The following is a 133,202-nucleotide window of genomic DNA, read 5'->3' on the forward strand; positions in this document are numbered from 1 at the left end:
TAAGAAATTACACCTTGTCCTACTATTCAATTAGCATCTCCTCTGCTCTTCTCTGAAATTTGGCTGCTTCACAATAAGTGCACAAATCTAAGAGGCCTGGGATCCAGACGCCGACTGGCAGACGGCGCTATGAAATAAGCACAGGGACACGAGAGTGTGGAAGTGCTACAACCTGTTCCAATCTGCTCCCGGTTCTCCTCCTAACAAAAGAGGAAGACAGTCCAAACCTCCCACACACATGCACAGAGCAAAGTTTGGGAGGTTTAAATAGCGCTGAAGCTGCTAAGAAGAGCCACCCAACTGCTCGGGACACGGGTTTCTCACTCTCACCGCTGAGCTGCCATATTTGCCGCATCTTGCCAACAGAAGACCGTGCGAACTTGCCATGCGGTTGCTGAGAAGTTTGGGAAAAGCTGGGGTGTTGTCATCGCTGCCGTTGCCATGGTCAGGCCACAGGGATACTGCAAGCCCTGAGCTAGGGCTTCCCTCAGCAGCCGGAAGAAGGGTGGTCATGCCAATCACCTCCATTATTCATGCACAAGCAGGTCCAGACATAAAGGTGGGTCAGACACCAGATGGGGGGAGCAATTAGGACACTCTTGGACTCCAGTGACAGAAAACCCAGCCCAAAGAGGCTTGAGGCAAAACAGAATGTGTGGGCTCCCATTAGGGAAAAGTCCAAAGGGCACTGGCTTTGGGAGGGCATCAATCAGACTTACCTGCCGACCCCCAACTCTCCTCCCTGGAGTAACCCTGGCTTTGGCCAGGTGCCCTGGAAGTCTGAGGCTCCTGGCAACTCAGGCCAGCAGGACATGCGTCCAAACCTGAGCTCAGCCTGGAACCAGTGGCCCAGGCTGCATTGACCTGGGTCATGTGACATGGCTGAGCCAATCACGACAGCCAGAGGGAGTGCACTGACTGGCTTAGACTGGGTCCCATGCCCTCCCTTGAGCAGAAGGGCAAAAGCTTCACCAAAGTCTGAGAAGCGGTGTGAAAGTCCCACCCAGTAAGACCAGGAGCAATGGTGGGATGTAAAACGCAGTGAATGCCCACCTAGAGCATCACAAGGCCCAGTCTGTGCTTGGACCAAAAACCTCCAATCCATTGAGAAAAGTCCATGCCCAGAGCTCAGTCACAGTGTGAGCAGAAAATATAGCCACTTACTGGTGTCAGCCCTGTACTTTTCAGCAACAGACTGTGTGGCCCCTGATCTCCAGATTCAGATGGTTCACAGACAGGATTCCTGGAGGTGACATTTTCATTCACTGCTGTCCAGAATTTTAATAGCTGTCACTCTTGAGTTATAAAGCTTGGGCCAGATAATTAAAAGCTCCCTAGTCAAGAACCAGAACAATGAGGTGAACCGCAGGACTAAGTCACTGCTTTATATATTTTCTAAAATTTTAATTAAGATTACAAGTCAGATTAAGTAATTGCTTTCTATAAGATAGATAAACCCAGAAAGACAGCTATTCCAAGATTTTTTTAAAGAAGCCACTTAGTTTCAACTGTGATGTCTTTTTTTGGTTTTTGGTTTTCATTACACTTCTTTGTTGAAATACAACATATATATGGACAAATGCACAAGTCGTAAGTGTACACCTCAACTCATTATGCCAAAGTAAACATACTCGAGTATACTTACTGCCATTGAGGTCAAGAAAGCTCCAGAAGCCACCCAGTCTGTGGTCATTTGTTACAGCAGCAGAACAGACTACAACACTATGTATCTAATCCATTCCTGAGACTACGACACTATGTATCCAGTCTGTTCCTGATGGCCCTTTGGTTACAGTTGGGAACATTTTTATACACATGCAGACATTTCTATTGGGTTTTACCTAGGACAGCAACTCAGGTCACATGCTCATCTTCAGCAGACAGAGGCAAACTGTCCTCTGCAGCAATGTACCAATTTACCCTCCCAGCAGCCGTCCTGAACACCTTCACCACTAGTCTTGATGGGTTCAGCTCTGTTCCTAGTCATGACCCACCTGAAGGAGACCATGTACAAACCCTGGTTGCAGTCCTCACTTCACCACTTGCTAAGCTCTGAGCGTTTCTTTGGAGAATTTCACTTAGCCTCACATTCCTGATCTGCAAAGGGACCACAATCATAATGGTCTTATAAGAATCAAAGTGGGGTTTCAACACTAAGTGCTCTGCAAACTGGAAGCTATACACCTATGTTAGGAGTTAGGACGAAGGCGTGGGTTGTGTAGGCTGATACTACAGCCACCTGGTGTTCAGACAGAAGTCCCCCAGTAGTATTAGAAGTGCAGTGAGAGCCAGTCTGAGAAGCCTGGGCTCACATCCTACCCACAGCACTTAGGACATGACGAAGGACTCACTAAATCTCCCCAACCCTCAGTTTTTTAATCTGTGAAAGAAGAATAGTGAGACCTCCCTGATAGTTTTTGTGAGGGGAAAAAGACTGAGAGTGACAGCAAGATTGAGAAGAGAGAAATGGAGACTCTAAGTGTTGACTCCAGCTCCCAGGACTCAACAGATGCTCCAAAACTAACCATCGTTAGCAAACGTCTGGAAAGCACGTACACGTCTGCCTCCACGAAATTTTTAACTGATAGTCTTCTCTTTCGTAATGAAGGTTGGCTCATGCAAAATCATCAGTTGATCAAATCTGGCCTTTCTTTATGCCTCAAGATTCCCCTTTTTTGTTTTCTGCCTGTTCCAATCATTCAGGGGCTCACATACCCAGGATCTCTGCCATTGACCCTTCTAAGAAAAGCTTGCTATCAGGAGAGAGTAAAAGGGCAGAATTTGATATGACAGTCCTTGAATATCCATAGAGCCACCATGTTTCCCCAAAAATAATATCTACCCTGAAAATAAGCCCCAGTTAAGATTGTCAGCCAGGTGGACATATTTAGTATGCTATAACAATGTTCCAAAAGAAGATGACATAACTGTATTTGAATAAATATAGGTGGTTGTACATGAAAAATAAGACATCCCCTAAAAATACGCCCTAATGTGTCTTTTGGAGCAAAAATTAATATAAGACCCGGTCTTATTTTGGGGGAAACCTGGTAGAATATCAGAGCTAGGAGAGACCTGAAGACACACACTCATTCTATTCATTTTCCAGATAGAGAAGCTGAGGCCCAGCTCTCCTGACAACTATCCTGAGCTCATTCTTAACAGCTCAGGGTAACTGTTAGTATGTACCTGCAATTGTAAATAAAAGCCGGTTCTTTATTAAAGGCCTTTCACGTATCAGAGAAAGAGTTAAATCACATCTAATCTACCTGTAAATTAAACTAGCCCTGCTAGAATTTAAAGCACTAAAATAGACAAAACCCAGCAGCATTTATATTTTAAATAACATCTTCTCTTTATAAAGAAGTTGGAGAACTTGTACTTCCAGCCATGACAGAATAACTGGTATGAGACTTGCCCTCCTGACAAAAACAACCATAAAACTAGACAAATATAGGAGGCAACTGTTTTCAGACATTGAACAACATGACTGTAATTTTTAGAGAAGGCACATGCATGAGGGGACCCCATTAGTTCTCTGGCTTTCTGCCTGGGGTCACCCTTCTGCCTGGGGTCACCCTTCTGCCTGGGGTCACCCTCTGCCTGGGGTCACCCTCTGCCTGGGGTCACCCTTCTGCCTGGGGTCACCCTCTGCCTGGAGTCACCCTCTGCCTGGGGTCACCCTTCTGCCTGGGGTCACCCTTCTGCCTGGGGTCACCCTCTGCCTGGGGTCACCCTCTGCCTGGGGTCACCCTCTGCCTGGGGTCACCCTTCTGCCTGGGTCACCCTCTGCCTGGGGTCACCCTCTGCCTGGGGTCACCCTCTGCCTGGGGTCACCCTTCTGCCTGGGGTCACCCTCTGCCTGGGGTCACCCTCTGCCTGGGGTCACCATTCTGCCTGGGGTCACCCTTCTGCCTGGGGTCACCCTCTGCCTGGGGTCACCCTCTGCCTGGGGTCACCCTCTGCCTGGGGTCACCCTTCTGCCTGGGGTCACCCTCTGCCTGGGGTCACCATTCTGCCTGGGGTCACCCTTCTGCCTGGGGTCACCCTCTGCCTGGGGTCACCCTCTGCCTGGGGTCACCCTCTGCCTGGGGTCACCCTTCTGCCTGGGGTCACCCTCTGCCTGGGGTCACCCTTCTGCCTGGGGTCACCCTTCTGCCTGGGGTCACCCTCTGCCTGGGGTCACCCTTCTGCCTGGGGTCACCCTTCTGCCTGGGGTCACCCTCTGCCTGGAGTCACCCTCTGCCTCGCACAAAGATGAGATGTCCAATGAAACAGTTACAGTAAAGCTAAAGATGTAGAGACCAGAGTTCTAGGCTGTTGACGTGGCTGAATTGTGTGGAGCAGAACACCAGAAAGACGGGCCCTGTGAGTCTAGCTGGGGGCTCCCCGGGGGGCCTCGGTTGAGGCTGGGATGTACACTCACAAAGTACAATTTTAGGAAACCTGGCAGATGTGCCCTGGGGTGGAGCTGAACATGGTGTAGTTGGTGAGGCTGAGGTCACGCTCTGCCACTGGATATGGTGGCTTCAGCCATGAGTAGGCAGTGACCACTGAACATGCCAAGCCCCTGGCTGAGATCTCCAAAAGGCCTTTAGACTAGCACCACAGTCCAAAGTGAAGGCAAGTTCAAAATTAAAATAGATGCTAGCAACTAATTAAACCAACTCTAACAGGACAGAAAGGATCCACTAGGAATGTCACTGCCTGACAAAGCCAAAGCTCAAACTCTTTAAAGAAATGACATAATCTGGAATCCCCACAGTGCACCATTCACAATGTCCACTACCCACTCAAAAATTACTAGACATGAAACAAAGCATCAAAATATGATCCATAATTTAAAAAATCATTCAATAGAAACTGATCCTAAGATGACCCACATATTGAAATTATCAGGAAAAGGTCTTTCAAGCAGCTTGAGAAATATATGTTCAAGGACTTAAAAACATCATCATGAGTGAATAGCAGATACATCCCCCTCCCCCCCCCAAAAAAAAAAAAAAAAAAAAATATATATATATATATATATATATATATATATATATCAATATCAAATGAAAATTCTGGAACTGAAAAAAGTACAATGCTTGCACAGAGGGGGACCCAAAAAATGTATACAAGGAAAAAACTGTCTCAAAATTGTAATACTCAATATATACTGATAACAAAAGATGAATACATGTCACATCTGACTTCTGCAATTACAAGAGGTGCTCAAAGTGGTTCCCATCAGCATCCAGACACTTCTGATTACGGCGAACTGCTGCTTGAGCAACGCTGACCAAAGTGCCCACTTGTGTACTTGTATTTTTTTTGGCATCCTCAGTATACAAGCTTAACAGAAAATTGGAGGCTGCAGATGAAAGTTATTGAATTTGAAGACAGATCAATAGAAATTATTCAATCTGAGAACAGAAAAAAAAATACTGGGGCGGGGGCTGAATCAACAGAGCCTCAGGGAGTTGTGGGCAAATGTCAAGCAGTCTAACACATATGTAACTGGAGACAAGGATGGACAGGAAAGAGAGAAGATAGAAAATTATGTGAAGGAATAACAACTGCATTTTCCACAAATTTCCTGGAAAGTATGAGCTTAGAGCCAAGAAGGTCAATGAATCCCAAATGGCATAAGTACCAGGAGATCCACACCCCAATCACATCAAAGTCAAGCTGCTGAAAACTAAAGGTGAAGGAGCAGCCGCCTCCTAAGGCTGGTGGCACACAGGGCAATACCAGCGGGGAGGATGCAGACTTGTCGTCAGAGAAGCAATCAGATCTACAGCAAGGAAGGGACAGCGTCAGATCTACAGGAAGGAAGGGACAGCGTCAGATCTACAGCAAGGAAGGGACAGCGTCAGATCTACAGGAAGGAAGGGACAGCGTCAGATCTACAGGAAGGAAGGGACAGCGTCAGATCTACAGGAAGGAAGGGACAGCGTCAGATCTACAGGAAGGAAGGGACAGCGTCAGATCTACAGCAAGGAAGGGACAGTGTCAGATCTACAGGAAGGAAGGGACAGCGTCAGATCTACAGGAAGGAAGGGACAGCGTCAGATCTACAGCAAGGAAGGGACAGTGTCAGATCTACAGGAAGGAAGGGACAGCGTCAGATCTACAGGAAGGAAGGGACAGCGTCAGATCTACAGGAAGGAAGGGACAGCATCAGATCTACAGGAAGGAAGGGACAGCGTCAGATCTACAGGAAGGAAGGGACAGCATCAGATCTACAGGAAGGAAGGGACAGCGTCAGATCTACAGGAAGGAAGGGACTATGTCAGAATGGTGAATACTTGTATGTGGATAAACCTAAAAGTCTTTGCTCATCCCAATTTCTTTGTAAGACAGCTCCCTAAGCAAAAGAAAAAATATTAGCATGACGTTGTGGGGTTAGTTAAGTATTATTAGAATATGATACCAATAGCACAAAAGATGGTTAGGGCACATGGATTTCAGTGTCGTAAATGTCTCACACTTTACGTGAAGTGGTACAATATTAACACAAGTGGGATACTAACACAAAATAGACTGAGTTAATGCACATTGTAATCCCTAGCACAATCAAGTAAAACAAAATACAAAGAGGTAGAATTATTTGTATTAAAATGCATAAAAAGAAAAATTAAAATGGAGTGCTGAAAACAGAACAGTATTGCAGGTGGTCACTCTGAAATAGCCTTATTTATCTGTGGTTTTAGTCTTTGTTCTGCGGTCTATTTGACGGATATTAATATAGTCTAACTAGCTTTCCTGTTTTCTTATTGTCATTTTTCCATCTTATCTATTTATTTTCATTTGAAATGTCTCTTGTGGATAGCATATAGTTGGCTATTGATTTTTGAATTCCATCTGACTATCTGTGCTTTTTGATTGGAGAGTTTAGTTCACTACATGTAATTTACTAACTGATATCTACAAGTCTACCATCTTGCAATTTGTCCCTTCGTTCTTCGTTTCCTGGTCACTTTTGCAGGTCTGTACTATTATTAGCAACCCTTTAATGCCCCAACTGTGAGCGCGGGTCTGCTGGCATTTGTGCGGCCCTGACACTGCCATTGCACCTGCCAGTCCACTTAAGAAGACTGCAGCAGCAGACCAAAGCTCATGATTGGAACTAGACGTGGCCTTGAACTTGGTCTGGGTTCTGGAACTATGATCAACAGTTGGGTTCCACTGACTGGCTGGGTGACTGAGACAGGTTACATCTCTAGGCCTCATTTTCCTCATCTGAAAAATGGGACAATATCAGGACATACTTCATGGGATGGTGTAAGGATTACGTGAGTTACCACTCGGGAAGGGCTTAGAACAGTGTCAGGAGCTGAGGACGTGCTGTCAAGTGCTCGTTAAATCCATTAGGAACACTAGATAAAATTGTCTTCACGCACTTCAAAAGGAGGACATTACCTAAGGGGAGAAAGGGAGTGGAAGAAGCCAAAATTCATGCACTTCTTTGAAAAACACCACTTGTGTGAACATTTTTAACTCAGCTGAGGGGGGAATTATATACATACACGAATGTACACACGGTTACTGTCAGTTTCGTCAACACAAGCAGAATCTTCAACGTGGCAACAACAAATAACATTGACAACGATGCCCAAGGAAAGGTGAATGACAAAATTGGGGTCAAGTGGCCTTAAATTGAGGGCACTCTCTTGGCCCTACTTCCCCTCACAGTAAGAAATACAGCTGTGGGCCCAGGGCTGCCTGAGTGGCCTGAGCAAAGACCCAGCATGTGGGCTGTGGGCCGTGAAGGGACCGTCCTTGGAGCCATCTTATGAGGCCGAGGGGCCCAGACCATCCACCACAGAGCCATGATGCTTCAGCAGCATGAAGGCGTGAAGCCGGCTGCTGCCACTGGCTCACGTGCAGTAACCCCCACCCGACCCCCCAGGGCAGAGGCCCTGAGTCCTCAGCTGGGCCGGGGCTTCCTGCAGATGGCCTCTGCCCGGCCTGCTTGGCATGGCTACAGGCAGATTCACTCGTTCCACAGTACTGAGTACCTAGCATGTGCCAGGCCCTGCGCTGGGCACCGCAGACATCAGAGTCTAATGAGACGGGTCCCTGCCACCTGACCGTCCTGAGAAGGGAGCCAAACAGCAGCAAGACACATAACCAACCAACAGGCACACTGCACAGTGTGCTAAGTAAGGGGCTGGCGCTTCGGAAAACAGAGCAAGGAGTGCAGGACCGCTGCTGGAAGAGACAGCGGGCTGCAGAATCTAAAGGGACAAGCTCTCTCCCTGAAAGCTCAAGCCCCCAGCCCCATCCCACGTAGCCCATGGGGCTGTTTTCTGGGCTGACAGGGTGTCTCAGAGAAGCATTTCAGTCAGGACTGGCGGCATTTCCACTCAGGTGTAGGCCCAGCCCCAATGCAACAGGTTCAGGACTCAGCAGAGCTTCTGCAGGGCCCCTGATCCAGGCCTGACATTGCCCAAAACGTCCCGGCCCCAGCCCATCCCATGTGGCTCTGAGCTGGGCACAGAGCTGACACACGAGGCCCCACGCTGCCGTCACAGAGCTTCTGGACGCCGACACCACCACGGCCCCGGGTCTTTCTGCATGAAAGCCCCAGAAGCCCCTCGTCCCCAGTCACGCGCTCCCCAGCCCGGCCGTGGTGCCATCAATTCTTTCCAGGCATCTGTGCCAATGGTATATTATCTAAGGGTGCCGGGGACCCCATGAAGGCAGTGACATGAAGCAAGCCACCCAGTCCTCACAGGGGCTACCCCTCCTCCTGCCGTGCGAGAGAAGCACGGTGGCTGGGAGACCACACCACCCATGGAGTTCACAGCCACCAAGGCAGGCCCTTCTCCTGTGGGGCGTGTGCTGCTCTGGACGTTTGACACCCTCAACCGAGCCCTCGCCATGTCTGTCGCCTTAAATGGAAACCAAACGGAAGGGTCCTGATGACAGCCTGTCACTGACAGTGCTACTTCCTCCAGGTGGTTCATGTCTTCTGTAATCAAGGTGACGCTTTCGAAAGGCCTGCAGGTGATGGCCCTACCTGTGGTGGGCTTGCCTATGACGCCCTGCCTGAGGCAGCACTTCCTTGCCCATGAGTCACAGCCAGAGTTGCCCAGCCTCTGTGCAGACAGTCATTTCAGACGCTGCACTCTGGTAGCACTTTGTCTCCTTTGCTCCTCACCTGTGTTAATTAATTAATTAGTGCTATAAATACGACCAGCACACGGCTATTCCAGAGCTCATCCATCACTGGCTCAGTGAGGACCTGGAGCAAAATTAGGAAAATTGAATCTTTCACAAGCTGGGCCCCTGGCTCTGTCCTGAGGGTCAGCAGGGGCTGCTTCAGGCTCCCACTAGGCAGAAGAGCCATTTCCTTAACCATAAGCCAGGACCCTGCTTCAGGTGACACGGACCTGTCCCAGGTGAACCATGGGTGCTGGCGTCTACAGGGCTGACGGCACAGCTCGTCCTGGGCACGTGTCAGGGACAGGCCAGCCCATGACACTGTTTCGCTGCGTTAAGTGAAGCCAGGGTGCAGCCTGCTCAGAAACTCCAACTCCCAAAACCAAGCAAAGGAAATCAGGGGACTAGGAGGTAAATTAAAAACAATTACTGAACACCTACTGCTGTTCACGGCACAGACACCAGGAGTGAGACTTTGTCTCCACGCCTGAAGGGCTTACGGCCACTGAGGAAGACAGACACGAACCACAAGAGACGTGCCCATGGAGCCATGATGCCCAGAACCAGGCAGGGGTGGCAAATACAACAGACGGTGTGTGACAGCCCAGTTGGCCCGCTCTCGGGCCTGTCCAGAAAGAAGCTGAAGAACATATGCCCTGTAGGTCAGTGGGGCCTCCACAGCTGCTGACTGCTGACCTGGAACCACTTCTGTTTGGTTCAGACCTTTCCTCAGACTTTCTGGGCCCCCATTTGCTTCTGATTCTGGGTTTGCCCCCACGGGGCCCTGCACACTGGGCCTTGGCCTCGTCCCGTCTGGGTCACAGGCAGATGGGGCCACACGGGCTGAGGCTGAGGAGGGGGCACTGTAACTGACCCAGCTCTGTTTTCTTCCATTAACTGCAGAATAAAGAGCTCCCCGAGCCAGCAGCTTCCGGCCGGTGTTTTCCTCGGGGAGTGCAAGCATTTCTTTGTTCTCCTCTAGTCTGCTTCTGTCTTTGCCCATTAAACCCAGCAGTGCTGTGACACACAGGCGCTGGGCTGGGCATGGGGGCATTGGGCTGCAAGGGCCCTGACAAAGGGGACAGACTGCCTAGCCTCTGGCTGGGAGCTCCGGCCGCAGGGGGCGTGCACTGACGGACAGCAGCGTCGAGTTCACAAGAAGCCCTGACGGTACCGGTGGAAGAGATAGACTCGGCCTGCTTCAGGTGGGGAGTGGAGGAGGCATGTAGGAAGAGGGTCCCCCCAATAGGGAGGGTTAATGGGCAAGGGGACAGAAAAGTGCCGCAGGGCCAGGGAGGCTCGTGGCCAGTGACAGGAAGGTGCAGGCGTGTGACGTGCGACAGCTGGGAGCCCTCCTTCAGGGCCCTCACACCACCCATCAGGCCTCTTTTGACAGCAACCAGGTGGGGGCAGCCTCCCGCCGACCCCCCAGAGCCAGCCTGTGGAGAAGCAACCTCGTGTGGGCCGTGCTTCCCACCCTCCTGCAACCCCGCATCCCAGCCCCCTTCAAGGGAAGGGGGCTTCCTTGGTGCTTCCTGAGAGCAACAAACCACCCCCAGACACGCTCCCCGTCCTCCTGAAGAGTCCAAGTGTCCACATGCAGTGTTTCACCTGCCCACATAGGAGGGGTAGGTCCTCGGACTGGGCAGAGTCTCTCAGCAGCTATAGACTGAAGACTGTGAACCTGATAAAGTATCAAAGCTCCTTTTTTTAAGTTTTTCACTCAGCCATAGCAATGAACCCTCAGGCTAGAAGGGGCCCTGGACAGTGTCTGGAGCCATGAGAGACTTGTGCCAACACAGCCACGGACAGAGGCTGCCACCTGCCAGTGGACACTGCCTCAAAGTTCACCTGCCTGGTGAGAGCCACAGTTTTGTCGGTGCCCAGCTAAGGCCACCTCTACTTCCCAGAGAGTGACTCGTCTGTGAGAGATCTTCAGGAACACCGAGCCGCTGCCCTGGGCCAGGCAGAGACCCCCACATCTGCTAGAAATCCTGCTCGCCACTGCCTTTCATGGCCAGAGTCTCCTATTCCCTCCAGAGGTGCTTTTAAAGACCACCTACTCATGCCATCAGTGCCTTTCCATGGTGGAGGGCCTTTCCCAAAGACCACCCATGGCACACTGTTTGATACCAGCTCCCCAAATGAAAGAATGAGTGAGTGAATGAATGAATGAATCACCACACTAGACCTCACCCTGTGCTCTCAGAACAGATCTAGAAGACTAGACACACAAGATGGAAACCCAGGGTCCCGCAGCACTGCAGGAGCGTTCACATCTCCCAATTTACAAACCTAGCAGTCTGCACCCACCCTTCCATGAAACAGCAACTCAAAAAGGACTGAGCATGGAGGTAGAGGGGTTGACACAGTGTGAGGCATATAAATGATAAATGTCTAACTATGACATTGTTCTGTGCACCGGAAACTAATTATGCAACAAAAACGGACTGAGCAGCTCATCTCATGACGTGTGAGCAGAGGCACAGGGACGGCCTCTTCCAAACCAGCCCTCGTCACCTTGAGCTCCTGCCGGTGCCGCCCCTGGACCGGATGCTGTTAGTGATGCAGAACCTTGTTGGAAATGCCCCCCCAGGTCCGCTCAATCACACTCTGTGCTGCATCAAGGTCCCCAGGGTGGTGTACGCACATTAAAACTCGAGAGGTATTGGTTCTCCTCCCCTTGCTGCCTGTAGAACCACCTGGGCAAGTTCAGTTTTCACATACCGACCCCCGGGCCCATCCCGACACCCACAGGATATGGTGAGGCCAAAAAGGAACCAAGCGAGCTGGATGCTCTGAGGCTGGGCCAGCCACCTGTTTTATAAAGTTCTCCAGGGCTCTAGTGTGGCAGAGCGAGGACACTGGCCTGGAAGAGCCCGGCACCTCCTGTCCGCTGGACGTCATGGCTTTCCTTCCTCTTCCCTAGCATTTTTGTTCAAAACAGGAAACACATGATCATCATCTTTTAAAAGCCAGAGAGCATTGCGTCCGGGTCAAGACAACAGAGTAGATGAACGCGACGCTCACCTCCTCCCAGGGCCACTGGGGACCGAGCCCCAAAGAGCAGTTTCCAGGCTCTCGGCCTCACATAGAAAGGTGCTGGCTCAGGTAGTAAATGGCCATCAACTGTGACTGCATGACCATCAGCTGTGGCTAGTTGGCCATCAGCTGTAACCAGTGAGCCATTGGCCACTAATATAACCACTGTGGCTACGCTAGCAGAAAGTGGGGGCTAGTAAGAAGGTGGCTGGGCTGGCAAGCGGTACAGTGAGGGTTGCGAACAGTGTGGCTCCTGCTTCCTGTTTCTCCAACCCAGCCGCCAGCGAGAATATACTGGTATGACTCCCCTAACTATGGCTCCGTGGGTGTTCCTTTTTGGCCTCACCATGTCCTGCGTTCTTATGTGGGGAGCAGGAGCTGAGACCCCACAGGCCGCCCCGCACGACACCTGTGTTCTTGTTCAGGGAGTGGGAGCAGAGACCCCGCCTGATACCCTGCATGACAGCCACCTCAACATTACAGCTGAACGACAGAACAGCCAACACAGAAGCGCCTGAAGTCTAGCTGAACAGAAGCCCTACAACTGCAGACATACAAAAGATGCCATGTCGAGACTGAGACACGGAACAGGCTGGCCCCACACCCACGTGTGGCATTTAAAAATAAGGAGGGCTATCTCGGCTATCCCCTCGCCCCCAGGAGGGAGCATTCCCAGCCCAGGGTTCCAGTGCCGAGAAGAGAAGTCCCCACAACTTCTGGCTGTGAAAACCAGCAGAGATTGTGGCTGAGTGAGACAAGGGCTGCTGAGGTCCCAGACGCCCCTCTTAAGGGGCCCGCGCACAGACTTACCTGCTGACAGACTCGCTGGCTCTGAGCTCCAGCATTAAGGCAGCAGCTCGAAGGTGCCAGGGACATACAAGGAGGAGCTGAGTTGACTCCAGGGTGAAGGCTGGAGGGGCAGCTTTCTCCTGGATGAACGAGCTGGTGGAAGCCACTTGTCATGCAGGGTGTCACACGAGGTCTCTGGTCCCACTCCCCACATTAGAACGCAGGACATGGTGAGGCCAAAAAGGAACAACGGAGCCATAGATACGGCAGTCATACCACTATATTATCGCTGGAGGCCCGGTGAGACACACCAAGTAGGCTCCACACGGTCCTCAATCCGTCGCCCGCTTTTCTGCCTGGCAACCAGTCAACCAACCTGCAGCCACAGCACTTACATCAGCAGCCAATTGGCCAACCAGCCACAGCCAACAGCTAACCAGTCACAGCTGATGGCCAACCAGTCACAGCCGACCGCCATCCAATCACAGTTGATGGCCGTTTACTACCTGAGCTAGCACCTTTCCACGTGAGGCCGAGAGCCTGGAAACTGCACTCCTGGCTCTGTCCCCACACCACTGTTCCTTTCTTGAGCCCTCCCTCTCCTGGCGTGCTGATGCCAGTAGCCCTATATCTGAGTCTCCATCAACCTGGATGAAACCGTTTGCCCTGTCCTGGTAATTTCAAGACCCCATTCCTCCCAACTTGTAGGTCCACCCAAGCCACTTCCAGTGGTTTTTCCACACAGTCTGTCTCAGCTTGGGCTGCGAACTTTCCTAAAACCTCTCAAAGGTCCACAAACCCCAAACAAGCAGCACCTGGCTCGACATGTCCTGTACCTCTTGCCGAGCAGCCCCAAGCCCAGCACTGGAGGGAGCATCTGGCCTCAATTTGCAGTTCAGTCTCTTCCAGGTGCCTCCAAGCTCCGAACAAGTGGCATCCACCTGCATGTCACTTTGGAGCTCATACCAAGTGGCCCCAGGCAGGGCACAGACAGCAGTTGAACTTGGCCTGCACCAGAGCCCTTGCCAAGAGGCCCCAGAACCAACACACCTGGTGGCCAGCTTCAGACCACACCACAGCACCAAGCAGCCACCTCCACAAGTAACACATGCAAAGAGAAGACTGGGCAGACACCAGAGGCCCACTAAAGTGAATCCTGCTCTGTAGGCTCAGCCCCTACACCACAGCTCCTCCCCTGTAGTCACAGCCAGTCCTGACAGCCAGTCAGCCTGAGGGTCAATCCCTCCCATTGATTTGCCAACAGCCAACAGCCAACAGCAATCAAGGCTCAACTATGACAGGAGGGCACACACATCCCACAACGGACACACCTGGTGGCAGGGAGATGGCACCACTGGGCCCCACAGGACACCTAGTATATAAGGACAATCTACTAAGACCGGGAGACATTGCAGCTGAACCTAATAAATAGAAACAAACACAGGGAGGCAGCCAAAATGGGGAGATAAAGAAACACGTCCCAAATGAAAGAACAGAACAAAGCTCCAAAAAAAAAAGAACTAAAGAAAATGGAGACAGGCAACCTACCAGACACAGAGTTCAAGACACGGGTTATAAGGATGCTGAGTGATCTCAGGGAGAACTTCAACGAAGAGGAAGGAAATATAAAAAAGGAGATAGGAAACATAAAGAAGAGCCAGTCAGAAACAAAGAACACAGTAACTGAAGACTACATTAGAGGGAATCAAGAGTAGATTAGATGAAGCAGAGGACTGAATCAGCGATTTAGAAGATAAGGTAGCAGAAAACATCCAATCAGAACAGCAAAAATAAAAAAAGAATAAAAAAAAAAACCCCATGAGGATAGTTTAAGGGACCTGTGGGACAATATCAAGTGTACCAACATTTGCATCATAGGGGTAACAGAAGGAGAAGAGAGAGCAAGGGATTGAAAACCTATTTGAAGAAATAATAACAGAAAACTTCCCTAACCTGGAGAAGGAAATAGACATTCAAGCCCAGGAAGCACAGAAAGTCCCAAACAAGATAAACCCAAACAGGCCCACATCAAGACACATCATAATTAAAATGTCAAAGGTTAAAGACAAAGAGAGAATCTTAAAAGCAGCAAGAGAAAAGCAATTAGTTACCTACAAGGGGCTCCCATAAGAATGTGAGCTGATTTCTCAATAGAAACTTTGCAGGCAAGAAGGGACTGGCAGGAAATATTCAAGTGATGAAAAGCAAGGACCTACAACCAGGATTACTCTATCCAGCAAGGCTATCATTTAGAATTGAAGAACAGATAAAGAGCTTCTCAGACAAGAAAAAGCTAAAGGAGTTCATCACCACCAAGCCAGTATTACAAGGAATCTTAGAGGGACTTCTTTAAAATCAAGAAGGAAAAAAAAAAAAGATAAAAAATATGAATAAAATGGGAATGACTACATATCCATCAACAATTACTTTCAATGTAAATGGATTAAATGTGTCAATCAAAAGACACAGGATGAATGAATGGATAAGAAACAAGACCCTTTCATGTGCTGCCTACAAGAGACACACTTCAGAGCAAAAGACAAACACAGACTGAAAGTAAAGGGATGGAAAAAGATATTTCATGAAAATGGAAATGAAAAAAAAAATCTGAAGTAGCAATACTTATACCAGACAAAATAAACTTTAAAACAAAGGCTATAACAAGAGACAAAGAAGGACCCAGTAATCCCACTTCAGGATATTTATCTGAAGAAACCCAAAATGCTACTTCGAGGAGACCTGTGTGTCCATATGTTCACTGCAGCACTATTTACAATGGCCAAGATGTGGAGGCAGCCTGGGTGTCCATCGATGGATGAATGGATAAAGAGGAGGTGGGACATATATACAATGGAATGTTACTGAGCCATAGAAAAGGAATGAAATCTCACCATCTGCAACAACATGGATGGACCCAGAAGGTATTGTGCTGAGTGGAGTAAGTCAGACAGAGAAAGACAAATGCCATATGATGTCACTTATATGTGGAATCTAGAGAACAGGAAAAATGAACAAAGAAACTAGAAACGAGTTCCTAGATAGAGGGAACATTTTGATGTTTGCTGGATGGGGGGGGCGGTTGGGAGGGATGGATGAAGGGGGAGGGGATTAAAAAGTACAAATTGGTAACTACAAAATAGTCACAGGGAATATAGTCAATAATCTTGTAATAACTATGTACGGTATCAGATGAGGACTGATTTATCAGGGTGATCACTTCATAAGTTACATAAATGTCTAATCACTGTGTTGTACACCTGTAGCAAATATAATACTGTATGTCAAGTATCACTGAAAATTTTTTTTAAAAATTTTAATTTTTAAATAAAAGTCAGAGAATATAAATCAGTGTACAGTGAAAAGCAAGGCTTCCTCCTCCGCTGACGGTCAGTATCCCAGTGTCCCTGTCCACACACCACCATGGCTGCCAGATCTTCACGTGCATTCAGAGATTTCCTGGGCACACCACACGCGTGTGTACCTTCTTCTTCACGCTGAGCTGCACTCTACACATCACAGTGTCCCAGAAACCATCCCAGAGTGGAACACAGGGCGCTGTCTCTCTCTCACAACCACACAGATTCCGTCGCATGAATGTAACAACTTAGTGACCAGTCTCCAGTCCATGGACATTCAGGCTGCTTCTCTTTGTTTGTTTGGTTGGTTGGTTTTTTGCTACTACAAACTATCTGCAATGAAAAACACATAAAACGGCTCCCACTTCAGTCACTCCTTTCCTCTTTTTCTACTCTATTTTCTTTTCATAGCACTTACCAGAACCACCTCAAGGCGACCATATGATTTATGGAGCAGATGGGGGCACTATCAACAAATATAACTAAGACATAAATGTGACTGTCCCAGGCAAACAGGATGCCTGGCCCCCCACCTGCCTTCTGTGTGTGCATTCCTGTGTGTGTCTGTTCCTGCCCCCCCCCACACAATATAAGTCCTGAGAGAGTAAGAACTAGTCTGTTCCTTTCACTACAGTTTCTCCAGTGCCTAGAAGAGCGCCTGTGGCAGGAGCTCATTAAATATTTGATAAATGAATAAGTGACTGGGTAATGTGTCTGACTGTGCATCGTTGGTGTGTGTGTGTGAGTACAGCTTCAAGATAAATGCCTAAAAGTTGAATGGCTGTGTCCAAGGTGCTTGTTTCTTATATTTCGATAGACGTGACTATATCATATTCCATGACTGTGCACTAATTAACATCCCAGAGACACAACAGTGGGACCTCTGCCCGTCAACCCTCGTGCCCACACACATCCATGCTCAGTGTAGACCCACGGCCATGGCCAAGCTGTGAAACTCTGAGCCCCAAGGGCACCTGTTTTGGTGCAGGGGCAGGTGAGGGAGGAAGAGGCCCTCCTCACACCGACTGCTGAGGGTGTCTGGGGAGTCCTCTGCGCTCCCCAGGGCCCCTCACCAGCAGGACCAACATTTGCAGATTACCTGCCAGGCCCCTGATGGTCAGACACAGCATGGCAGCACCCAGTGCAGGCCTGGCTCAATAAATGTTTAACTAATTAATCCATCAAGCCAAGTCAGAGGCGAGGTTGATTACCTAGATTTCTTATCTATACAACACTACGAGACTGGTTAATTGCTTTCTCTTGTTTTAAGTTTTGTACTCAAATGACAATATGCTTTAGAATGATGTAGATACAGCCTCAGAGGCCAAAAACCTGATAAGTATGAAATATTCCCAAGGTGCCCTCAAGAGCAGATTGCCGCAGAAGCAATAGTCATTATCCCTAGAAGTCGATGCCTTAATGTGAGCATAACGCTGAGGTCACTACTCCCTGGCCTAGGACAGGATAACGGAAATCCAAAAACATGTTGTGCAAAAAATAAAAAGCCCACTTCAGAAAGCGTCCACCAGCACTGCCCCTCACTGTGGGCCCCGTGCGTGTGCTGACACGCAGGACACAGGAGAGTTACTGCATGAAAGCCTTCACTGTGGCCCGTGAGACGTGGCCAGAGTCTCAGCATGGCTCAGTAAGAAAATACCACGTTGGGTGAAACATAGGGAAGAGAAAACCTGGTCATCATGTAACCACAGTGGGAGGTGCCATGTGGTTCCTGTGTTTAATAAACTTCCCAGGGAGCGTGGGTACCCCTCCTGGAGCCCCACATTCGGTTCCCCAAGTGTCTTCACACATTCACGTCTGAGTCAGAAATTATCTGCCTTTGTTTCACTTACCCATCACAGCTGCTGAGGATTTTGTGCTGTTGGTTTTCAGTTATAAATACCAGACGAGGCCTTTCTGGGCAGCCATGTGGTTAGAGCTGTGCTCTGGGTGGGTCTAGGCGTCCTGGTGGCCCTCTGTTCACATTCCTGAACCGCGCAGCTGGGACACGCCCAGGACCTGCCACTTCTGTGTCACAGGCAGCAGTGGGGCTCCAGCAGGCCTAGACGGCAGGAAGGTGCAGGGAATCGTAGCCAGCTCCATCCAACCCAAAATTTCGGGTAACCTCCGAACAAAATGAACAAAACTACTCACAAAGGCATCTTTCCCTCACTTTCTAAAAATTTGCCTTTCTGTTCAACTGGAACAGCCACCATGCACTGGTCAGGAGTGGTGACCTGGCCACAGGCCACGCTGCCCAGCCCCAGCCCGGGCCTGAGCACAGAGACCGTGACCCACGGCGAGCCCTGCGGTGGGCGGCGGGCAGGCTCTTGGGGTTGTGAGCCCAGGGCAGGGAGCTGGAGGGCAGCCACGCAGAAGCCACCCCCGCCACCCACAGCAGGGCCCACGCTCACAGGATCTTCGTCTTCTCCACATTGTCAACACAGAGTGAGGCCATAGAGACACACGTCCACACACACATTTGCCACCTGTGGACCTTCATGGCCAACTCAACCCCTTTAGATGGAGTGGAGACAGGCCTGGGTAGACACTGGTGCCCACTGGATCTCAACGGGTCCAGGGTCTAACCAAAGTCCACCAGAGGCTTTGGGGACTGTGTCTAGGGCCTCACAGGGACACCTATGCTGGTCCCAAGTCTGGTCACCTGTGAGGGGACATGACTGCTGGGTGGGAACAACAAATCACATATCAGGAAGCACAGAAAGGGTGTCCAGCAGGGGGAGACTGAGGCACGAACCCCAGAGCAGGCATGACTCCTCCCGTGGGACCCACAAGTCTACCTGCCACTCCTCTGCCATCAAGTGACCTCCTAACAGATGGCAGCTCTGGAACTAGTGGGTCCCAGATTCCCTGCATCTGTCTGTTTTAGAATGAGGAAGAGCGGTCTGTCCTGGGGATTCTCACCAAGAGCCGTGAGGTGCTGTGGAAAGAACGAAACTGTGACAAAAGGCAGGCTAGTGCCACCTGTCTGCCGTCAACGGCTGGGTAACCTCAAGCACATCTCAGAACCTCTGGTAACTTTGATTTCTTAACCTTTAAAACAGGGGAAGCGTCCAGTGTCCTGTTTGTTGTGAGGAGTAGAGATAATGTGTGGAGGACACTCAGCACGCAGTGGGGGTGGTACCTGCACTGGAACAGAAGGCCAAGGCCACCCACCGACTGAAGAAGCCAGCAGACTGTGGCCTTGCCTCTGCTGCAGGGGACCTTCCCGGGACCCTCCCGGGAGCAGAGATCAGGCCAGGGCACTTCTGTCAAGTGTCACAGCTTTGGGACCCACCACGGAAAAGGAGAGCCAGGAACACTCAGAGTGGGGTCAGGTGCTCAAGTGGCATGTGGGCAGGGAGCAAAGCATCCTGTCACCTGAAGGATGTTTTGTTTCACTGGGTGTGGGGCCATTGTTTCTTCACACCCCCACTTAACCCATTAGCTATTTCTGCCCACCCCCGCCTCTCACCTTCATCCCAGACCAGCATTTACCTGGCACCTGTGAAACCTGCGGCAGTCTCCTGTGCACTGAGCTTTGAGGTTAAGACTATGGGAAGAGCTGAACGGTTCGATGTAGGGAGAGATTTTTGTATCCTGCTGTGAGGAAAAGCCAGCTGTCTCAGCAGAGCTTACAGGACAGCGGGGGTGACCAACAAACAGCGGTCATTGGCAACCAGAACTTTCTATTGAGGGTGCTACAGGGTCTTTGTCCTGTGATCGTCTCTGCCGCCCCAGTGCTCAGGAGTGCCTCTGTGGGAGTGATGGGCAACGTCTAAACTGACACATGAGCAAAACGCACACAGCACACCCAACAGGGGAGCAGGCGCACAGGCAGAGCTGGGATGGGTGACAGAAAGAACACAAGGTGACAGACAGAGGCTTGGGGCAGGCCCGGCTCTGCAGCCAGTGATTTCTGAGACCCCTCCAAAAATGCCCTGCCCCTCTAGGCTGTGATTACTCGACCCTGAAATGGGCTCCTGGCCCCCTCAGCCCTAACATCCTATGACTGTGACATTCGTGCGACACTTGCCACAACACAACATGGGAGGTGGTTGCTATTAGCAGAGCATTTGTGTGTTTACACGGAATGTGTTTGCTACCGTCACAACATAATGAATATTCTCACAGATTATATGTGCAAAGAGCTGCTCAGATTGAACTGGGGTTCTCTTCAGATACACTATTGATTTTCATTGTTTCAATTTCCTCCATTGCTGAGTTCCCTGCAACCACCTTCCAGTTGGATTTCACCCAGCAGAATGGTCTCTGCCTGCTCCTTCTGGGAATCTGTCCATAAAACCTCAGAACTGGGGAGTCTGAGGACACTGGCTGGCTTGGACAGAACTTTATCTTTCCAGGGGAATGATGGTCTGACCTCTGAGAGCCTGTGGGCATTTCTCTGGCTCGAGCAGCCGGCATTCTTCCATGGCCACCCACTCTTCTTATATTAATACAATAAAGAAAGAAACTTCAGCAAAGTTACCCCGCTGAGGCACATGGCTCTCAGTCAGGGAGCAGTGAGCAGCGCGTCTCCACTGAGGCTCCTCCAGTGCCCACGTTCCTACCTTTTCAACCCGTTTCCTTGCAGTACCTGGGCTGCGCAGCGTCTGGGCAGCACTGGTTCCCCAGAAGGGCGGCGAGCTCATTCCCTGCACAGGAGGCCTCTCCTGACTTTGCAAGGGCTGTTTGGGGTCTGGGATCCGTCGAGGGTCCTTTTCAGCATTCCTCCTCTGACTCAATGTCACCCCAGGACAGATTAGCTCTGCACAAGACCTGGGGTGTTGGTGTTGGACATCGCTCTGCCTGTGCTCTTGGGGAACAGTCACGGATAGAGCGTCATGGAACGACTTCTGTGACACAGCAACGTCCCACGGCAAGGCTGTTTCTTACAAAGAATAAGAAGTAATACTGGAAGGGCTGCTCACCTGACAACTTCCAGGAGAGTGGGAAGTAAGCCAAGAGACCATGATGGAGAAAAAGGTCACAAAGAGAGAGATTAAGGGCCCACTGTGTCCCAGACGGGATGAGCGGGGCTGTTCATTCCTCCAACGGAGGCCTGGGGCGCTGTCCTGGGTGCTGAATCCCCACCTCCGAGGACAGCTGACAAGGTGCCCTGGCACTTACATACTTGAAAGGGGAGACTGACAATTAAGTTATAAACATCACAGAAAAGACGAGTCTGCACATTGTAAATGCTGTGAAGAAAACAAAGCAGGGTGGCATGACAGACAGCGGCAGGGTCCAAGAGGTATAGCCTGGCTGGTCAGGGAAGGCTTCTCTGAGGAGGTGACATTTAAATAGAGACCTGCAGGCTTCGCTAAAACCAGCCATGTAAAGATCAGAGAAAGCATTCTGAGCATACATAACAGCCCCTGCAAAGGCCCATCGGTGACTTCAGGGCAGAAAGTTCGTGGGGCTGACGCCCAGGAGAGCAGCGTACTGGACAAGATCGGTAAGAGACAGGAGCCTTGGAAGGAGCGTGCATTTCATTCTAAAGGGCATCAGGAAACGCCGCAGATTTTCAAGAACAGTGGCATGATCTGACTGATGTTTGTTTAAAGATGACACTGGCCACTCTCAGAATGGATTGTAGGGGGCAGGTGTGTCAGCAGACAGACCAGGGAGAGGTTTCCACAGATGCCAGGTAAGTGATGGCGGCTGGGGTGATGGCAGTGGAGGTGGACAGAAGTAGCTGGACTTGGGTTGTTTGTTTGTTCATTTGTTTTGAGATGGAGCCAATAAGACCTGTGGGGTGTGAAGAAACAAAGAAACTTGGGGTAACTTCCAGAGTTTCTTGGCTTGAACGAGTTTCTGATGGAAATGAGTTGTCAGTGTGTCAGGAGTCCCAGGATTCTGGAGAGGGAGACAAGGGGTGTGCTTGTTTGTTGTTTCAGGAGTTTAGCAGCCAACCCATAAGAAATACAAATGCTCATCACACTCAGCTCTGCAACAGGAGAAATGTTTTAGCTTTTGTTTGCATAGGATGATTTCTCCCTGACTTCTTTAGAAAAACAAATGCTGAGCAGAGGTTAGGAACAAAACTTGGCATAACTGTAAACATCCATTCTGTGGAGACACTACCAAAGGCAGGTTCTGTCTGCCAGAAATGTGTTTGTTTCTGATCTGCAAGAGCAGGAGAGGCCTCAACTCAGCGGTGCAGTGGGGAACCCCACTTCACACCTCGCCCAGTGGGTCTTGAAGCAACGTAACAGAGTGTCTGTGCTAAGGACCCTAGTGTGTTTGGCGGGGCTCAGGGGAGGAGTCGTGGACACACTCATGAGGGTTGGTGGGCAGCCAGCAGCAAATGTCACCTTGTGGGTCCTGGAGGGAGAGGACCATTCCCATGCTCACTCGCTTGCTGTGTGGACAGACTCTGAGAGACAGTTCCCAGCCAGTTGGTGTCATGTTGCTTGATGCCAGTTTTGCGTTAAACACTGTAGCCTGTTAACCTGCTGAGTTACGGTTCTGGGTGGGCAGCCAGAATCCATCACAGCACTTCAAACTCTTTCTTCTTAAAATAAAAAGAAGATGGTGATGGTGGCAGTGATGATAAAGACAACGAGCTCGATCTGGTTCCCGTCTTGAAATCTTGAACTCATGGAACTAAAATGACCCAGACGATGGGCCTTTTTAAATCTTTTCTGGACCATTCCAAGGAAGAGCTCCATCCATTTTCCAACCTTTCTCTGCCCTCTGCTCTGGAGAGGGCAACTAGGCCCCTCCATTTCTTTCCTTTTAGGCTCAGGATAATTTAGCGCCCAGAGTGAGCCAGACACTTTGGGAGTTTGGCCTGAGGCAGACTAGCCTGGGGAGCCTGGGGGGGTAAAAAATTTAGGAACAAAGGCACCAGACTTCTCTCATCTCAAACGTAAATGTCCTCCTGTGTGTGACACCACCAGGAAAGTATAACTTGTCTGTAGGGGACAGAGAAAGCCATCCCCAGCAGAAGCAGTCGTTCGTGGACTCTCTTGTTGGTCGCCATAAATTGAAGCCTTGGGTTGACCCAGGAGTCTGATCCCTGAGCCCGCTTCACTGAAGCTCCACTGCAGTCTGTGATTTACCCTGAAAAGTCTGTGGTCATGGTTCCCACATTCCTCCTCCTCTTTCCAGAACAGAAGGGAAGGTAGCAGATTAGCTTTGATGCCAGGAAGTGTTCAGTACTGCCTGTCACTGCTCCACGTACAATGGGACCCTTAAGGGGAAGGAGGCCAGAGCCAGACAACTCTGGTCACAGTGTCTGTGGAAGGTGAACCTTGGCTGTAGGTCAGACTCAGTGACAACAGCACAGAGCTCAGTAGAATGACGGGGCCGCTGAAGATGATGAAGGCAGTGCTCCATCAACGTGTGAAACTCGATGACAATAACGAAAGGTTTGGGTGGCAATAGTAAGAAGTGTTTTGACTTACAATGGAAATGGAAGGCCTTCTTAGCTTAGAGAAGAAGTCAGGAAAGAACGTGTGTGCACTTACATGCATATGTGTTTGAGAGTGTTGAGGGCACAAGTGTACGTGTGTGTGTGTGTGTGTGTGTGTGTGTGTGTGACACTTTTGTACTGGAAGCCAAATTGTCCACTGATTTTCTGAAAAGCTGCATTGTCCCTTTCAGCTACCAAACCCAGAAAGATGACCTGAGCAGATAGATACTGCCAGGGAGCTGAGGAAGCACCAGCAGGCAGCTCTGGGCACCCAACTCAACACCCATCGGCCATTGATCACCGCGGAATTTCTGCTCCTAGCACATGGCCCCACCACCCAGCCGAGAAGGTACAGAGCTCGCTTGTCTACTCCAATGTGTGCACATTGGGAACTTGTGCCCTGGAAAGCCCTGAGTTGTTCTGACCTGTTTGTGATTTAACATTTCAGGCAAATACAGCCATTTTCCAAAGGAGGATATTTCCCTATGTCTCCCACAAAGAACCCAGTATTAGCAAGCCACTTGGAACTTACCTTTCGTTTGGTGATGTGTTTGTGAGATGGTTCCATGACATGTCACCAACGCAACATGTGGCTTTGGGAGAAGTGACAGACAAGAGCTGTTTTCGACTCTGATACAGATTGGCTCATGGCTGGATGCCCAGCTTCAGGAGGGTGACATGTACCAGCACACAAAGGAGCAGCCAGAGCAGGTCAATTCTGAAACACATACACACATGCAGTTGTTAGCATGTCACAGAACCTGTCGTATTAGACCATCCCACGCAAATTCTTTCCAACAGAGTCAACCAGCCCCCTCCCATGGATGCTGTCATCAACATTAAATCAATACTTCTTGCAAGAGAGGAGTATTTCATCTAATAATCAGCTTATCTGAGCCTCACAGTGCTGGCTGCTGTCACCGAAAGGCATTTTTTCTGCATCCATTATTTACATTTAACTATCCATTCCGTTGATCTTTGTATCAGTTGCATTTGGATAAAATGTGAGCTTCTAATTTAATTTGGTTTGGATTTCCTTTGACATATCTATTTATGCCAACTGCCCAAGAGGAAAAGACCCTCAATAATAATAACAGTCATGGAAACTACTGACACTTCTAGTTTGCCGATTCTGGGCTCCAGCCACCAACAGGACTGTGTAGTGTGACCTCCAGACAAGTCTATACGGAATCCATGGGTGGAACCCTATTTGGGTGAGGATGGGCTGGAGCTGCGATGTTCGCCGCTGGCCGTCTGGCTCAGCAGCCCGGCCCTGACCGCTGCCGGCTCCCCTTCTTACAGGCACAAGAGATTCCAAGGGGAGACTCCCATAAGACTCCTTTGCACTCTGAGTCAGCGAATAACCAGAGGGCCAAACTAGAGTGAACCTCACAGAGGACCTGGTCCTGCCTAAGGTCATGGTCACTTCTGTTTACTGTTCTCCAAGTTTAGCTTTCCTTCAGGTAAGCTGCCCCTTCTCCAGGAGTGTCACAGGACAGGTGGGGCAGCGGTCCATCACATCCATCAGAAAGGAGCATTTTCTTTGAGTGAGAATCAAAGAGAAGGAAAGAAACCCGTGGGTGTGGTGTGAAGAGCACCTGTGTGAAGACCCCAGCTCACCATCTGTTAGCTCGGTGTTCCTAAAAGGGTGGCTCTCTGCACCACACTTTGTTCACCTGTAACACACAGGTGGTCAAATTCCTCTGTGACATGGGGTTGGGGCAGGGCGTGCCCGATACAAGAAGGGCTCCGTCTGGTCACCCATCAGCCCACTGCACCACGCATGGCACCTGCTCTGATGCTTGTCTGCACACCATCTTTCCCCACTGCCTTGCAGGTCCTTGTGGCCTGGTGTGGCCTCCATCATCTCAGAACCCCAGCCCCCAGCACAGTTCCCAGCCCACAGCTGGCACTCGTGAGTGCTGACTGCATATATGCACTTATGTCAGTTCCAGCTCACTGCAAAGATGCTCAGGGACCCCAAGCCCCTCGTGGAGGCCACAGAACTGGATGGTGGCAGAGCTTCGTGGCTTCTAGTCTGTGCAGCACAGTAAGAGCCTCAAGTTTGTATTTACTTTAGAAAGGTTCAATTAAAGACCAAGGCCAAGGTGACAACCAGAACATCACTAATATTATCAAACTAGGGACACATTCAGAATCTATTTTTCCAACTTCCTATAACTTACATGTCAGCAATCCATCACATAAAATGAAAAAGAAAGTTGCAAAAATGTAAACATTGTTAGTGAAGACTAATTACACAGTAGCACCACAGTAGTATAATAGCAATTGACAGGACAAAAACGCATTCTAATCGTGAACTGTACCTGACGTGAGCATTATGTCACCTAATATCCTGCCGTTCACACAACTATGTCCCTACTTGGAAGGTGCCAGTAATGAATATGCTATCAAGCAGGTTTTTTTCAATTCACATATTTCTCTTGCAGTGATTCTGCAATCAATTTTTCTGACTTCCTTCATAAATAAGATACATTACCTTGTATTATTAAAAAAACAACACATTCTCCTTCCCTGAAAGGATACCATATATTAGATGACCTTTCTATATAAAATCATAAATGAAAAAGACCATGCAACCTGGAGGAAAATAAGTAATCAAACAATAAATAGGACACTAGCTGCAGTTGGGTACACATGCTATAGTTAAAAGTCTGCAAAAAGAATACTTTACAATGCAAAGAATGAAAACAGAATGTAGTTTTATTACAGCATGAGATAAACCTCAGCTTTTGCACAATTCATCACCAATTTCTTCATTTTGTTGTTTTAAACACACTGTGAAGACATACTGAGTAACTAGTAAAAATTGTATCCAATGCAAATGGCATTGCAGGTAAGTTTTATTGACTTAATGCTCTGACAATAAAATTATAACAATCAGTATTATTCTGATTGATGGCAATTTTTACTTTCACTTTGTAATGGACTTGGAGTGTCACAGAATTGTGTGTAGTATTGCTGCCACCTCAAGGTCACTCACTGAAAATGAGGCGGCTCACTTCAGTCTAATGCACTAGCAAAGGCAAGTGAGTGCTGAAGGCTTCAGGGATGAAGATATCACATTGCGGTCACGTCACAGTAAATCTAAACTTTTATTTGCAATGAAATAATGGGTTTTATATGCAATTTGCAGTGAAACTATACCCTGGCGATGCTAGCATGGCATTGTGCGTACCAGGTCTGTGAAGGAAAGCCTCATAGGGCGGAGTCTGGGGAGAAACGTCGGTTCACCAAACTGGACAGCCATTTGTGCACAACTGGCATGTTGACAGTGCACAGTCCAAACACAGTGGCGTCCTTAGGAAAAGACATATTCCCTGAGTTTATTTTTCTTTCATAAAGCTCACTTGGCTTTTTTCCTCTCCTTCTCAAATCTTCCCTGCTTGGTGATTTCTGTAAAATGGAGTCTCTTCCAAATGGATTTACCAAAACTGCCCTTCACATGAGCAAACAGTTGACGGGAAAGGAAGTGCCAATGAGCTGACTCCCTCTGAGACGCGGGCTGTGCCCAACAGATTGTCACAGCGCCCCTCTGACTGCACTGGTGTGGCAAAGTGGCACTGTAAACCCAAAGGAGGGGATGTGGTGGCATTTTTCAAATTTTAAAGTGCATTTACCCTCTAACCAGCAATCCATTTCTAAAAATTTACTTTTCAGGTATTATTATACATATGCACAAGGATGTCTGTACAAGGAAATTTATTACATTGGAAACAAACTACATGTCCGTCAACAGAGGACTTGTTAGAAGAATGAAGAAAATTTATAGTAAATCCCTCAGATGGAACCCTGCAGCCTGTGAGGTCAGCCAGGCAGCTGTCCACACACCAATAGGCCACAGCTGCCAATGTCATATGGTCAAGTGGGGGAAAGGAGTAACCACAAAGCAATGTATGCCGTGTGTGTGGGTGTGTGTGTGGGTGTGTGTGTGGGGGGGTTGTGTGGGGTGTGTATGTATGTGTGGTGTGTGTGGCGTGTGTGTTGGGTAGAACCTCATTGTGGAAAACATGATGGGCCATTAACAATGGATCCTTTGTAGGAGAAGTGGGGGAATAGTAATGGGCCAGGCAAGACCATTTTCACCAGCTACCAGCTATGTGAGTCTTGATTTTTATACTGTGTATATGTATTAACAACTTGAAATGTGTAAACAAAAGTGAAATGTTCCTAAAGCTGCTTTAGATTGTAATTCAAAGGGAAAGTCACATTATGCAGACGAGAAAAAGGAGGCCTAAGAGGTGGGGTGGGCTGGGGGCCTGCGGCTGCTGGCCCTCTGCCCAGGGCCCCCCCTCTGGTCCAGCCCCAACGCACATGTCTCGGGGCCCCCTCATTCCATTCATTCTCCTGAGTCTTCAATTCGTTGTTCTCATCCGGTTTCTCTGTAATTCCAGTGCTCTGCTTCTCTGGGGATCATCTCTCCGAGTCTCTGCTATGAGGAGAAGAGCCAGCCCTCAGGCTCCTGCTGCCAGCATGTGGCCCCGCTGGCCAGGTACAAGCTGTGTGTGCTCAGGACGCACAGTGTGACTGCGTGATGAAGAGGCCCCACTAAGCGGCCCCAGCGGCCAACTGCCTTCTGCTGCAACTACAAGTTCAGCAGAGTTGTGTACACTTAGCTACATCTCCAAACCCAAATGATACAGCAGTAAACACTGCCCACCAAACAGCACTGGCAGGAGGCAGAAGAAGTGCCTTTGGGCCACAGACTAGAGACCGGACGTCTTTCCAGTAGGGACAGGCAGCAGGTGGGTTGCTGTTTTTACAGCTCCTTTCAATGACAAATCACTACCCGTGAAGCCAAAGCTCTACCTGGCTTTGCTTAGAAGTTCAAGTTCTGTCAAACGTCCACAAGATACTGGATAAGCCACTGATAAGCTGCGTTTTAAAAGCACGTGCATTTCCCATCCAAACCCATGCAGGGATTGGCTGGATTTCTTCTGTTTTTAATTTGAAATGTTACAGTTCAAAAGACTATGAGTATTCCTCTATTCACCCAGCAAGTTTTACAAACTTTATCCATTTTGAAAAATCACCATCATCTTTATTATATTTGGAGTTATTGAAAAAGGGGCCATGCAATAAACAGAGGTTACTTCATTTTAAAAGGATGCCTCTGTCAATTTCTGGCGTAGGGAAGTCCTTCCCCTGTTTCTCAAAGATGTGTGAACAGAAGGTAATGGGAAGCCCTGCCACACCCTGTGAGCTGGTCTCCAGAAGGGAAGATGGTGCAGGCGCTGGGCGCTGTCCAGACCACTGGGTCGTTGCCCCTGCTCTGTGGGCCCTGCAGCCCCACCACCTCAAAGCTCTTCCCACCCCCCACCCCCAGACCTGCAGCTCTGAAGTTCTGTAACATGCATTCTGCCATAAACAAAGAAAGCAAGATGGAGAGCAATGAGAGCAGGAATAGAGAATGCTGACATCAAGCCGCCGGCCGGGCCATTCGAGAAATAAGCCCCACTGTCTTGCCCTTTCTGGCTACGGCTTTCACACAGCTATGAATTGGGACACTGTTTAACCCAGTGCTTCTGCCTACAGACCCGCTTTCACCTTCTGCAAAACCACCTGCCATCCTCTCAAACGTACACAGACACATTCTAAAACACCGCACTGCATCAGGCATTCCAAACTCAGTTTTAAGATGGCATTCTGGAAATCCAAGAGCTCCTAGGGACAGGTGTGACCTGGGGGGGATGGGGGAGGGCCAGTCTGGTGGGTGAAGTGTCGGCTGCAGCCCTTCGCGAACAAGCAGCATGGCAGTGCAGAATGACGCCCCAGCAGAGGCGAGGGGCCTCACACACAGCAGGGTTGGAATTCTCTAGAAGGGGGAACTGAAGACGCCACTCCAGGCTGAGGCACCGACCTCCTCAGCCAGGGCCCGGAGGTGAGGCCTGCCGTGAATAACACTGGCGACCGCCATCTGACGTGGGCTCTCCCCGCTGACCAGTCCGGCATCGCACAAAAGTAGGTGGACAGGATTAATGATGACAGCTGTTGACGTGGCAGGGTTTTGAAGGTTTTTATTCAGCATTTAAGAGATTTACAGGAAATCTCCAGGCAGTTAAGGCGAGGGGCTCAGCTGGCTCAAAGCCAGCCATGCGGAGGGTAACTTCCATTCCTGGGATATGGAGTCATGCCGTCAGGAAGCAGGCTGACCCCAGTAAGGTCAGTGTCATGGCCAACTACCCTGGGCTCAATTTAGACACATAACTATGGCAATGACTGTGCCCAATCGGTTATTAGAGGAGATTTATTGACGGATATGCTTGAATAGCAGAGCCATTAATTGCAATTACCAGACAAGACACTGTTCACCTCGGGAACTGGATACCACAATGCCCTACCAACTTTAAACCCCATTTGCTCTCAGGCTCTCGGCTGGCGTCATGCAGCTGCTTCAGCTCCCCCACACTGAGGGCCGGGACTGGGGTGTAGCCGGACACCGCCCCAGCTGGAGAACGTGGCAGGTGCTGGGCGCGGGGCTCGGGGCTGGAGCCGTGGGAACCGCACGCAGCCCGCAACGCCCCTCACTGAGGGCGGGGGGGGGGGGGGGGGCAGTCCTCCCCTGACGCCCCGCCCCCGCCCCGCCCACCAGCAGTCGGGCAACGCCTGCCGCCCCCGCTCTACCAGTTCCCGCTGGCCGACTTGCTTCAAACACCCTCTGGGTGGCCTCCGGGCCTCCTGTCGGGGCTCAGCCCTGCCTGTGGTCCCCAAGCCTGGAACGCTGGACTCCTGGCTTCGTCCTCCCGGTCTTCCTCACGGCGGCCTCCCCTGAACATCTCACTTCTCTACAACAGTGAAGACTCCGGGCTCCCCCTCCTGTCTCTTTTCTTCCCTCCAGTTGTGAGGTTCATGGGTCTGCCTCTTGGTGTCGCCCCGTCAGCAGATGTGGTCCGCCTCTGTCCGCCGCGGCATGGCCCCTGACACACAGTCGATGTTCAAGAAACATTTGCTGAGTGAGTGGACGGACCCAGTACATTCTGCAACTGTGCCAGAGGGCACCTCTCTCTAGCTCCATCATGACTCCCCTGAGCGCAGGGGTTCCCATGGCACCCCGCCAGTACCACGCACACCACAGGCATTTCACAACTCCAAACAAACGTGTGGCAACTTGGGAACGCAAGTCCTGTCCAGCCGCCCACTGCCAAGGGCACACCGCCCTCCACTTCTCAAAGGGCAGCAGCTGCCAGCACCAGTCCTGCTCCTACAGGGCCTCATTCATGAAACCCACCTGACAGAACAGTGAGGTCTGGACTGTTATGTTCTGCAGTTAAAGGTGACACTTTGGGGCACAGAGAGGTAAAGTGACATGCCCAAGGTCACACAGCTAGTAAGTAAGGAAGCCAAGAAACAGAGCCAGGCAACCCAGCCCAGACTCTGCGCCTTTAACCTCTAGGCTTTGCTATGTCCCTTCACTCTGAAATCTAGGATAAATGCAAAAGCCACTGGACAAATGCTCCGCGAGAGGCCTTTGGGTGCTAGTGCTATGTCCCCTGAGTCACTCCTATTTTCCTTTCAGAGTAGCTTACAAATCACAAATCTCTGCTCCAAAGTAAGATGTCCCCTTATAACCTTTTCTGGGTAGACAGAACGTAAGGGCTACACTAACCCGAGGTCAGTGAGGCCAATGATTTTCAGAAGTTCCTTCCGTGTGGGGGAGGCAGCGCTCCCCAGAGCTGCGAGAACGCAGCCCCAATTCTGGGCCTCCTGGTCTGGGGGACAAGAATTCTGGGCCAACAGAAATGAGCATCTCTGTCCATGCAAAGTTGGCCATTCCAGGGCCTTTATTCTACACCACCTCATTTTTAACATGCAGGAGGGCTTGGTTACTGAAGGCTGCTCAAGTAATTGCAATTATCCACACTCAACTCTGAGGCCCAGTGAGGTCACAGATTCATTGCAATCAGAATCTCCTCAGCGGGCCCCCGAGCCTCAGACATTTAACCCATGTTGTCTCTCATCTAGTTCTCTATTTCACACAATCGAATGGAGTCCTACAGACTGAATGCTGTACCCCCAAATTCCCATGTTGACACCTATCCCTTGTGATGGTATTTGGAGGTGGGGTCCTGGGAGGTGGTTAGGTCATGATGGTAGGACCCTCATAAATGGGACTGGTACCTTAATAAAGCGACCCCAGAGAGCTCCCTTTATTGTCCCTCCCACAACATGAGGACAATACAGTGAGAATATGGCTTTCTATGAACCAGGAAGAGGTCCTCACCCCACACTGAATCTGCCAGGGCCTTGACCTTGGAGCGCCCAGACTTCAGAACAGTGAGACGTAGATTTCTGCTGTTTACAAGCCCCCCAGTCTATGGTTTTCTGTTACAGCAGCCTAAACGGACTAAGTTGCAGAGTGATTTCATGCTGGGTCGATGAACCTGAAACACTACAAGAATCTCAGTCACCTAAGACAAATGCCACTGTATTTGTCATTCATTCACTCATTCATTGTTTGTTCCCCCATTAGCATGTACTGGTGCCATTAGCGTGTACTGCTGCCATTAGCGTGTACTAGTGCCAGGCACAACACCAACAAAACTTGCTAGCCGGCCTCAAAGAACCCACCACTTACAGAGGGGCTTCACACTGCGGCAATAACCACACATGAACTACAGTACTGCAAGAGCTGGGCCATACAAGGCACTAAGAGGGCAAAGGGATTTGATGTGGTCATGGAGGGCAGGGAGGGCTTCCCTGAGGACATGAGGAAGAGGAAGAGGTGACCACATGTATAGGAGGGGACACCAGTTAGGCAGCTGGGAAACCACGAAGCACATCTGAGGGCAGGCAGGTGTGATGGGGCTGAAGCTGGCCAGTGCCAGAGACATCGGCCAGACCGGGAAAGCTAGACAAAGGTCTGGATCTTTATTAGAAGCACCTGGAGACTTTTAGGCACCATCAGAGAGGGGGAAATTCAAGGACAATTCAGAAGGTGACAGTGACAGCTGGCAAGACATCAGCCCTGTATAGTCCACTTGTTAAGGCGGGAAACTGGACAAACACGCCAAAGAGAGAAAAGGAAAGGTCAAGAGCAAGGGCTGAAACAAGGATTTCCCGGCCCATCTTACGATGACGGGAAAGTCAAATGGTCAGGGCGTGTGTCCCCAGAACAGCACAGCGGGGCCGTTAGCACTGCCCGGGGCTCAGCCTGCAAGCCAGAACGCAGGCTCACAGCCAAGGGTCAGTTGTGCTCAGCACGGACAGGTTCTATTCCGCACTATTCTCCCTAGGACATAAAAAGTCTACATCCTTGTGCTGACAACGACACCTTACAACCAGGATAACAGGGCACCCACTTTAAACTACACAACAATCGCAGAATTGAATGCTGAGAGGAACCCCAAATGTCCTCTGAACATTTGTGAATTTTTCCAATATGTTCAGATATTTTCATGTATAATTTATTTCCTATGAACATGTGTGTTTGGTGTCCTCTAAATACACTATGTTTCTCATGGGCTTAACCCAAATGTACTTACTGCCTTTCGGGTCCCTCTCATTCCCACCTGAACCTCAGTGGGGCACACACACACAAGGCTGTACCCAGAAGGTGCTCAATCTATATAGTTGACTGACTGACTGACTGACAGCAGACCAAAGGCTGCCTCTGAGTCTGATGGTCAAAGCCTTAAAGTCAAGAGAATGATCCATCTAAAAGCATCTGGTAAGGGCGGACGGGTGGCTCAGTTGGTTAGAGTACAAGCTCTGGGCAACGGGTCTTCCGGTTCAATTCCCACATGGGCCAGTGAGCTGTACCCTCCACTAGAATGAAGTCAATGAGCTGCCGCTGAGCTCCTGGGTGTCCAGATGTCTCAGCTGGTTGGAGCGCGTCCTCTCAACCACAAGATTATTGGTTCGACTCCCGCAAGGGATGGTGGGCTTCACCCCCTGCAACTGACAACGGCAACTGGACCTGGAGCTGAGCTGTGCCCTTCACAACTAAGATTGAAAGGACAACAACTGACTTGGGAAAGTCCTGGAAGTACACACTGTTCCCCCAATAAAGTCCTGTTCCTCTTCCCCAATAAAAAATAAAATAAATCTAAAAACAAAATAAATAAATAAAAAATAAAAGCATCTGGTAAAAACACAGGGTGGCGATGAGGTGAACTGTCCAAGACTCCCATGCCTGGCTCACCTAAGAATGGAAAACGCTGGGCAGAACCTGCCCCTCTCCAGGCCAGAGGCATCACTGAGGAAGCATGGACGAGCATCGGACAGGAGAGCTGAGAAGCATGGCACGGGTCTTGTTAAAAGGTCAGGGGCAGATGAGTGTCCTCAGTAAACCGAGATGCTGCAATTCAGAAGCACGTCGCTCTCACAAACAGCAGAAGCCACTGGCCATTGCCCTGGCCACCAAACAAGTTCACACGGTCGACATTCCGGGTGGAACTGATGTGCTAGCTCCCCGATTTCTCACAATGTAGAGGGTCTATACGAAGCTTACACCTGTAGAAACCATCCCCCAGCTGTCATAGTCACTGCTGAAATATCAAATCTTGAGTTTTTGAAATTTTAAATCTGAAGAGATGATGGAAGGGTTTGCCCGAAGAAACCACTTAAATAATGCAAATTCAATTCACTTCCAATTTTTCAAAGCCAAGTCTAAAGACTTCTGGACTTCTTAACCAAAATGTAACTAAATCCTGGGTGTTAGCACAAATTCACTTGCCAACAAAAATCCGCATTTAGGAAAAACAGGCTGAAACCCATGCAGTCACATGTGACATGACTAGCGGGTCTCACATCAAGTCTCACGACTGGTGAGCGGGTTTCTGAGGGGTCAGGTGATGCTGGCTCTTCTGTGCGTGTCCTCTGCCTCCCATGCTCGCCTGGTCACTAGAGTTGGAGCCCGGAGCCGTGTGTGCTGCTCACCAAGGGCACATGGAATGAACGGAGATGCTCGCTGGCCCTCCATCTCTCCCTCCCGTTCTGTATAACTCCAGTCTGAACCTTTGCAATAACAATAAACTGCTGTTTATAGACCATTTACTATGAGCAAGTACATTGCTGCTTGCTCATAGTAAATGGTCTATAAATGTCCTTTAGATTTTCAACAGCCGTATGAGATAGATGTCACAAACCCCATTTTACAGATGAAGTAACAGAGGCACAGAGAGGTTAAGTAACTTGGCTTGGATCACACAGCTAGTGGGTGTTAATAGGCTTTGAAGCTCGAGGTGAAATCCTGTCCACAGCCAGATTCTGAGGGCCTCCTCTCTGAGGCCAACTCCCAGGTCTCTAACAGAACGCCATCTTTATCCTCTCTCCCAAGCCCCAGCTTTCACTCTGACATCCAATCTTCCAAAACAACTGCTTTCAAGTAGCTTCTCAAATAAAGTCCATGCCTGGAAGTGCGTCCGCTGAGTGGGATCACTTTTTCACTCACTCACTGAGTATTTATTCTCTGTAGGTAACTCTCGGACCGTGTTCTAGGCCGGAGGGCATATCGATGAACATGGCTGACAAGCTCGTGGATTCCTGGGGCTCAGGGCCACCAAGTAACGGTCACAGAGCTAAGTCCACAAAGACGTGTGACGTCAGACAAGCAGAGCCCTAACACAGCCCTACACCTGAAAGGCCGGCGACAGATGCTGGTGGCGGCCTCTGCCTGGGTCAGCCCCACCCCCACTCACCTTTCTGGCTAGTGCTGTCCTGCTCCCACCACAGCGCCCTGTGCCCAGTGGGTGTCCCCACCATCCCAACTAAAGTCCTCCCACCTCTTCATGTTGGTCCATTTCCCTTCACACACCAAGCTGATCGATCCATTTGTGAACTCAGGCTGTTCAGAATCTCCGTCCAGGTCGCCCAGAGGTGTGAGCTGAGGGACAGGTGCTGGTGCAAGAGGGTAGATGACATGGGAGCCTCGCCACCTGTGCCTGCCTGGTCCTGGAGGTGCCACTTCTGTCTTCCAGCAGATTTCTGCTGCGCCTTCCAACCTGTGGCCTGTGGGGGCTTATGACAGGCAGCTCTGGCCTCACAGGCAGAAAGGGTATGAAAATTGCAGTGAGGCCCCATCTGCCTCTTCCCTTCCCTTTCTCAGTCGTGTCTCCTTCTCATTGGAAGAAATGTCCCAGAAGGTCAAATACCGCACCGTGGTCCACAGGACATGAGGAACTCAGAGCCGGGCTCAGGGGTAGACGAATCGCTGTCTATGGTCACCCATTTCCTGGCATTTAAGGAAGCAGGACGTGGGACCCCCAGGCAGCTGGTGACGATGCCAGCGGCCTCTCCTAGTCTATCGCCTCCAGAGGAGCTGTCAAAATAACAAATGACACATTTTTGGGCCACAGGATTCCCTCAGCCAGGCCCTCGGTTTGATTAGCGGTTCCTTTTCCTTTCAGTGTCTTTTTTCATCTTCTCCTTTTCATTTTCTGCCTCTGCTCCTCTCATCAATAAAGGTCACCACGCTAAGGAAACTGCTTCTCAGCGAAGAATTTAACGGTCTCCTATTATAATCACGTTATCTTGTTCAGAAGCAGGTGGGATTACCTGTCAACAGGGTTCTGGGCATAGCAAGCAGCTGCCACCCAACTCAGCTGAGGCTCCTGGGCAGATAAAGTGGCAAAGGAGACGGCCCTTTGGAAGCCTCAAAATCTCATTTCCATTCCCCTCCTGGAGGAAAGACTCACTTTATTGACAAAGAAGACTGAAAATTGCTTGAGTGCTCCAGCAACCAGGTGTGCTGAAGCAGAGAGGCAGTCTGGCGGAGGCGAGCCCCCTGCACCAACGTGCATCTCCACTGAGCCTGGCTAAGCCACGCACAAGTCTGTGCATATGCCAACCAGACTGAAAGCAGCCTGCTGGTGCCTTGCCTGGCTCCCAACCATAAAGCAACATGAATTCAGGGGATCTGTCCCTCCAGAAATCAAACTCAGGGGCTAGTTCAGGGGTCCGGGGGTCAGGCCTGGGTTACCTGGACAAGGCAAACGTTTGGCCATGCTTTCCAGGGGAGTGAGTGGCTCCACTGCATGTTCCAGGTAAGCCACTAGATGTCACCACCATGGATTCTTTTTTTAATCCATTATTATTATTATTACATAAGTATCACCTGTTTTCTTTCTTTCTTTTTTTTTTTTTTACCACTGTGGATTCTTGTCCCTGCTACCAGAGTCCCAGGGGCTAAGGACCTCTACAGAATTCCATCCCAACCTGGCCAGCAGGGCTCTTTGAAGAGGCTGTGACAGTCTGAGCTCCTCCATGGGCCTTTTCTAAAGCAGTTAGCCGCTTAGACCCAAATAGCTGAGCTGAGAGTGAAGCAAGACCAGAGTCTGCTGGAGCAAACCCCAGCCCTCACAGCAAGCGCCCCCCCTTTCCCCAGCCCTTCCTAGTTGTCAGTGGTTGAGGTGTACCCTTCTGACACATACAGGTCCTCGATTAGAAACGAATTAATATGTGTGCCTCGTAGCATCAAACGTTTTAGATGTCGACGTGCTGCTGAAATAATGTAGGTCTCTGGCTTTTAGCAGACAATGAACGACAGATGGGTAATTTAGGGTGATTCCTGAGACCTGAAGTATAATTATGAAGTATTTCAGGCTGTATATTCAGGACGCAAAGTGTAAAGAACCCAGAGCTAATGTTAATTTACTACTGACAGCTGTATATATCACAATATATCACGTCTTTTAATCTTACATTCCTTCTGACTTACATCAAGCAATCTTTTCATTCATTAATGAAATCAAGCCTTGGCATTATTCTTAATGACCAGTCTCATTTTGAACCCAGAAGATTCCTATAAATAAACTCCGTATCTCCATACACTAGACATCTGAACCTGAGAAAAAGGAGAACATCTTGTTTACAGGCAGAATGAAAACGTCAAAAAGATGGAGCCCACCTTGTCACAGCCCCACAGGACCTAAACAGGAAGTCAGGGAACATGTTTGCGTTTCTCTTCTCAGTTCACACCACGTCCTTTACTCCCTTTTAAGCCCCTCTGCCTCCTCTCACACTTCCACAATCTATCCGTTTCCGAGGCAGTATACTCAAAGTATATTTTTTAAAGGTCATAATAAAAATTACAACTAAAAGAAATACAGGCTAACATGCCTCCTCCAATTTTCTGTGCTGTGCCAAAGACTTACATGACTAATCCCTTCCAAAGAAACCTACTCTAATCTCATTACACCACAGACCAGGTATCCTGCATAAGGAACATTGCTGGGAACAAATTGGTCTTCTCAAGTTTCAATTGGTCCGGCATCTCCTTCACCTTCCAACCAGTCATCTCCCGGCTGCTTACTCAGTGCACGCTTTAGTGTTCCCAAAAGTTAACCAGTGCTCTGCTGTAAGTTGTCGCGCAAACCACAGGTATCACCAGACTCCCTGGCCACTTTGGAAGATACAGACCTCTGATACTTGGAGAAGAAGCGAAACCTTTAACCTCATCAACCAATTAACGATCCCAAAGTGGAATAATGAGATGTGTTAAGATAGAAACTCAGTTATCTGGACAATTACCCATCCGGAGACAGAATCAGACTCCACAGAGTAGGTGCCAGATAACTGAATAAGCGAGTTTCCTGTGACACTAAATCTTCCTATGAATGGTTCATTAAATCATGATAAGTAACATTCAGTGGCAAGTGGAACGTGCTGAGGAGAGCTTCGCTGAGATGGCCACAACTCCGGTGAGAGCACATCTGAACGTCTTTGCATTCCTCTGACTTGAAAATGTTCACCGTGATTTTCTAAAGAGCTCTTGCATAGGAGACAGAAACACTGACTGAGGTTTTGCTGCACTGGCTTTTGTAAGTAATCTAGGTTTTTCTGTTGGATTCTGTATCCTATAACTTTGTCTTCAGGGAGGAAGGTCCTAATTCTTGCTTGAACATTCCTGTGTGGCTGGAATGGTCTCTTTCCCATGCTTCTGAATAGAGGAGTGTCAGTCCGCAGTGGCTGTGTCGTGCTGCAGTGACAAACGGCTCGGAAACCTCACCAACTTCCTCACCCTATGTATCCATCGTGGGCAACCTGGGGGGCTCAGCCCCTCACTGTCACTCTGAAATGTAGGCTGACAGGGGGGCCACTATTTCAAACAGTACTGTCAACAGGCCAGCCGGGAAGAGTACTCTGGAAGGCACTGCACTGGTGACTAAACGCCCCAGGATGGAAGTGGCTCCCCTCACTTCTGCACACAGTTCATCAGCCAACACCTGTCACAGGCCACAACTCTGAGCCAGGAGGACCAGTGAGTCCTATCAAACCCTGTCCTAGAAGGGGGACATCAGGGACAGCTGGTGACCACCAAAAGAGACTGCACAGGAACGTCAAATATTCACTTACCTTCTTCCACTCGTTTTAGAATGCCCTTATTTTCCCTGGATTATAATCTCTCCACTTTGTTTCTGCACTCTCCCCTGATCAGAGCATTCTCTGATTTCGGTCTGTCCACTTTCAGATCCATGGACATCACGAAAGAAAAGCCCGCTTCAGAAGGTTATGAACTATGATGTTTGTGTTGGTAGCGAAGAAAAGGGGAGGGAAGAAACCTGCACACTAACTGTTTGATCTCACTTTCTCCCTTTTATGTAGTTCTGGTTTTCCTTGGTTATTTTTCCTTCTACCCATCCATGCTAGCCTCCTGCTCAGTCTTTTATTGAAAACAATTACTCAACCCTTTCTTTTTCCTTCTTCTGAGCTATCTGGCAAAGGATCCTGTAGGATAACGGAATTCTAACTTTGCTGGTTTCCAGCCCCAAGTTCAGGTGAATTTGTACCCTGAGATACTTACTGGGTCTGAGGAACTACTGACCTGTCTGAACAGTGACTGGCTTTGTTGGCGCCTTCTCCCCTGGAGGAGAACCCAGCCTGCTGCAGACACTGTCTGCAAGTCCCCAGAGGCATCTCATTGAACAAGCCCAGCCCATCACCCCCACAGTCTTCAGCGTGACTGTTCCTACTGTTGGTGACCCCCCCGCCCCCCACCCCCCCACCCCCGCCCAGTCCCGACCCAAGCAGCCTGCGGTGTCGTTCTCAACGTGCCCAAGCCGGCGTAGCCGGTGGGTTGCACGCATGCCTTCCTTCGCTTTACCCTACTGACAGGGCTGCTAGGACCCCGGTGAGTATGCCATGGAACAGGTGCAAACGCCACCACCGTGGGGCCCTCGGGACGGGCCTGTGCCACCGGGTTAATAAGCTACCAGGTCTGGCCGCAGCCCCAGGATGCGCTCTCCCCCTAAAGCCCCCCAGTAGCTGTCCCCGGCCGGCTCTGCCCCTCCCCAGGCACACCTGAGGCTGAGCCAGGAAGCGCGCGGGACCTCTACGTTCGGGCGACCGAAAGCACCGCGCAACCAAAAGCACCACCGAATCCAGGCGCAGACGCCGCGGAGGCCCGCGCTCCCCGGGGAAAGGCCGCGGCGGAGGACCGAGGGACGGCGCCGCAGCACAGCAGACGTGGCGACCGGGGGAGACGCCAGGTGATACGCTCTGACTCGACCCAGACGACCCCGAGGGCAGCGCGGCCACCCGGGGAGCCAACGCCCCGCCCGGAACCTGGCCGCGCTCACCCGCCCGCCCCTCGAGCCCCTCGAGCCCGTGGGCGGGGCCTGCGCGAGGCCCCGCCTCTCGGTCACCTGACCTGCCCGCGGCTCACGTGATACGTGCCAGCGCCGCCATTTTGGAGCTCCTGAGGAGGAGGGGAAAGCGGGGGGAACGGGGGCGAAGAGGCGGGAGCGAGGTGGGAGAGGACGCGGGCCCGGGCACCGCGGGGCCCCTGGCCGGCCCGAGGAGGCCCGCGGAAGCAGCAGCCGCCGCCCGACCGCAGGTACCGCGCCCCGGGGCCGCCCCTCCGCCCGCCGCGAGCGCCGCCGCCGGCCATGTGCGCCCTCCCCTCGGGCCTCCGCCGGGCCCGCCGGTGCTCGCCACACGCCGAGCTCCGCGTCCCCGTGCGGTGCTGTGCCGCCCGCAGCGAGGCGTGCGGGGAGCCGGGGTGGGGCGGGCCGCCCGGCGTCGCTTCCCTCCCCTCCGCTGCCGGGAGTCGGCCGACGCGCGGGGACGCAGCTGACGACGGCGTCCCCGCCGCGTCTCCGTGCTGTTCTCGCGCCGCAGCCCTTTCGCCACCGCTGGGGTGGGAAAGGCTGGGACGCAAAAGCGGCCCCTGCCGGCGCCTCTTCGAACCTCCTCGGTGAGGTCCCGTCAGTGGGAGAAGCTCCGCCGCCCAAGCCCCGGGGGCATCCGGAGGGCACGGCGTGTGTGGAAGGCCCGCCGAGCGCCTAGGCGGAGGCCGCCACCCCCACCCGCAGGCCGTCCGCCCGCAGCCGCCGAGTGGGCGGTCGCGTGCTGCCCGTGTGCGTCTCTGGTCGGGCGCCTGCTGATCTGTCACCTCCGTGCGCTGGCGCTGCGCTGGCTGCCGTAGGACCGCTCTGCCTCGGGGTGCGCGGCGCGGCTCTGATTGCAGAGCGAGCCTGGCCCCTTCGTCCTGTACCTCACCACCTTGCTTAGAATTAACTTCAGGAGGAGACCAAATACGTTCTGCCCTGGCGGTGAACTCAGCCATAAGCGATGGAGTGGCGTTGTCGGTGAAACGAATAAGCGTCCTTTGATCCTGTAGCTTCGTTCTGGCCACGATAAGCCGACGGGTAGGACCGCGCAGGAAGCTGCATCCGAAGGGCAGGCCGCTGTCTTACGTGTCTAAGCTGCCATTCAGCTCACTGGGCTTGTAGAACTGTTTGAAGTTTGCAGAATCACCGTTTATATTGTATTTTTAGTGAAGATTAAAATAGCAGTATACAATTTTTGTTCCTAATTCATTGGACAGTGATATCAGTAAAACCAATAATATTTTGAGTCAATTCGATGACTTCTGAGCTAAAACGTAAAATACACAATTATTGGACAAGTTTCCACAGCTGTTTTTTCTAACATGCAAAATCCTAAAGTCTGCTTGTTAGATAAATTATGTAAATTTAAATCACATAATTGGGTTGCGTGAACATTTACTCTGAAGTTGCTTTTGACATAGAATAGTGAGAAATTTTTCACTGCCCCCAAAAATCATTACATCGTTTCACCAAGTAAGAGAAATGTTTGATACTACCTACTTCCCTTCTTGGCCACAGCTGGATTCTGACAATTGATCCAAGAGACTGTGTTAATTTCAGGAATTGATTTGAAAGACCCTGGCTCTGCCACTTAACAGCCATGTATCCTTGGGTAAGTCACGTAAACACACTGAGTGTTTCCTTATTTATAAAGTTGTGTAACATCCACCTAGCCTGTCCCAAAGAGCAATCACACATATTGATACAATGTAGCTGTTAGGGGCTGTTACTCTTTTCAGTATCGATACTTTCTAAATGTTTGTTCTCACTGAGAAATAAGAGGAAACTTCTTGAATTGAGAAAGGATACATTTAGAATCAGGGAGGCTTGGATTCCAGTTCTTAAATGATTTATTACTTTGTATCTGTGAGCCTGCCAAGAATTATATGAGTAATGCACAGAATGGGCACAGGCCCTCCAGGGCAAGGACTCCCACTCGGCTTCCTGCTCTCTAGCACAGTGTTTGGCAGTTATAGGTACATGTTCAGGGTAAATATTGGTTAACGTTACTTAGACCTTACATCTTAATTGCAGCTGCCAAATTAGAATATTATCTCAGGCTAGATGCCAGCTAAGAAATTTTATTCTATGAAATTCATATACTTGTGATGTTTATACTCAGTTTTTTCTCAGTGGCAATTAATAGCTACAGTAAGATAAGGAGATTTTAAGTCAAATGAACTGTAGCTGACATTAGGAAGGTAAATCTATAAATATAATGTATAAGCATTTTCGGGGTGACTTTGTAGACAGTTTATAATTCAGGGACACAAAAGTTTATCCAGCACCATACTGCTTTACAGCTGAGGAATCAGAAACCCACAGAAACTATGACTTGCCTAAGGTCGCACAGCTCAGTGAGGTTCCTCTAGGAGAGGAATCCGTGAGTTTATGTCCCCTGACTTCTTTTGCTTGGAGCAAAATAAATGATTTGTATTTTAGAATTACAATAATGTAAAAGAATGGGGAATTGCCGTTACTTCTAAGAAGTTTTTCTCTAGGAAAAGAACAAATTCTTAGTCTGAAGGAAAGGGTTCTTTATACATATTGAACTGTCTATACATACACAGAAAAATCACAGCCTTTCTTGAGGCCCATGTGAATCGTTCGACTTGATTTTACTTATGACGACACCATACTGACGGTGACTATAAAGGAACTAATCAGATGTGCAAATAAACCAAACAGCAAATGATAAGGAGATAAAGACGGCTGAGCTTATTTGACTCTTTTCTTGCAAAAGATGTTAATTATAAGCTTTTGCCTGTGGAATACTAATGTCTAGGGAAGACTAGAGACTCAGTGGAAAAGGTGGTAGAACTTTTCTGGTTGGGGATATAACTTTATTGCAACAATTTGATGCATTTGATCTAATGTTGTTACGTCTGGAGACTGCACACAAGACCCTTGTTTGGCTGATGACTCTAGTCTTCTCCCAGGAAATCTTATCAGCCCTGCTGGCCTTTTCACCAAGCTTGTTCTCACTTCTGCAAGTAAAACACTGTTAGAGCTGCCTTCCTTGTCAGCCTTAGGCTTGTGTGACAGAGTTCCAAGAAAGCAAACGGTACACTCAAATTCGGAGAACTGAAGGGGATGTGTCCGCAGATATGCTCGGAAAAAAGGCGTTGGGCTTAAACAGGCAACAACAGGGGCCGCAGCGTCGGAAGGAACCAGTGCCATGACCCGGAGCGTCTTGTAGAGCACCTACCTGGAGAATGGCCTTCTGTTGGGGAACACGGCCAGTTCCAGCTGACCTGGAGAGAGGGGACCAGGGAAATGAATATGTTGACCTCGCTCAGCTGCCTTCTGATCTCCTGAGGGGGCTCCCTATTGGCATGAGCACCAGAGAATCGAGTGGAGAAGAGGGAACAGTGAGCCTAGAGGGGCAGATGGATGGTGCCTGGCATGGTTGTCCTTGAATGCACGCATCTCTTGCCTCTTCAGGAAGCCTTTGCTTACCTTTCTAGACTAAAGAGTTCCAGTCTCTTAGGATCTCGTCGCTGACAGAAGCCTTCTGGCTGTTTTACCTTGTATACTGTTGCATTGTTTAAAAGCTGTTAATTTTTAACTTCTAAATATGTTTGTCTTATTCACTCAGCTCAGTTTTACACTACAAGGTCTGACAATTAAGTTCGCGAATTGACGATGTTGCTAACCTTTTTTGATATCAGAGGGATTATTCATTATGAATAACAAACAGTTCACCAAGTTTACTAGTTGGAAGTGTTGAAAAGGCTGCGTGAAAAAGTTAGACGACCTGAACTTTTCTCCAACAACTCATGGCTCTTGCATCACGACAGTGCACCAGCTCACACGGCACTGTCTGTGAGGGAATTTTTAGCCAGCAAACAAATAACTATTGGAACACCTTCCCTGATCTGGCCCCCAATGACTTCTTTCTTTACCTGAAAATAAAGGAAATATTGAAAGGAGGACATTTTGATGACATTCAGGACATCAAGGGGTAATACGATGACAGCTGTAATGGCCACTTCAGAAAAAGAGTTCCAACATTGCTTTGAAGGGTGGACTAGGCGCTGGGGTCGGTGCACAGCTTCCCAAGGGGAGTACTTAGAAGGTGACCGTAGTGATATTCAGCAATGAGGTATGGAGCACTTTTTCTAGGATGAACTCACGAACTTCATTGTCTGACCTCGTGTGAGTGCTGTGAATTTAAATTTTTTCCTATTCCTGGTACTTTGCTCGCTTTGCACATAATTTTTTCTGTAACTTTGATTTTTAAAAATGAAGCATTTACAGAAGTAGAAAGAATAGCGTAATGAACTCCTAGGTACTCATCACTCCAGTTACAAATTGGCCACTCTTCCTGCCCACTCTCTCTCCACCTGCTCCTCCGGGGTAATTTTTTAAGGACATTGCTTGGCTCTCTTGGCGGCTGTGCACAGTAAGCCCATTAGCACAGTCCATGTTGCCATTGTTACTGAGCCAGTGGGACGGTGTTTATCTTCCTTGTTTTCATCTCTGTTATTCAAATAAATTTTACTTCACTTGACGTGCAATCCCAAACAGATGCACACTGGTGGCCTCAGTGAAATTTTGTGGAAAATTTGGAGTTGGCCTTCAGGTCAACCTCAAACCCTCTGTGTTTGCTTTATCATGAGCTGTTTATCTGACCTGTTTAACTGAGGCTTGTGCATCGGTTTTCCATGTGCACCTAAACTGGTTTTTCAGGTGTTTCTTGGTGTTCTTCATGTTGTCACATAGTTTTGTAGCTGCCATTTCTGTACTTATCCCCAAATGTGTGCCGCCTCCATGATGAGACACTTGCATTCATGTCCAGGGAGGATTGGGACGTTGGCTGCAGATTTCCGAGTCTTCCCCTTGAGGTGAAGTGAACTCCTTCCTACATTTTCCTGTCTTTTCAAGGTGCACACTGACGGACATGGGGAGCAGTTGGCACCACTCTGCCTCCCTCCTGTTGTGTCGCGAAGTAAAGAAAGATAATGTGAGGCACCTTGGCCGTCAGTCTTGTGGGAATCCAGTCTTAACCTCCAGGTTATCAGTCAGCCTGCGGGGAGGGCAGGGGATCTTACCTTAGAACCACATCTGGTGCAAGAAAGTGAATGTTCAAGGATTCCTGTCCTTAACCTGTTTAACATTGGCACGCAACAGTGAACTAGTGGGAACAAAGCTTTCAGGGACTGACCCCACAGGGGGTCAGAGGTCTCAGGAAGAGCCGCAGCTCCCCTGGGCCTAAAGATGTGGGATTCCTGGGCAATAAGGTAACTTAAGTCACAAAGTGTTTTTCTAAAGAAACAGATTGTTCCGCCGTTGGTCCCCTCTTTAGTGACTTAAGGTTGAAGGTAGAGATTTCAAAGCACGTGTTCTTCTTACTTGAGACAGATTTAATGGAACGCCAAGCAGTTGTCGACTTAGGATATTTCAGCTTCACGGTGGTGCAAAAGCAGTACACACGCAGGAGAAACCGTACTTTGGATTCTGAGTATTGATCTTCCCCAGCTGGTGGTGTGTAGCTGATCTCTTGTTGTGGACAGTGCAGCTCCCAGGCAGCCACGTGGTCTGGAGCACAGACAACCGTGGTCTGCAGTGTAGTAGTAACCGCATGTTCAAGGAGCCCCTGTCATCTTTTGAGAGGTGATGCCCTCAGGTTGTTTAGAGGAGAGAGTGGCCTCCGGGAGCTGGCTGGTGTCCTTGTTCAGGCTGTGACGCGCATCTCCTGCCATGAGTTAATCAGGAAAGCAGAAAGGGCTGCATGTTAGGAAGGAGGGAGGAAGTGATTAACTAAAGAAGCCATGAGTGAAGTGTTTGCACTTTTACCTGATATGGACCTACGCATAGGGAGTTAGTGTGCCAGAAAGAGGAGGAAATCCAAGCGGAGGAGCGTAACTGCTGTTGGGCTGGGAAGCAATCAGGCTGCTCCAAGCTCTGGGGGGGTCTAGTGGGAGTTTGGATGTGATCTTAGCAGGGCCTCCTGGGGAGGAGGCCGTGACCCACCTGAAATAAGAGTGCAGACTCCGTGGCTGAGATTAAATGACAGCGTGGTCTTTGGTCTGCAGCCAGTGCCACTAAAACTTTACTGGCGTTTATTGAATGTTGTGAGTAAGATTCTAAAATGCACCTAAAAATGTGGAAAAACAAAACTTGTTGCTGGAAGAAAGCCTAACTTAAAAATGTGATCCAAGTCAACAAACTAATGTCACTTTAAGCCAAAGGAAATGTTTGAAATGAAAGGACTGCCAAGAAATGGAGTTTTAAGATTTAGGCTGAAAGATGCAAGTACTTTGTTTTGTGACCTCCTTGCCCGTGACGTGTAACTGGGACTGCCACGTAGACCGCGGTGAGAACTCTGCGTGTTTGGACCTGGACCACAGCTAGCATGTCAGCTGTGTCCTTCTTTGGCGCCCCTTTCCCTTTCAGGAAAAAGAAAATATGTGTGTATGAGTGATACTTGACCACTTATGTGACCTCTGGGAAAAACCGCAGCGTAGTTTGTGGTTTGTCTTCAAGGAGACAAACCAAAGGAAGTGAAAGGAGGAAGAGGGTCATTGCTTTTATTTAGTTTCGTTAGCACAGTGCTTCTCAAAAGTAACCGTGCCCTTTAAAATAGGTTAATGACTATAGTTTCATAATTCCAAAGATTTGTGGAGAAAGACCTGAACTGTATGATTTTTGTAAACTACAGTTATATTTGGGGTGAGAAATTGTGTGAGTCATATTGGCTTGACGGGGTGGTACTGCATAGAAACGAGGTGGTTCCCTGGGCCCTGGGAATGGCTGCGACCCTTTCATCAACTCTGCAGAAGACGGGGTACTGACTGGGCCTGGCTAGATGGCTAGGGGAAAGGAAGGGAAGAAAGGGAGAAGCAGAAGGTCAGTCTTTTCCAGAAAGAAATGAAGGATGGAAAGCTCTCTGCCCTCAGTCCTGACAGGAGACAGCGTTCCGAAGAGAAATTCCAAACAGCCTGCGTCTCCGTCAGGGCTGGCCAGGTGCACTGACGACCCCCGTAGAGATTGTTGGGTGAGCTCACCCCGACTGGTCCAGGTTTCCTGAGCCACACACCTGCGGTTAGCCTTAACTGGTGTTTCTTTCTGTTGTGCGTTGCCCCGCAGGTATGGAAGAAAGCGGTGTTGCCATGTTGGTGCCAGATATTGGGGAACAGGAAGCGGTGTTGACTGCTGAAACTGTCATCAGTTCACTGGAAATCGATGAGCCAAGAAAAGCCAAAACAGATCCGTTAATCCATGTTATCCAGAAGTTAAGCAAGATCGTGGAACATGAAAAGTCACAAAAATGTCTTTTAATTGGGAAAAAACGCTCACGTTCCAGTGCTGCGACGTGCTCTCCTGAAGCCCAAGAGCCCTGTGAGGTTCCAGCTAAGGTGGCCCAGCCGCCTGCTACCGCCGATGGAGGGGCCGAGGAGCCGCAGGTGCCTGGCACCCCGGGTGCCCCCGCCCAGAACGATGGGAAGCCCATGTCCTACCAGTGCAGCCTCTGCCAGTTCCTGTCACCGTCGTTCCCCGTGCTGAAGGACCACGTCCGACAGCACGGCCAGCAGAACGAGGTGCTGCTCATGTGCTCTGAGTGCCACATCACGTCCAAGAGCCAAGAGGAGCTGGAGGCTCACGTGGCAACGGACCATGAGGACGAGGCCAGCAGTCGTCCTCAGCCCGGACTCCCCCAGAGCGTGAGCCCCTCCAGCTCCGTGGGCCCCAGAGCCACAGAGACAAGCCGTGAAACGCCTCCTGATGTCCCGGTCAGGGTGAACAGCCCGCCAGCCGCTGGCCCCCGCGCATCCGTGGCAGACGTGGGGCGGGGCAAGTGGTACGCATACGAGCAGTACGGCCTGTACCGCTGCCTGTTCTGCAGCTACACGTGCGGCCAGCAGAGAATGCTGAAGACGCACGCATGGAAGCATGCTGGGCAAGTGGACTGCTCCTACCCAATATTTGAGAATGAAAACGAGCCCCTGGGCCTGCTGGAGTCCTCGGCGGCTGCACCTGGCGGGCTAGACGCTGTGGTCATCGCCATCGGAGACAGCGAGCTGAGCATCCATAACGGCCCCGCCGTGCAGGTGCAGATCTGCAGTTCAGATCCCCTGCCTCCTGCATGTCCCCTAGCGCAGGCCGACGCGGCTGTGGGTGTCAGGGGGGCGGCAGCCCTGGAGCCGCATGAGGAGGAAGTGCTCGAGGTGATTTCTGAGGCGGAGGACAGCCTGGCGGCCGACAGCCTGCTCTCATCGGCACAGAAGATTGTCAGCAGTTGCCCCAATCAGCAGGGCCACGTGAACGTGATCGTGGAGCGCCTGCCAAGCGCTGAGGAGCCGCTCTCTGGGCGGAGTTTCCTCGTGGGTGCTGACATGGACGAGGGGAGCAGCCCGACGCCCACAGAGGCCCAGGGCGGGGACGCGGGAAGAGGTGACGGTCCCCATGCTGGGAAGTGCACTGTGGACATTGGGGGTCTGATCCTCGGCTGGAGCAGTGTGGAGGGGACAGACGGTGAATTCCTGCGGAAGGGGCTAGACCCCGATGAGAACGCGCCCCCGGGCCGCAGGAGGACCAATTCCGAGTCTCTCCGACTGCACTCACTGGCTGCCGAGGCCCTGGTCACCATGCCCATAAGAGCTGCCGAGCGGGCGAGAGCCAGCCTCCTGGATCCAGACACCGGGCAGAGGCAGGTGGAGAGCACGTTGGCGGTGTATTCTAAAATGATGTCGCCGCTCAGAAACGCTCCCGGTGGATTAACTGGTTTTAGCCAGAGCAGCTCTGCGCTGGTGGCACTCCCAGGGGGCAGGCAGGAGCTGTCAGGCGGGCAAGTGAAGACGGGCATCAGCACATCCTTGCTCACCGTGATTGAGAAGCTGCGGGAACGGACGGACCAGAACGCCTCAGATGACGACATCTTGAAGGAGCTGCAGGACAATGCACAGTGCCAGCCCAGCAGCGACCCCAGCCTGCCGGGAGGCAGTGTCGTGGAGTACGTCCCCAGCGCAGAGCGGCCCTACCGCTGCCGCCTGTGCCACTACGCCAGCGGGAACAGGGGCTACATGAAGCAGCATCTGCGTGTGCACCGACAGAGGCAGCCCTACCAGTGTCCCATCTGTGAGCACGTCGCCGACAGCAGCAAGGCCCTGGAGGGCCACATGATCGGCCACTGCAAGGCCAGGCTGCACCAGTGCCGGCGCTGCGAGGGCGCGTTCCATTACAAGGTGAGCGCTGGAGAGCCGGGGCTTAGAGCAGGGGCGGGTCGGGACTCGACACTCCAGCCCAGCCACTCCCGTGACCATCAGCAAACAGGCCCAGAATCATGGCATGACCGGGGGCCTCAGGTGCTTAGCACCCAAGCTGGGGCTCAGACCTGGGGCAGTGGAATTTGGGGTGGGACTCCCTGCCTGCACTCCCCCAGCCTGTGCCCGTGCTTTGGTGTGTCAGTGCTTCGGTTCCCTGCTTGAGGGCTCGTACAAATGCAGGGCTTTCAAAGTACGTGGGAGTGAATTACACAGGAATGTGCCGTGGGCAACAGTATACACGCGTGATCACATGCATTTAATCCCACATCTTCCATGGCCCCGAAATGCAGGCACTCCCTTCGGCTGCTGCCCCAGCGGCCGTGGTGACTAATGGCATTGCAGAAGGGCTGAACCGTGTCACTGTACTTGATGAAGACCATGCAGTGTAAATAGAGCCCCATGGCTTATGTTCTGTGGGTGTTTCGAGGACTTTCAGGGATTACTCTGTGATTTTCGTCTTCTGTACGACCTTAAAACCAACAGCCAGCAGGAAGTGCTGCTTTAGCAAAGGAAACTTGCATTCGTTGAGTCACTGGTATAGAACGTTTACTCTTCAACGTGCCAGTTGACTTTGAAAATTAATGAAAAAAAAAAAAAAAGAGTATCCTCAAGGGCTGACCGCGAAACCAGGCATGTAGCCTTTTCCTCTCAGCTTACCCAGAGTTGGGTCTAGCTGGTAGTGAACAGGTAATCAGGAAACGAAGCCTCGAAGGCACATTCACCCCATTCGATTGTCCTCGTGAGATTCTGGGCTGGCCTTGGGCCACTGGACAAGCAGTGCACAGGCGAGTTCCAGGTGTTTCCAGAAGTTCCTTTGCTGCTGTACCCTTGACTTGAGTGGGGGGGAAGGAAGGGGTCCTTGGAGTAGCGGTTCACATGAGGCCTCCCCAACACTCTTATTGATATTTGAAGGCAAACTGGAGGGGGTCACCTGTCACCTGGGACTTGCTGCTATGAGAGTGTTGCGTGTGACTCTGCTCTGGGCCTGTTGGGCTTCAGAAGCTGCACGCACCACGAACAGGCTCTCAGCGGTGGCTTCCTTGTGGAGAACCTAAGAAGGGGACCTGCCTGCCTTTTGGGTGAGATTGTGATTTCCCTATTGTAATTTCAACAGTCAAATGTGTCAAATAATCTTTTAGCACGTTTGATTTTAGACTTGGTAACGTGTTCTAGGTACCAGGCCGTGGAAGCAATTAACTCCTCCAGCCTCCTCGTGACTGCGAGTGTGTGTACTGAAAATCGTGTGTTCATTTCTCTCTGTTTCAGAGTCAGCTGAGGAACCATGAGAGAGAGCAACACAGCCTTCCAGACACGGCCATGTCGACAGGGACCCCCAGTGAGCCAAGAGTGTCCAGCGAGCCAGCTGGGGGGACGCGTGCTCAGGAAGGTACCTGCACTGCCTGGCTTGTGCCGTGAAAAAGGCCCCTAGCTGTCCTGTGGGTCACTTTGGGGACTAGAGCTGCATGTATTCTCCTGTCTTGTGCTGGCGGGGAGGGAATCTTGTCTCTGTTGCCGAGGAAATTCCGAGCACTAAATGAGGTACTGTGGTTGTAAGTACTCAGCCTCCACTATGGGCATAGATACTATGGGGAAACTGCTGTCCCGTGAGAGCCAAGTGCAGCATAAACCCTGAGGTGACATGCCAGCGAGCCAGGGGAGCTGCAGCCCAAAAACAGAGCCTCTTGCCCTCCCGAGTGCCAGCGGGCGCACTGAGGACACAGCTTTGCAGGTGACAGGCCCCACCTCAAGCCTTAACTGAGGCTCCTGCTGTGATCCCACTCTTAACCAGCATTACTGCCAGTTTCATCTGCATTGTCTCCAAAACCACCACCAGGTCTCTATGCGCTCGCTAGGGACCGTTGGCCGTGTTGCTGCTGACAGGAGGGCGTGCTGGAATCAGAAGAACGGGTTAGACTTCCATGAAAAGGCAGGCGCCGCGAATGGAGAGTTAGGGTCGAGTGTCATGAGCTGTGTGTGCTTGCATCCGCTCCCTTAAGTCAGTACACTTGAAATGTCTCAAGTGTGGTGCACAGTGTTTGTGGGAAATAAAACATACTGGGGTGGCGTTCCTGTTTAGATTTCCTGGGAATTAAAGTTAGAAACAACTGCTGAGCAAAAGGTTTCACCATAATGTTCATTAAATTATACCCCAGAAAGCATAACTGATGCTGGAATGTTTCTGAAAGAACTGATTTGGACACCACTGCAGCACCAAAACCCGCTTCAAGCAGCTGTCCTCCCTGTGAAGCTCTCCCAGACAAAGGGACTTTATGACACAGCATCTGCTTCTGCAATAGCTGGCTGAGCTCAGTTTGGTTCCCTGACTAGCCCCAGATGCCTCCCTTTATTGTAGCTCAGATATGCTTGCACAGTCCCTGAAAGGAGGCGCTGAAACCTAAAATCTTGGCATTTTTGCCAAGAATTCCTAAGAGGGAAGAAAGCAGCCTGCTCAGTGGCGCCACCTGCAGTTGACAGCAGGCTGGGGTGACTCTTGCATCACCTTCCAAAGCAGTGACATAAGATTGTCCACATAGGTTAACAAACTAACACAGTTTTAGTGAAAAGATTATAACGTCAGCTCAAATTTAAAATAACCCATTGGAGCTTTCCAGCCCTAGTGAGGCCACCATCCTCCATTTGCAGTATCGTTTCCTGGTGGACCGTGCTCTCCCCTTGGGTCCAGTGTTTGCATTTTAAGTCGCATGCCACGCCTTCCCCCACCTGGCTCCACTCGTTGTCATGGTGTGTGTGACCCTTCTGATGATGGCGACCCCCTGCGTACCTACACCTACGCTGATGCTTTATCAGTCCAAGGTTAGATCTCTCAAAATCCGTTTGTCGGGCCAAAGAACAAGTTTTAGTTCATAAAGAAAGTAACAATAATTTATATTTCTTAAAACCTGTTTAACCATTTAGTAAACATGCTCAGCCAGAGGGGAGACGTGTGCAATACACAGCACCGGTAACTGGGGGCAGTCTCCCCTAAGAGGCGCAGGGTAATGGTACCTGGGACGTGCCTCCTGCCAGAGGCATGGAGCGGCCGGCTTGAGCTGGATCCTGGCTGCTGGGAGCACAGTGGGGGCTTCACTGTCTTTGTGACCAGAACAGCTGGCTGTGTCCGTAAAGGTCTGCGTGTCACAGCAGCCCTGCCAAAGCCGTGGGCAGAGCGCTCTCACACGTAGGTTGGTCTGTATTGTGCACCACGATTGCCAGCCCCAAGGACTCACTATGAGCGCGGCAGGCATGGCCACCTCAGTGACCTGTGCAGGAGGACAGGGAGGCCCAGACAGGCAGGGGGTGGGGGTGGGGGAGGCTTCTGGCTCAGTGACTGCGCTGGGAGAGCTCCTGGTGCCCCCATTTTGTACGTGAGCAGACGAAGTCCTCCTGGGTAAAGGCATTTGCAGGGTTACTTGTGCTGGTGGCAGGGCAGGGCCCAGGCCCGGGTTTGGAACTTTGCACCCAGTGTTCTTTCCGTTGGCACAGTTGCTTGAAGTAGCACAGGCTCAGTCTGTGCTATATTAAGTCTTTCCGTCTGTCATTTTCATTGTCATTGATCTGTAATATTTCTCGCACAAAACCATTATCCAATATTTCACACTTCATTTTTTTAGGTGTTTCTTTTTAAACGGTATTTGGAATACTGCCACTTATAATCAAGTCCAAGTTTTTAACCTACCAATTAAGAGTAATCCTTAGATTATAATTATGATCGGTGTGTGTATTAATGTTATAAATTGATCTTGGAAATTAGGACATTGTGTTCTGCCTGGCAAGAGAAAATTGCAGTTTTAAAGAGCTTAACATTTAACTTACGGATTTCCTTTGTTTTGTTCAAATGTCAGTATGTGGGTTTCCTTTTGTACCTCCAGGTTACCTCCATGCACTGAGCTAGTTAGTGTTCTCCCTGAGCTTTCTCCCTCCCTGCTCTGCCGTGTTCAGCATCTGTGCACGCTTCGTCCTGAGTATACAGCGCAGGCTTTGAGTGGCCTGTGGACTTGGTGCTGACACAGGAAACCAAGGGCGTGTGTTTAGGACTGCTTCGTGTGGTCCCCGCTGTGTTGTCTCGAGCTCTCCCTGTTTCAGTTACAGGGTAGCTTCCTGAGTCACACAGCTGCAGGGTCACGCTCCTCCCAGCTTCTGTCCCCGTACCATGTCAGGTTGTTAGATGCAATGATGAGCGTTACGTGGCACTTCACTGCGCCCTGGCTTTTCCCTCCGTTGTCACTGATAGCTGACAGGTATAAACAAAGGAAACCCAAGACTGAAACAGCATGAGGCTTTTTAGATGGAGTTTGTTACGTATGCTCTGCAGCCACACTGTAGAACATTGGATTGTGGTGTTAAAGTACAGCTGGCTGGCAGGTCAGTGGTTCTCAGGACGACACACCCAGTACTGGTTAGACTAACACCTTTCAAGTTAACTGTGCATCTGTGGTCAATGCAGCTGCTACAGTCAGCAGGGCAGCTGACCTCCAGTTCATTACATTGGGCTTTGGTATGAGGTGTGTCTAAACCAGCCCCGTGTGTCTGGCCACAGGTCAGATGATGTTCGGTTTCTATTTGGTCCAGATGCAGGTGAGGCTGTGAGGCTGTGTTCAAACTTGGTAGCTTTATTAAACAGTGAGAAAGCCTTGATTGAAATGTTAATACTGTGTGGTGTGACTATTCATTTACAATGGATTGTAAATGCTGCCATTTGAACCTAATTGGAGCATGTCACTAAAACTCTGAACTGCCTTGTCTAGAGAATAAGTCTTCAGTCCAGAAACAGTACAGATGTGATGTGTGTGATTATACAAGTACAACGTACGTTGGTGTCAGAAACCACAGACGGATCCACAACTCGGATAAGCCGTACAGGTGAGTGTGATAGTCCTGGAGTCCTAATGCTTGTGAAAATACTGTAAGACCAAAGTAGAGGTAGTTACAAACTCCTGACTCTTGTTTGAACACAGCTTAAGCGCTAAGAACTTTCACTTACTGGTTTCATGAGTATTGTTTGTTAAAAAATAGGAATTTTAAGCTTGAGTCTTAGGACAATAGGTATTTTGTCTAAATGAAATACAGGAAATGTCTTAGCTCTGAGCTTTCAGTTCCCTGTAAGTGGTCGTAGCCATTTTCAGTGTTTAGAGGACCTTTCAGTAGGTCGGCATCTTGTCTCCGTGTTCCCACCAGAAGATCCTTAAAATTTAAAAGCAATGAAATTCCCTGTGAAAGATTCTATTTTTGAAAATTACTCTATCATGTATAGTAGCATAAGGTCATTTAATTTGTTTTTATTACTCGATTTTTCACAGAAGCCAATTCTAATATACCCTGTTTCCCCAAAAATAAGCCCTAGCTGGACCATCACCTCTAATGCGTCTTTTGGAGCAAAAATTAATATAAGACCCAGTCTTATATTATACCCGGTCTCATATTAAAATAAGAGCTCATATTATACCCGTCTTATATTAATTTATGCTCCAAAAGACACATTAGAGCTGATGGTCTGGCTAGGTCTTATTTTCGGGGAAACACGGTATGTTTTCAGAAAATACAGTTATCAAGATAGGCTGGTAAACAGAAATCATTATTTCTTAAATACGCTGCCTCTTGACAGTAAACTACTTGTTGTTTATGTACATGTCGTCCATCTGTCATGGAGCAGCTTGGTCTCCTGTGGCCATGATGGGACATGGTTCCCATTCTGAGCTAAGCTGGGGAGAGCTAGGCCGTGGGCATGAACTCTTTTAACCCCCTGTCAAAACTTGTTTCCTGTTTTAACTCTCTCCCCAGGTTTTATAGGTGTGACAAAGGTGAGTGTGGGAAAGTGACTGTATTACTATCTAAATGAAAACCTGACAGAAGACTATGCCTTAAAATGCCACTATTAGATCTTCTATGTGTAGTTTTAAATATTTAATCTGTGCTTAATTTGCTAACCGACAGACTTCTTTATAATCACTCTTCCGACAATGTATCTGTTTGCTAAGGCTTCTGGCTCTGTGGAAGATGTCTGACCTTGCTGCCATGTCTGTTTTGTGGTTGTTCCCAGGGGAAGGACTTAGCTGTTTATCAATGTGGAATCAATCATTTGGATATAGAGTGGGCTGGTATAAAAAGGCTGTTTATCTAGTTTTTTTCATTGTGGTAGCATTGGTTAATAACCTTGTATAAGTTTTAGGTATATGATGTTATAATTCCATATCTATATACACTACAGCATACTCACCACCAAAAGTCTCATTTCCATCCATCATCATCTATTTGGTCCCCTTTATCCATTTACCTCTCCCCTACTCCCCTCCCCGTCTGGTAACCACCAATCTATTGTTGTGTTTTGTTTGTGCATTTGTTTTTGTTGTTGTTTTTTGACTCATATTCCACATATGAGTGAAATTAACACAGTTTGGGGTCTTTTTCCATCTGACTTACTTCACTTAGCATAATTCCCTCAAGATTCATCCATGTTGTTGCAAATGGCACTATTCCATCTTTTTATGGCTGAGTAGTATTCCATTGTGTGTATGTATGCACCACATTTTCTTTATTTCAAACTAGGACCCTTAAGAAAGATTTTTCCCCCCAAATGTAATGAAGATCCTTGACCATTATTTGCAATAACTCAATGCCGTAAATTGAAGGTGACAAGTAATAGATGGTATTTAACATGTATCATTTGTGATTTACCCTAGGAAGTATTTAGGGGAATGTGATGGAAGCACTTGGTTCATTTGATAGGAGGAAAAAGCTTTGCCTTTTTATTTTGGGTGTCTTTATTCTCAAATTTGATGCTATGCCACGCCAAATTCATGCAATCGGGGCAAGAATAAAATGACATTCTCTGTGTCTAGAATTAGACTGTCCATTCAGTCATTGAGAAACATTCATTGAGCAAATATTATATTCCAAGAGCTGTGCTAGGCTCTTAGGCTATTGCCATAATAAAAAAGACACCATCCCTGCCTTCATGAAGCTTATAGACAAGCAGTGAACAAGTGAGCTGTTATACACAGTGGTGGTAAACTTAGGAGAGAGGATAATGACTGACCTTGGTTCTGTAGAGGAGTTTCACGTCTACCTGGACAGATGAGCCTTGCTGCTTGAAGACTCAATTTGATAGCTTTGGGTGTCTTGGGGACTGTGTTTTCCTTAGTTCTTAAAATAATTCACCGACTCAGGGTGGTTGCGTTGTGCTGGCGTCTTCCTACCGGTGGGCAGCACCCATGAGAACTGTCTTCCTGTTACATCAGAGAAGTCTCAGTGTGTGATCTCCAAATTTATTCGCACTGCACTTTGTCCTGAGTGCTTATGTAAGGAATGCTGTGCCCAGGCACAAATTCTGTCACAGCTGAGGTCCCCGGGCGGTGTTGACTGCCTTGGAGCAACCCAGTGGACTGGGGGAGACTGATGCTTTAGAGTCTCAGGCCTGGGCCGGACACATCCTGTGCCCAACTGGGGACCTTGGGCATGCTAGTCCCCAAATGTAACTGGGGGATGTACAGCCTGGTATATAAACCTTCGTTGGGATCGAAGGAGATTGTGTGTGCCAAGTATTCAGCACCCAGCCTGTCCCCTTCCTCTGCTCCTAAAGTCATGAGGGCGGGTCAGAGGCCCCACCCTCATTAAAGGAGGAAAACTGCTTTCCTCCCTGGGTCAGCTCAGGAGACCCGAGAAAATGCAGTGCCATCCAGGCCTGCCGGACGCAGCGCTTGTCTCCTTGTGCTTTATGAAGGAATGTTCCATGCAAAGCACACACCAGCTGTCGTAATGCCTGGTAGTTACAGCATGGACCCGTTTCCAGCAGGTTCCCTTCAGAACTTCCAGATAGTACACTGTTCTTGGTTTAGTTTAACATCGCAGGTCTAGAATTGCCCTGGTTTACATCCCCAAATACCACTTTTCCTCAGGTGACCAGTGTCCTTGTATGTGGTATTGAACCTGTCTTCCTTCAGAAACAATTATATTGGTATAGGTTCCAAAACCACAGCATGGCAGGTGGAGGGTGGGGGACACCGTGACAGAGGGCGGCATGGGCTCGGGACGGAGAGCCCTCGGCACAGGACCAGGCTCCTGGGTGCCCAGTGAGGCGACTGGCAGCTCTCCAGACACCTCGGCGGTTCTCGTCTATGAAGTGGCTCTGCTTCTGTAAGTTTATTGTATTTTGAAAATAAATGGATAGTGGCATCTGTGCCTTTTCTTCTCTAAATACAAGAGCTGCCCAGATATGTGTCTTGGTTTTTTAATAGCCAGTCCAAAAAGACCCAACGTTTTCTTAAATATTATAGTTCAAAAATATGCTTCACTGGCCTTGGACCTGATGCCTCAGGACCTGGAGTGAAAGACAATGCTGCCACAGCCACCATAAAGGTCAAGGTGGCTCAGAATTCAGAGTTTAGTCCTGGCAGATTTCACTGTCATATTTACTTTTGATTTTTTTTTTTTAATTAAAATTTATTGGGGTGATGATGGTTAGTAAAATTAGGCCTTTTGATTTTGTGTTTCATTATCACTGGCCATGTCTCTTAACTGTTGTGCAGGAGAGTTCAGACAACTTACCTGATTTGTTAGGTTTGTAATTATTCAACAAAAATGTCTTAAAAAGTACATTTGCAATTTCTTAAAAAATAAATAAATAAACATAATTTTACCCTACAATCCAGCAGTCATGCTCCTGGGTATTTACCCAAATGATGAAAACTTATGTCCACACACAACCCTGCACATGAGTTTCTAGCAGCTTTATTTGTAATCGCCAACACCTGGGAGCTGCCATGTGCTCTTCAGTGGGCGATGGAGGAGCACACTGGGAGCTGCAGACAGTGGGGTCGTTCAGCGGCAGGAAGAGTTCTCAAGGCATGAAAAGGAAGACATGGAGCAACCTAAACACTTGTGCCTGAGGGAGAGAAACCAGTCTGAAAGGCTGCATGCTGGACAACCCAACTGGTGACACCCCTCGTACGCATCCAGCCCCCGCACTCAGGTCACCTTGTGGACGGGCGTTAATAAATGTGTGGGTGCCGCTTCACTGTAACCGTGCCCCACGCTGACTGACACAGGCCACCACTCGCAGTGATGATGCCACAGGGAACACCCAAAAGTCCCTGGAAAGGAGTGTTTTTAATGAACTTCAGACTTGACCTGTTGTATGTGCCCAGTTATGGGAGACAATTCTTATTTTGAATAGAAGCTTTTTAAGGATTACTAATGACCTGTTTTATTTATGAGCGCTAAAGCCTTGAAGCTTTTCAGGACTGCTCCTCCCGTCTTCTGTGGATCTGTCAATAGGCACGTGGCTCATGTTGGAAATCACCTAATTGGTTTTGCTTTCTAAAGGAATAGAGTGGGGTAGCGCATTGATGTTTTTCCGTGTGTGCGTGGTTACATAACTTAGAGCATAGATTTAGCATATTACTATGTCAAAAACGTACGCCCTAACAGCTAAATTATCTGGGTATTTGTCTTGACACTTGTAAGTTCTCCTAAGCATAGAAGACTTCATTGTTTCTAGGCCATCCATTCTAGGACATTCTAACCTCTGAAGTCATATGTCTCTGAGGTTCAGTGACCCTTAGACTCAGTGAAATACGATTCCTCACAGGCTTCAGGAGAAGAGTTTTGTAGTTACAGAGTCATTGTCATTGTTGAGGTGACACTATGGGACCAGCTGACCCCCTCGTGCCTGCTTTCAGGTGCTCGTTGTGTGGCTATGTCTGCAGCCACCCCCCTTCCCTGAAGTCCCACATGTGGAAGCATGCGAGTGACCAGAACTACAACTACGAGCAAGTGAACAAGGCCATTAACGATGCCATTTCACAGAGTGGCAGGTACTTGACCCCGCCCCTTTTCAGTATAAGCAAGTGAAAGTCCTCCATTCTAACCAACTCAAGGTTTGCTGTTTGTTGTTTGCTTCCTAAGAGTTCTAGGGAAATCCCCGGGAAAGCCTCCACTAAACAGCAGTGAGGAAATTGCTGGTCCCCTCCCTGGAACTCCAGAAAACTTGTCGTCGCCCCCGGAGCTGGTCTCCCAGGCGCCCAGCAACAGTGAGAAACTGAGCCCCTCGAGCGATCCCACCGCCGACAGTTCAGAAAAACCCACGAGCACGGCCCCTCCTGGGATGGAGTATTGTGTTCTGCTCTTCTGTTGTTGTATTTGTGGTTTTGAATCAACCAGCAAAGAAAACCTGCTGGATCACATGAAAGAGCATGAGGGTGAGATTGTCAACATCATCCTCAGTAAGGAGCACGGCACAACCCTGGACACGAATTAGACACGCAGTCCTGGAGAGGCGCCCTTTAGAGGAGTTTCACCTTGGCCGTCCAGTGACCCACTAGACACAGAAGAAATAGTTGGTGTGGTTTTTAAGGAAATGACACATGGCTTTGGAACCAAATCTGTAATGTACTAAAAGGGATTCCGAATGGGTACGTGGTAGTAATATTATAAACATTCTGAGTGAGGGAAATGGGTTGAGGAGGGAGCAGAGATGTAATCCCGTATGAACCGTCTGCCACCTCTGCTCAGGGTTGAGTGTATTTGTTACCAAAAGCTCATTGGAGTGGAGCTGCACAGGCAAAGAGTTGAGGAAGGGTTTGCAGGAACTATTCTAAAACTTACCAAAGGGTCACAGTCTTAAGTGGAGCTCAGTTTTCTTCCTTCTCCATTCTGATGTGCCAGCTCTGGAATGACAGGCCTCCTGGGGGAAGTGGGAGGCAGTGGGAGGAAGAGGGTTTGGAGATAACCTGCCTAAGTCCTTCCGCAAACGGATGGGAAGTAGTCATATACTCAATCTAAGAGATACTGCTTTAGTCCTTAAGAAAAGACGTCTGCATCTAAATCTAGATTGTACATAGGCGTTTAAGGAGTACATTTTTCGTCCTTTACAGAGCATTTCCTGTGGGCACAGGAAGAAATAGGTGAATCCCCACCAGACTCAAACCAAATCTCAAGGTTGAGGAAAACAGAACTGAGTACAGTGCAGGTACTTCCCAAAGGTTCTGGTCAGTGTTTGACGGATCCCACAGTTGTCTAGAAGGTTACACAAGCCTCCCAACCCTCTGTCCTGAACTAGAGCAGGCTTTTATCTGAAAGAGTCTAGGAAAGCAACAAAGTATGAAAATTTGCATTTGATCAGCAGAACTTGGAAATTGAGGCGTTTTAAATCGAAAATAAAAATCAGTGGGGGAAGAGGGGCGAGGTCCAGAAACCCCTGAAGGTGAGCGCTGCTACTGAGATTTTACTTCCTGGGGTTAGTAAGTCGTTCCACTTAACATAAGAGGAAAACCAAATGTGGCTAAAGTCAAATGAGAATTCAGGTTGTTATAAACTTTTAGGAACAAACAGCATTTGGCAAGTCTCCGGGAGTTTCTCCCGTCTAGGAAATGAGCTCCATTTTCTTGGCATGCAGGAGGGCCCGACATTAAAATGCCAGGAAGTAGGTGTGATCTCATTAATTACACATTTTGTATTTTAATGTATTTCTGAGTAAAGAGAACAGGGTTTTTTGTTTTGGTTTTGTGGCTTGATCATTATTTATGCATTGTTTGTTGAGCACGTTGTGCCCACGGTCAGGTGGGTGCCACGGTGCCTGCCCTCACGGTGCTGCTGTTCCTGAACTGGCGGCGGGAAGCCGCCTGCTGGAGCCGAGGCCGGGACTCTGGCAAACAGGAAACACTGAGAGCAGGGTTTTCAATGGGGCTCTCTATGGACTCAGTCAGGGGAGAGCTCGCGCCCCAAAGTCCAGGTGTGAGTTGGATGAATTAGCATTTTAAGGTCGCATTAGGAGTTATCTGCGCGGGGCCAGGCATCTTGAAGCACTGTCTGATTTGTTTTTCTAATCTCATTTTCATGATGATATTTAAACACGATTGTAACTTTGCAGCTCTTTAATTTAGGTAGCTTTAATTTATTTATGAGAGTTCATCCACTTTCTGGTTTTTAAAAAGTACAATGAATTTATATGTAGTAAATTATATTCCCCAAATCCGCTGCATGTGGATATATATTCATTTTCTCGTTTTAAGAATTAAAACAATTATATTTCATTTCAAATTTAAATAAAATGTTTTAAATGGTTCCATTATTATCACTTACATTGTTGCCCCTCAGTCAGTCCTTTCATTGCTGGTAGCTGTGACTCTGTTTCTTTATAAAAATACTATTCTGAAAATTAACAACCTTAGAAAAATTTTGTTTTATAAATTTCCTTGTCTTTAATTTTATATAATCATTTGGAAAATACTAATAACCAAAAAAATCCCCAAAATTCCAATGGTGAATTTCTTACATTACCTTTCTTCATTTTCTTAAACCACTTCCTCTGATTGTGACTTAAACACTCCGTTTGTAATCACGAATTTAAATTTCCCCGGGCTCATGGGGAGAAAACTAACCCAGAAGTTCAGTCTTTAAACATTTGTGTGATTCTGGCCTAGAATGTCCTTACCAGCTTCCTCCCAGCCTGTAGGAGGGCCCATGCGGCCGGGACGGTCCGCTCCCTCCCGGACCGCGTTGTGGCAAGCGTGAGGTTAGCAGCACCTCTAACCAAGAACAACTGAGTGCTTCTAAAAGTGAAAATGACTAAATCCACAATTCAGTCGGAGAAGAGATAGGTATTGAAGTAGTCAGCAGGGACTCCCTTTATAGGAGTAACATTTCATTTACGGGCCCTCGAGCTTTTGCCATACACTGTGGCCCACAGAATTTGTTTTCCACTCTGAACACTTACAACTCTATGATTTGATAGTGAAAATAGTTTTTTAAAGAAACTCACTGGGTAAGGCAAAGTTGGGGGGAAGGTAATGCTTCTGATCATTATAAATGATTCCGTTCAGGGCTTTGTCATTTCCTCTCTGGTGATCCACGGTGGTCTGTGTCCCCAGTGCCCTAACCATCCCAGAACTCTCTCCCATTGCTCTGTAGATTGAGCTCTGTGTGCAGCCCGTGTGGTGTAGTGACACTTCCAAAGCCTTTGTTCTGCATCTGTCCTACACGAGGCAGCGATTGGTGGCTTCCTCATATTCTGTCTTTCAACACAAAGCAGGTGGCAGGCACCTATGTTTACATTGTATCTTCCCGCGATGTACTAGGTTGACAAAGACAAGCAGGTTCTCTATTGAGACTTAACTGTATTTTTAGTATTCATACACACTTATTTAATCTTTTTTATTGTACAGCAAGGTGCTCTAATATTCTATGAAATCTATTTAATAGAATTCTGAGTTTGATATTCATGGACATGATACATGTATTTTTTTAAGAAATAAGTATTGTGTAACACTATGGCATTGCTTCTGTAGCCAAAGTCTAGAAGTTTCTGGAACACTGACAGGTAAAGACTACCCGCTGTATCCTGTTCCACCAGGCTGGTTTGCATTTTGTAAAGCCGTGTGGTCGAGCAGCGTGCCTAAGGCGGGCGCTGCAGGGCTGTGTCCACGGGGCAGTGTGCCTGGTCGGCCAAGCTAGGTCTGCAGCGCTGCCTGAAGTACCTTTGGAAACACTGTGCAACGTTACAGTAACTTATTGTGCTTTATAGGAGAGTCTGTCATGTATTGACTCTAAGATTGTATTTTGGTAATAAATTTTTTGTTAAAAACACTTGCCTGTAAGTTATTAACAAGAGAGTATATCCATTCTTATCTTGGAAATGTTGATTTGATCACTTAGAAAGTTAGGTTTAGTTCATGAGGAACTTCCCAAGGGTTAGACTAAGGTTTTCACCCTTCGGTAACTTGTTCAACAACTGCTGACTAGCATCAAACTGTTACACAAACATAACCAAAAATGCGTTAGATTGTTTCGATTGTTTTAAAAATTCAATCTGATTTTGAAGCTTTTTTCCTTGCTACACAGTTCTTCATTTTATCTTCCAAATCACATCCTTATGTTACATGCTTTAAATTCTGGTATAGTCGTGCTAAAGACTAGCTCTGTCAATGACAGCCACGCCAAAGGTGACATAATGTGGTCACGCCTTGGGCATTTTGTGGTCTATAGCAGGTGTTTCTCACATTAGATTTGTTGGTTGGCAGGTGAAGCTAACATCATCTAACTGTAACCTCCATCTGTTTGTCCGCTTGTACCCCTGCACCCTGGGCCACCTCATCTCAAAGCATCCAAGGCCACATGTTCCTTCCCAAACTGTAACCCTGTGTCCTGTTTCTCAAGGGGCAACACAATATGTCCCCTATCTTTTAAGAACCAAACCCCAACACGACACTGAACTTGAGGTCCGTTGTAGAAACCCCAGCATAGAAGGAATACCCAGGATGTGGCCAGAGGCACGTGTGGCTGTTGGGTGCAGAAATAAAACGCGTATGCTGGAAGCGCACAGCTCACCGTTTCGAAGACTTGGTATAAAAATGTAAAGTCTCGCTAATAGTTTTTTATATTGATTACATGTTGAAATGATATTTTAGATATTTTGGGTTAAATAAAACATTAAAATTGACTTGTTTCCATTGTGTTAGTGTAGCTACCATAAGATGTTAAGTTCCGCCTGGCTCACGCTGTGTCTTGGACAGCGCTGGCATGGAAGGGGTTACGTGACAGCCCTTCAAGTCGAGCTGCCCTCTGCTTTTGTAATCATTCTGTTGGCACACAGCTATGCCCGTTCAACACGTATGGCCTGTGGCGATTTCTGCGGCACAACAGCAACACTGAGAAGTGGCAGGTCACACGGCCCACGAGGCCCATCTTGTCAGCTACATACTTGATGGGGAAAGTCTGCAGCCCTCTGGACTGCAGCAGGGCTGTGATGTGTCCCGGTTATAGCCCTGTTTTATGACTGAATTATACCATTTCTCCCTCTGTAATTTTATAAAGTCTTCCTGTTCTACAGGCCTCATCCGTAATCTATAACACTGTTTCATCATCTCTGCTACTTAAAGCCAAACACAATTGGTTTAAAATAACAATGCACAATTAAGTAATAAATAACACTGCTGTGAAATGTGTTGTTTTCCTCCTGACAGCCGTACACGCCAATGGCACCCTCGGTGCTCCCCCATTGCAGTGCTAAAGACCTAGTCACACCGCTGGCATGGCCGACTGGTGCGAGTGACCATCGTGGCCACTCCACTCATCTGGGGTGACAGTTGCTTTGAATAATCCAGGATATAAAGAAAAGGGTCCTAGAGGCACCTTTCTATGGTGAATGGCTTGTCGGCTAGAGCCACGTTCCTGGGTCGGGCCCAGGTGGCAGGTGGCTGTGGCAGAACCATTGGCCACACTGGCAGTGCTAGAAAAAGTCACAGCACTGCCTGTCCAGATTTCTTCCAAACCAATCAGCGCAGATAGAAAATGAATATTGTGGCCCCATCGATTCTTAGAGAAGTTTCTGTGTTTAATCGTTGTCGTGCGATAGATTTACTTAGCGTGCACTGGTTTGTATGTCAGAACCCACACGGCTGAGATGCCTGACCTGTGAGTGTCCCCTGCTGTGTTTGGGCCTCACGGTGCTGGGGGCGCCCTAAGGAGCACTGTCTAACCACGAAGCCTGGCGACAGCGACAAATTGGGTGATTTCCTTGCTGATTTTTGTTCAGTCTGGGTACTCACTGTTTAATTTGTTTGCTTACAAAAGTAGATTGCAGTAGGTCTTTCTTTGAATGAAGTTTCATTCTAGGCACCCCATATAAATTCTCACCATTACGGGAGAAAGTCACCAGCGGTGCTGTCTTCTGACTCCACATTCCTACCAGTGTGTCACTTAATCCAGACAGCAGTAAGGCCGTTAAGTCCCAGTTTGCAGAACGGAATGTCAGATAGGTACTTCATGGTCACGCTGAGGTCCAGGGGCCAGCAGAAAGGACATGTGAACACGGAGCTTTGTTCACACAAACCGAGAATGAGGAGTCCTTGACCGTGAGCTCAGAGCCAACTATTCCATCTCTCTGATTTCTCAGCTTTATCTTTTATTAAGGGAAAAATAATAATACAGCTGTCCATGTCATTGCCACTGGCATCAGTAATAATGGTTGTTTAAGCTGTTAGTACAGTATGTCATCTTAAACGTGTACACATGGAAAGTTGGGACTGGGAGAGAACCTCAGCCAAATGAACAGGTTACTCACCCCTCGGGTGTTCCACGAGGTTTGGGAACCTCCAGTGCACATCTGCACATTTTCCTTGATTCTATTTGTCATTTCACTAATTTCAGCGTCCATATTTCAGGAAGTGTGGCTGCATGTCCTGAAATAGGCACATCAATCCACGTCTTACTCTGTTTGTATCTGCAGTCCTATTTAAATTCAGTATTTGCAACCACAAAAGGTGTTAGAAAATACTATTTCAGGCTTCTGAGAGAATGTACGGCCGGACGTGCTTCAAATCATAAGCCGTGCTTATTTCTGGGCTTCTACAGCTAACGTTCTGCAAAAATAGTCCTGGCTGAATAATGCAGGAGTGGGAGCAATGGTTTCAAGGCCGTCCACACAAAGCCTGGGCACAGCTGGCCAGGCAGCACCTCCCGTGAAAATGGTATCGGGCCATGCGGAGCGTCACCGGCAGGGGACACAGGCTGAAGTCAGGCTCTCACGGTGTGCCCAGTGTTTAAAACGTACTGTGCAATAAGGAAACAGTGAGTTCCTCACGGGAGAGCCGTCACCTGTCCACTATCAGCTTCACCTGCTTTAACCTCTTAGGAGTCCAGATGTCTGTTTTCTGAACCACAGAGTTGGTGGCCTAATACCGACCCCGCAGAGTCCTGTGGATTAAATGAGCTTGTCGAGCTCTGACCAGCTCTGGACACAGCTTGGTTCCAAGCCAGCTGATCTTGGGTACGGCTTTCGGCCTTTTTTGAGCCTCAGCGGCTTCATCACAAAATCAGGTGGTCACACTCAAACGCTGAAAGGTTGTGTGAAGATTCCCAGCCATGTCTGTAAAGGGTCAGCCATCCAGGGGCTCAGACCGTGGCTGCTGTCACACTTGGGCATGAGCCTAGAGGAGGGGGATTAAACTGCCCTTAGAAAGCATGGCGTCAACGCTTCTTAATCACAACCTTAGTAAGGAACCTAAGAACCATGCTGGTTTGTGTTTTGAGGAAGGATACTCGAAACAAACATATAAAAGAAGACAACCCGGGATCAGGACTTACATACTGCATAGCATCCCCATCACATCTGGAAAGCTCAGTCCAGGAGGAAGTGTTGAAACGTTACCTGTTACCATCACGCAAGTGTACATAACCAATCCCTCACACCTGTAAGCGGTAATTCGGGACTGTGACAGTGATGAGCTGGCTGGAACGGGCCAAGGACAGAGGACCACACTGGGCTCGTGGACACAGCCGCCAGCCCCATGGGAGCGAGTGCTGGGCTCTGGGCGGTTAGGGAAAGGCGGGGTCCTTAGGGAGGAAGGGCCTGCGTGTCGCACAGTGTGCGGCGTCACACGCCAGTGCTCTGGCCGTCTCACCAGGACCGCTGCAGGCCAGCCCCTGTGCCAGCCTCCACGTGCGGGTGGTGTCTTGTGGGCTGGGGGTGGCTGCCCTCAGTCCACCAGGTGCACTTCTGAGCAGGCAGGAGGATGGCGGACGCAGTGTGAGTAACACCAAGTTGGCACTCAAGTTTCCCGTTGTCCTCAGGCCACTTCTTCACGAGGGTCCGTGGAACGAGGGAGCTCAGTGGCTGTAGGTCAGCTATATACCAGTCTATAAAGCCTATAAACCCAGAACTGTGTGCTTGGGAGTGAGCTCAAAGGACAAAAGCAAGCACTCGAACAAAACACACTGTGTACATGCACCCCGGAATGTCCCGGCTGCCTGCACCCATACCTCACAGTTGATACCCTCTGGGTTTGTTTTTTTTTTTAATTCAGGTGTACAATACAATGTAATAGTTAGACATGTACATCCCTCACAAAGGGGTAACTCCTCCAATCTACTACCCCTCTGACATTGAATATAGCTGTTATAATTCCACTGACTGTATTCCCTATGCTGTACTCCACATCCCGTGACTGTGTGTGTGTGTGATTTAATTATAGTTGACATTCGATATTATTCAACTCCATGTGTACAGAGCAGTGGTCAGGCGTCTACACAGTCCATGAAGTGGTCCCCCTAATAAGACAAGTGCCCATCTGACACCCTACATGATCTTTACCACATTATTGATTAGATTCCCCAAACTTCCATATCCCCATGATAATCCTGTGGGTTTGCTCTTGAAATTGAAGAAGACACCAGACCTTACCTCCAGGGAAATTTGCATTTCCAAAGCACCTTTCAGCTGATTTACTCACACTTAAACATTTACTGAGTTTCCAAAGGCCCCCATAAAACCTATCCGTAAAGTTAAAACCTATCTGGTAAAACCTATCCAGTAAAGTTTCCAGATTTTAAAAAAGAAATGTATTTTTCCCATAAAGTAGGGGGAATCTTACAACAGGGAATCTGCACTTAGCAGCTGATCGCCTCTCGGGCTGGATTTGGACCCTTTGCTGCTAATAACCATTGTGACCCCACGAGTGCTGCTGTCACTTGTGACCACTCCCACACACTGGCTGCACAGAAGTTGCCCATGGCTTGTGCTTTCAGAGTCTGTGATCGTCTGAGAAACCAGACTAATGCATGTGAAACAATACACATTCAACCTTGACCCTCCAAAGAAACTGCTCTCACATGACTTGTGTGGCAGCCACGGCCATTTGTTCCCCAAGTCATTGTTCTCTCCCTGCGGCAGAATGTTTGCTGGCGTGCACAGCTACCATTTCCCAGTGTCCCTCACAGCTAGGTGAGGCAGTCCAGCCACGTTACGCTAATGGGATGGAGGGGAAGTGACGTGAAATTTCTGGGGTGCCCTTAACATTAAGGGTCCCCCTTCTGTCTGTGCTGCTGTCTGTCCTGTAAGTGTGGTGATGAGCTGTCACTCACCACAAGGAGTCCTCGGAGGGGCACTGTGCTCCCACATGTCAGAGCATTCAATAAAGAAACAGTAAGTTAAACAGTGGAACTGTTGCATACTCGTTCTTTGTAATATCATTTAACGTAATAGTTTGCAAACAGGTCATATACACACAGGTATCAGTATGTGATACAGGTAATTCAAATCACTAAGGTAAGAATGATGGTGGGACAACTGACTATGCAGTTACAAAGATCACGTCGGATCTCCACCTCAGCCCATTTTAAAAAGATGCAACATTTTTTTAAACTAGAAGAAAGTATTTTAAAATGTTTACAGTGTTGGGATGGCAAAGGTTTTCCTATGCATGGTGGGGAAACCCTGAAACTATAGCAGGAAGAGGACAGATCTAACAACATGAAGATGGGAAACTGCCAAGTGAAAGACACTGAGACACGCGACAAGGAAGAAGTGTCTGCAAGGTATGTGACCAAAGTGCTATCCACAGTCTGAATAAGTTCTTCAGATCACCTCAGGCTGGCCAAAGAGCACTGAAAACTCATAGCAAAAGACACATGAACAGCCAATACACCCCTGATGTCTGTCTGCACCCACTGATACGTTTAAAATCGTACATCATTTATCACCTAAGATTGGCAAAGACTAAAAATACCCACTGTTGGCAAGAATGTGGAGAAACAAGCCCTGTGATGCACACTGGAAGAGGTGTAAAGTCACAGAATTTTTAACCTTTTTGGAATGTAGTTTGCCAGTGTTTAGCATCTTAAAGTATGAGCTCTAGCAATTCTATTCCTAGAAATATATTCTAAAGAATTCCATAAATATCAGGATATTCTCTACATTGCTTCTAACAGGATAAAACTAGAAACGAGCTAAATGTCCCATTAGAGGAGACCAGTTAAACAAATTATGATACACCCACACAGAGGGTTCTTATCACTGTATTGACTACCTATCATTGTACAACAACATTGCCCCCAAACTTAGTGGCTTCAAACAACAACGACATTTATTATCCTCACCGTTTCAGGCTCAAGATTTCTTGAGGCTGCCATCACTGACAGCTGCCCTGGAGCTGGCAGAGCGTCCTCCCAGGTGGGTCACTCCGGTGGTGAGGTGTCTCTGGCTGCTGCCCATATGGCCTCCCCCACAAGCAGTTAGTGTCCTCTGGAACACGGTGGCTGGCATCCCCCTAAGTGAGCAGTTCAAGAGCGGCCAAGGCTGAAGCTGGGACGACTTTTAGGACCTCGCCCCGTAAGTCCCACAATCTCACTTCCACATGTTCTATCAGTCACACAGAACAGCTCTAAACCAGGGAGAGGGGAGTGTATGGGTGTAAACCGGACAGCAGGGATCATTTAAGCTGAAATTCAAAGGCTGAATAGTAGTTACATCAGGTAAACAGCGCAGGGAGACCACTTCTAAAACCTTTGAAGGACATTTATGAACAGGAAGCAGAGATGAGGTTGGAGAGGTAATGGAGCCTGGCTCCTGGCAGCACTTGGCGAGCGCTGTTAAGGAGCTTGGTTTTTATATAAAGCTCGTAAGCCACCAAGAGTGTACTTAGATGTCTAGCTACTACATGGAAGGTGGGTTGAGTCGACAAGAACGCAGGCAGGAATGGAGTAAGGCAATCAGTCAGGAGGCTATTGAAAGGACCAGACAAGAAATGATAACTTGGATTAGGGTGGTGACAATAGAGGTGGGAGAAAGTTGGGCACGTTCTGAGATATCTAGGAATAAACCCAACAGGACTCAATCTTTGACTGGACATACGTGGATCACACAGTAGGAAGGACTCAAGTTTGGCTCCCGGGGCTGGGGGATTTGAAACAGTTCAATTTTTAACAAATTGCATTCAAGGTGCTTGCACACATGGAAATGTCCAATAGGCAGTGGACATCTGGGGATAGGCCTGGACATAAGAAAAACGGTGAGTCATCAGATTATCAGTGAAAATTGGAGCCATGAGCCAGAGAATCAGATTTCTCAGAGGAAGAGGAACTTGCAAGAGACTGACAAGGAAGGTCAGGCGGACAGGAGGAACACGGCAGAGTCTGCGGTTGCAGAAGACAGGGTTTCAACTCGCACAACTATTTCATGTCCGTCATCTTCGTGTGAAAGAAGGACTGTAACTACCAAGCCACGCACTTAGCACTGGGCATCGCACCTCAGACAGGAAACGCCTCGGGAGAGGAGCTGTGCCCCGCGGCCCCCAGGCAAGAAGCCCTAGGAAGGGCGCGCGTGCGCAGCGTCAACGGCCTCTCCAGGGGTGACAGGCGTACACATGCCCTGAGGATGCTGGAAAACGCACACTCTGGCTCAGTGGGTGTCGGGGCGAGCGTGACCCTGCGTCTCTTCTACACGGAGGCCCCGGGGACGGGGAACGCCTGGCGGCGGGTCCACTGACCCTGCTCCAGGAAAGCACGGCTTGCCTCGCGCTGGCGGCCACCTGGGCTTCACCACGTTGCACACACGTATTCCTGTGCCCCCTGCCGTCCCGTCCGGGCCCAGGGCTCGCTGTGTCGCCCGGGCTGCGGGGTCCCCGCCAAGGCCCTCTCTTCATCGAGCTACTGGTGCCTGAGACTTACGGAGGCTGTTTGAGTCCCCGAGCGTCACCAAAGCCGCTTCCCAGCAGCACAGGCAGGGAGCCCTATTTACGAAGGGACACACGTGCCCCGCCCGCCCCGCAGCGACGCGATCTAAGCACCCTGCACGAGGAGGGCATGTGGGCCGACGGAGGAACCGGGTCGCGTACGTGCGTCGGCGGCACGCACGGTGTTTTACGGGAGGCACCTGCACGTGAAAGACGCAGGCTGTAAAAGTAGGGTCCCGGCTCGCAAACCTCGACACGCAAGACGACGCCGACGGCCAGGCCGAGGCGTGACCGCGCCACCTGAAGGCCCAGCTCCTGTTCAGGAAAGCCGCCCAGCAGACGCCCGCGCTTTCGCACAGAACGCGGGCCGCCTATTAACAGCGACAGCCACACAGGACACCCCCGAGGTGACCGGGAGGGGCGTCCTGGGGGAAGGACGTCCGTGCTGGGCGGCACGGAAGCGCAGCGTCCTCAGGGCGAGGACCCGAGCGCCACGCCCGCTCAGCTGGGACCTCGCAGACTTACGCCCTCAGCGTGGGGACGGGGACGGCGGAGACCGACGGAGAAGGAAACGGCCCCAATACTACGGGGTCTGAGGCAGCGAAGGCGGCCGCGGGCTCTGCCACCCGCGGTCAGTGACCTGCAGCACGCACGCGCGGAAACCCGGGCACGGGCCCGGGCGGAGCCGCAAGGGGAAGTCCGTGTGCTCCGACAGCGCGGGGACAGGAAGGCCCGGGGGCGCGGCCGAAGGAGCAGGCACCCTCGCTCCGCCCCGAGCCGCGCAACCTCCCCGAGCCGCGCTCCCGCCCCTGCTGGGGTAGTGAGCGGAAGTGCGCCGCTTCCTTCCGGCCGGGGCAGCACGAGACAGGGCGGGGAATCGGGAGGGGGCGGGGTCCGCGCTGACGGACGGCTCCCCGAACCTATGGGCGCGGCCGCAGCGGCCCGGCCTCCCCGACGCGCCCCTCTCCGGGCCGCTGACGCCCCCAGGCCGCATTTCCCGGACCCGCGCGAAGACGACCGAGGCGCAGGTCTGGGGCGGAGGGGCGGGCGCGGGCGGCTGGCGGGCCGTTGGCTGAGGGCGGGCCTGCTGGAGTTCGGGCGCCGCGGCCACGCGTGTCCGGGGCCGGCCGGACCAGGTCCTGAGCTCGGCGCCGGCCGGGGGCGGAGGGTGGGCTGCGGGCCTAGTGCCGCGCCCGCTGCCCGGCCCCTTCGCACACCCTGAACATGCAGGTGGTTTTAATTTGACTGGAAGCTTGTTTCGTGGTTCGCGCGGTTGTCGCAGGGCCGGCACCGTAGGCGTTCAGTGTGTGTCCCCGCTCCCGTGGTGCCTGCGCGGCCGCGGGGGGGCGCCTCCCGCGCGAGGTGACTCGGCTGCTGGGAGACTCGGGTCTCGGCTCGCGCCTCCGCCTATTCGGCGGCTCACGTTTTTTGAGTGAATGAATGAATGACAATGTTGGTTGCTTGGTTCTTTTTCACGGAGCAAGTTGTTTACGTTTAGGAGTTAAGCTGCCCAAACCACCGTGGCCGGCGCCGGTCACATTTAATGAGTAACTGGTGACGCCGTGCCTTGTTCCCAGGAGTGAGGCCGGAGGGGGGGGGCCGTGGCTCGCTCTCTGCCGCCGCCCCGCCTCCCGCGGCCCCTGCTCCGTTACCACCGCTGCTCCGGGGCGCCAGCTGCCGTCGCCTCAGGCGTCCCCAAAGCTTTAAACAGCGCTGGCATGAAAGTCCACATACCTGACTCAAAACCGTATTTCAGTGCTTCACAGTCAGGCTAGCAGCACATTTACTACTGAAGACCTTTCCCGTGGCTTGGACCTGTAGAAAATAATGCAAAACCACAATTACAAATTGCACGGTGACTGATGGCTCAGGAAGGGAGAAGGTCAGCAGGGGCTGCCCGTCCCAAGGAAAGGCTTCGTGGGCCGGGGGCTGCGCTGGTCAGGGCTGCTCGGCCGTGTTGCTGACTCCTGAGCAGGCACTTCGTAAATACGCCGCGTGGTCCTGAGAGTAGCCTTGAAGGCCGGGCGTGCAGAGCGAGGGGCCGCGGCCCAAGCAAAGTCACTTCAGCAGAGAGTGTGTGGGGGCGACAGGGGACGCGTACGGATGGTGGCTCACTTCCGTGTTGTCCGCAGGAGTGGTTGGAAGAACAATGCACGCGAGTCTGACATCATGAACACCATCAGGCAAAGAAAAGGAATAAAAAACACAGAAGTTTCTGAGGATTATGCAGCACGAGAAGAAAATGTGAAGTTGGAACATAAATTGCCGTCTGGTAGGTGATTTCACTGAAAGCAGCATTTGCGATTGCTTTTATTTCTGTGTATTAAAATATCACTCCCATAGGATAAAAATTCAGGGACATCTAACGGTTGAGGAAATTGTTCTCATACCCCAGTGTTTTAGTTTCACATGATTTGATTGCAATTTGATAATATTGGTTTTACCGTTATGATTCGATAAGAGATGACAGCTCTGATTAGAAGCCCTTGCTTCTCAGCTGTTGTTCAGTGGCTGATGGTTGTAAATCTGATCCTTTCCCTTTCTAGAATAGTGCTCTCCCCATTTTCTTTGTGTATGCTGTTCAGACAGACAGCCTTACTTCAGGGAGTTCCTCATTTCATCGAAATATTGAAAGGTGAATCAAACATTTTTTTATTCTTTATTTTCAGTCAAATTCCTGAAATTTTATCCTTTACTTTTTCTTTTTTTTTTTTTTTTTGGTGGGAAAAGTGGTCAGAATTTGGTTAAGTTTTTAATATAATGCTGAAGACGCCTGCTAAGCCATACATTCACATGTCATTAATTACCAACTTTTTGCCTCCAGAGGTCTTAACTAAACATGGTTAAGATTTTTAAAAGTGAGCATGAAAAACTACATTTATGTTAGTTGCAGCCATGTCGATTCTTACAGCCAGAGCTAGTAATTCGGGGGAGCAGTTTTATAAAATAAAAGTAATCTGTGTTGAGAAGTCAGGCCATGCAACTCAGCCATTAACAATGTCAGACAAGACGGAGTACTTTCTGAAGACCTCATTCAATGCAAATTCAAGTTTGGTTTTTTTAAATTAAAACGTAACTTTGAGGGTTGTTCATTTCACCGAAGCAGGATTTATTTACATCAGGAAAAAAAAAAAACCCTGAAAACTAAAGAAAAGCAAAAAAGAAGGAAAACGTAGCCATTCTGAGACTGGTACCCAGAACACCTTATCTTGTCCTGTAAATGTTCTCTGCAGTGCGTCCCTTCCAGGCGTTCCTGTGTGGTGCTACAAAGCTGCTGCGCTACGTGCTGTTGGTAACATCTGTGTTCCTCTCGTTATGTGATGAATTTCAAAATATGGTCATTGTGTGGCTATTGCATGATTTATTTTACTAATTCCATGTTAAATAATTAGACATTTTCTTTTAACCTTTTATGTATACAAACAACTGTGGTAAATATTGTTGTGGCCAAATGTTTGTTTAAAACTTTAATTATTTGGGGGGGAGTGTATGCCTAGATTTCAAGTTACTAGTCAAAGGGTAACTGGATCACAAATTGTAAGTATACTGTTTATATCCTAGACACGCAGCCCATTTTTTCTCCATGTAACAAACCTCGTAGTTACACTACAGTTACTTAACTGCAGACACAGGCTTCAGGCATTAGATGAATGAGATGACGAACTTGTCAAGAAACTCACTTTCTATTAGTAATTGCGGTTTTGCCGTTATTTTTAACCTTTTAAACCACAATTACTTTTGCACCAACCTAATAGTTGGCAGGATGGACTTGTGAGAAGTAGGTCCAGTGGGAAAAGCTGTAATAAATGAAAGAAAACGGGTCTGTGTGATCACAGACAATGCCCCTGACTGTCTGCTGGGTCACAGACACTCCCCCAGTGACACGCAGCTGGGATTTAGCTTACCTGAGAGTCTGGAGGAAGACTGTTAAATTCTTTACCGGCTTAGTTATAATATTTATCTGTTTCATTTTCCTAAAAGGTGGTACCAGTAGAAGACTATGGGAGACTCTGTCGTTTACACTTGGTGGAACCATTGCCCTTTGTGTTGGAGTCCTTACGTCTGTTTACCTGGCCACCTTACATGAAAATGACTTATGGTTTTCTAACATTAAGGTATGGGGTTTCCGCGACCATTGATGGTTTACTCATTGGGGTGTCCAGTCGGTAGCCACATAGGTGAATGACCAGCAGGTTTGCTATAAAGCTTCCACTCTTAAAAGATTTGGCTATGAAGTAAAAAGATTTAGTGAGTTTAAAGTAACATCAGAGTTATTATAATCAAGTGAGTTTCCTCATTTTTCATTACGTAGCCCATTTATGCAGCAGTTACTGTTCAAACTGGATTGTGAGATTGGTGCCAGAGGCCATGAGGAGTGTTTTTCTGAAAGAGTCAGATACAAGAGAGTCCTACCACGTATATTGGGTGGAGAATTACTTGTGAAACTTGATTATGTGTATTGATGTACAAATTTGGTCGCAGTATAAACATTTTTCTTCTGTTGGTCACAGTAAAAACACAAAAAGGAGAGAAACTCGAAAGCCACTGCTCTAAACCGTGGAGTCGTAACCTTGTTCCACAGGTGACTGTTGTGTGTTCGCACCTTTCTAGCTGTAGCTGCAGCGGGTGGGGCGAGCCATAATTTTTGTGGACAAAGGAGCCATAATTTTCATCACATTTTCAAGAGGGTTTGTGACATTTTAAACATCAGTTTCCTGTTGTCTTCTTTTTCTCTCTCTCTTTAAACATTTCTAGATGTCTTTTAATTTGGCATTGTTTTCAGAATGAGTACAGCACGCAAGGAAACTTACACATGGCCAGTGTTTTTCATCTAAATATACCTTGTTTTTGGTCTGAAATGCCATGGTCTTTGACCTTATCTACTACCATGGCTTATGACAGCAAAATTCACCTTGAAGGGTCAAAGATTTATCACCCATGAGAATATTCAAGAGGACCAGCGCAGCACCTAAGGACAATTCCCAGACGGGTTTCCAGAGTTCCTGGACCTTTGGCTCCCTTGTTGGGCGAAGTCTCCAAAGGAGACGACTTCAAATGCCAAACTTAATTTCTACAAATAACTTCTAGTTGCTTATTTTAAAAACCTACCATATTACTTCAGAGGCACAGTATATATCTCTGTATCTTTATACAAATCATCATGATACCAAAGAATAATAATTCTTGTCCGTCAGTGACAGTTGGTAGTTTTTCTTGTCAAGGAAAATTTTACTTACTTATATCTCTTTAAAATGAGTGCTTATAAATAGATTCCCTAGAATTAAGCAATTTAATGCTTACTTATTAACACAAGTATTTTCAACAAAGGCTCAAATATCCCTGTGTGGGCATGTAGCTGAAAATAAATGCTAGTGACTGTATAGCAGGAGACATGCTGAAAGAGATCACGCAATTTGATTTTAAACAATAAGTTTAGTTCTTTAACTTAAAGCTCACAAATGGCCTTGCTGGCATCCTCAGATGGGTAGGTACTCCCATCATCAGGAAACCTGGGCATCCTGGATCTTGACTCGCGCCAGGTGAAGGACGTCATCATGCTTTTGCCTGGTGTTTATCGAGCACCTGTTCTGTGGGTAGCACTGATTTAAACACTGTGGGGACATGGAAGAAATAACAGGCTCTGGCTGTGCCTGCAGACCGTCCAGTATGATAAATTCATACAGTAAATGTATGGAAAGCACCTGCAGTGTGCCCGCAGGACTGTTCTCAGTGGGAGCAGTGCGCCGAATAAGACAAGCCCCTGCTTCCGAGGAGCTCACCCTTGAGGACACAGGCCACTACAGCACTTTTAAAGTCAGCACTGCGATGGGGTGAGAGTATTGTGGGAGCGGGGCCTGACCTGGTGTTAGAGGACTAGGGAAAGTGTTATGGAGGACGTGATGGTCGATAAGACCTGGAGGATGAGAAGGGTGAACAGGGCAAATTGGGGAGGACAGGCGAGTGTCGTAGGGAGGGAACATGTACAGGAAATTCGGGAGGCGAGACAGCCTCCCTGACCTGACCTTACTAGCCACCCCTTCCTCCCTTCCTTCCTCCCTCCACTCACACCGCACTGCCTCCTCACTGCTCTTCAGGGGGTGTGGGCTCTTCTGTCTGCCCAGCGGACTCTTACCCGTGGCTCACTGCCTCCCTCTCAGGTCTCTGTTCACTTGTCAGTGAGGCCCTCCCTGCTCACCTTCCCTCTTCTCCACTTTACCTGTTGTATTTTGCTTCTGGACTTTAGATTATAAATTCCGTGAAGGCAGACACTTGTCTCTTCTTCCCTGCTGAACTTCCCAGCAGACGAGTGGTTGTCCCTTGTTAGTCAGTAGTATTTGTTGAATGAATGAATTTGTGAATGAATGAATGAAGTGGATAGATGGGAGGACAGAGAGACCAATTAGAAGCACAGAATCCAATGGGGAGGCTAGTTGAATAGTTCAGGCAAAAGTTAATCATTGTTTCTAATTGACACCTGTCTTCCCTTGAAGTCATTTTCCTTTTTAACAAACGCATTATTCTTTCTCAGTGAGACAAAAACCTGTTGGGATCTAGGTCTAAACCTTCACACCTTTTTGTCTGCCCAGCAAGTGAATGTTTGGTGATACGGAAAGCTGATTCTCATTTGGCTGAACGCACTCAAGCCGCTTGACTTTAGTGTTTTTTCCTTCTGCTGACATTGTCACTGCTACTCTCTTATTTATTTGACATTACAGAATTTGTACGTCTTTCCATCAAATAGCCTGGCAATGCTAGGAGCTTTTAGAGTAAGTGGGTTAGTCCACGAGTGGTAGCGACGGCAGTAACACGCCCAGTGGAAGACCTGTTACTCCAGCAGGGGTCTAAGCAGTCATCTCAAGCTTGGCCACTCAGCCATGCCGTGTCACGGCTCAGCCAAGTTGAGGACGTGACTCTAGCCGGCCAGGACACCACGTATGTGCCGCGGCCGTGGTCCCCAACGCAGCATTATAGGACGGCGTCTCTTTGTGCGCTGCTGTGTCTTTGTGAGCTGATGTGTCGGCCTAGTTCTGAAACAGACATGTTTATAAAGTCAGCCTTTCTGTGACTCCCTCACTACCCACAGCCTAGTTATTTTCGGGGCAGTTTTTACAAACAAGTTACGTACATGAGATTGGAAAAAACTGATGGCGTGTTTCCATTGCGCATTTGGTGTCATTTGTCTGATGGGCTTGTTACCCTTTGCGTTGCCAAGGACGGCAGTCGCTCACATGAGCAGTCTTTTCTTGGTGCTTTTCCTTTTGGCGGCGTGGTTCAGTTACTACAAAACTACTGCTGATGTGGCTTAGCGGCGCAGTCCCTTAAAAGTGCAATTCTTTTGTCTTCCCACCTATTTCTGTCATTGTCTTTAGGGCTATTTTCACGGTTTGCATGGCCTTCGCTGGGGGACAACAGGAAGTGTCTGTTTTGCGTTATTCAGACAGTAACTTCTCCTGGTGTACATTTTCATTGGCACCATCCACCAGGCAAAGTATAAATTTCTGTAAAACTGGAATAGTGTTTGAATGAGTAAAGCAGATGTTTTCTTAGCAGGACGCAGATGTAAAACTCGCAAGTGTCTGTCTGATAAAGTACAGTGTTTGGTTCTGTCCAGCTGGTGCCAAGCTCAGCAGTTCATCGTGTCTGCGCGTATTTCTGCACATATTTTTACTAATTGGGACCCTCGGTCTGCACAGGCTGGGTATTAGGGGAGGGGGCACACAGCTCCTGCTGTGAGTCCTGGGGGCAGCACTCTTCTACTTGCCCATCTATGTGAAGTCGGCCTTTACTGATCAGAACTCCCTCCCTGTGAGTGACGGATGGCTTTCCAGTTTGGTTTGGGGGTGTGGGGTGGGAGTTAGAATGTCCCACTGAAGGCAGCCATGCTTTGAACACTTGCAGGCAGCTGGAGAGAAGAAAAGCAATGTAATTAAATGTAACATTTCTTCTTTATTTGCACCAAAGGAAGGAAGCTAATGTTTGCTTGATGAATGCCAATTCACAGCCTCTGTGCTTACTTGACCAAGTAGGAGTTTGAATATTCTAGAAAGGAGTGATACCAGTTTACTCTGATGTTATCAAAAGCAATAGAACCGTTTTTCTCAGAGGTTAAAGATGAATGGATTAACATGGCTGCTAAGAGTTGCCTTTACTGCTGTGAAAGATGCATCACAAGCCAGAAGGAAGGGTGAAAGCCAAAAGAGCAGCGTGGTTTTGTATTGCTCTTTGTATGAGGCAAATGTGCTGATGACATTAAATTTTAGAACCTGACTGGGCCTTCTTTTAATGTTCAGTTTTTCCAGGATAAAGTTGTTTTCTATGAAAGGAAGCTCATTGTATGTATGAGATTTGCTACCCTACCTTTCCCCCCGTTTGTTTGCTTTTTTTTTTTTAAGATTTTATTGGGGAAGGAGAACAGGACTTTATTGGGGGACAGTGTGTACTTCCAGGACTTTTTTTTTTTTTTTTCCCCCAAGTCAAGTTGTTGTCCTTTCAGTCTTAGTTGTGGAGGGCTCAGCTCAGCTCCAGGTCCAGTTGTCGTTGCTAGTTGCAGGGGGCGCTGCCCATCATCCCTTGCAGGACTCGAGGACTTGAACTGGCAACCTTGTGGTTGAGAGGACGCGCTCCAACCAACTGAGCCATCTGGGAGCTCAGTGGCAGCTCAGCTCAAGGTGCCATGTTCAATCTTTAGTTGCAGGGGGCGCTGCCCACCATCCCTTGCGGGACTCAAGGAATCGAACTGGCAACCTTGTGGTTGAGAGCCCACTGGCCCATGTGGGAATCAAAACGGCAGCCTTCGGAGTTAGGAGCACGGAGCCAACCGCCTGAGCCACCAGGCCGGCCCAACGCTGCTTTTTTTTTTTTTTTTTTTTTTTTTTAAGTTAATGATAGAACATAATAGTTTGTTTTTCAAGGTCAAAATCGGATATTTATATTCTTAGATAATTGAATATTTCTTCAATGCCTTATTCATGTACTTATAATAACTTTTTTTTAAGGCTAGGAGAAATATTTAAAAAGTAAAACAAAGAAATAATTTCCAGGTCTGATGATAAATAGCATGAGTGGATCTTTTAAGGAAATATTTATTACTATTTGAAACATATTTGGAGGTGGGGGAAATAAAGGATGTGCTAAAAGAAGTTTATCCGCTGGAAAGTAAGACGGATGGTTTTATCGTCCACCCCCAGCAGTGTTGTATTTGTGGAAGATGGATCTGCTGTCGTAGGAAAAAAATAGGTGGAAATACCTTTCCGACAGTGTGTTACAGACTCTAGGACCTGGTTTTTTGAACCTGGGTGTCAAGGCACCTGTGAGGACATAGGCCATAATTCTTTGTTCACCTGGACTGTTTTATGTGTGTGAGATACTGGGTCTAAGGATATTCACAGCATGAGTCCAGAAGTCTGCCCCACCCCAATACCAGTTGCCTGCATATTTTACGTTAATGTTTTAAATTTTATAAAAGCAACTTACAACCAAATTGACCAATAGCTATTGCTTTAAATTTTCAATTCTTCTGGGGTGGCCTGTTAGCTCACTTGGTTAGAGTGTGGTGCTGATAACACCAAGGTTGCCGATCCCCACATGGGCCATTGTGAGCTGCGCCCTCCTTAAAAAATAATAATAATAGTAATGATAATAAAACTAAAAGGCATCTTTAAAAAATAATTTTTTTTCAGTTCTTCTAAAAGTCAGTATTTGTGTAAAAGCAGTTTAAATTTCTTGTATCCATTTTCCTACCTGAACATCTTTCCACTTATTGAAGTAAAAGCCACATGTAAAAGATGTACCGCACCTCACTAAGAATACCCTACACTCTTACAATAGAAAGAAAATTATTTGTCCCATATAATGTTGTTAGCTTTTAGGCAGGTGTCTGATGCAACTATAGTTCTTTTCATTTGGGAGATTTTTTTATACCATTCCTATTTTCTTTCTCACTAATGTGTAAAAATGGTGGTGTGTTTTTAAGTTTTAATTTATGGGAAATAAGAGAAAAACTTTAACTCTGAAACATCAACTTAAAGGAAATTGTCTCCATGTTTTTAAATGGTTTGTTATGCAAAATTTTACACATCCACAAAAGTGGAGAGAATAGTGTAATAAACCCCTGTAATATACCACCAACCTCTACAATTATCATCCTATTTGTTTTATTTGCCAAGGTTTCTTAGGACTATATTTTCAGAGCTTTTTTCCTCTTAAGTTGTAGTCTGTGCTGTGTTTCTATAGTGACAGCAGAAATGTAAACACAACTAGATCATGTATACCCATAGACCTAATTTCATTTCAGGAAGTGGAGCGAGAGATCTCCTTCCGAACAGAGTGTGGGCTGTATTACTCCTACTATAAGCAGATGCTACAAGCTCCAAGCCTCATGCAAGGTAATTAAACTCATTGTTGTTTTTGGGTCGGCTCGTTCTTTTCAACATTTCAGCCAAAAAATACTTTGCTTAATGCTTTGTAGAACTTGCATAGTTTCTTCTCTGAACTTGTATCATTTTTCCTTCTAACATAGTCAATCCACGAAAATGTTTTACTCTAGAAAAAGTTATATAATACTTTATGTAACTCTCCTTTCCTTGCCTCTCAGCCCTCCTCCATCCCAAAATTAATCTGTACAATTTCCTGGTTTTGCTGCCGATTTTTGTCGTGATCATTTGGAAGAGGTCTTTGCAAGTGAAAGGTATATTGTCCTAATGGAGGTATTTTGATAAGACAAGTGAAATGACAGTCATCCCCAGTGCCCCATCCGTTTCTTTAGTTTGCAGTTGCCGTTCCCCATATTTTCACTGTTCAGAAGTGGTTTAGAGCCATGGTCTTTACCTTCGCTCCAGCTAGTGTGGGCCCCAAAAAAGGATCTTCCCTGCATGATACATGCTGATGAGCTTCACATGACACGTGACCCAGAGTTGTCCTGTCCCAGACTTTGTTTGGATTCAGATCTACTTCTGGCAAGAATTCTTCATAGGTGATGTTTGGTACTTCTGATTTTATCATAGTAAGCAACATGAGATTTTGGTTATCTTTCTTTTTGTGCCATACAAATTAACCGGTTGGTTCCTATGTAGATAGCCAGATTTACCTATAATAAGGTTAAATATCCATCAGCCAAAACTTAAGGTTTTAGCAGCCATTTGATGATTACTGTCTATATGCATCATTTCAGTAGAGCTACAAAAGTGACATTCTGGCACTTTCCCTGTATTTTCTGCCTGGAACTCCGCTGTAGAAAACCTTTTTCTCATCAGCCGATTGCCACGAAGCACAGTTGATCCAAGAAGGCAGGATATGTGTTGATTTTTTTCTTCATGTAGTTGCTCCTTGTGGTCCATGGATCCATATTTGCAAATTCACCCGCTCATTGAAACTGATTTGTGACCCACAAAGCAGCATTTGTGGCCCTTTCACAGCTGTTCAGAGCTTTCTAGCGGTGACGGCACAGAGAAGACGTGTGTTAGACCAGCTTCCTCAGGCATGAGGTAGAGTGCTGTTGGCCAGAGGTCAAATGTGCATGAATCGACAGTATCTATTCAAGAAGGTGCCTTTAAAGCAGAGACACACATAACGCAAGGTCTTGTGTTGATCCGTCGATGAAGAGCGTGACCAGAGGCTCGTAGGAGCCTGTTTCCTACAGCTCAGTGTTACTAATTCCGTTTTCACAACTACCATGAATGATGAGAATCAGCTGTACTGACCAGTTCTCAAAAGTACCAGTTGCTTCTCCAGCATCCTCTAAGGCATTGGTTCTGACCGAAGGGCCCTTGTGTCTCTAGGGGATACCTGAAATGTCCAGAGACATTTTGAGTTGTCACGGCGTGAGGAGGGGGGGTCTGCTCCTGGAGTTGAGTGCTCAGAGGAAAGCCATGCTGCTGAACGTCCTACAGTACGCAGGGCTGTCCCCACAACAGCATTCCTGGGCCCAAAGTAGCAAAATACCAGTAGTGTTGAAGTAGAGAAACTGCTGCAGAGGTGAATAGGGTGCCTTCTTTTTCAGTGTCACTGTGAACTCAGTGCACTTAAGTCATTTGTTAAGATCATTCTTCTAGAAAGTTCACAGAAAGGTAGGGCGGCTCCCTAATGGACTTCCACGTGTCGCCAACTACAACACCTGCCGGCTCTGTCCTCCTGCCCTCACCCTGGGTGGCCTGGGAGCAGCCCTGGACAGCAGGGACAGCCTCTGCTTCGCCTGGGAATGTCAGTGTGTTTCTCTGAGGAACCAGCTGCCTTGCGTTACCGGAGCCCCAGCGTCACTGTCACACCTTCCTGTATCCAGTCAGCACTGGGCTGCCAGTTGTCTTACAGATTTTTAACGAAGCTTTTGAGATGCAAACAAGGCCCATACCTTGCAGTCACCTGCCACATCTCTCTTCTTTCATCTATAGATTTCTTTCCATTTTTTTCTGGTAATTTTTTGTTGAAAACACTGATTCACCTGTCTGATAGTTTCCACTTTCTGGATTTTGCTGCAGCCCAAGGGTGCCACTGAATGGTTCCCTGCTGCCTGTTTCCTGTTAATTGGTGGTTAGACCTAGAGGCTCGCTGGGGTTTAGTTTCCGTTTTTGGTAAGAACGCTTCCCAGATGGGCACTTCCATCGGGTACTTTATCTGGCACATACTAAAAAACCTGTGAATAGTTTTGAATGAATTCATAATTTTAACTGGGTTTTTTTTCCTGATTTTTCAAATATCAACCGTAGGTCTTCATGGCTTAATGTATGATAACAAAACTGAATCTATGAGGACAATTAACCTCCTTCAACGAATGAATATTTACCAAGAGGTTTTGCTCAGTATTTTGTACAGAGCTCTGCCCATACAGGTACGTTGTTTCTGTGACATGGACTTGTCATAGCAGATCAAAGTCAAAATCTGCCATTAGAAGTTCAACCTTTCACAGGTGGTGTGGTAGAAAAACAGCAGTATCCTAATTTTCTTCATAAATATTGTGAACTTTGCTTTTTATTTATGTTTTATAAGATATTTTGTACATATAGATACTTACTGGCTTATAACGTGTATGCAGTCTAGAAGTGGTATCACTCTTCACTTATCTTTGAAATAAAAAACAGTGGAAAATTAGCAAATCGCAGTGCCCACCTCTCGTGTGAATCAAGTAAAAGTGTACGAAGGTGGGTGTGAAGTGGCCTCAAGCCGGGAGCCGGGGCCGCCACAGCCCTGTCCTGCCCTTGAACGCAGGTGGGGAGCAGGGCTGCTGGCCCAGGTACAAGGGATGTGCTGCTGGGAACGGGTGTCAGCTCTGAAACGTTCAGTGTCTGTTGCTGTGTTTTAAACAGCAGCAGGAAGGACTGGGGCTTCCCTAACAAACATGTTTTATTGTTCCCGTTTACAGACATATTTAGAGCCAGTTTATTTTTATATTTACACCTTATTTGGACTCCAAGCCATCTATGTCACTGCCCTTTACACAACCAGCTGGCTCCTTAGTGGCACGTGGCTCTCAGGACTGCTAGCAGCCTTCTGGTATGTCACGAACAGGTGAGTGGGGATCGGTCGGCCCCTCTCCCCTTAGGAAGTGTGAGCAGAAGCAGAGGAGCTCCGTTCCAGCTCAGAGGGAGCTGTCCTGCTGCGTGTGTTTGGATAGCAGTTTCCTCTTGGTTTACCTGCTGGGGTTTGCTTAGTAAGGTAGGAAGTCCTGCTTGTGCATATTTCCAGCTGAGGGACAGAACAGGTGAAGAGAGCATTCTCAACAACCCAGTTCTGTTCGCAGTTTGCTGTGTGATCAGTGTTTCTCCAGCTACACATCTCGTGTCCGAGAAAGGTTCGGTGATGGTTTCACTGTCACCTTCACAGGGCTGTGTGCAACTAGCTCCTCCTCAGCCAAGTGCAAGGCAGCGTGCAGATGCAGGGAGCTCACATTAGAAGCGTCTGTGGTTAGACTCTTAAGTGTGTGAAAGAGCACAGTTTGAAAAACACATTCAATAAAAACACGTTCAAGATACGTTGAATTATTGCCAGACCTACCGTAGCGACACTAGTGCTGAGAAGGAGATCTAAGAGTTGAGCACAAGTTCTGATACTGATTCGATTTTATAACCCGAAACAAATTACTTTTCATTAGAACCTTACTGAGTGCTTCCTGTATGCCAGGCACTTACAAGGTGCTTTACGTGTATTCTTCTAACAGCCCTGCAGAACAGAAGAGATGCTCTCATTATCACATTGCAGAGGTGAGGAAATTCAGCTTCCCAGGTTAACTTACAGCACTGAGGGTGTGTGTGTGCATGTATACACAGGCACATACATTTATATACAGTTCAAGGCATATATACGTATATAAATATACACACAGCTAAGTCTCGGTCAGAATTCCAGCGTAGGCTATGAGACCACAGTGTTGTACTACCTCTGACCATTGTCCCCTAACATAATATTCCTGCTAAGAGTAAATGAGACTCAAATTTACAGTTCACATTAAGGTTACACAGACGTTTGCTGACTGCCCGGTAGGTATGGTTCTTGGTCCTGGGTGTACAAAGATGAAAGCGTAACTATAGTTGTCCTCTAGGGATTCACATTGTAGGGCGGGAAGGAGCTGTCAGAATTTCTCACGAGTGACAAACTTCAGACTCAGTATAAAGCCCCGAATAATACAGAGGTCCCAGCTGGCACCAGTGACGTTAGAGCCAGAAGAGTGAGGCTGTCGGCACCAACGCTCGTGGGTTCGAGCGCCATTTCTGCCACGTCGTTGTCTGCACACGTGGGCAGCTTCCCTCCATCCCCTTATGCTTGTTCTGTGTCACGGGTAACGGTGAGGAGGACATGTCCCTGAGAGCCGCTAGTAGCCAGCATCTGAGTACACTTCATGTCACATGTCTTTTCATGTCAGGACATCTTGAGGTGAGTACAGTAGAGGTGACACCTGGCCATTGTGTCCTCTGCAGAATTGACACGACGAGAGTGGAGTTCACCGTCCCTCTGAGGGAAAACTGGGCATTGCCGTTCTTTGCGGTGCAGACAGCAGCGGTTACGTACTTCCTGCGGCCAAACTTGCAGCCTCTTTCTGAAGTAAGCTTAGTGCTTCACGTGATCCTCGTGCCCCAGTTTTCCCTGCGAAGCCTCAGAAAGTGGGACCTGCCTAGTATCCCCATGCGCGTGAACCGTCCTTATCCTGGGACCGGTTTTTAACTTGAGTGAAACAAAGTCTTCTCTTTCTGTGCCTTTTCCTACTTGGCAAAGAAAACACTTTCATTTTTGTTGTTAAAAATATACTCCACATAATCTGCCCTTCACTGGTTGCTGCAAACCACAGACGGTTCTGCAAACTGCCCACATTTCTAAGCCCTCGCTCCTAAGAAGTGATTTGGTGCCGTGTCGCCTGCACACGCGTGTAGAGGACACACCAATGGGAATATTTATGTCAGCATGGCACGGGAGGATGTTTAGGGCTTAAATGACAAGTGCAGGGTTTTCAGAGCAGTGGTTGATGGTTTCTCTGTTTGGTCACAGAGATACTGGCTGCCCTAGAGAACACTTGTCTGTAGGGCTCTGTGGCACTGACAGCAGGTGGATCACACGAGGTCTTCTCTCCACAGAGGCTGGCGCTTCTTGCCATCTTCGTGTCCACGTTTCTCTTTAGTCTGACGTGGCAGTTCAATCAGTTCGTGGTGCTCCTGCAGGCGCTGGTGCTGTTCACGCTGGACTCCCTGGACCTGCTGCCGGCCCTGAAGGTGAACCCGCTGGCCCTCATTTGACACGCCCACTGCACATGTTATGTCCCGGCATGAGCTCAGGACACGCACATGCTACTTCGCTTTGTGGCAGTGCGCTGGGAAGCTGAGGGAGTCCACGGTCACTTCCAGCTCCTTCACTTTTTTCCTGCTTACTGTGCATTAAAGGGTGGAATTATTAGGTGGGAAATAAAACTGGAGGCAACGAACAAAAACTCACAGACAGCAATATGGTGGTTACCAGAGGGAAGTGGGGAGGTAGAAGAGGGTAAAGGGGGCCAAGTACATGGTGATGGAAGGAGGACTAACTGGGTGGCCAGCACACAATGCAATATATAAATGATGTGTTACAGAGTGTTACACTGGAAACCCATACAATTTTACTAACCAATGTCACCCCAGTCAATTTAATTTAAAAAAATGGATTTATTTGGAGCACAAACATCATTTGTAAAGATGGAGATGACTTAAATTTTAAAATACAACTCTTAAAATGGGTTGCTATGTATTGCTCTTTTTTCCCCCAAGATATTTAGTAGGTGTGTACAAGTTTTCTGTGGCACTTCATAAAATTTTCATGGTGACATGGAACTGCTCCCTACTAATGAGAAGGAAGGTTCGGATAATTCTTCATGACATTGAAGTAGGCCAGGCCTTCTTAGATATAACACCAAAAGCACAAGTACCTAAAGAGAAAAATCGGTGAATTGGACTTTACTAAAATTAAAAACTTTTGTGCTTCGAAGTATACCATCAAGAAAGTAAAAAGACAACTCACAGAAGAGAGAATATTTGCAAGTCATGTATGAGGTCGGACATGTAAGTTCAAGAACTCATCCTAGACAAAGTGCTACATGCCTCACTGCTGAATATCACTACAGTCACCTTCGAAGGACTCCCCTTGGGAAGCTATACACCAATGCCAGCACCTAGTCCACCCTTCAAAACAATTTTGGAACTCTTTGTGGAAAGGCCATCAGAGCTGTGTTACCCTTGATGTCCTGAATGTCATCAAAATGTCTTTCCTTCAGTATTTCCTTTCTCTTCGGGTAAAGAAAGAAGTCACTGGGGGCCAGATCAGGTGAGTAGGGAGGGTGTTCCAATACAGTTATTTGTTTACTGGCTAAAAACTCTCATAGACAGAACCGTGTGAGCTGGTGCATTGTCGTGATGCAAGAGCATGAATTGCTGGCGAAAAGTTCAGGTCGTCTAGCTTTTTCACTCGGCTTTTTTAGCACTTACAACCAGTAAACTTGGTTAACTGTTTGTCCAGTTGGTACAAATTAATAATGAATAATCCCTCTGATATCAAAAAAGGTTAGCAACGTCGTTGCAACAAGTTCACGAACTTAATTGTCAGACCTCGTATCTGACAAGGGACTTCCAGAATACATAGAGAATGCTTACAACTCTTTCAACAATAAAATATGGACAAAGCATTGGGTAGACATTTCTTCAAAGAAGATACATTCATGTCCCATAAGCACGTGAAAAGATGCTTAATGTAATTGGTCATTAGGGAAACGCATATCAAAACCACAGTAAGACATCACTTTCCAGCAGTTGGATAGCTAACATTTAAAAAACAGAAAAAAGCAAGGTAAACAATGACAATTGCTGGGGAGGATGTGAAGAAATTGGAACTCTCATACATTGCCGGGAGCTTTAAAGTGGTTTGGCCACTTTAGAACAGTTAGCATTTCCTCCAGTGTTAAACGTGGAGTTGCCATGTGACCCAGCAATTTCACTGCTAGGCACAAACCCAAGAAAAACTAAAACAAATGCAAGGATTTTCATGAATTTGTACATGAAATATTTTTTCCCTTTTTTTCTAAAAATCTGTACATGAGTCTTCATAGCAGCATGATTTGTAATAGCCAAACATTGGAAGCCACCCAAACCCCCATCAGCGGATGAGCAGGTAAACAAGACGTCTGTTCATACAATGACGTGTCATTCAACAATAAAAAGAAAGAAGCACTGGCAATCGCTACCACATGGGTGAACATTGTGCTTATAAAAACCAGTCACAAGCATGTCTGAATCGTCTAGAATATGCAAATCTATGGAAACAGAGTAGACTCGTGTTGAACGGGACCTAGGGGAGGGTAGAGAATTAAGGGGTAATCGACATGGGATTTCTTTGAGGGTGAGGAGACTATCTTAGAATTAAATAGCGGTGATATTTGCACGACTCTTAAGTAAACTCGGCATCATGAATTGTGCACCTTAAATAGGTGAGTTTTACGCCAGAGCCAGCACTGTGTGCCTGCTGGGAACCTGGGGTGGAAAGGCCCCCAGCAGAGTTTTCCATCTGATGGGAAGTTAGGTGCACACGTAGATAAAACAAAGCAATATGTGAGACAGTCCTAAAGTGTGGAAAACTAGGAAATAATGGAACCCAATAAAATACTGAGGGTTGGCTGTCAGCAGTAACTAAGAGGATTTGGCAGACAATTGAAGGCTGCAACCTGCTTTTGCCTGTTTCCAGAATGTATTTATATCATTGTTCCCTTCTTCACATGATCTGTTCGTTTCCTATTTCATGTTACAAAATTTTAAATGTTCTGTAATCAGAAGTTAAGGAAACAGCGGTACATATGACTTAGTCTCCTTTTAGGTTGTGTTAGTGGGAGCTGGATGTGTTTTCCGCGTGTCTGTAACTTGAGGTGTGCTGGCCCTGACACCCCTGCTCAGCGTCTGCCCTTGGCGTTGCAGGCATCGTGGCTGTACGGCATCCAGATAGCAGGTCTGCTCCTGGTCTGCGCTCTTCAGTTTCTTAATTCCATGATTCTCGGGTCGCTGCTGATCAGTTTTAACCTTTCAGTGTTAACTGCAAGGAGACTTCAGGTAGGATGGTTTTTGTCCTTAAAGTGTACTTATTTTTCAGTTGTGTGGTTTGTTGGACCTTGTTTTCATGCCACATACAAAGGAAAATGTATGACCAAGTTCACACTAAAAAGCGCTAAGGGCAGTATTTACTTTTTTTGAAGTGCATGGCATAGCATTTGTTTTCAAGCTCTCGGACGTGCCATCCCTTTGTTCTGAAATTTATTATTTCTTGGAGAATTAGAATCTTAGTTCACAGCAGGGATTAGAAACAGGCTTTTAGTTGACTCTCAAAAACTAGTTCTCATTTGTCATTTTAACCTTAATTATAAATAAACACCACTCATGTTTGAACTCTTTAGATATTATCTGTAAAGTTATCTGAAGGTTAATAAAACTTGTATGTATCAAAGAGCACAATTAACTTTTTATACTGATAGGTCTTTTATTTCATCGAGTTACAGCTGCGCCTGTGATATGTGAATTAATGGACAAATGATCAAAATGACATCTGTTCATTATATTTGCTGAGGACATTCTAAATGGCAGACTCCACATTCAGGTTGCAAAAGTCTTAGAAAAATAGAGTAGGATACATTTTCCCATTTTATGGAGCTTCTTAATAAAGGATTTATTTACTTTTAGAAAATTAGACATATTAAAACAGTGTAACCTCATGAAAATTAGTAGGTTATATTTTCCATGTATTCTCCCTACATGTTGCATGATCCAATGTTTTAATCCTTAAGTAATTCTTACATGTTTATGAAGTTATATTACAATTTAAGAAGTAAAACTCAACTCTTTTAATTTCCAGAAAAATCTGAAAACTGGAAACTTCCTTAATAGGCTTGGGAAACTGTTGTTACATTTATTTGTGGTTTTATGTTTGACGCTCTTTCTCAACAACATTATTAAGGTAGGTTAATAAAATGACATTTAATTTAGCATTACTAAAAAGTTTCGAGTTTTACTTTAAAAAAGCTGTTTTAACTTTGTTTCAGTAACAGGATTGTCTTGATTTTAGTCATTGATTTATGTTCACTCTTTAACATGTCCTACCTTGAACTCACCTTTTGAGGTATGAAATTTTTTAGAAGCTCAACTCTTAAAGCATTAAACAAGTATTTCTCTAAATTAAAAAAATTCTACCCTTTAGAGACCCTTTTCTGCACTATGGTATTAACGAAAAGATATGATTTTTAGTGGGATAAGGTAATAAGTAAATAAACCGGCTTTCCTGTGAGAACCACAGGATTTGTTGCGATGGCTTTGCCCGTTCTGGAAGGCCGGCCTCAGGACCGCACAGATGTACATGTACGGAGCAGACTCCTTCTGCATAAGAGAGCGGCCGTCCCTCCCTTGGCAGTCAAAGATTCAACCAGCCGCATTAAACCCTCCACCCCAGGTCCTTATTACTAGGTTCTTAAGCCCCACACGGTTCGGTGCTTGTCACAACCTTCTATGGGCAGAACAGTCAGCGTTTCTGAAAGCCTGGCTAGAAACGAGTGCACCCGTCTCCCTACTCTGGGTGTGCGGGGTCTGCACCTGGCCCACGCACAAGAAGGGGCTGCATGCCTGGACCACTATCCTGACTCCCCAAAGAAGAGTATCCGTTGAATTGCTCTTATGTTTTGCCAGTGGTCCACAGTGGCAGGGATTAGGAAAAACTGTCGTGGGACTCCTTGCTCTTTGTCCGGTGCCCATGGGGAAAACCTCCCCTGACTCTCAGTTCTAGGACTGTCAGGCTCTCCCCTGAGCAACTGCTTTCTTTTTACCTGTGACCCCATAAGTACCGGGAATGCTTGTATGTCCTTCTTGCTTCTGTGCTGGAATGTGTGAACCCAGGTTTGTGGCTCTTCTCTAGCGAATGTATTTCCTGTCCTAACCTCGGTTCTGGATTCATCTTATTTTTGTTCATATCTTCATTTTTCTTCTGATACAATTTCTTCCCCATTTGTGTTAATGCAGGTTGTTGTGAGCCATGAATCAAAAATACAATTCTGTGAATTAAAACCTTAACCACTACTGGAAAACACTGGCATTTGTCCGTTCGCCCTTCAGGGTGACCCCTGGGTGCTGACGTGTGTGTCCAGCTCACAGCAGCCATATCTGCTGGCAGAACCCAGAGCCGAGCAGGCCTGAGCATAGTGCTCCTTCTCCAGGTTTCAGGTCCCCCAGTGTTGGTTTTCGGAGCTAAAAACTGGTGCTAAGCAGGCTCCAGCCATCTCCCTCTCCCTGAAGCCAAAGATGTATTGAACTTAGACACAAGATTCTGTTAGAAAAAAATAGTTCTGCTCAGAAAAAGGAATAGGGGCAACTGGAAAGTCCCGGCTTTCGAATTCCTGTACTGAGAACCATTGTGAACATGTACTGGTTTTGCACACTCACATGCACACTCACACACTCACAGTCCTGTGAAACTGGACACTGAGTCTGTGTGCTCAGGGGAAGTACCAGGAAAGTATGCACGGCGGCGCTAATGGCCCCTTTCCTCTGTTCCCTCTCCACAGAAAACCCTGAACCTGAAGTCAGACGAGCACATATTTAAATTCCTGAAAGCCAAGTTTGGGTTTGGAGCAACAAGGTATGACTGAATTTAAAATCTATGCTTTTATGTTTTCTTAAAAAAATAAAATCTGCGTTGCTTGTTCATATTAAATCAACAGGGACTTTAAAACTTAAGTTATCATTGTGCCTTCAGCTGTTAACCTCAGGCCCCTTTTGAGGGAATGACTCATTTACTTGTCTTGTATTGAATTTCATACTTGACTTTGGCTTTCCTTTTGTTCTCTAGAGATTTTGATGCTAATCTGTATCTGTGTGAAGAAGCGTTTGGCCTCCTGCCTCTGAACACGTTTGAGAGGCTTTCCGACACTCTGCTCTTCTCTGCTTACCTGTTTGTCCTGTGCGTCACGGGAACCGCAGCGCTGGCTGGTGCCATCCACAACCTCAGGTACAGTGTGTCTCAGAGATCGGTCTCTGCTGAGCTGAAATGCAAAATGCCAGGCGCAGAAAAGAGTAGTACTGCTCAGCTTCAGGGGACACGGCCAGTGCAAGGGGCCTGCACTCTCAGTAGCTGTGGAGTCGTCAGGAGGCCACAGAAGGGAGTGGGTGCCACGCCCATGGGTCTGGGCATCAGTCCTGGCCTGCACACTTGGGAACCACGTGTCCTCTAGCCCCATGCACAGCCTTTCCATTTCCGTGCCTGTACAGGGGATGTTGAGACTGCTTATCTGCAGGTTTGTGAAAAATAAGTGTATTAAAGAGACATGAAGGGCTCAAAACAGACTTTACAAGTATTCTGTAGATTTCAACTGTCAGTAGCTGGCACTGTTGTCATTGTTGTTGTTGACTCGGCCTCTATTTTGTTCCTGTTGGTAGGTGCGTGTGTTTTTTTCCTTTCTGCCTCTAGCTGCCGTTTCTTATTTCTCATGAATTGTCAAGAGTTAGCTCTTGTTTGTTCTATTGCATCTTGTTTAAAGGCTTCTAAAGTCCGAGTGGACCATAATTATTAGCATCTCCTGAAATCCTTAAGAAAGAATTGACAGCTTTTTTAAACTTAGCGTGCCTACTGATCTACTGAGAGTAAAGGACGAGGTGTAAAGACTGAAAATTTGCAGAATGCCTGCCTGACACGCTGGTGGCATTTTTTGCATTTATTGTCCTTGTTAAGTGGAAAGGAAGTTAAGGGTAAGAAGTTAAAGCTATTGTCATTTGTGGAACCTTCCTGAAGCTCAGAAGGAAGCCCTTTCTCGATGTGGGTGCCTTGCCACTTGAGGTGCTGGTGAACTGAGATCCACACCACGAGGGGCCGGGGTGGGGAAAGCTGTCCAGAGAGGGCCTTGTGATTATTGAGAATGAAGTGACATGGAACCATGCAGATACTGCACTGACTAAACTATTTTAGCATCGATCAGAAGTGTTCTTTTTATATCTAGCCCAAGGTAAAACTTAGCCCTGTAAGGAAAGGTGGAGATGATTCTAGACAGTATCACTGAATAGTCCAGACACACTCAGTGTGCACAGGACCTGGCCTGGCACAGGGCTCTGTGGGGAGCGAGACCCGAGCTGCTCCCGCAAGCCGATCTGGTTACGCTTACAGACCAAGAGCTTAGAGCGCACGTCCTCACCTACCAGCTAGGGTGGTAGGACTTGTGCACTAGGAAAGTCATTTAGGAATTACCGTATGAATTAGCTTTGAAGCAACTGGAGGGTGTTTCACCAGTGCCCAGTACTTAAAAACGTTTTGCCCCGTTAGTGCTGGGAAGGATGGTCTTAGTGTGTTCACACCACACTCCTGCGTTAGTGTGCAGAGCAGGAGTGAAGGGCATGTCGCCCCACTCACGGGACCAGTTGGCAGGGCTGCAGCACGGGTTCCAGAACACACTCCCCTTGCCAGAGTCACCGCCTGGTGTGGACGCAGAAGCCAGAGTTAGGCTGTAATCGATTCCCTTTAAGTGGAGATTATTACTGGTGGTGAAAATCACCTCAGAGAACCATTTTAATTTCCTTAGGAATCTAGACTGGTAAAGAGGATTTCCAGGAGATCATACTTCCCCCATTCCACAGAAGCATCACGCACCAGGGCTAGGTGGGGCCTTGCCGAAAGCGTTATTTTCATCTTAAACTGGCAGCCCTCAATGTTGTTTGCTCTTCCACCTGACAACTCGCTGCAGCATCCAAACCCACTCATCCATCTCCACATCCCTGAAGTGGGGACAGCCAGACAGCATGCAGAGCACGTGATGTGACGCCTTCCTGCCAAATGATGAACTTGACGCTAATAATTAACCCCGGGTCTAACTACACATTTGTAATAAACGTGGAAATAGAGAAGTGTATTAACCACCACAGGGGCACAACCAGCCAACCCAGAAGATGGGAACGGATATAGGGCAAACGGACCATTTTCCTTAACCCATAAAGACCTGGGATAGGGGTGGTACTTTTGTTGATTGAGAGATAATCTATAGAGACATTGATGAAATGGGGTGTGAAAGATCTGGGTCCTGATCAAGGAGAGACCTGAGAAAAGCAACTGCAGAAAATGGAAAAGAGAATGTGAGCTGGGTGTTCGATGGCATTAAGGAATCACTATGTTATGGGTGTCATCATTTTAGGTAGCCACACTTGATAAAGAGGCATCTGTTAGACATACACATGAGTATTGGAAGGTTAAAATGTGATCATTCCTTCACAAAGGAACTTAATCCCAAGTTTATGGATACATTTTTACTTATTTGTAAAAACTTGAAAACTACTGGTAACTTGTAAAACATCTGTCAAGATTTCTTAAGTGATCTCACAAGGATTTTTTTTGCTATTCTCTTATCATTTAAAGGATTGAAGCACTTTAAATTTTTACTTAAATTGAAATGAAATTAGTTAAATTTTAGTTATTGTAATTATTAGTGCATTTATATTATGACACTTTTAGCCTCATAAATTAAAATGATCAGTGGTGGTTCATTTTATCGTAGGGAAATAACGTTTCTAAATATACAAAAGCATAAGTGTCTTGTATCATCTTCTTTAGAAAAGATTTAACTAAAATTATGTATCCAGCTTTCATTTTGTCTGTGTGTGATTTTGTCCAGTGATTCTACACGCCGGCAGTCCGTGGGCAGCGTGGGAAAGGGCGCGGCCAGCCTGAGACCAGCGACTGCCTACAACTTCATGCACAGCGTTTTGTTTGGGCTCTTGGCGTTGAGCACAATGAGGTATTTTTGTCTGTCTGACTGACAGTTTTATTCAGCCACTCACTGATGACATACTTTAGCAACAGAACTTGGAAACGGACAGTCACCCTCATTAATGAGTATGGGGCCCATGATGATGGTTCCCTTGTCTACTGCCCTCTTCCAGGACAAAATCTCATTTATAAGCAGTTTTTTCCTAATGACCACCAGTTCTCTGTTTTTATTTATGTGATAATTCTCAGGAGGCAATGAAGTTAAGAGCTAACCTTTGGCAGGTGTTTCCAAGACTCTCAGTAACATTTGACCTTCTCCTCTGTCCTTACAGAATGAAGTACCTCTGGACGTCACACATGTGTGTGTTTGCATCTTTCGGCTTATGCAGCCCTGAAACGTGGGAGTTACTTCTGAAGGCGATACGTCTTTATAACCCAAATAGGGTCAGTGCTGTCCCTTTTTCCGTTTCATTTTTATGACTTAGTATTTCTCTCAGTTGCCCTTACATCAGTCTGATAAAATGGATACTGAAATTTGAAGCTAAAAATACATAATTGATACATTATGATTTTATAAGGAATTATTTTTTAATTTTAATTTTTAATTTTAGTTTTTAAATCATTTCTCTTTTTCTAGACCATAGTTAGACGTGCTCCTTATACAAAATTTAGAAATACTGAAAAGCACAAAAAGAAAAATTAGCAAACATCAGTGCCATCATCTGGAGTTGTCACTATTGTAATTGAAATGTGTCGTCCTACAGATAATTGCTAGTAAGTGTATGGTAATGGTCCATAGCCTGTCCGTGCAGCTCGGGGCGGGGCTGTGCTGCCCTGTAGGCGCCCGAGGTGGCAGCACGGTGACACTGCAAGCGTCTCGTGAGACGGCGCCCCGTACGTTGACTTGGTTGCTCTGCATGTCGGAGACTCATGACCCATTACATTTCCTCCTTGTGTAGATGTGTGCGATGCGGTACTCAGTGCCGATACTAACACTGCTCTACGTGTCTTACAAGGTAAGACAGTTTCCTTGTTCTCGTCTCGACTCTGTAGTGGAATGCTTGCCCTGATGATTGGCAAATAGAGTGGTCTGCGGAGGATGTAAATATCTCCTTAGCTGCTTATGGCAACTGGCTTTAATAGCAAGCCTGGTCTGTTTCCTAAATGGTATTTATGAAGTAAAAACATAGCAAAACGACTACAGTTTAATCGTTCTAATTAATTTTGGGTTTGGCTTACTAGGCAGCTGATGCAAATTCTGAAAATAAAGATGTTTTCAGACCTATTTTGAGGTGAATAAAGTAGAAAAGTGATTTCCCCCCTTTTCCTGCCTTATGTAGAGTAAGGTTGCTGTAGCCTACACGTTTATTAGATGATCACAGCCACCTGGGGACGAGGGCATGTAAAGAAATGCAGTCTGAGATGAGCCTTGTTATCTGTCACTCAGTTTCAATAGGAAACCGTGAAATTCTTCATATTCTCAGTCGACTAATTTCAGAAATAACATTAACTGTGCTTCAATTCTGAGAACCCCCATTAAGAGACTCAAGTCATTAGGTCAACTACTTTGTGACTCTTTTGTCATATCTTTGATATTTAGAGACTTGAACTGTCACTTGGGCAGGTAGCTCTCAGCCTCTCTATTTTAAAAAGCTGATGTATTTTGTAAGTTGAGATGCTTTTCTTCAAATTTTAAGTTAAAACAATGGATTTCAGACTCTACTATGCCCTGACTTAAGTCAGCTCCTGACTTAGGAGGGTGTCTAAGGCGGAGATGGGGACTCATCCACAGAGAGGATTGGCTATAGAAGCTCAACTTTTGGGTTCATTTGCTTATGTTTTCATGAAAGATCTTGTTTGAAGCAAAGAGTTCAAGCTAAAAAACAAAAAAAGTTAGATCATCACAAATGTTTCAAAGAGTTAGGTTCTGTCATGTTCCTGTCTGACAAAACATTTACCGTTATAGGCAGGGCACTCTTAACTCCAGAAACCAGAAAATACAGAAACAGATGGTTTCTACCACCCTGTCTCTGGAAATTTTATTACTCTAATATAAATAAACAAAGCTTCTTAAAAACATCTGAACAGCCACAACTGAGGATTAAACAGAGTGTAGTTTTAATCATGAGGTAACTTGCTTCGCTCCTTGTTACCCACTCCTGGAGGAAAAGCTCACCGTTCCTGTCGCACCTCTGACAGTGTCCACACACCACATCAGTCGCCCACCCACTGTCTGTGTGTAGAGGCTGAGTTCTTTGAAATTTTATTGATTTTTAATTTTTTTTTTTTAAGTTATGTGGGGACTTAAGTTGTTGATAAAACTGCGGAAGGACATAGGAGATGAAATAAACTGCACTCTGGAGCCGTTGCTCTCAGCGTGTGGTCCCCGCTAGCAGCCACAGTGTCACCTGGGAACTGCTGGAAACAGATGTCTGGGTCCCACCCAGACCTGAACCCAAAGCTCAGGACTGGGGTTCAGAAACTGCTCTGCCCAGCTGTCCTGGACAGCGCTGGTCATGGGGTGACCTGTGCACTAGGGGGTCTTAGCAGCATGCCCGCCTCTACCCACCTGATGCCAGGAGCACCTCCCTTCAGCCGTGACCATCAGAAATGTCTCTAGACATTGCCAAACATCCCCCAGGCTGGGGCGAATCCCTCCTCTTACCCCCCTTGAGAACCACTGCTATAGAAGAACCAGTGACAGCACTGAAAAGCCACCATGCCCAGGCAGTCTTTGCAGATATTCCCTGAGTGAGAGACAGGATTGGAAAGAACCTGCCAAAGACCTCTGGCCCGGCTTCTCTCAGTATTGGACTGAGGAGAAACCACTGCGTAAAGTAGTTTGGCTCTTTCAGCTTCTCAACACTTGCATGATATAAAATCATACAGAAAATAAAGGTGTTACATATATTGGTGGTTACCCCAAAACAGAATCCGGTTTCCCACTGTGGAGCAGATTCCCCTGTGAGTCATAGGGACTCGTATTTCAAAGCCTGGTTTGAGTTTTACATAGCAGCTGTAATGAGGACTTCTGAATTTCTTGTTCATAATTCCAAGTTCGCTGTATGACTCTCCAGGGTAACCCTGTGTAACAGGGAAAAACATTTACTAGTGTGCACTCTAAAATCAGGAGTTGATGGTATTGGGACCCTCCTGTTGATTAAATTATGTGGGTTGCTGAAATCTCATGTACACTCTTGTTGATCATTTAGGAACAACATTTAGTTAATCCAACACTTACTTTCACATTGTTTTAGGAGTTCACCACAAGACTGTTACTAAATTGTAACATTTTCAGAATTAACAACAGCAGCTTTCAAACTAGAATATCTAATACCCATTGAATGCACAGATGTAAAACTACGTTTTATACCAAAAGAGCTAGAACATATCATTAAAGATGTTTCTATTGATTATCAAAATGAATAGAAATACATTTGAAACTAATAAAAATAATTGTTTCCAAAAAAATTAATAGAAATAATGGATAATTGAAACATACAAGCTATCATTTGATCAGTAGCTTTTATTACATCTCTTCTGGGACTTAGAACTAGTGATGCTGACACTTGACTTTCCATCTCCACCCCCAGACAAGATGTGAGTGAGCAGTAAAAATGGCCAAAGATGAGATGACAAGATAAGAAAGTGATGGGGCTAAAACAGCCACAGGCCAGTCCTGTGCCACCTTGGTTCTAGTTGACAGTTGTTAAACAAAACAACTGCCGTTCCAGGGCCAGTGAAGCATGGGTCCATTGTCCCTGGCCTTCCATTCCCACACTGGAAGTGACTCCTGGGGTTCACCTTAGATGTGTGGAAATGCTCAGGTCTTTTTAGTCAATTGTCATTCGATAAAACAATTATGTTTAATTAGTTGTTGAATTAGACAGACAGACACGTTCTATTAGGAAAGTGATGGACTCAGTAATTTTTACATTGCACACAAGAATCTTAAGGACTCAAGCTGAGTTGCAGGCCCCAGGGCCGTAAATACAATATTGACATGTACCAGATTTCCCTGGACAGTCCTACCTTCAAATATTCTTCTCTCCCGTCGTACCTGTAATTATGTTAGTATAGGTGAAACTATTTGTACAGATTTTTAGGACAAAAAACAAAAAGGGGCTGGATTTGGGGTCAGGTTTCAGGTTGTTGCTTTGCCATGTTGTGACCTGGTCATGTCTGGTTCTTGTGAGCTGAGGTCTGCAGACTAGCAGAAGGGAGATGCCTCATGATAGAGGTGATGCCGTCTCCCTGGGTCTGTGAGGGTGAGATGCTAAGTTCCAGAGCTCTCTGCGCTCAAGCATGGTGCTGCCTCCTAAGGGCGCACTGGGCAGGAAGGCACACCGGGCGCCTCAGTGACACTTCCCTAGTGTGCTGTCAAGTTGCTCATAGTCGCTATGGCTGTCATCTCCAAATGAATGTCTCATTAGACACTAACCATACATCCAAAGGTGTTTTTATTGAGTAAAACTAAAGTTCATCTTAAAAATTAGCTTCAGCTCAAAGTAACTTTGGTAACTTCCCTGAGACTTGAGCTCACTCATGTCCCAGGAGGCTGAGGGGCAAGGCCAGGTGGTTCTGACATTCCAGTTGCCGGGTGTGCCTAGTTCACAAGTTCTGGAGTTCTGCATGGTTTCTCCTTTTGCATTTTAATCTTAGTGATAGCTGTGGGTATGGGGGTGGATTTTGGTTTTGTTTTGTTTTTGTTTTTAATTTCAGTTCTGGCCAGAAGTGATGGCTGAGCTCTCCGAGTTGAGAGAATTCCATGACCCAGATACAGTGGAGCTGATGAACTGGATTAAGTAAGAGGATTTTGTTTTTCCCTTTAAAGCTTTGAAGTGTTACTGTAGACCTCCTTTGGTTTTTTTGTTTTTTTGCTTTTTGCTGAATCTAATTGTGAAGATATGTTTGTTTTCAAATTTTTCTTTAAGACTCTGTTTAGAAATAATTTCTTTCCATTCAAGAAACATTCTCTCAAACCACAATCCCATAAAGAAGGAGAAACACACACATGGAGAGGGAGACAGGGTGGGAGGAGGCATTTCAAACCACTGACACCGTGGAAATGAAGGTCTATATTCTGCCAATTATATCTTTATCACTGCTTTCATTTTAATACCATTCATATTTGTATTAATGCTGACACATGAAAGTATTCTTGTTAGTCATTTAAGTACACTGTAAGTACAGTTCATTGGAGTAATCCTAGCTCAGTGCAGATTTTCATTTTAACCAATCACGTTGTCCTCACCCAGGCCTAGAGAATGTTGAAAACACAAACTAGAACCTTTTCTCTTGAACATCTTAATGCTTTCAGCATTACGTTAGTTATTTCCACCTTCACTTTGTTGCTTTGCCTCAGCATTCAGCTGAGAATGAAACTCATGTTTCAAAGCTTCGTTAATGACACCTGCATCCCACCAGCAAAAATAAACTTCTGTCCACAGCAGCATTCTCACGCCCTGTGCTACTACTATTTCCCTACTTTATAACCCAAAACCAGCACTATGATTATTCACACATAAATCGATGTTGCAAACCTGGTATGACACATTCTGAAAGCACTGTGATATCATTGCTGTCGTTTAGAATTTTAGGGACATATTGGCACCTGCTCATGACCACTGTTTACCACGCAGGTCAGGTCAGCACCACCCGGGTCAGGTCAGCACTACCCGGGGTCAGGTCAGCACCACCCGGGTCAGGTCAGCACCACCCGGGGTCAGGTCAGCACCACCTGGTGTCAGGTCAGCACCACCGGGGTCAGGTCAGCACCACCGGGGTCAGGTCAGCACCACCCGGGTCAGGTCAGCACCACCGGGGTCAGGTCAGCACCACCCGGGTCACGTCAGCACCACCGGGGTCAGGTCAGCACCACCCGGGTCAGGTCAGCACCACCCGGGGTCAGGTCAGCACCACCCGGGGTCAGGTCAGCACCACCCGGGGTCAGGTCAGCACCACCCGGGGTCAGGTCAGCACCACCCGGGTCAGGTCAGCACCACCGGGGTCAGGTCAGCACCACTGGGGTCAGGTCAGCACCACCCGGGGTCAGGTCAGCACCACCCAGGTCAGGTCAGCACCTCCGGGGTCAGGTCAGCACCTCTGGGGTCAGGTCAGCACCACTCGGGTCAGGTCAGCACCACCCGGGTCAGGTCAGCACCACCGGGGTCAGGTCAGCACCACTCGGGTCAGGTCAGCACCTCCGGGGTCAGGTCAGCACCACCCAGGTCAGGTCAGCACCTCTGGGGTCAGGTCAGCACCACTCGGGTCAGGTCAGCACCACCCGGGTCAGGTCAGCACCACCCGGGTCAGGTCAGCACCACCCGGGGTCAGGTCAGCACCACCGGGGTCAGGTCAGCACCACCGGGGTCACGTCAGCACCACCCAGGTCAGGTCAGCACCTCCGGGGTCAGGTCAGCACCACCCAGTGTTAAGAGATGATCACTGTAATAATGGGTTAGGTCTCTTGAGTGCAACCCATGAATGTTACAGAGATTCACATCTAAAGTATCTATGTGGCTTTGGTCCCACTGTTGGACTGGCTTTGACTACCTGCAGTGATACAATTTTTCATACATTTCCAGTACTGAGAATGCTAAGCACTCTTTATGTATTTCACTTTAAATCTTGGCAGACAGTTAAAGAGTAAGTACCTCTTATTATTTAGTAAGTATTTATCGTGTATGGGAAAAGAGGACCAACTAGAGATTTCTAACACATGCATCTGAGGTGAGGCTGGCATTCTCTGTGGTTAAAATCGCGCTGTGGACGTGAATGGAGCAAGGCACCAGCCCTGTTAGAATCCTGAAGGTGAAGAGTCTCCAGCACCTACCTGGATTAGCATTCTAAACATCCCGCCTCCACTCCCCAGTCTTTTAGGAATTAATTATACATCACTAAAAGTCTATTCCAGCAGAGCCTAGGTGGTTTAGGGCTTTGTCAGACTGAGTGTACTTCTTGTAGTGCCTTTACTGTCATGCTTTTCCTCACAGAAAAGTATGTAAAGTAATGTTTCTGGTTCTGAAAAATCGTGGACAAGAGATTATTCCCAGGGTGAGGAAGTCGGTCTGTTAGTCTGGCATTTCTTCATTTGGGGACGTGTCTGTTCCTTGCATTCTCTCACTAACAGCCCCTCTCCCTGTGTGTAGACGTCCTCTTTTTACTTCTTTTTTAATTCTCAGCAACTGAAGGATTTGTATTGTTCCCAAAAAATCTTTCCCTTGTGATCTAATCTTGCCTGTTTTCCTTTAAAGTTCTTCAAATCTAAATTACTGTTTTTGCAAAAATAGCTGCTAGGCATGTTTGTGAAATAAGCTCAAGTGAGGCTGACGCCGTGCACCCAGACAGGGTCTGTGTGAGCACGAAGCCGGTTTTTTGTTGCCATTTAAGTCAGTTCTGGTTTGTTGGCTTCAATCCCAAAACACAGTGAATGTGCTGAACATTCTCGGAACCCTCTGGTGTCTTCTGAAGCATGGAACATGGCGACCAACCTCAGTGTCTGCAGTCAGAAGGTCTGAGCTTCGTCGGAGGGAAGGTAGTGGGCTCAGCGCCCACAGATTGTATCTGAACATCTGCTTGAAACTGTGTGTGGGGACCAGCGCTGTCAGTGACGGGTGCCACCTTCCCCCATCCTGTCTGCTTGTTCCCAACAGCCAAAGTCCTTTGTCATGACAGTCACGGCAGCATCTACTGGGGTGGGGATGCAGCTCTCATTACAGGGTGAAGTGTGCTCCAGGATGAGTCAGGATGAGAAGCAGGACCAAAAGTGACACTCCGTACTGGCACAGGGCAGCTTCTATGTCAAGTGTGGAGAGGAAGCTTACCCTCACCCCCCAGTGTCTACTTCGTGTATGTGATGCTGAGGATGTAGGCGTCACCTTTTCTCCAGGGACACAGGGCTTCCATTTGGGGACCCGGTCTTTCCAGGTGTTCACTGAGGCTAGATTGAAAGGTTCATCGCCTCAGCGGGGGTTTAGTGATTTTCTTTCTGAAGGGCTCAGTGATGGCCTTTTATAGACTAAACAGATCAAGGGGAAATACAGGGCTTCACTGTAGGATAACACTTATTAATATGAGGGTGATACCAAAGGGATTGTCTTTCAGTGGAAACAAAGCCTTAGTACACAAAGCTTTGCATGCTTATCTCATTGTGAAGTTGTATGACACTAACACCGTTTAACAGACACTTACTGAGCACCAACTGTGTACGTATAAAGTGGCAATCCGTTGTAACTGCCAGTATCACTAGGGTTGGACCTCATCTCAGCACGACTGTCTTCATTCTTCCACAATCTTACTGGTGACTCCATTGTAAGATTTGTAGAGACTTAACAGGTTTTAGTGGAAAACATTTTTAGAGTCCTAATTTTTAGTAAGAGAAAATGTTTATGCTTTTCTGTCTTTAGTTCCTTAGAGGAGTAGAGGCTTAAATTTAAGTATAAGACCAAGACTACTTCAGGATTAAATTTCTCGTTAATCTGCAAGGACATTTTGTTGCAGTCAGGTCCCAGAGTCTTCCCTCCGAGACCCAGGCGATCAGCTTGCCCGTGCCCCCCACACCTGGCCCGTGTGTCCACCTGGTGGCCTTGTCTTCCAGCGGATTGAAAGGCATGTGTTCCTGTTGACCCCTTTTTCCTGATAATGTATCCTGGATACAAAGATTAAAAACCTGTGCTGGTTTGGGTTTTTTTTTTTTTGTACTTTCTGGTACCGCTTTCAGCAAAACCCAGGTGGTACATTTATAGGTTTTCTGTCTGACTAGAAAGCACATTACTTCAGTAAGGCTAGATGTCACAGCGTTTCATTTTTGGTTCCTGAAATTCTTTTCTGACACTGCAATTAAGGTCGACCTGTAGATTTGAATATTTTGAGGTGTGACATTCTAATTGGCCTTAGGAGATTTTCACCAGACACAGGGATGAAGCCTGCTGGTGCAGTCTTTCTCAGTGGGACAAAGTTGCCTTGCATTTCATCAAAGCAGAAAGAACTGCTCTATATTTTAAATATGGTGTAGCTGAAGTTCAGACCTTAAATGCCTATAGCCTCTTTTACATTTAATGAATCATTTTGTAGTGTTTGCATAATTCCGTAAGTCTGAAGTGTAGAGAAAGCAAATGTTCACGCCTCATAATGTTCAGTTTACCCATTAGTTCAACAGTCATTAGCTTGCTGAAACTTACAGCTTCAGAAATAAATGAGGACATTTGTTCCAAATGCCATCAGGTCTTCCTGGAATGACATTTAAATTATATAATGTAAATCCATTTGACCTGTGAGTCCTTGTCATTACTTAGTGACATTTCTTACAGAATAAATTATTTGCAGGTTGGGCAGCCTGCTATGGAGCTTGGCAGAGCTAGAGAAACAAATGATCCTTTTATTTTAGACATCATTTGTTCAAACATTGGTAAAACTTGCTTTGTTTTTCTATAATAGAGAAGTGTCGTTCAGTGGTTGAAAGCACGTTGGCTGTGTTGGGCAAGACCACAGACTGTCAGCAGGCATAACTGAAGGAAGAGTCACCAGTCTGGTGTCTGTTACGCTGCGTGTTTGGTGTGAAGGACACAGTCCCTTCTCCTGTGCCTGTGAAATCTACCACAGAAAATATGAAATACAGTGAATCTGGGCTTTTGAAGTTTAGGAGGGGTGTGTGTGTGTGTGTGTGTTTCATTTCGTTCCACTTTGCTTGTTTAATTTTGCATTTGCATTATAGGCAAAGTTAAATATTTAAAGCAGCAGTGAAATATCCCAGATTCATCGTGGGGCTGGTAGACAGAAACCAGTCAAACAAGCAGAGTGAATCATCTCTGCTGTGATTGGAGGTCAGTAGTGTTCAGAGCAGTTATTTCTAATCCATTGTCTAGGTTTAGGGGTACTTATGTTTTGCTATTTGCAACAAAACCAAGGACCTTATGAGGGCCGGTGAACACGCCAGAAGGCTGCTGCCCTGGCAGTTTAAACAGATTATGTTTCTTCTAAACTCCTGACTCTGCTAATGAGGCCAAACCTTAACACAGTCACAGCTGAAAGCACTTTGTCCCATATTGTGCTCAACTTCCCCCATCACCTGTCTGCCTGCGGCTGGGGCGCTCCGGTGCTGTCAGAGCACACTGGGGGAGGCAGTGCTTACCACATCGGCACCACGGCCAATGCGTTGGCTTCTCAGCACACCTACAGCCCCCAGCAAGCGTCAGTAAATATGTGATAGGCTGACTGCTGGCTTGTTTTCAGTGTTTGCCTGTAATGGGAGCTGAGTCTGGCTCTGCTAGCTGGTAAGCTTCTGGAAGACAGGTTATCATACCATGGTGGCCAGTCTAGCACATAGTAGGTCCTCAGGAATGCCGTGGGGAGATGACAAGGCCAGCCGTCTCCCTCTGCCAGCTGTAGCACGCACTGGGAACCGCTCCGTGCGCCTCCCTAGCTGACGCTAGTGCATATGCAGAACAGCGACACCAGGACAGCCTTGCAGTCTGAATGGACATCAGCAGCTCAGGTGCTGGGTCTGTCGTTTGTGTGGAAAGACCAGCCGGGCACTCCTTGGGCAGGAAGTGTACGGACCAGGCGCGTTCACCCCGCAGCTCTTGCCTGTCTCACACTCTGCTAGACATGTGCTCGTCCTGCGTCCTTACCTGTTCAGTTCAGAGGACCCAAAGACAGCACAGTATGTTGGGGTGTTAATAGGTGATGCTGTTGTGCCAGCGATTGCAGCGGATTGGTTGGTGCCAGTGGTGAGGATACAGAAGGAAGCAGGCTGGCATGGGAACCTGATGCCGTTTTCTTTAATCCACGTGTGTCTGTGTTTGCTCTCCTTGGCAGTGATGACATGCTGTGACTGAGCCGCCCAGGCCAGCACAGACTGTCTAGCAAGCATTCGTTGAATTAACTGAATTTCTGTAAACCTTTCCCTGAGGAACCCCGCACCTTCTCACATTGTCACTGAAACCCTCCTAATCCCCTGACCGCCTGGGGCTCATGGCAGGAACTCCCTGGAAACTGCTGGTTCTGGGGATGGAGCAAACACCTCCTTGTCTTGTGTTCCTGGGTCAGCTTGTCAGAATGATGACAACCTGTCAGCACAGCCAAGCTTACATCACTTTCTCCTGTTGGAATCCACATTCTGGGCTCCCAACACCAGTAGGTCAGTCCCTGGATGCTCACAGTAACTCTGTGCACGTTTTCATCACTTCAGAAAGCTTATTGCAATTTAAGTGACGGAGAATGCCATTGTTGGGAAGAAAATCTTGGGCTTTTCAAAAGTAAATTATTTGCAAGTGTTGCAGCTCAACTGTGGGGTGTGCTGCTCGTCTACGGACACCCACGTGCCTTTGTGGGGTGGCTCATGCTGTGGCCTCGGCAGTAACTGGAATAAACAGGACGTCCTCCTGGGACAGATGAATGAACGGGGCTTCTCTTGCGAATGTCAGCCCCAGGGCGCCCTTCAGGCCTGGCCTCCAGCTTGAGCACAGTCCACAGCTTCCTCTGTGGGGTGTGCTGTTGTAATGATTTCAGGTAGACTGCTCCCCAAAAGTCCGCATCACATGCGTCGCCCGAGCAGGCACACTCCTCTTAGTTAACATGACATGGACATGTGTCTCAGTGCCCTAGGGGCCTATGTAGGCAGCTCTGCGCTGGGGACAGTGCATGGGGGGAAACGGGGTCGTGGTTGGGTCCTTCACAGTCAGTGACATGCGGGTTCCACGGAATGGAAGGGAGTTAAATCGGCTGCTGAGATTCTTCAGCGAGGGAAGGAAAATTGCTCCACCGGCACCAGGTAGCCCTTGGCCTCTGCCGTGCCCCTCCCGCCATGGGGACTCAGAGCCACATAGCCTGGTGGCATTTGGAAAGTGAGGTCGTGCTGTATCACTGGAGCGCCCTGTATTCCTTAAGGTACATACGTGGAGTTTTCCTGACCAGGACTAAAGGAAGGGAATGGGGCAACCCTGCTTCCACATCAGAAATGTGGAACCACCCCACATTGAGTACTGTTGGCTGTTATGGAATCTTTCCGTGTTCTTTTGTTTTTACTAATTCTTTTCTTCTGAAAAGTAACCTGTAGTAATTTCTGTGGTCTCTTGCTTGTTTGAAACAAAAACCTTTGGAATTGACTCACAGTCAGCTGCAGTCCTGGCTGTTAGCTAAGTTTATACAGTGAGCGTGGCAGTACGGTGCGTCCTCTGTGTGAGTCTGCCCCTCTGGAACCAGGCGGGCGGGTGTGGGCTCCGGGAGGGAAGACTGAGCCCAGGTGACACCGCCTCCCAAGACAGCTCGTTACGCAGCAGACCCAGCGAAACAGTCTGTCGGGAGCCTCCCAGCCTTGTCAGAACACAGGCTCATCAGGTGGGCACTGCCAGTCAGGATCTTGAGCAACCTCATGTTTCCCGCCCTTATGCATTCCCTGCCCTCGCAGGGTGGTCCCGAGACCCGTGGGTGTGGTGCTACTTGTGCCAGGAAACCTGAGCGGCTCACCACACCCCTCCATGAATCTTTTAGCTCTAACACCCCGAGGACGGCTGTGTTTGCGGGGAGCATGCAGCTGCTGGCCGGAGTCAAGCTATGCACAGGAAGGACGCTGACCAACCACCCGCACTTCGAGGACAGCAGCCTGAGGGAGCGAACCAAAGCGGTGAGGCCCTCCTGCCTGGCCCGTGCCAGGTGGGGCAGCAGAGTGGACGTGCGCAGGGCTTGTGTCCCCTGACGGCTGCTGAGCCGTCCAGTCCTCGGTTAGAGGAACTAAGAGGAAAAATACCTTGAGATGCACAGAACGCAGCATTTGAGAACATCTCAGAGACCGGGAGGGAAAGAAGCTCACTGGTCACATGTCTGTGGACCTTCCTGCATGGTTGCGAGTGTGCGTGTGCATGCATAGATGATACAGCCATACTGTTCCCAGTTCAGAACATACAGGAGGGGATGTAGTGAAGGGGTCCCTCCCCCTCCTCCTCCACCCCCCCCCACCACCACCATGTGCCTTTCCAGGCCCCTGCGCCCTCCCACAGCGCTTTCCACACACACCAGCGCATTGCACACACGTGGACTCGTCTCTCCCCCTGGGTTTCCTGAAGCAGTAACTGACGCATTGGGGAGATGATCACACATCGGCACCCTAACATGCTCCTCGTTTTCCAAGATGCATAGTGTTTGGTTAGGTGGGTGTAGCATGTTTCCCTTGACCATTTAGGTTGTCCCCCTGGTTTTCAGGATTGTAGAAACAGTTCCAAACAGGAACCGTGTGCACACCAGTCTGCACAGCAGATATTGGGAGGCGGGGTTCTGGGGGGCGGGGCCACTGCACCGTCAGGCACCTGCACACAGACCACAGCAGGCCGCACCCCAGTCGTCCCCCTTGGTCCTCACCAGCCATTCAGTGTGCTAAGACTGTATGATGATTTACGTCAGTCACTTTGTAATCTTGGCAGCTGCAAATTAGTTGAAAAGCCTTGTTTGCAGTGTTTTAACTAGCCTAAAAGCAACGGATTTTTACTAAATCCCATGTTTCTTATGAGAATTGTCTGAACCTAGATTCTGCTAAAATGGGAAGTTTTCAGGTGGCCCCAAGTGTTCCTGATCGCCCGCGTTAGCCAGAGGAAGCAGGAGGGACCTGGGTCCCAGCTGGGGTGCAGCGGGAGGTGGCTGGGTGCGGAAGACATGCGTCACGTTCGGCGAATCCTGTGCCTTGTGCTCTGACTGATGCCCCGAGGGCCCTGGTGCCGCGGTGCGGGCTGTGGGCAGGGCAGCGTCAGGCCTGGCAGCAGGAGCAGATACGCTCCTCAGGCAAACACAGGCTCTCAGGACCCAGCCCCTAAGCCAGAGACATAGCATTAGACACGAGCGGGCAGCAAAGCAAGCCGATCCTCTTCACAGCACACGCATGACTGTCCAGGGCCAAGTCCCAGCATAGGCCATACTGTTCACTCAGGGCAGGTGCCACCAGGTGAGTGGGAACCCAGTACCTCCTGACCCGCCTGGGGACCGGGCCCTGCGGGGTCGTTTTCCCTAACTGCCCTTACCAGAAGCTGAGTCTCCTTAGATGTGTACGTGCCCCCAGCTGCCATCAGCCCGGTGTGCCCTCTTAGTCTAAAGGTGCCCTTTTGAAAGGTAGCGACTGTGTCTTACTTGCTGAGCCCTGGTGCTAGGGCACTGGAAGCATCGGGTTGGCGTCTGCTGGTGAACATGCTGACAACTCAAAGTAATCGGGTCTGGCTCCAGATGGATTCAGCATGGCTCGCTCGCCATCCCCGAGACTGTCCTGACAGACAGTGTTCCTTTGGCATTTCCCCCACACGCTCGCGGACTGCAGGGGGTGACCTGCATGGGACGGGGCGGGGCTGAGGTTCGAGCCCCGTGGGAGCCGCCTCACTAGCTGGCCGCTGAGTGCTGTCCCCCCTGCCCCGTTCTGAAGGTTTACCAGATCTATGCGAAGAGGCCTGCCGAGCACGTGCACGGCCTGCTGCGCTCCTTCGGCACTGACTACGTCATCCTGGAGGACAGCATCTGCTATGAGCGGAGGCACCGCCCCGGCTGCCGGCTTCGCGACCTGTTGGACCTGGCCAACGGCCATGTAAGCGTCCCCCGCCATACAGACTGTCACAACCAAGCACACCTGCACTGCGTTCCCTGGAACTCCCAACCTTTAGTGTCACTTTAGTGACAGCCCAGGGCTGGGCGGGGCAGGGGAGCTCCAGGTCCCGGAGCTCAGGTCAGCAGCCTCCATCCAGTGGCTGCGTCAGGCCCTGCACCAGGCATATGCTAATGTTCTGCTGCTGCTATGAAAGCAAACCGTGGACCATCCAAGCAGGCCTCGCTCTAAAGCATGAATCACCCTGCTCATGCAGGAGTGACAGCAGCCCCATCTCTGCTCTGCCAGCTCCCATTGGTGTCCCCTTCTGTCCACGGCCATACTTCCACAAAGGTGGCTTTCTCTGGTCAAGCTTATACTCCAGAGCAGATAAACCTAGCCTAAATTGGAGGAAAATGACTGTACAGAATTTGAGGTTCAGGACACGTAAAATCTAATCTCTTAGCAAAGTTCAAGGGTACAGCACGTTGTTGTTCACTCTCGTCACCGTGCTGTGCGCTAGACCCCCAGAACTTATTCTCCTTAGAACCGAAGGTGTGTCCCTTTCACCCACACAATGCTCTAACTAACTGATTGTGGTCACTGCACCCGTGTATGGCAGACCAGCTGGTGTGACTCTTTAGTACGTACAGCTTTGTCAGTCAGGCCTCCATAAAGCTGGGGAGGAAGCATCTGAGATGCACGTTTGTGCCCAGAGCACAGAACTGCCCATAACTGTCTTGAATTCAGAGGAGGTACAGTCCCAAGACTTGCGTTTAAATTGTGCTTCGTGTTTAACTTTTAACCGGGCAGCTCATGGACTGTCATGATAGTTTGAATTTCGTTTTTGTCAAGGAACAGTGCCGGACATTGCTAACAACAAGGACACTGAGTCCAGTCCCAGTTTTGACAGAGGTCAGAGTGACCACTGACCACTCTCCTCCTCAGCCTGGGCTGACACAGGGGGGCGTGGACCAGCTGATATCCACGTAGCCACTGACCTTGAAATCATATCATTTACGTTCACTAACATCGTTCTTAAACCCAACCCCTATTTCTACTTCTGTTGTCTCATAAATGTGTTTGGTTTTTTCGTTTTCTTGTGTTTCTTTTTAACCAAATTACACTCTGTTTCGTTTTGGCTCTAGACGATGGACGGGCCAGTACAAAATGATCCAGATTTGAAGCCTGCAGACCACCCCCGCTTCTGTGAGGAGATAAAGAGAGACCTGCCTCCCTACACAGCGTTCTTCACAAGAGTATTTCAGAACAAAACGTTCCATGTTTACAAGCTCGCCAGAAACAAGTAACAAAGCTCTGTTTGTTTCTATTTTTGATATGTGAAACTCCATCATGATGAAACTGAATAGACAACGTTTCATGTGTAATTAGGTAGCTGTACCTTAAAGCTGTGAGATGAGTAAGTTCTATAGATGTTTACACGAGTGTTACCATCTTTGAAAGCATCTTGTACCAGCTGGTGTCTTCCATCTTGTCTCTGCCTTTCCCGCTGATGTTCTCTGGCCTGAGAGTAACCCAGACGGGTTCCCCATGAGGCCTGAACCACACATGTCATGTGGACCCAGAGCACGGTCAGGATTTCAAATACTGTTAATTTTCAGTTGATTTAAGACAGGATGGTTGAGTTGAATTGAGGGGATGCATAATTAAATTATTCCATGTGATTTCACTAGTCAAGACCAACTAGTGGCTTTTTAAAAGCTCTTTATTGTCCTGTTTCACCTAAAAATTTTATAACATTTTCCAATTATCATGCTTTTAATATTTCAAAAAGTCATGTTAGGTCTTTGTATATGACTAATACTTGTGCTCTGTCTGAAATGTAATGTATAGTACTTCAGCGATGTGTGTCATGTATTAACTGTGTGTGCATGTGTGTGCGCGTGCGTACACGCATGTGCGTGCATGTTTTCATGCTGGACACAGAAAGGTGTTTCACGTTCCAGATTGTATGTCTTTAAAAAGCAAAAATGTATTAAGTCGTATGTAGCCATGTACATGTTACTGTTTAGTGTCATTATTGTAAAACCTCTTGATACTGTTTAACCTATCCTGCAAGAAAGATAATTTTTCTTTATTTCTTACTCGTTTAAATTTACTGAGTTTGCAAGATTTTGTAAAGTTTTTGTTTCTAGCCTTTGTATTTTTTTACAGTCTAGAACCTTACAAAGTCTGAATATTTTTAAAATATTGTATCATAACAGTTTCACTAATACGGTATTTTTGGCCGAGAGCGTTTTCGTACCCAGTTCGATTGCGGTCTCCAGTCTCACTGTGAGGGCTTTTCCTCGCTAAAGGCAGCAAGTGCCTCTGAGTCACGCTTACTCGTAAATGGCGACAGAGGGTGACGTGTAGCTGCTCAGAATTTTTGATAATTGCTTTTATAATTAATTTCTAATCATGGGGACATGTAAAAGTTGCTGGTAAAAGCATGTTGTGTATTTAATTAAATCAAGATGGCTAATGAAATTAACTTTCTCCCCTGTTCTTACCAGTCGAAAATGATTTAATGTTTCTCCTTGCAGTTGGACTGAAGTAAATTACCACAGGTATCATGTGTTCAAATGATTTTATATTCACTTACTACTTATTAAGCAGCATTCTAAGATAAATTTTATGCTGTCACGTTGGACTCAAGGGTACTCGGCTTTTATGAAAACTTAAATACAAATTGACGGTGGCTGGGTTTATTAAATTATGCAACTGAAACTCCCGAATTACATTTTTCCTGTGTCCCTTAATAAGGTTGGAGACCACTGCAGTTAAGGATAATACAGTAATAAAACATTTTAGTCGGCCCCGCAACTTAAGGAAGCAGCCGTGCTCACGTCTGTGGTAGCCGCAGCGTGCGAGTGCCTTACTCTAACGGGAACCAAGCACACGGAAGGTTCGACACGTTAGACTATGTACTTTCGTTTTTAAATGCTCTGTTACTTTCCCAGATATATTTCAACTTATTTTAAATATTCCTTTATTCATTAATGTAAGCATTTGGATATTTGGAGTCTCAATATACAAGACACATGTACTTAAATTTTTATGCTTATCATCACCGTCTTGATGACATGCAGTAATCTTTCCTCATAGTTTAAGTGCCATATGGCCAACACGTTTAGTATTCAGTCTTTGGGGAAAAATAAAAAGTGCCAAAAACAACCTTGCAAGACAGAATCCACACTGTGACCATGTAGAGCAGACATTTTATTTCCCGTGACCAAATCCCGTTAAGTATGTGTAGTGCTCCTGAGGGTTCCCTTTTATGACCTTCTCCCAGAGCACGTGGAGGAAGAGGACTGACCGCTGACACCTCACCAGGTGATGGGCGGCTTCAGCTCCGTGCCACACAGCCCTCGGTGGCTGTTATGCTTGGGTCATAACCTCAACTTGTAGCTGTGTTCTATGGATAGAGGAACCACTTGGTTTTGCTTCAGAGCCAGCATTGAGAAGACCTTCTGAGTGCAGTGAGTGCACTCACCCCCCCTGCACGGCCTCAGGTCCCGGACAGACTGTGTCCCCTGTGAGGTGACTGTGCGGGCACCACTGGGCCCGCCCCTTGGTGTTCTCACAGCTCCTCCCTCTCCAGTCCTCTGTGTGTCCCACTGCTTATTGTACTCAACTCACTGTAAACCTAGCAAACAGGGGTAAACAGAAAGGGTTATTTCTGAAAACATTTACCCGACTGCTTTGATAAGATTTGATAAAGGTCGAGTTGCTGATAAAAATTTATTTTAAATTAGGTGTGGTTGAGAAAATTGTAAAATTTGGGGAAAACATAAAACTCAAGAAAATTCCTGAGCTTAGATTGCTTCATAGATCCCTTCAAGTACTTACTCCACTTTTTAAAAATCTAGACAGGGAGGTGTTAAAGGGCATCCACGTCGTATCCGTGGTGTGATTTATGCCAGAATAGAGCTGAGTCACGGGCCCCGGGGGCTCGCAGGTGAGCATGCGAAGACACCCTCAGTGTCGGGGGGCCGACTAACCTGCCTGCTTCGTGAAATGACAACTGATGCTGATCACAGTGGCCAACAGAGATTCCACTGTAGTGGAAAGATTCTGTCACATTTATTACAGATTTTTAGGAAATAAGAATTTGTTCCAGGTACATTAGCCAGGAGAACTGAGTGTGACTCAGGCCATTTCTTGTGTACTTGAAGATGATTTTCTTGACCTTAGTGACATCCACTGGGTGTATGTGCGGGGGGGGATATGTGTGGGGGTTGTGTGCATGTGTGTGTATGTACCTGTGTGTGTGTGCATACATGCGTGTGGTGTGTGTGCATGCATGTGTGCGCACGGGCCCATGTGTGCATGCTGCCCGATGGCAAGTACAGATGTCAGTATTCTGTGTGGTTTGCATATTTCCTCCACAACTAACTAAAAATGTTTATTGTGATTGCACGTGAACTTTGTCACATAACACTTTTATCTTTGACCCAAACCTACCTGAATTTACATTAAAACAGCCCACTTCTTAAACCCTGGAATTGATAGGAAGATATTGAAGTGTTCTCAGATCATGTCTCCTGGTTAATATGCTCACAAATACTTGGCCTGTGAGAACCTTTGGCCTAAAGTAGAGTGTTGTCTGTTGATGGAGAAAAGCTCTTAGGCTTTCTTTCTTGTGACAATTGATTTTCTGTATTTAACATCCTGTGAGTAACATCTTACAAAGAGCTTTTATAATTTGTTGCACTGCATTGTATGGAGATTATATACTAAATAAAGCTCTTTTAAATTACACAAGATATGCCTTTCATTTCTTGGAAGGTCAAAAATCAAGACACCACCTTATTGAAGTGTGTTCAGTCTGCGCTAAAGGAGTGTAATTGTGACTCTGGGTGTTCACCCCACTTGCTAGTGTTGAGGGTTTTCCTCACAGACTTGGTTTGACAGCTGCTTGTCAGTCCCACTTGAACCTCAAGGTTATGTGTAGGTCCCCAAGGAGCCCGTCAGCAGTTTATCCTGAGAGAGGTGAGTGCTGTTTGTTGGACCTTCAGACTTGTTTCTACTTCCTGCCTCAATCCTCAGCCTTCTGTAATTCCGGAAGATGGGTGGTAGCCCACATTTCCGGTAAGAGTGTGTTGATAACAAATGTGCTTGTTCGGTTTGAAATTTCAAGGAGAAATACTCAGAGATGATAGGAACTGGCAGTGGGACGGCAAGTACTTTGTGCCGAGTGTTTACACCGGAGCTGTAAGTGCGCTCTGGGCTGGAAGCGTCTGTAGCAAAGGAAGGATTATAAATAATGTTGGTTAGTGAGAGACGGAATGTGAATGGACCAAGCATGTGATGGTTTGACATGTGACACCATCAGCTGGCAGAGAGAATGCTCTTTCTCTGCCCCTCTTTTCGGAAGAGGTTTCTGAAAGTCAAACCATAAATCTTTTCAGTAAATTTAATATAGAGACATTTATAGGATGGATTGTTTATTTCAAAATGCAAATAATAGTACTATAGTGTGATGTGAAATTGGTTTAGTGGAGTATAAATAACAATAGAAGAGACGCAAAGGGAAGGGGGAACGGAAGTGTCAGCATAAGAACATCAAACCTGTAGAGAATTTTTATGAGTTTATTTGACCCAAACTGACAACATGTCTGTCTGAAAGCAAGATCTCAGATGAATGCTCTAGCAGGTGACAGTTTGCCGTTCCTTTTACGCATTTGGAATTAGGGAGGGGACCTAAGGAAAATCACATGGAGGTGGGAGAGCGAGGCAGGGGTGGGTCACAGGGCAGCTGACAGGATTGTGTGCGCTCCCGAGGGTCAGGCCCCCTTTGGAGGGGTTACTTCTGGCATTTGAAAGGTGTGTGAGCCTAGATGCACAGGCCTGGCTTAAACCTTTCACTGAAGAAGTTCCAGGCCTGGGGCGTGACTGCCCACCTGGGCTGCCCAGGTGGGAATTCATGATCAAGCACCCTGTGAGGTCACTTTTCTTAGAACCCCGTTTTTCATCCACAGTTACCCCTTTTGGTCATAAATCAGTCCAAAGGATGCATTGATCGCCAGTCTTTTGGTCGAATAGTGTGGTTTCCCAAGGCTGGGAAGGCTCCTTCCTAGGGGTCTCAGTGTGGACGTCGTCTTGTTGACCGTTGCGGGTGGAGCAGCAACCAGACCATGGGCTGTGCTTTGAGGCCGAGCTTTCCCAAAAGGGAAGGATGGCTAAGTGGAAGGCCTTGGGGCCTTACGGCCTTCATTGCAAGAAAAACACCACGGTACCGTTTCTATCTGTGCACCACTGTGATCCGACTTATGCCCTGCCTCATTTTCCTGTATTTTCATCTATGGAACATTTACATGAGCCGTGAAAAGAATTAATAGTCATACATGTTCTTCATGTTCAGCAGTTGGACTATAGAGAAACCCAAGGAACAAGAACGTAGCATTAGCAGACAGGGAAAGACAAACCACGGTGTCTGGGTTTAACCTCATTCTGGGGGCACACAGGCCTTCCATGTCTTGGGACAGTCATCTACCTCTGCTGTCCACGGCTCCTCATCCTGGAGGAGCCTTTGACGTCTGTGTATGGGGACATGTCCACTCACGGTTGGGTGCCTGACAAGTCCCCTTCTGATGGGAGTTCCTTTGATGTGGTGTCCTTTCCAGTAACAGGGTCCCCAGGTGCAGTCCATGGTCTTCAAGGCTTTTGTCTCCTAGGAGCTCGTTGTGAAGGGAAGCGGTCACCTGTTTGGCATCTTCCTGGCAGTCGTGTGAGGTGTCTCCTTTCAGTACTGTCAGCTCATAAGTTCCTTCATCTGATTTCAGTCCAGCTGAATGCCCTGATGCATGAAGAAACGCAAAGACTGAGAATGGGGTTTGCCAGGGAGCTGGGAGAACCAAGCGGCCATCTCGGGCAAATGTGATCCAAGACTGGCCATGAGTTGATAGTTTAAACTAGCTTGAAATTTTTCATAATGAAAAAAGAGAAAATAGAACCAACAAAATAAATCAGGAAGCTAGGAAGTTTAAAATTTAAAAGATAGGAGTGAAATCAATCAACTTGGGAAATAGTAGAAAGGATAAATACATTTTCCCAAACAGCTAGTTTTTAAAAGCTAATTCTTTTATAAAAGATAAATGACAAACACCTGATAAACCTGACCAAGAAAAATATACAAGATTTAGGAACGTGAAGGAAGACAATCCCAGAATCAAGATTGGTAAAAAGAATTATGTGAAATAATATATGTAATTCTGTGGCGAAAACCAAGACAAATTGAAACCCTATAGAAAAGAAACCCTATAGGAAATGGATGATTTCCTAACAAAATAGAAATTGTCAAAATGGCCCCAAAAAGAAATAGAAAACTTAAATAGACAAGAACCATAGAAGATCTGGAAAGCTACCCAAAGATGCAAAGGACACTTGGACAGGAAGGGTCCACAGCCAAATTCTAACTTTTAAAGAAGCAATAACTCCATGTTTATCTAACCTGGGCCATAAAAAAATAAGGAAGGCCCTCCCAATTTGTTTCAGGAAACTAGTCCAGTTTCTTTTTAACTTTTTTTAAACTTTTAAAAATTTATTTTAAGTGTGTTTTCTAGGACCCATTAGTTCCAAGTCAAGTAGTTGTTTCAATCTAGTTGTGGGGGGGGGGCGCAGCTCACAGTGGCCCATGTGGGGATCGAAACTTGTTAAGAGCATCGCACTCTAACCAACTGAGCTGACTGGCTGCCCCGAAACTAGTCCAATTTTAACACCAGAACGCAACACAGTGTATTAGTTTTCTATTGCTACATAATAAATTACCACAAACTTTTAAGCTTAAAACAGCATACCTTTATTATCTCAAAGTCTCCATGGGTCAGGAGTCAGCACAATTTGGCCGGGTCTCACAAGGCTTCAGTCAAGGTGTCAGCCAGTCTTCTTGTTTATCTGGAGTTAGGGGTCCTCTTCCAAGGTCGGTGGCAGAACTCAGTTACTTGTGCTTGTAGGGCTGAGGCCGGCCAGCGCTCTCCACAGGTACTTCACAGCATGGGGTTTGCCTCAAGGCCAGCAGGAGGGCATCTCCCTCTTCAAGAAAGTTCCAGGTCCTCTTTGAAGTGCTTTCACCTGAGTAAGTCAGACCCACCTGATCTAATCTGCATTTTTATTAACTCAGAATCTACTAACTCAGGACCTTAATTGCCTCAGCAAAACCCCTTCACCTTTGCCATATAATCATGGGAGTAAATCCCATCATACTTACAGGGCCCGCCCGTACTCAAGGGAAGGGGATTCGGGGGCCATCTCAGAACTCTGCCTACCACAGACTGGTTAAAAAGAAATGAGGGGGCCGGCCCGGTGGCTCAGGCGGTTAGAGCTCCATGCTCCTAACTCCGAAGGCTGCCGGTTCGATTCCCACATGGGCCAGTAGGCTCTCAACCACAAGGTTGCTGGTTCAACTCCTCGAGTCCCGCAAGGGATGGTGGGCTCCGCCCCCTGCAACTAGCAACGGCAACTGGACCTGGAGCTGAGCTGCGCCCTCCACAACTAAGACTGAAAGGACAACAACTTGAAGCTGAACAGCACCCTCCACACTGAGATTGAAAGGACAACAACTTGACTTGGAAAAAAAGGCCTGGAAGTACACACACACTGTTCCCCAATAAAAGTCCTGTTCCCCTTCCCCAATAAAATCTTTAAAAAAAAAAAAAAGAAAAGAAAAGAAATGAGGGTCTGGCCAAAATGAAGTATCTGGTAGCAACTAACACAGGGCTGGATGACAGTGTTGACATGAGGATGACAGCCTCATCTGTGGCCTCAAATTATCTCTACAGTTGTATATACAATGTCTAACACTCAATGAAAAATAGCTAGGAACAATAAACAGCAAGACTAAAACAATTGAAATAGAAGCAGGCACAGTCTCATCAGATATTAGAGGGTAAAGATAGACTTTAAAATAACTGCTTATATTTAAGAAATTACAAGATGGAGAATTTAGGTGAACTGAAAATTATAAAGAAAGAACAAATAGAAATACTAGAACTTAAAAATACAATAAATACTGATGTTAAATAGCAAATTAGTTACAGCCAAAGAGAGAATTGGTCAACTGGACAATAGGTTAGAAGAAAATATCCAGACTAAAACATAGAGTGGGGAAAAGATGAAAAAGGAAAGAGCAGGAGACATATTTATTACAACATTTAGCTTTATCTTATAAATGTAACTGAAGTCCCATAGGAAAGGAAAGAGAATGGGCCTATATGACTTTGGACAAGCAACTTATACTCTAACCTTCAGTTTCTTTTTTATAAATGGAGGTGTAGTAATAATCTGCCTATAGAGCACTGAGGGGATTAACTGAGAATATTTAAAGCACCAGGTCCAATGCCTGACATGTGGTAAGTACAATAAGTGGAAGCTACAGGGTTATCATCGTCATCGTCATAAAAAATTAGAATGTCAAGGAGAAGAGTATGAAGAACAGTTATGTGACACACACATTAAAGAGCCGTTAATAATTTTATGTGAACTAGTCTTGCGGTAGGAAATACCTTAAAAAATAAAAAATAAATTAACTCTAGGGACTTAGAAGGAGATTGACAAGAACAGTTTGTAGGGAAACGAACTTGTTAGTGATCTCTGAGGTGTGTATTTGTACCCCAAGGAGAGGGTGTGTGTGGGTCTGTGTAGAGCCACGGACAGACTAAGGGTCTGATTGATGGCATGTTTTTGGAAGAGAGAATTGTTGAAGACAAATGTTGGAGCCCTGCCAAGATGCACGTACAACAGGAAGAGTCTGACTGTAAATGAAAGCCAGAGGAGTGCAGGAGTGGGGTTTCGGGACGAGCACAGTGATTAGGACAGCGGTGTGCTGAGTAAGGCTCATAAATTTAATGAAACTATGAACGTTTTTCTTGTAAGAAAAGGTGGATTCCCCCCCCAGGAAATGCCACTTGTGAACAATTGTATCTCTTGTCATTGCTACTAGATTATTTGCATAAGTTGTGCTCATTTAGCTTTCCCCGCCATAATACTTTGACTACCTCACCTGATCTCACCCAGGATTCACTGTCTAGGAACATACTTTGGGCTTATTGATAATGGTTTAGTACAAATAGGCCATTGTTTGGGAGCCTCCTGTACTGTGGTTTTTCTCTGCATGTGTGGGCAGCATCTGCGTGTGTAGAAAATGGTTCCGAACTGAGTATCGGTAAGAGCCAGAGGGGCATGAGCGTGGTGAAGACAGCCTGCCTGTGCCCTGCGTCGTCGGCTCCACGCCCCGTCCATGAGGACTTACTGCTCACAGGGAAGGCCCTCTTACCTAAAGATCCTGTAATTGCTGAATAAAAGTGGTTTTGACAACACACTTTAGACAGAGCTGAAAAACTCTTAAGAGAAAAAGAAGGATGTGCCAGTTAGAAAGTTTCATGTTGGGAGCTACAGAAAAATCTAGCTCAGATTGCCTCAAACTATAAGAGGAATGTATTAGCACATTTAACTGCTTTTTAGGCCTTTTACATAAGGCTTCATCTACTATCCCAGTGATTAGATTTATCCAGGTAACAGTTGCTGAGACCTGCAGGCCCCGGGAGCACACGAGTATACTCCAGAGACAAGGCCTGTACTCTCAGTGCACTGACATTTTAGTGGAAGATCCAAAAGATAACAAAAATGCCAAATGTTTAAAGAGAATTAAAATAAGGTGCTTACTTGGTTTTAAGAGCTCAGGAAGGCTTCTCTGATGAGATGGCAGTGAGGCCAGGATGTGACTACCAAGGAGGAGGCCACCACACTGGGACTGGGGGAGACGTCGGATGCAGGGGTGGGCACAGTCTCAGGAGAAAAAGCACATGCCACTGTGCAGGGGTTGAATTTTACTCGGAATGTGACAGAAAAGCTGGAAGACTTGGAGAAGGTCAGTGACATTATCTCATTGTTTCAGAAAAGACATGTATGGATCCTGTATTTGTTCCTGTTGCTGCCGTATCAAATCACCAAGAACTTATGTGCGTAAAACATCACAGACACCTCATCTCCATTGTAGTCAGAAGCCAGCAGAGGGCGGCTCATGGCGTCACAGGATGTAACCTAGGCCCCCCCCCGGCCCCCCCCTCCCCGAGTGCTCCAGGGTGCGGCCATTTCCAGGCTCCATCAGGTTGGCACAGAATTCAGGTCTCTGCGTTCTCTCAGCCCTGGGCTTCCAGACGCCTCTGTCAGGACCAGCAGCAAGACGTCGGGTCGCCACCTGCCGTACCCCTTCTGCCTCTTCTCTGTGGCATCTTGTGACCTCGTCCGGGAAAAGTTCTCCACTTGTAGGGCTCGTGGCATTAGATTGGACCCACCAGAAAATACAGGATACCCTCTCCATCTCAAGGTGTGTAACTCGCCAAGCGGTAAGACATTCCTGGGTCTGGGGATTAGGACGTGAACATCTGTGTGGAAATGAGACTTGAGTGGGCAGGAGGTAGGACTGGAAGGAGGGAGCAGCACTGAGGGCTTGTCAGCTCCGAGTAAGAGGTATTTGGAGACAGAATAGTGCTGGAGAAGGAAGAGACAGGGTGTCCAGGACAGGCCGGGGGGTTAGAGAGGCCTGCAAGGGGTGACGGGCATATGATGCAGCCTTTTCCCAGAAGACTGTTGTGGTAGGGGCAACCTTCTGACCAGTCCTCACATGCTGGGCGGCCAGGGGTCAAGTGAATGTGCTAAGGGGAGGCCTGGCGTGGGACCCTGGTAGATTCAGCCCTTTGTCCACATTTCTGTGCAGCAGCCCGCACCTAGCAGGCCCAGTGGTGGTGGCAGAATCACTGTGTCATCTGAGGAAGCTGCTTCTCCCGGCCATTGTCCGCCCTCTCCATGCTTCCACTCTTGGCTCAGGGCTGCAGGTGCCCCAGTGGGTAAGCTGCACGTGCCACCTGGTGAGGCTAGGCATGAAATGGGCCTGATCTGCGACCCAGGACTTGGAGAGCCCAAGGCACCGTTTAGAGGAGCTCCGAGGGGTGGGGCGTGAGCAGCTCCTGTCGCCTGTGGCCTGCAGTACTCTTGGCAGTGGGTCCTGGAGCTGTTCAGGAGGCGATGTGGGCTGGCCAGCTTTGCCCTGTCCTGCATGGAAGCAGTGAGGTGAGCACGCTCCTGAAGATGGGGGTCCTGCAAGAGGGCTGCCTGTGTCTGTGGCCACTGCCCTGGCCGTGGGGTCCTTTGTCCGCCGGCCATCCCTGACACTGGGGTGGCAGGATCCAGATGACCCCCGGATTCTGCATGGAGGACATGCGGGATGTCCCCTGAGTGTGGGCAGGACTGGAGCAAGAGAGACCCCTGGGAACTCTGTGACCCCAGTGCAGGGCAGAGGCCTCTCCCGGCCTCGCGGGGGCACGAAGCCAGAAGCCGTGTGTCCATCTCCTCCAACGGCCCAGCTGCTGTGCAGGTGCCTGCATGTTGCTTTAGCAGCTCTGTTTGTGGTCATTTGTCACACAGAAAACCAACGCGAGGATGCGCACTGACATGTGACCCTTTCTGCAGCCCGGCGGCAGTCCATCGGGGGCGCGCTTCCTCTCGCCGTCTCCAGGCGCATTTGGCGGCCTGATGGGCGCGCGCCTCTCTGGAACCACGACTGTGGCAGGTGCGTCTCGGGAAAGACTCCCGAAGTGTCGCCAGCAATGCCCGCGGCGGCCACCAGGGGGTGCGCGGGCTCGTGCAGATCTGCGAGATCGCCCGCCCGCGTGGACCCGCTCTTGGTCCGTTTTCAGATGAGCGTTTCTCTGGTACGAGTTTCAAATCTCTCTCAATTTATTATGTGTTTACTGCTCTTTTTTGGGTAGACATTAGGAATTTTGTTTAATTTCCCCAGGCTCTATTTTTCCTCTTTTGATTATTTTTCATTATCACACTACTTCTGACTTCGGAGGGAAGGGGTACGTACACCTGTGACTTTTAACATATGGGAGTGTCACCTCTCTAGGATGACTTTATTTGAATCTATCGTGTAGTAGCTTTGTTACAATATATATGATTGTGATATTTTTAAAAGGAAGTATCAAACTTAGCACTAATTTCCAATTACTTTGAATTGTAACTCTACTAGGGAAACTACTAGTCATTTTAGGTTGTTCAGGCTTTTCTCCACTTTATTCAACTTAGTTCAAGACAAAGAGGCGGCCACTGTACGTGCAAAGGGCTAACGTTCTCTCCTTCACTTGTGGGGTCTCCACACTTCCGTTTATTTATAGGTGGTTTCACTTACCATTTTTTTCTTCGGTGATTTCTGAGTGTTGCCAGTTTTTTTTGTTTGTTTGTTTTTAAGATTTTATTGGGGAAGGGGAACAGGACTTTATTGGGGAACAGTGTGTACTTCCAGGCCTTTTTTCCAAGTCAAGTTGCTGTCCTTTCAATCTTAGTTGTGGAGGGCGCAGCTCAGCTCCAGGTCCAGTTGCCCTTTCTAGTTGCAGGGGGCACAGCCACCATCCCTTGCGGGAGTTGAACCGGCAACCTTGTGATTGAGAGGACGTTCTCCAACCAACTGAGCCATCCGGGAGGCAGCTCAGCTCAAGGTGCCATGTTCAATCTTAGTTGCAGGGGGCGCTGCCCACCATCCCTTGCGGGACTCGAGGAATCGAACCAGCAACCTTGTGGTTGAGAGCCCACTGGCCCATGTGGGAATCGAACCGGCAGCCTTCAGAGTTAGGAGCATGGAGCTCTAACCGCCTGAGCCACGGGCCCGCCCGTTTGTGGATTTTGTAATATGAAAATTTAAGCTGACCATTCCGAGGTCAGGCTGCCACCAGCAGGTGCCCGCTGGGCCTGGAGCAGAGGCAGGAGGAGGTGGGCTGGGGAGCAGCTCAGAGCCATTGGTGGGCTCGGCCTCACCTCCCTGCTCGTGCTGTGCCTCAGGCTCCTCCTGTGGCTTGGAGCAGGGCATGGGCTGGGCCACACGGGGTGGCACAGAGCGCTGTCAGTGTCCCCTGAAGTGGCCCCGCCCCTCCTTATGCCCACCCGGGAACCAGGGACCCTGCGTGACAGGCAGCCTCTCCTCCAGTGACAAGAGGTTCTCTGCTTTGGGGTTTCGAGCCTGAGTCCCTCTCAACTTTGAGGTAGGAGAGCCGGGAGCCACCCCTCTGTGCCCCTCCCCAGCAGAGGTCACCCTGGGTCCCTGTGTGCTGGGAACCGCTATTATGTGACCCTGTCTTTCCAGCCAGAGGGGCTAACCTCTGTCCCTAGATCTCTGGAGACAAGGAGAAGCAGGAACATTAGTCCAGAATCTCCCAGTTACAAATAACAGTTCAACTGGCTTAAGCAGAAAACATGGTGGTGGGGGGGTATTTATTGATAATGCAGCTCAGAAGCTTCAGGTCCCGCTGGATCCAGGGGCTGGAGTGGTGCTCAGGACGTCTGTGTCCCTGTGACTCCCTCCCACAGAGTCCCTTTCCACACGGTGGTCCCAGGGACTCCAAACTGACCTCTCCCAGTAAGTGGGGCCCTGGGGTCCTGGGAGGCTGAGCAGCTGACAGGTCCCTTTTGTGCCCACGCAGGTGTCCCATGACTTTGCCATCAATTTCAACCCTGAGGATGATGAGTGTGAAGGTAGGAACACAAGGGGAGCTGGGGCAGGGCTGAAGCAGCCACACTCCCTCCTCCCCCACAGGAATCCAGGGTGTGTGGACGCCTAACAGAACTGTCTGCCCAGGGTCCAGCTCTACGGCCCCACCAACATGGCACCCATCACCTCCAAGGTGATGGCCGCATGGCAGCGGCGGAGGAACGCAGCGGGGAGGCTTCTGTACGTGCCTGGCATGGGCAGCATGGTGGGACTGGGCGCACCGAAGGTGTGGGTGCTCTGGAGAGAAGAGGGCAGGAGGCAGGATCAGCTGTGTGTGGGGTGGGGTCGTGGGGGGCTCAGAGGCCAGGGCACAGCCCGTGCAAAGGCCCTGAGGCAGGAAGGAGGAGACCATAGTGGTTGGAAGGGAGTGGAGACACGGGCCCAAAGCTGCCAGGCTCACTTCTGATCTGGAAAATTGTGCCCTGGTGGGGTAATGATTCTCTCCACCTGTCCACACCAGCCACAGCGTCTATGTATTGTTTTGTTGCACATATATTGTCATTTTGTTTGCATGCGTTTCATTTGCACAAATAATACTGTGCTGAGGGATGCGTGCTGCTTCGCTTGTCTCTGTGTTTTGTAGACCTGATTAAGCTGCTGCTTTAACCTTTTATTTGGGGGAAAAAAACATCAAATTTAGAGGAGAATGCAAAGAATAGCACCATGGTTTCAGTACGTCATTCCCCTGGATGTACCAATTGCTGATGTCTTCTCCTGGTCCCCCACCCCTCGTATCACTATTGTTTTCTTTCTGAACCAATTGAGAGCTGGCTGCCTACCCCCGATACCCCCCAATTCTCCCTGTAGATCTGCTAACAGCAAAGGCATACTGTATGTGACAATGGCCACACTGTGCATGACCAGGGACACACTGCGCGTGACCAGGGACACACACTGAGTGACTACAGCTCAACCCTCAAGACCCAGCCATTGAAAGCAGCTTTCTCCTATTCTCAGCCTGCTCCCCATGTGTACACATCCGCCATTCCTCCCAGGACCTGTCCTCTCTAAATTCTGTCCCTCAGGTCTCAGTGTCCCTTCAGGGTGTCGGGAGCCCCTCCCCACCTGGGACCCACAGATTTCTCCTTCTCTGGCCTCAGACCTGAGTTCAGATGCTGGCTCCTCCAGCCTCAGCCTGCCCACCTGTGAGCTGCGGGCGGCGGCGTGTGCCTTGCAGTCAGGGAAGCCAGAGCCTCAGGCTCAGGCGTTGGGCTGCATGAGCCACGGGGCATGGGCTCAGGGATGCTTGCAGTCACTCCCAGGCCCTGGGGAGACCGTGGGGGAGATGCAGCTGCCCGGCAGGGTCTCCCAGGCCCCTCCTCCCCTGTGCCCAGCAATACTACATTCTGCTAATCGTGGTGAGCGATATGGCCAACACGCGGGAGGCCATTGTGCACACCTCCCACCTGCCCACGTCTGTTATCGCGCGTGTGGGCAACGCTGGCTTCACGGATACGCAGGCCCTGGATGGGGCGGGGCCGCTGGTGTCCTGCACTGCCCGAGGGGCGAGCCTGCAGCCCGAGACATCATGCAGCTTGTGCCCATCGTGCAGCTTGTGCCCTTTCGGGAGCTCAAGAAGGTGAGTGCTCAGGCGTCCGGCCCCGGGAAGTTGCTGTCCCAGCAACTGTGTGCCAGGCTCTGGGTCCAACGGCAGGTCCCACCTCGGCCCCATAGTAGGAGACTAGGAAGTCGTCAGGGATAAGCACCTTGTCACCACCCCGCAAGTGTGTGCTGGCCAAGGTGCCCAAGCAGCTGGTGGAATATTACAGCCCCAAGGAGCTGCCTCCACGAGGCCTCACTGCCCATGCCTGAGCAGGCGCTGAGCAGACGGTGCCCGAGCCACCCCCTTCCCTCCCTTTTGTGACTGGGACCCCAACAGCGTTCAAGCACCCAAAACCCTTTCTATTATGAAAAACGCTGTGGCCAGGACCCAGGAGAGAGCAGGAGGGGATTTGGAGGGCAGGGGAGAGCTTCCTGCTTTGCAGCTGGTGTTCATGGGGAGGGACCAGCAGGCTGCATCCCAGTCCCTGAGCAAACCCTGGCGCCCCAGGCCTGTCCCCACAGTCAGGTTGTCCATTGTCCCAGCTTGCACCCACTTCTCTCCCCTCGCTGCCCCTCAGTGGGGGCTCAGGACTAATAACGTGTCACCTTTCCCTGCAGCAGTTTGTGCCTTCACTGCCGTCACCCTCCCTCCCCACCACTGCAGCAGAGGAGGGGTGGGGCTGGAAGAATCTGCCCTCCCAGCCTCCACCCTGAAACTGGGAATCTTCGACTCAGACTCACTGGCACCTTCCTGAACTGAATGCAGGGCCCTCCCAGGAACGCAGCGCTGGACCCGGGGAGGGCCAGAGGGCACAATGGTGCCCCACTACCAGGTGGCCTCCCCTCAGCCTCCCATGACCCTGGGCCAGGATCAGGTGGGGCCAGGCACCCAGGCAGGGCCTCCATGTGACTCCAGCCTGCTTTACTTGGCTTTACATCCTATGTGCTCAGTCACAGGTGGTGAGGGGGCACCAGCTCCCAGAGCCCCCAGCCTGTGTGTGGGCTTCCAGTTGAGATTTCCCCTGATTTCCTTGTGTGGGAAAAACAAATTAATCCTGACCCTGAATCCAGGTCCACCCCCCCATCCAATCCATCCACGATCCATCTACCCATCATCCAACCACCATCCATCCATCCGTCCATCCATCCGTCCATCCATCCGTCCATCCAGCTATCCATCTGTCCACCTCTCTACCTTTCCCCCCTTTCCTCCATCCATCATCTATCATCACTCTATCACCCTGGGGCTCTATTTTTAGCTCCTGATTCATCTCCTGTTAAGCAGGGACCATGGGCGTTGCCATGGTAACCTGGCTACTGCTGGATTCCAGAAGGGCCAATGTTAGTCTTTTGGGGAGTGGAGAGGACATCAGAGAAGCAGCCCCTCCATGCACATCTGGGAGGCAGCAGAGCGTGCGGGGGAGGGGCTACGGGGGGGGGGAGTGAGGTTGGGGTCTCAAGGTGACAAGGCAAGTGCCAACTATGTCCTGACCCAGGCACTGAGTCCTGGGACCAGAACGTGGTCTCAGCAGCAGGATTCAGGGTCACAGCACTGAGGTTGGTCAGTGGAGATCCTGGGGTGGCAGAGGGCACAGAGGGGTCAGCTGAGAGGATGGGAGGGGTCCAGGCACAGCACAGAGACAGCAGTGGTGGCCCTAGGGAGCAGCCCTCAGGCAGGGCAGGGCAGGAGACCCACTAGCTGGTGTGGGGAGCTGCACGTGAGGCCGACGGGTCCCCAGTTCTTCAGCACCACTCAAGATGTCAGTCCGGCTCATTACAGCACCAGACGTGGGTTTTCTCAGAAAGTGTGCGCTGGGCAAGGACCCCACAGCCACTGCAGGAGCCACCCGGGACCGGCTTGCTCTCCAGAAGTTGCCTCCAGCGCACTGTCTGCAGTGGCCCCGTCCAGAGTCAGGCTGGATACCAGCGCCAGCTTTCAACAGCTGCGTCACCTTGGATACGTCATCTCAGCCCGAGCCTCATTCCTCATCTGTCACCTGGGGGTCTGGCAGCTTTTAAATCCTTGATCACCTGTCCCATGGAGAGGTGTGGGGTGGATGTGCCTTCTCCCTGACTCCGGGCAGATGTGGGTCCTTTGTGACTTCCATGGCTTGGTTGTGAAATGCCACCCTGCTGCCTTGCCCTTGCTCACTCGAGACGCTGGCTCTCGAGCCTCAGGCCACGCAGCGAGGAGGCCCCCGAAAGCCGCCCTGACTCGCTGCCCTGAGTGAGCCTCATCCACTGACATCCTCCTGCGTTTCAGGAGAGACGCAGCCCCAGAACCTCTGGCTCGGCCCTCCTGCACCAGACCCACAGAAGGGTGGGGTTCCACGGTGCTGGCCTTCGCTGTAAGCACCACATTTCAGACTGATTTGTTAGACAGCAGCAGACAACAGACACGCCGTCCTCGCAGGGCCTTGTGAGGGCCGATGGGTGCCGCATGTTTGGCAAGTAAATACCAGCTGTGCAGACACCCCCTTGGCTGCAAACCTGCCTGCTGTGCTGCCTCACTCCGCAGGGGAGCCAAGGACTCTGGGTGCATGTCCCCACCCCCAGGGCCCGTGCTACCATCCTGAGTCAGCCGTGTGGGGGGACAGGGGGAGCGGGACGGGCAGATCTGCTCAGAGGCTGTTCTTTCTTCTGCTGCCCAGAGGAAGCAACTGTGACTAAGCACTTACAATTGGTGCAGGGGCCGAGGGCTGCTGACTGACGCACAGCCCTTGGCTCAGGGGCTGGGGGTGGAAGCTGTGTTCCTTGCCCCCACCCCCTCCCCACCCCTGCACCCAGGGCCCTTGCCCAGGGAGAGAGACAGCAGCTTCCGAGCCCCCACCTGTGAGGACTTCCTGTGCTGGGGGGCCTGCCAAGCTCAGCGCAAACATGGCTCACTGCCTTGAGTCCTCACGACAGCGCCACTGGCCCCCCACTGTGAGCGGCATTTCACAGAAAGGGTTGGGCCAGGACACAGCTGGGAGGTCAGGGAGGGGTCCTGAGCTGGGCCTTGCAGCCTGGTTCCGAGGACTCAACACCCAGAGCTAGCAGGCCTTTGCCATATGAGTGTGTGTGTGCACGTGTGTGTGTGTGCGTATGTGTGTGCACATATGTGTGTGTGCATGTATGTATGTGCACGTGGGGTATCCTTGTTGTCAGCTGCTTTTCTGAGGCCTCTTTCCAACCCCCAGCCACTCTGGGGCCGGCCACACTCAGCTCCCTTTAGGTGGCTGTCTCTGGACGCTGGGAGTCAGCCAGACCAGGTATGTGGGCCACGGTGGGTCATGGGAGACCTCGTGTCCTGCCCAGGATGGACGTTTCCTGGGGCCCTCAGTGCTGCCCAACACATCCCTGAGAAGATGCGATGTGCACATATCAGACCAGCAAGACCTTCCCCGCCTGGGAGGCCATGAGCAAATGTAGCCCCTCCGGCCAGGGCAGGGAGTGCCCGGGATCAGGTCCCTGGCCTGTGGTGGCACGAGACCCATCCTGGGCCCCCGGCTGAGGCTGGGGCGGGCGAGAGGCAGTCGGCCTCTGCAGAGCCTCCCCCGTGGCCCAAGTGCTGACTGTGTGGCTGTCCCTCAGGCCAGATGGCGCAGTGGCCTGTCTGGCTCCGACCACTGGATATGCTATGCTGAGGAGCGATACATGGAGACCCAAGGTGTCTGCGAGGAGAACATGGTTCTCTTTGTCCCCGTCCGGCCCAGCTCACCGCGTCTGGCTCCTCAGCAGATGGGCAAGAAGCGGTGGGCACAGCATCTGAACAGCCGGACAGAGGGAGGCACGGCGAGGCAGGAGGCCGGCAGTGGGGACAGCGCCATCATGTGACCTCGCCGACATCAGATGCGGCGCCAGTCCGTGGCCTAGCATGTCCTGTGTCTCCTCCTGGGAGCGGAAAGTGCGGCCACCCTGCTTTGTTTGAACAGGAGGAAGTGCGTAGGGCGGGACCCTCTGCCCAGCTACCCAGCCAGGGGTCCCAGGTGTGAGCGGAGCCCCTGCCTGGCCTCAGCTCACCCTCAGGAGCCGGTGTGGTGCGCTCACCTTCAGAAAAGGAGAAGTGCTGGCATGTTGTCCAAAGCCGCCCCTTCTCACCACAGCCCAGGCCTCGCCGGAGGGCAGCCAGAGGACCTAGGACACGAGCAGGTGCTCAGCGCCCTTCCTCACACAGGGCATCCTTATCGGCGTGGCCGGGGGCAGCCAGGGCCTCCATGGCTGCTGGGCGAGTGCTGCCGCCGCTGTGGACAGCTGCCTGCAGACCCCGTCCAGCCACAGAGGACAAGGGCTGCATTGCACCCACCTGAGGGACTGGCTCAGTGTGGGATGGGCTGAGTGGCCCACAGCCACGTCCTGTCGGAGGGCCGGCCAGTCCTTTATGTGGTCAAACCTAGACCCACATAAGCCTGGGGCAGAGGCCGACAGAAGTACCAGGCCCAACCCCATACAAACAGTGACAGAGACACACAGACACACAAGGCTGGGAGCCCCATCAGCACAGGGCCCTGGGAGACAGGCAGGATGCTGAGAGGAAAAGAGGGCTTCCGGGGCAAGACAGCCCACCCGCCCCTTCCTTCCTCAGCCCCTTCCCCTGTACCCACTCCTTTTCATCTGCAGCCCCTCTTTCCCCACAGTTGGAGAACACAGGGCTTCTGCAAGCTGAAACGGGGCGGGGCGTTTTCACCTCCCGGGGACAGGCAGGTGGCTGGGGTGGGGCCGGTGCAGCTGTGAGGTTGATGAAGAGCCCGCCCAGGCCAGGCGTGCCTGGCTGGGGACAAGCCTGCATCGCGAGGCCACGGTGAGTGGGTTGGGGGTCAGTGGGCCAGGGCTCGGGGTGCTGCCGCCCAGGGAGGTGCTGTCCTGAGGGGAGATGACCTGAGAATCCAGCCCTCGCCCAGAGACGAGGACCAGGAAACATGGGATCCGGGTGGTGAGGGGCTGTGGCCCACCCCCGCACAGGTGGGGAGCAATGCGCCCTGGCTCAGTGCCCCTCCTGGCACTGTCTTTGAATCAAGAGCCCCTGTGTCAGGCCGCGGGCCGGTCCTGCGAGGCCCCTGCGAAGGCCCTCCCACAGCTCCGCGACCCTCCGCCTGGATGCAGCTCCTGTGCTAACTTGCGTCGGAGGAGGACTTGGGGGTCCCATCACTTATGCAGCCGTTTCTTGGGGGAAGTGTTGTTGGCCTGTGTCCAGCAGCAGGAAGGAGGCAGTTTGGGGTCCAAATGGGAGGGGTGCCAGGTTTCCCCTACATGTCCGCTCCGGGCCTGGCTCCTGTCCATAAAAGGACAGATTTACTGGTGAGTCCTGGTGTATCTACCACCACTTGGGACTGAGGGGGCAGGTGCGGGGCCAGGAGGGTCCCTTCTGTCCAGGTCGTGACACCGGAGTGGGGTCAGCAGAGGCAGGTCGGAGAGGGCTCCTAGGGTGGAACCAAGGGCACCCAGGCTCCTCGAGGGACAAGGCAGGGAGGCCTCAGGCCCCCTTCTCCCACTGTCCTGGGTGTTTCAACAACATACACACAGTAGCAGTGGTCGCCATACAACTGGAACTTCTGGAAGCCTGTAGCCGGGCGCGCACTCTGTGCCTCAGTGTCTCAGCACCTGGGCAGCTCTCGGGACCCTCAGAGTCTGCAGAGTGCTGGCCCCACAGGGAAGTAAGTGACCTCCGTGGTCACCCCCCCAGGAACCTCGCCAGCCACCAGAGGGCAGCCGTGGGGACATCCATGGGGGGAAAAGAGCCACAGGGTCACTGGAGACCACCTGGGGATGGGATGCAGGTCTGAGGAGGACAGGCAGCCCTGAAGGGGACCGACCCTGAGCTCCTGGCCTCAGCCCTTGAGTGTCCACCAGCCTCAAGCCGAGTCTCAAGCTCTTGGCCCATTTCACAGACAGGACACTGAGGCTTCCACACGGCCCTTAAGAGTCCCGGAGCATTTTCACACGTGTGTGTCTTTCAAATCCAGAGTGTCCCCACTCTACACTCCAGAGGACAGGGCTGGCTGCAGTGGTAGGCCCCTGCCCGGCCCAGCGACTTTGGTGTCCCGTGTGGGAAGCTGGCCAGGCTTCTGAGGTCATGACCAAATCCCTGTCTCTGAGCTAAATAAGGGGCTGTACATGCAGGGCAGCACCCCAGGACAGCAGGTGGCTCTCAGCAGAGAAATCTGCTGATGGAGCCACGACACGCCAGATCTCAGAGCCCCTGGGCCAGGGCGGCCCCCAGATAGGACATGGAGGGCACTGTCAGAATTTACCCAGAGGTGTATGGCACACTCAGATGCATCCAAGTCCAACGACCAAAGTTCATGTGGGGACACCCAGAACCCCCGGGGGTGGCTGGGCAGGGTGTGGGGTCTGCTCCCCACCCTGACGGGCTGTCCGTCCACACGCTGCGGGTCAGGTCTGGTCTGGACACTGAGGACAGCAGGATTTGGACAAGGGGGGCTCCTGCAAGGCAGTAGACCAGACAGTGAGGAACCCAGGGAAGGAGGTGGGAGGCACGGGGTGTCTGCTGCCCCGCCAGACGTCCCTACAAAACACGCCAAAGGTAAAGGCCAGAATTCCAAGCCTGCACAGCAGAGCCTTATGCCACAGGGAGACTTCCCGGGGCCTCGCCCAGGAAGCCGGCCCTGCCAACTGACCTGAGCAACGCCAGCCCCATCCTGGTGGCCCGCATCAGGCCTGGCTGCCACATTGGGGCCGTTTCCTTCCTGCCTTTCCCTGCAAGCACAGAACTCACATGTGACAGTCTGGGGAACCCAGGGCCCCTCGTCCACAGAAAGAATGCAGATGCCACCTCCTGGCAACTGTGAGCTCCTCTGGAAGCCTCGCCGAGGGGGCCCGACACCTGGGGCTGGTGGACACTGCCCACCGTGGAGATGTCCTCATTAAGCTGGCCATCGGGTCCCTCCCTTAACCTCACTCAGTGTTTTCTCTCGGGGACTTTTTTTCCCCTACGGCCACACAGATGAGGCAGGTGCCCCTGCAACCTGCCTGGCCCCTTGTCCTGGATCCCATCAGGAGTCCTGGCCCCCAGGTGGGCGTGGGGCATGAGCACTTGAAGCAGACCAGCCCTAAACGAGGGCTCAGGGTGGGATGCCCAGGGGACACGCAGCCCCTCCTCTGGCCTGTGGGATCATGGCCCTGACTCAGCTGCTTCCTGGGTCTTGGCTCCACGCTCTGTTCCCAGCTCTGTTCCCAGCCGGCCCTGCCCAGGCAGAGGGTCAGGGAGCTGATTTGTTCCGGTCGCAGTGGGCGGCCCCCACAGCTCTGCCTGGATCTCCTCCTCCATTGCAGGCCGTCTCTCACTCCAGACCCCCCCGAGCTCTG

The 133,202-nt window shown here is 48.8% G+C and overlaps 2 protein-coding genes and 1 long non-coding RNA gene across 13 annotated transcripts; 2 read left to right on the forward strand and 1 right to left on the reverse strand.

The window, feature by feature from the left end:
- Positions 1-16,288: 16,288 nt before the first annotated feature.
- LOC109451923 (uncharacterized) lies at positions 16,289-40,331 on the reverse strand. 5 transcript variants are annotated; one of them, XR_016022151.1, is made up of 6 exons: positions 40,018-40,252; positions 24,290-24,475; positions 19,836-21,228; positions 19,139-19,278; positions 18,191-18,462; positions 16,289-16,673 (listed from the first exon to the last, which is right to left on the reverse strand). It is a non-coding gene; the product is annotated as an uncharacterized LOC109451923 (long non-coding RNA). The 5 variants fall into 5 exon arrangements; XR_016022149.1 differs by having other exon boundaries at positions 18,191-19,278; positions 19,836-21,222; XR_016022148.1 differs by having other exon boundaries at positions 18,191-19,278.
- A 67-nt stretch (positions 40,332-40,398) lies between these two features.
- ZNF507 (zinc finger protein 507) lies at positions 40,399-63,175 on the forward strand. Of its 3 annotated transcripts, none has more exons than XM_074314985.2 (6): positions 40,399-40,552; positions 47,421-49,516; positions 50,864-50,984; positions 54,343-54,457; positions 59,272-59,406; positions 59,498-63,175. In XM_074314985.2, the coding sequence occupies exons 2-6, from the start codon at positions 47,423-47,425 to the stop codon at positions 59,847-59,849; spliced, it is 2,817 nt and encodes a 938-aa protein (XP_074171086.2). In that variant the 5' UTR covers positions 40,399-40,552; positions 47,421-47,422; the 3' UTR covers positions 59,850-63,175. The 3 variants fall into 3 exon arrangements, 2 of the variants coding, with proteins under 2 accessions (XP_074171086.2, XP_019596088.3); XM_019740529.3 differs by lacking the exon at positions 40,399-40,552 and adding an exon at positions 40,595-41,940; XR_016022143.1 differs by lacking the exon at positions 59,498-63,175 and having other exon boundaries at positions 40,409-40,552; positions 52,241-54,457; positions 59,272-59,305.
- An 8,051-nt stretch (positions 63,176-71,226) lies between these two features.
- On the forward strand, positions 71,227-114,577 carry DPY19L3 (dpy-19 like C-mannosyltransferase 3). Of its 5 annotated transcripts, none has more exons than XM_019740514.3 (19): positions 71,227-71,668; positions 73,170-73,309; positions 75,019-75,152; positions 81,332-81,422; positions 83,739-83,860; positions 84,392-84,537; positions 85,944-86,067; positions 86,595-86,729; positions 89,448-89,579; positions 90,376-90,477; positions 92,072-92,145; positions 92,356-92,514; positions 95,159-95,281; positions 95,586-95,697; positions 96,213-96,269; positions 99,976-100,058; positions 107,746-107,878; positions 109,655-109,813; positions 110,959-114,577. In XM_019740514.3, the coding sequence occupies exons 2-19, from the start codon at positions 73,207-73,209 to the stop codon at positions 111,118-111,120; spliced, it is 2,151 nt and encodes a 716-aa protein (XP_019596073.1). In that variant the 5' UTR covers positions 71,227-71,668; positions 73,170-73,206; the 3' UTR covers positions 111,121-114,577. The 5 variants fall into 5 exon arrangements, with proteins under 5 accessions (XP_019596073.1, XP_019596072.1, XP_019596076.1 ...); XM_019740513.3 differs by lacking the exon at positions 71,227-71,668 and adding an exon at positions 71,908-72,065; XM_019740516.3 differs by lacking the exon at positions 71,227-71,668 and adding an exon at positions 72,143-72,267.
- Positions 114,578-133,202: the final 18,625 nt, after the last annotated feature.

Source organism: Rhinolophus sinicus, chromosome 8 (assembly GCF_057876585.1).
Source record: "Rhinolophus sinicus isolate RSI-liver-muscle chromosome 8, RSI-T2T, whole genome shotgun sequence".
Classification (NCBI taxonomy): domain Eukaryota; kingdom Metazoa; phylum Chordata; class Mammalia; order Chiroptera; family Rhinolophidae; genus Rhinolophus; species Rhinolophus sinicus.

Bases quoted from the DNA above. Each gene is read 5' to 3' on its own strand.
- ZNF507 (XM_074314985.2), top strand. From the start codon at position 47,423: ATGGAAGAAAGCGGTGTTGCCATGTTGGTGCCAGATATTGGGGAACAG. The intron at 49,517-50,863 runs GTGAGCGCTGGA...TCTCTGTTTCAG, and splicing joins AGGGCGCGTTCCATTACAAG to AGTCAGCTGAGGAACCATGA. The intron at 59,407-59,497 runs GTACTTGACCCC...TTGCTTCCTAAG, and splicing joins GCCATTTCACAGAGTGGCAG to AGTTCTAGGGAAATCCCCGG.
- DPY19L3 (XM_019740514.3), top strand. From the start codon at position 73,207: ATGAACACCATCAGGCAAAGAAAAGGAATAAAAAACACAGAAGTTTCT. The intron at 75,153-81,331 runs GTATGGGGTTTC...ATTTCATTTCAG, and splicing joins TATGGTTTTCTAACATTAAG to GAAGTGGAGCGAGAGATCTC. The intron at 83,861-84,391 runs GTACGTTGTTTC...TCCCGTTTACAG, and splicing joins ACAGAGCTCTGCCCATACAG to ACATATTTAGAGCCAGTTTA.